Source organism: Haliotis cracherodii, unplaced genomic scaffold (genome assembly GCF_022045235.1).
Source record: "Haliotis cracherodii isolate W230 unplaced genomic scaffold, xgHalCrac1.p SCAF_11, whole genome shotgun sequence".
Classification (NCBI taxonomy): Eukaryota; Metazoa; Mollusca; class Gastropoda; order Lepetellida; family Haliotidae; genus Haliotis; species Haliotis cracherodii.
This window is the reverse complement of record NW_027266266.1, coordinates 10,237,631-10,381,809: the sequence shown is the minus strand read 5'-3', so window position 1 is coordinate 10,381,809 and position 144,179 is coordinate 10,237,631. Positions and strand designations below refer to the sequence as shown.

The 144,179-nt window shown below is 39.0% G+C and overlaps 1 protein-coding gene across 1 annotated transcript in view; it reads right to left on the bottom strand.

Moving 5' to 3' along the window:
• The window catches only part of LOC139454824 (uncharacterized), an 8,906-nt gene extending 7,765 nt beyond the window's left edge, over positions 1 to 1,141 (bottom strand). The window contains exon 1 of the mRNA XM_071236447.1: positions 1,003 to 1,141. Within this exon, the coding sequence (XP_071092548.1) occupies positions 1,003 to 1,141 (139 nt within the window). The remainder of the gene's footprint in view (positions 1 to 1,002) is intronic.
• Positions 1,142 to 144,179: the final 143,038 nt, after the last annotated feature.

The window sequence follows — 144,179 nt, the reverse complement described above, 5'->3', positions numbered from 1 at the left end:
AAGTCTTTGAAATGTAATGTGACGAATTTTAACACACCCATCAATATAATTGAAGCATCATTTTCAATAATATCTATGCGAAAAGTGAAGAAACATCCCCGTAGTTCATAATACTATTGCAGTTTACCTTTAAGAACATATTTCAACTGGAAATCAAAACAATTAATCGATCCTCCAAATTATTGCTGTGTCAGTCAGCATAAGGATTTCAATATATCGTCATTTTTGTTAAATGGCTTTTCGTTAAGATTCATAGCTTATGTGTATATAACTTCCCCCATTTACTACTATAACTGTTGTATCGTGGATGCATACATGCCCAGATAAACCTTTAACCTTGTTTTCTGAATTCGATCAAAATCGCACCAGCACCCACTACTTTCTATTTTCCCACGACTATCTCTCTCTCTCGACCTGTGAAGATCCAGGCTAGAATAGGTCTTCAGCAACCCATGCTTGCCGTAAAAAGTGACTATGCTTGTCGTAAGAGGCGACTAACGGGATTGGGTGGTCAGGCTCGCTGACTTGGTTGATGCATGTCTTTGTATCCAATTAGCGTAGATCGGTGATTGTCAGGTCCAGACTCGATTATTTAGAGCCCACTGTCATAAAGCTGTCATATTGCTGAGAGGGGCGTTAGACAACAAAGCAAGAAACAAACTCTACTATCTCTCATATATACAGTTTCACCAGAATGGTGTTGAACTGGGTACGTCGTGGTAGTACTGACCTTGGTGGGGGTAGCTGCCGGTAGCTCAGAAGGAGACATCTTGATGAAACCACACCTTCTAAGGTGGCTTTGTTGTAAAGGTAAGTTCATTTACAAAGCCCCTACCCAAACATTACATTTGCTTTTAGCACTTGGATGTCAACATATATGAAAAGCTTCAGTAAAGTTTGAACAGCGCAAAGGGTGTTTCTTTGACAAATTGTCTAGTATTACCATCTAGCAATACACCCTTGTTAAAGGTGTTGAACTGGGTACGTCGTGGTAGTACTGACCTTGGTTGGGGTATCCAGGGTACCTCCCTCCGGGATACACATCCGATTTCTGACCGCGGTACGGATACTGGTCGTACACAGCACCGGAACACACCAGCACGCATGCGCATATCAGGGCAACAGACAAGATGGATGCCATGGTTCAGATTCTGAAAGAGATGAATTATCTTTAGCTGTTTTCAAATGTTTTGACAAGACGATATACAACTTCGATAGCATCTTCACATTGTAGATCATAATACAAGATATTCTTTGTTAAGACCGCAACCGAATACAGAAGTTCAAAAGCAGACATCTAGATGAAACCACACCTTCTTAGGGTGGCTTTGTTATATAGGTAAGTTCATTTACAAAGCCCCAAACTCAACAGATTATATTTGCATTAATCTAGCACTTGGATGTCAACATATATCAAAAGCTTCAAAGTTTGAACAGCGTAAATGAAGGTGCTTGTTTCTGACAAATTGTCTAGTATTACCATCTAGCTATACACCAATGTCGAAGTTGTTTGCTAAGGAAAGAAGAAAAGACTCACCAGAAAGTCAGCAAACAGTCTGAAGAGAAAGATGTCAGGGTTCTGGAAAAGGCACGCGGGTCTTATATACACGTTGAACCGACGAGACTTTTTTTCGATGCTGGTCATGTCACGGTAGACTGCCCAGCGACAGGGACAAAAGATGGTGCAATAAGTTGTGAGGTCTTCCGCCATGAATTTTTTCAGCTGTCATTTCTGTTTTAATTTTTCACGTGAAACATGACAACACTATCAGAAAACACTCATGGGATGGTTGCTTTCGTTTTCTGTACATCGGTTCTGCTACATATGCTTGGGAAAAAGCCTGTTCACTTCTTCACTCTCATGCCATAGTATTGTTTCCGTTTGGTTCCTGATAGAATTGACCCCCGGTACCTGTGCATGCTGTGGATTTGTTTATTTGTTTGACTGTTTGTTGTTTAACGCCGTACTCAGCAATATGCCAGCTACATGATGGCCGTCTGGATATATTCGAGTCTGGAATTCATACTCGATTATTTCCAGACCGCCATCATATAGCTGAAAATATTGATGAGTGCAGCGTAAATAGGTCTTCAGCAACCCACGCTTGCTCTAAAAGGTGACTTTGCTTGTCGTAAGAGGGGACTGATGGGATTGGGTCTAACCAGGCTCGCTGACTTGGGTGATGCATGTTATCGATCCCAATTGCGTGGATCGATGCTCATGATGTCAATCACTGGATTGTCTGGTCCAGACTCGATTATTTCCAGACGGCCGTCACATATGTGGAATATTGCTGAGTGCGGCGTAAAACAACAAACAAACTATTACTATTGTTATTATTTATAGAATTCCATAAGAGATGATATTCAGTATGCGTATGAAGTACATTTCAAATTAATGGCAACAGTTTTCAGAATAAAGGACACATTTGCAACTTCGTATATGTCAATTCCCTTGACCACCACACACAAATGAGTGCATTAAATGCAGCTCAGCCGAATGCTGCACCTGACTTTGAGTTCACCTTGGACGCTCGAATATGGCAGCGAGTTCCGCTACATTCAAATCATGAACATTTATCAAAATGTTTTTCTCTAGTGTACAAAACTGCTGTATCACTGTCGAATTAGGAAGCTCAATGCATGAAAGAAATATGAATTGCACTGTTTAGGCATGTAAAGGACGAGAAAAGAAAACTTTCCTGGTCCATCAATTGCAACATTGTTACAGTCTTTCCTGGTGATAATTTACAAGTGATGAATATTGCATGAAAAATAAGTGAATTTGGTTTAACGTCACATTAGACAGTATTTCAGTCAAATCTCGGTGTGTCAGCTTGATTTGGGAGGGAGTGATCCAGGTCTTAGGAGTTGACATCTTTGGTGAAACCCATCACCACGGGTGTGGTGATGAACAATAAAATATCATCATGGCGCATCTGGGATCCATCCATCAATCAATCATGTTGTTTTCACAATATATTGTTACCATAGTAGTGGCCTGGTAGATATCACAGCAGAGGCCTGATAGTACTGATTAAGCCTCTGGAGTGTATAGTAAGCCAACGCCATGCGTTGTCGATGTGTGTGTGTCATTAGGTAGTAGCTATAGGTGCTCCCGTTCGATTCCCAAACCCCGGACAACCCTGGTGAATGCGACTTGACATTTTTTTGGTACCTGCGTTAACTTGGTTGACCAATACCGGATTATATTAACAGATTGAATTCGGTTGACCAAAGTTGCCCACACCCACTCAAGCCCTGGGATGCGATACTCTGTCAAAGCCTCGTCAAAGCTAATTAGTCTCAGTGATTTATTCAGTCATGAATAAAAGCATTCAATGAATATAATTAACTAGGATAAGTGTATTCTAATGTGTGTTAGGGTAATTTTATTTTCGAATAAAGTTATATAAACTGTGAGACAAAAAGAACTATACCTCTCAGTTGATTTTTTTCATCTGCTTTTTATATTCAGTTGAACATATCTTAAGTTGGCGATATTATATAAAATGAACTGTACTGTACTAGTCAAAGAGTACTGTAATGGTCAAAATGTTTAATTCTATTTTCTATCAGCTATGATAGCTTCACTGGTTAAGGAGGTATCAAATCTGGTTTCTACAATTTCCTCAAATTATGTATTACATATAACAACAGCAATATACAATATTAAATAATTGTTATGGTTCGGATGTATATTTAATTTCCAGGGTTTGAATGTTATGTTTAATTTTTTGATGATGTGCCAATTTTACATCAACCCTAATAAGAAGGGAGATAAGCACAGCTTGGTGTGGTCATGTCACCATGTGCTTTAAGCAGCATGCATGAGGAAGTCATGCTAGGAGCCAGTGAAGTCTAAAGTAATGGTAAGGCACATTTAGTCACTCATTTGAAAATTCATCAATAGGAATTTGTTTATAAATGCATCTTCTTAATTTCTACCATACACAGTATAGAGTTGAGACACAAGAATAAGAAAAAATAAAGAATCAAGATTGTTTGGAACTTCATGTTGTAATCAACAAGTACTTTGAACATAATTTGATTTAAAATTTATGAAAATATATTCAAAAAACACAAAATGCACAACTGTTGATGGGTATCTTAGACATCTTATAAACATAATATATTTTCCCTTCTTTTCTCCAACATTTCAAACATGTGGTCGTGTGGTTGTCAATCCATGTCTTACCCCTTTCAATTCTATTTTAACAAAATTATCAAACCACAGATTACTTTTTACAAAATGTTGCAGGAATGAGTGATGCTTAAACAAAACTAATCAATTTTAACAATGGTTCTTTCAATTTCAAATTACATAAAATACACCAATATTGGTATACTTTCTTTTATCTCTCAGTTTAAATACTTTAGAATCAGCTTTGATGTCCAGAAACTTCCTACATTGTAACCATATGGGGAATCGTGTCTGGGTCAATAAATCACAGTGTTGTAGTGTTATAACAATGATTATTACCCTCGTGGTTGAGATACAGGTGGTAAGATACTAAGTCATACGTGTATCGTACAAGGTTGACCTCGTTTAACTCGTTTTGATTGGATAACCCCTGACCACTGTCACGCCGGAACTACTTTTTTCATTCATAAAAAAATCACGAGACGTCATTCTATTATAAAAACTTTGAGATAACATTATTTGATTTAAAACTTGTAAAAATATATTCAAAATCCGCAAAATACACAACTGCTGATGGGTATCTTAGACATCTTATAAACATAACAAAATTTCCCTTCTTTTCTCCATTTCAAACATGGGGTTGTGTGGTTGCTAATCCATTTCTTATCCCGGTCAGGTGGGAAGATACTACATCCGTACATCACACGTGTATCGTACAAGGTTGACCTCGTTTTATTCGTTTTTATTGGATAACTCCTGACGCCTTTCACACCGGAACTACTTTTTCATTCATAACAAAATCACGAGACGTCATTCTATTTGCAACTACAATGTAGAATTGAAGAACTGAGAGACATTTACACACACTTTATTAAAGCAAACAAGATAGTCACACGCATCAACTTCGCTTTGTATTCTATATAAGTTATGCACAGAGCTACTACAGACATTATATAAATATAATATAATATATCTATTTGCAATGTATTACTACCAATCGATAGATCGAGGGTCCCTATGAGCTTGAAGGCACCCAACCAGTTTCTCGACTTTCAATTTGATTTAACATAAAGGGATATGCGTGGTGAAATGAAGTCACCAAAACTATCTGGATATATATCAGGACTTACGTTGGATGCTCCGGTTGTGCCATCAGTGTCCCCTTCGAGGTGTATTTTGTGGCACTGTTTCATACACGACTGCACGACTAGATCACTCAAAGTGAACAGCTCTGATACAAATCATTCGACAACTCCGTGAAAGTGTGTCTGACTTCTGGTTTTGTGGCCCAGAACATCCCAATAACAATAACATGCCCAAGCATAAATCACGGTTGTCTTTTCTTATTCCGATGGTGACTTTGGCCTTCGTTCGAAGCTGTCACTGACACGCCAACAGACTTGAGTTTGTTGGTTTTGACGTCTTCAGTATCGGGTCGTACAGTTAACATGAATGTCTTTCTGATTTCCCTTTTCCAAAACGGTAGGACAGGATATAAATTCCGCTTATAGATCAAAGAAACCGCAAAATTTTGATAGCACAGCCAGGAACTCAGGTGGTACGAGTGACCGACTGTTTGTCCGATATTCAAAGCTCAGCGCGAACTGACTTTTTATATTTTCTTATAGGTGTCTTGCGTACTAACAACAATGCCTTTGAATTACCATAAGTTGAATAAATTCTTAAACTAAGATCTTGTGGGTTGTTGCTGTCATGTTTGCACACACAACATCAGGAACATGTTGTTAATGCCTATGCAAAGAAATGTCAACAATGCCCATATTTGGCCATATTTCATTATTCATGTGCAACCAGATTTGCAACCGGTTTCAGTGTGATCTGTCAACGAAAGAAAGTTTTATGTTTTTACACTTAGATACATATTTTGACGTTGGTAATAAATAAATTACCACACTCATTCTCTAACGAGAACGAGTGTAGTATTCTCTATTTATGTTTGTATTGAGGGGTATCTCAATCCGCTACAGATAAATAAACAAGGGGAGGCCACTCTGTACATGTGGCGGTTACACCATCAGTAACCCATTAACAATGATGCATCTTTCCCTGAGGCTGCTGCTCTCCTGGTTGATGAAGATATGGATACATCCACACCTGCACGACAATCCTCACCACTACTTCTACCATCCTCCCAACCACGTTTACGACCGTCTTCAACATCATCGACTCGGGACCACGCATTCATGAGTTGTATGTGATTATCTTACGTACGTAATTATGGCTACATGTCTACAGCATATCAAATGTGCACATTCATATCAAACATCAACCAGTCTCGATTATCCGACGGAACATTTGCCACTGGGTGTAAATAAATTCTATAAATATAGCAATATTACAAGAGCGATTTTGACAATAATTATTTCCTTGCAGCTTTGTCTTGTCACCTGGCTTTGAAGACTTAAATGTTCACCACGTGACCCCACACGGAGTGCACGCCGAGAAGGAACAACGCCTTGCTTACAGCCGAGGCGAGATTTTTCAGAAATATTATAATTATGAATATCATTTGAGAAAGAAATATGTAGCAGGGAATACTTGCGTCCTTCATGTGACATGTTACAAAAAAACATGTATTCATACTTGTATTTATCCTGGAAAAATATATAATTGACTCAATAACTTTTCAATTGATGTTCTCTTCTGAAACTGTAAATCCTTGTTATTGTGGGTCCGCATATCACTGCACGATCATAACAGTTTGAACAAGCAATACAAGCAATACATGGTCTAGAAGAAGAGCGTCCGCCCGGAGAGCGGAAGGTCCGGGGTTCGATCCCCGGACACGTCATACCAAAAAACGTTAAAACATGGTACTTGTTGTTATCATGCCTAGCCTGGCTTTGAAGACTTAAATGTTCGCCAGGTAATTTCACACGGAGTGCACGCCGAGAAGGAACAATGCCTTGCTAACAGCAGAGGCCACATTTGCGTTAAGCAAATATGGTAATTATGGATATCATTTAAGAAACAAATATGTACCAGGGAATACCTGCGTCCTTCCTGTAACATGTTACAAAAATCTTGTATTCATATTTGTATTTATCCTTGAAAAAATATAATTGACTCTGTAACTTTTCAATTGATGTTCCATTCTGAAACTGGAAATCTTTGCTACAATGGGTCCGCATATCATTGCACGATCATAACAGTTCCATCTGGCAATACAAGCTTATGTCTGTGTTTGACATTCACTAAGACAACCTCCATGGTCTAGTAGAGAGCGGAAGGTTCGGGGTTCGATCCCCGGACGCGTCATACCAAAACACGTTAAAAGATGGTACTTATTGTTACCCTGCGTGGCGCCCGGCATTAAGACGCTAAAACAAGGACTGGTCGGCTTGAAGTCAGTATACTGTGTCTCGGTGGGGTATTCATGGTAAACTGCAGCATTGTATCTTACTGGGGTAGCATTATAAAATCGGCATAAGTCCGGACTAGTTCAAGCAGGCACACACACACACACACACACACACACACACACACACACACACACACACACACACACACACACACACACACACACACACAAATGCATGCACGACGTTATATAAGTATAATTATCTTGAACACGACGTCAAACCTCACCTCACATACACTTAAGTACGTATATGCGCAACTATTTGTCAGAGCCACCTAAATATGTTAAACAAAACAAAACTACTTCATCAATATACAACGTTTATTTCTTGTAATGCATGCACATCGCAAAATTCAGATGCCGGATTCTGGGCTGCCTGTGGTATCCCGCCATCGCTGAAATACACAAGGTCATGGTTATTACAAAATGAACACACCAAATGCCAGCATAACACTATTTGTTGTCACGTCATATACGTCCTCGGCTATCATATTGTAACGGGAGATAGGATAATGGATTTGTCTAAGGCCTCGCGATTCACTCTGCATATCCACTATCCATACCTCTTTCCACTGTAGTGACTTCGAATACCCAATTAGCAAGGAATATATTCCTTGGTCCATCTTCGTGATTTGAGGTCACTGGGTCACTGAGTTTCCAGCATTAAGCTGACATTTCGTGAACCAGTGGTACAATTTACCTACTCACCCAAATTAGACTCCCTCATTCTGTCTGCCTGGAGACTATACCGACTTGTAAATTCACACACAGTTTTCTAATACGAAAAGTTGAGATGACGGATTGAGTAATACAAAGGGAAATATACGTGAGTGAGTATGGTTTTACGCCGCTTTTATCAATATTCCAGCAATATCACGGCGGGGAAATGGGCTTCACACATTGTACCCATATCGGGAATCGAACCCGGGTCTTCGGGATGACGAGCAAACGCTTTAACCACGAGGCTAACCCCCGCGCCTAGGAAAGTATAAGGATTATTTGAGCTACTAATGGAAACAGTTGTAGGAATAATATTGAATTCTTTCAAACTCTTCTACATTTGTATTCAGCTTATTGTATTGTGAGATTGTTAGATAATAACAACGAGTGTTAATAAGCATTGGTTCTTAATATATGAACTCATCATGAACATGTTGACTTATCTGGTATTGACCGAGGATAGCTTGACAGTGCAAGGTCAATTTAAATGGATTGTGCGATGTATTAATAATAATGTTATGAATATTTTCAATACCTTATGGTTAATAGTTCTTCTGTGTGGGGTATTTTGGGTAGTACGGATATCCTGTCGGGTAGTACGGGTAGCGGCCTGGGTAGCTACCATCATCATAGGATGGTACAGATCGTCGGTACCCTGGTCAAGGTAAAACAAGATGTTATAATTATGTCAGATACATCATGAAGACAATGGCAGGCTGTCTTAGTTAAAACACGTGTGTGTTGTGATATTAGATAATTCATTGGGAAGAGACGGAAATATTACATCGACACTATTGACACATAGTTGTATCCATATGAAATATCAGAATTAATATTATAGAAAGTGTATTTCATAAATGTTACATGTGGCACTGATTACTTACTTTCATGTAATCATGGGATATAAATGATTGCAATGTAAATAGATATTGTATTAAAATTTCCGAAAAGATACGGGAATTTAAGACCAAATTCCATATTATAAGAAATGTTATATTTGGGATGACACTTTTTCAGTAAAGTAAAGATTCTAGTACTGTTTGTGGTTTGGTCCCATCCAGGATTCGAACCCACACTGCCAGAGTGAGGCACCTAATAACCAGCACACAATGTCAACTTCCACAAAAAACGAAAGTCCGACAACTGGTAGGCAAGCCACGGATGGGACTCAACCCCAAAACGTTCTAGAATCTGTACTCTACTTAGAAAGTGTTATCCCAAACATAACCTTTGTTACATTTGATCATTTTTTAAATGGCATTGTGTACTAGTATTCACACGAACTCCATACTATTATGATATGATATGAAGAAGAACTTGGAATATATATTACTCACTTCTGTAATATCCTCCATACTTATCTGGAAGAAATCATATACAGTATACAGACAGGTGTATATATTTCAGTTCGTATACATTCAGCCATCAAAACATCATTGACTATGCACTAGTGGTAAGATGGCAGTGTAAAGGCATGGCGAACGATACATAGCTGATAATAAGTGTATTTGCCATCCAAAACAGGATCTTCCACAGGAGATATTTCTTGGGAGATATCTTCGATCATGACTGTCATTACATAACAATACTTTGCAGACCTTTGAAACGTCATCTGTTTCATGATGTCACAAAACGTTCTGCCACTTTTTTTGTTTAACAGCGCACTCAGCAATATTCCAGTTATATGACGGCGGTCTGTTAATAATCGTGAGTCGTGGGAAAGTAGAAAGTAGCGGGTACTGGTGCGAGTTTCGTCGAATTCAGAAAATATGTGTATCAAATTGTCGTAGATCGATAGCTGGAATAATGCTGAGAGCGGCGTTAGGCAACAAAGAAAGAAACAAAGAAACTCTACTATCTCTCATATATACAGTTTCACATGAAGGGTGTTGAACTGGGTACGTCGTGGTAGTACTGACCTTGGTTGGGGTATCCAGGGTACCTCCCTCCGGGATACACATCCGATTTCTGACCGCGGTACGGATACTGGTCGTACACAGATCCGGAACACACCAGCACGCATGCGCATATCAGGGCAACAGACAAGATGGATGCCATGGTTCAGATTCTGAAAGAGATGAATTATCTTTGGCTGTTTTCAAATGTTTTGACAAGACGATATACAACTTCGATAGCATCTAAACATGACAGATCATAATACAAGATATTCTTTGTTAAGACCGCAACCGAATACAGAAGTTCAGAAGCAGACATCTAGATGAAACCACACCTTCTTAAGGTGGCTTTGTTGTAAAGGTAAGTTCATTTACAAAGCCCCTACCCAAACATTATATTTGCTTTTAGCACTTGGATGTCAACATATATAAAAAGCTTCAAAGTTTGAAGAGTGTAAAAAAAGGTGCTTTTTCTGACAAATTTGCTAGTATTACCATCTAGCAATTCAATACCCCAAGTTGTTTGCTAAGGAAAGAAGAAAAGACTCACCAGAAAGTCAGCAATCAGTCTGAAGAGAAAGATGTCAGTGTTCTTGAACAGTCACACGGGTCTTATATACACGTTGAACCGACCAGAAGTTTTTTGGATGCATTATGTTGTCATAAATTATTTGGAATCATGCGTCTACAGCCTGAAAAAATATTTTGCTAGTCATGTCACGGTAGACTGCCCAGTGACAGGGACAAAAGATTGTGCAATAAGTTGTGAGGTCTTCCGCGATGGACTTTTTCAGCTGTCATTTCTTTTTTAATTGTTCAAGTGAAACATGACAACACTATATGGAAACACTCATGGGATGGTAGCTTTCGCTTTCTGTACATCGGTTCTTCTACATATTGTTATAAGGTTTAAAAAATGCACATCAAAAACATTAGAAAATGGTAACAAATATAACCGTTATAGCTGCAATGAGGAGTTGCACTAGATACAGTTTGTGACACAGCTTTGAGTTCGGAAGGAATCAATATATAAAAGACATTTCACATTTATCACAAGTGTATTCTGAACATTTCATGATTATCATTGGATTGGTTCCTGGTTATCGTCCATTAGTTAATGAAACAAATAGAGAGTTTCAAGGTATATTTCCTTTGGAGCTTCCGGATGCGAGTCACGAAATCAATAGAGAGATGAGCAATCTGGCACGTAGGCTTCTGTATTTTTCCGATTACGACACACTTGAGTTCATGGTCAGATCTAACTTTTAACGAATCAAAATGAAGTATTGTGACATGTGACAAAGACAGGCCAGGCCCGAACCCTATAGAATGATACCTTCAACATTAGGAGAGGAGAGGGCGGTTTGCAATCGATCGAGTCGAATCCCGATCGTTCTAAGTTTACCCTAGTTAGTGACGAGTCTGGCTGGTCTGATCCCGTTCTGTATTGATAGATGGGGTGAGAGTAAGTAAAACTATATGAGTATAAAGCTGGTGGTGCGTTTCTTTATTATGCGAGTATGAATGTTGATAGAGACAACTTGGAGTAAGCGTTGTTAGACCAATCACTCCTTGACGTAACCGAGCCGCTGCGGACACGGCGAGTTGCAATGTCATGGGGTAATTGACCATGATGACCAGGAACAGCAATACATTTAGTGACTGTAGCAGGGTCGCACTGGACGCCCGAAAGCATTTACGACATTATGACTGCGAAAAATCCTGTTCACTTCTCCACTCTCATCCCATAGTATTGTTCCTTTGGATTCCTGATAGAATTGACCCCAGGTATCTGTGTATGCTGTCGATTTGTTTATTTGTTTGATTGTTTGTTGTTTAACGCCGTACTCAGCAATATGCCAGCTATATGACGGCTGTCTGGAAATATTCGAGTCTGGAATATTCAGTGTGCCGCGTAAATAGATCTTTAGTAACCCCTGCATGCTCTATAAGGCGACATTGCTTGTCGCAAGAGGCGACTGATGGGATTGGGGGGTCAGGCTCGCTGACTTGGGTGATGCATGTTATCGATCCCAATTGCGTGGATCGATGCTCATGATGTCAATCACTGGATTGTCTGGTCCAGACTCGATTATTTCCAGACGGCCGTCATATATGTGGAATATTGCTGAGTGCGGCGTAAAACAACAAACAAACTTTGTTTCTTTCTTTGTTGCCTAACGCCGCTCTCAGCATTATTCCAGCTATATGACGGCAGCCTGGACCAGACAATCTAGTGATTGACAGCATGAGCATCGATCTACGACAATTGGATACACATATTTTCTGAATTCGACGAAACTGGCACCACTACCCTCTACTATCTACTTTCCCACAACTCACGATTATTAACAGACCGCCGTCATATAACTGGAATATTGCTGAGTGCGGTGTTAAACATAAAACAAACAAACAGTGGCAGAACGTTTTGGGATGCCATTTGATTGTGACATCATGCAACAGATGACGTTATAAAGGTCTGCAAAGTATTGTTATGTAATGTCAGTCATGATCGAAGATATTTCCCAAGAAATATCTCCTGTGGAAGATCCTGTTTTGGATGGCAAATACACTTATTATCAGCTATGTATCGTTCGCCATGCCTTTACACTGCCATCTTACCACTAGTGCATAGTCAATGATGTTTTGATGGCTGAATGTATACGAACTGAAATATATACACCTGTCTGTATACTGTATATGATTTCTTCCAGATAAGTATGGAGGATATTACAGAAGTGAGTAATAAATATTCCAAGTTCTTCTTCATATCATATCATAATAGTATGGAGTTCGTGTGAATACTAGTACACAATGCCATTTAAAAAATGATCAAATGTAACAAAGGTTATGTTTGGGATAACACTTTCTAAGTAGAGTACAGATTCTAGTACTTTTGGGGGTTGAGTCCCATCCGTGGCTTGCCTACCAGTTGTCGGACTTTCGTTTTTTGTGGAAGTTGACATTGTGTGCTGGTGATTAGGTGCCTCACTCTGGCAGTGTGGGTTCGAATCCTGGATGGGACCAAACCACAAACAGTACTAGAATCTTTACTTTACTGAAAAAGTGTCATCCCAAATATAACATTTGTTACATTATGGAATTCGGTCTTAAAAATCCCGTATTTCTTTCGGAAATGTTAATACAATATCTATTTATATTGCAATCATTTATATCCCATGATTACATGAAAGTAAGTAATCAGTGCCACATGTAACGTTTATAAAATAAACTTTCTATAATATTAATTCTGATATTTCATATGGCTACAATTATGTGTCACTAGTGTCGATGTAATATTTCCGTCTCTTCCCAATGAATTATCTAATATCACAACACACACGTGTTTTAACTAAGACAGCCTGCCATTGTCTTCATGATGTATCTGACATAATTATAACATCTTGTTTTACCTTGACCAGGGTACCGACGATCTGTACCATCCTATGATGATGGTAGCTACCCAGGCTACCCAGAAAATATTCATAACATTATTATTAATACATCGCACAATCCATTTAAATTGACCTTGCACTGTCAAGCTATCCTCGGTCAATACCACATAAGTCAACAGGTTCGTGATGAGTTCATATATTTAGAACCGATGCTTATAAACACTCGTTGTTATTATCTAACAATCTCACAATACAATAAGCTGAATACAAATGTAGAAGTTTGAAAAAAGTCAGTATTATTCCTACAACTGTTTCCATTTGTAGCTTAAATAATCCTTATACTTTCCTAGGGGCGGGGGTTAGCCTCGTGGTTAAAGCGTTCGCTCGTCATCCCGAAGACCCGGGTTCGATTCCCGACGTGGGTACAATGTGTGAAGCCTATTCACGTTGTCCCCTGCCGTGATATTGCTGGAATATTGATAAAAGCGGCGTAAAACCATACTCACTCACTTATACTTTCCTTTGTATTACTCAATCTATCATCTGAAGCTGAGAGAAACTGTTTGTGAATTTACAAGTCGGTTTGGTCTCCAGACAAGCTGAGGTAGTCTTATTTGGGTGAGTAGGTAAATTGTACCGCTGTATCACGAAATGTCAGTTTAATGCTGGAAACTCAGTGACCAAGTGACCTCACATCACGAAGATGGACCAAGGAATATATTTGTTGATAATTTGGTATTCGAAGTCACTACAGTGGAAAGAGGTATGGATAGTGAATATGCAGAGGCAATGATAGTGGATATGCAGGGGTATGGATAGTGGATATGCAGTGGCAGGGATAGTTGCTATGCAGGGCATGGATAATGGATATGCAGGGGCATTGATAGAGAATATGCAGACGCAATGATAGTGGATATGCAGAGTGAATTGTGAGGCATTATAGCAATCCATTATCCTATCTCTCGTTACAATATGATAGACGAGGACTTGAAATCTGACATATGACGTGACGACAAATAGTGTTATACTGGCATTTGGTGTGTTCATTTTGTAATAACCACAACTTGTGTATTTCAGCGATGGCGGGATACCACAGGCGGCCCAGAATCCGGCATCTGAATTATGCGATGTGCATGCATTACAAGAATAAACGTTGTATATTGATGAAGTAGTTTTGTTTTGTTTAACATATTTAGGTGGCCCTGTTCCTCGATAAGCCTCTGGGGTGTATAGTAAGCCAACGCCATGCGTTGTCGATGTGTGTGTGTCATTAGTTAGTAGCTATAGGTGCTCCCGTTCGATTCCCAAACCCCGGACAACCCATTGTGAATGCGACTTCACAATTGTTGGTACCTGCGTTAACTTGGTTGACAAATACCGGATTATATTAACAGATTGACTTCGGATGACCAAAGTTGCCCACACCCACTCAAGCCCTGGGATGCGATACTCTGTCAAAGCCTCGTCAAAGCTAATTAGTCTTAGTGATTGATTCAGTCATGAATAAAAGCATTCAATGAATATAATTAACTAGGCATTGATAGTATAGATATATTCTAATGTGTGTTAGGGTAATTTACTTTCCAATATAGTTATATAAACTGTGAGACAAAAAGAACTATACCTCTCAGTTGATTTTTTCATCTACTTTTTATATTCATTTGAATATATCTTAAGTTAGCGATATTATATAAAATGGACTGTACTGTACTAGTCAAAGAGTACTTTGAACATAATTTGATTTAAAACTTCTAAAAATATATTCAAAATCCGCCAAATACACAACTGCTGATGGGTGTCTTAGACATCTTATTAACATAATAAATTGTCCCTTCTTTTCTCCAACATTTCAAACATGTGGTCGTGTGGTTGCCAATCCATTTCTTACCCCGGTGAATTGTATTTTAACAAAATTATCCAACCTCAGATTACTTTTTACAAAATGTTGCAGGAATGAGTGATGCTTAAACAAAACTAATCAAATTTAACTACGTTTCTTTCAATTTTAAATTACGTGAAATAAACCAACATTGGTATACTTTCTTTAACCTCTCAGTTTAAATCCTTTAGAATCAACGTTGACGCCCAGAAACTTCCTACATTGTAACCATATGGGGAATCATGTCTGGCTCAATAATCATACTGTTGTAGTGTTATAACAATGATTATTACCCTCGTGGTTGAGATCCAGGTGGTAAGATACTAAATCCGTACATCACACGTGTATCGTACAAGGTTGACATCGTTTTATTCGTTTTGATTGGATAACCCTTGACCTCTGTCACACTGGAACTACTTTTTTCATTCATAAAAAAAATCACGAGACGTCATTCTATTTGCAACTACAATGCAGAATTGAAGAAATGAGAGACATTTACTCACACTTTATTGAACCAAACAAGATAGTCACACGCATCAACTTCGCTTTGCATTCTATATTAGTTATGCATAGAGCTGCTACAGACATTATATAATAGAGCTTATCCATTTGCAATGTATTACTACCGATCGATAGATCGAGGGTCCCTATGAGCGTGAAGGCACCCAACCAATTTCTCGACTTTCAATTCTATTTAACATGTAGGGATATGCGTGGATAAATGACGTCAGTTTTAACTATCTGGATATATATCGGGACTTACGTTGGATGCTCACATCGACTCAGGACCACGCATTCATGAGATGTATGTGATTATCTTACGTATGTAATAATGGCTTTCATGTCTACAGCATATCAAACGTGCACATACATATCAACATCAACCAGTCTCGATTATCTGACGGAACAGTTTCCACTGTGTGTAAATAAATTATATAAATATAGCAATATTACAAGAGCGATTAAGGCTATATTCATTTCCTTGCAGCTTTGTCTTGTCACCTGGCTTTGAAGATTTAAATGTTCACCAGGTGACACCACACGGAGTGCACGTCAAAAAGGAGCAATGTCTTGCTTACAGCAGAGGCGGTAATTATGAATATTATTTGAGGAATAAATATATAGCAGGGAATACCTGCGTCCTTCGTCTAACATGTTACAAAAAAACATGTATTCATATTTGTATTTATCCTTGAAAAAATATATAATTGACTCTATAACTTTTCCATTGATGTTCCGTTCTGAAACTGGAAATCTTTGCTATGATGGGTCCACATATCATTGCACGATCATAACAGTTCCAACAGGCAATACAAGCTGATGTGTGTGTTTGACTTTCACTAAGACCGCCTCCATGGTCAAGTGGAGAGCGGAAGGTTCGGGGTTCGATCCCTGGACACGTCATACCAAAACACGTTAAAAGATGGTACTTGTTGTTACCCTGCCTGGTGCTCGGCTTTAAGGCGCTAAAACAAGGACTGGTCGGCTTGAAGTCAGTAAACTGTGTCTGAGTGGGGTATTCATGTTTAACTGCGGCATGGTATCTCAATGGGCTAGCACTATAAAATCGACATTAGTCCAGACCAGTTCAAGCAGGCACACACACACAAATGCATGCACGTCGTTATATAAGTATAATAATCTTGAACACGACGTTAAACCTCACCTGACATACACTAAAGTACGTATATGCACAACTATTTGTAACAGCCATCTAAATATGTTAAACAAAACAAAACTACTTATAAAATATACAACGTTTATTTCTTGTAATACGTGCACATTGCATAGTTCAGATGCCGGATTCTGGGCTGCCTGTGGTACCCCGCCATTTCTGAAATACACAAGATCTTGGTTATTACAAAATGAACACACCAAATGCCAGTATTACACTATTTGTCGTCACGTCATATGTCAGACTTCAAGTCCTCGTCTATCATATTGTAACGAGCGATAGGATAGTGGATTGGTCTAAGGCCTCGCGATTCACTCTGCATATCCACAATCCATACCTCTTTCCACTGTAGTGACTTCAAATAGCCAATTAGCAACAAATATATTCCTTTGTCCATCTTCGTGATTTGAGGTCACTTGGTCACTGAGTTTCCAGCATTAAGCTGACAATTTACCTACTCACCCAAATAAGACTACCTCTGTCTGTCTGGAGACTCTACCGACTTGTAAATTCACAAACAGTTTCTTAATACGTAAGTTTGAGATGACGGATTGAGTCATACAAAGGAAAGTATAAGTGAGTGAGTATGGTTTTACGCCGCTTTTTATCAATATTCTAGCAATCACGGCGGGGGACACCGGAAATGGGCTTCACACATTGTACCCATGTCGGGAATCGAACCTAGGTCTTCGGCGTGAAGAGTGAACGCTTTAACCACAAGGCTTACTCCCGCCCCAAGGAAAGGATAATTTGAACTATGTATGGAAACTGTTGTAGGAATAATATTGACTTCTTTCAAACTGTTCTACATTTGTATTCAGCTAATTGTATTGTAAAATTGTTAGATAATAATAACGAATGTTAATAAACATCGGTTCTAAATATATGAACTCATCATGAACATGTTGACTTATATGGTATTGACCGAGGAACACTCGACAGTGCAAGGCCAATTTAAATGGCTTGTGCAATGTATTATTATAATACTATTAATATTTTCAATACCTTATGGTTAATAGTTCTTCTGTGTGGGGTATTTTGGGTAGTACGGGTATCCTGTCGGGTAGTACGGGTAGTGGCCTGGGTAGCTACCATCATCATAGGATGGTACAGATCGTCGGTACCCTGGTCAAGGTAAAACAAGATGTTATAATTATGTCAGATACATCATGAAGACAATGACAGGATGTCTTAGTTAAAACACGTGTGTGTTGTGATATTAGATAATTCATTGGGAAGAGACGTAAATATTACATCGACACTATTGACATAGTTGTATCCATATAATATTATAGAAAGTTTATTTTATAAAATTTACATGTGGCACTGATTACTTACTTTCATGTAATCCCGTTTGCAAGAGATAATGTTTGTGATATAAATGATTGCAATATAAATAAACATTGTATTTAAATTTACGAAAGGATACATGATTTTTAAGACCAAATTATATTATATAACAAATGTTATATTTGGGATGACACTTTTTCTGTAAAGTACAGATTCCTGTACTTTTGTGGGTTGAGTCCCATCCAGGATTCGAACCCAAACTGCCAGAGTGAGGCACCTAATCACCAGAACACCATGTCAGCTTCCACAAAAACGAAAGTCCGACAACTGGCAGGCAAGCCAGGGATGGGACTCAACCAAAAAACTTTACTTAGAAAGTGTTATCCCAAACATAACTTTTGTTTTATTTGACCATTTTTTAAATGGCATTGTGTACTAGTATTCACACGAACTCCATACTATTATGATATGATATGAAGAAGAACTTGGAATATTTATTACTCACTTCTGTAATATCCTCCATACTTATCTGGAAGAAATCATATACAGTTTAGAGGTGTATATATTTCAGTTCGCATACATTCAGCCATCAAAACATCATTGACTATGCACTAGTGGTAAGATGGCAGTGTAAAGGCATTGGCGAACGATAGCTGTATTAGCCATCCAAAACAGGATCTTCCACAGGAGATATCTCCGAGGATGACTGAAATTATATAGTAAAACTTTGCACACCTTTCTGACGTCATCTGTTTCATGATGTCACAATCAAATGGAATTCCAAAACGTTCTGCCACTGTTTGTTTATTGTATAACACCGCACTCAGCAATATTCCAGCTATATGACGGCGGTCTGTAAATAATCGAGTCTGAAGCAGACAATCCAGTGATTGACATCATGAGCATCGATCCACGCAGTTGGGATCGATGACATGCATCAATCAAGTCAGCAAGCCTGACCACCCGATCCCGTTAGTCGCCTCTGACGACAAGCATAGTCGCCTTTTACGGCAAGCATGGGTTGCTGAACGTTCTGACACTGAAGCTTGTTAGCTGTACTTTTACACGCAAGGCCCTAGATATTGTTATTGGTGTTTACAAACTGAACAAGAGGCGCAAGAATGACTTGGGATGATAAATTGAATCTTACCCTCGAATGGTCATATAATAAAAGTATTAACACTCGTCCATAAAAGTTAAAAAGTCCCGATCGGCAAGGCACGGATGTTAAATATTTTTGATTTGTATTAAAATATATGATATTTATCGACACTCGGGTGAGGTTCTGTTTGTGTGCGTCAAGTCTTTGAAATGTAATGTGACGAATTTTAACACACCCATCAATATAATTGAAGCATCATTTTCAATAATATCTATGCGTACAGTGATGAAACATCCCCGTAGTTCATAATACTGTTGCAGTTTACCTTTAAGATCATATTTCAACTGGAAATCAAAACAATTAATCGATCCTCCAAATTATTGCTGTGTCAGTCAGCATAAGGATTTCAATATATCGTCATTTTTGTTAAATGGCTTTTCGTTAAGATTCATAGCTTATGTGTATATAACTTCCCCCATTTACTACTATAACTGCATCAGTTGCTTAATGTTGTATCGTGGATGCATACATGCCCAGATAAACCTTTAACCTTGTTTTCTGAATTCGACGAAAATCGCACCAGCACCCACTACTTTCTATTTTCCCACGACTATCTCTCTCTCTCGACCTGTGAAGATCCAGGCTAGAATAGGTCTTCAGCAACCCATGCTTGCCGTAAAAAGTGACTATGCTTGTCGTAAGAGGCGACTAACGGGATTGGGTGGTCAGGCTCGCTGACTTGGTTGATGCATGTCTTTGTATCCAATTAGCGTAGATCGATGATTGTCAGGTCCAGACTCGATTATTTAGAGCCCACTGTCATAAAGCTGTCATATTGCTGAGAGGGGCGTTAGACAACAAAGCAAGAAACAAACTCTACTATCTCTCATATATACAGTTTCACCAGAATGGTGTTGAACTGGGTACGTCGTGGTAGTACTGACCTTGGTGGGGGTAGCTGCCGGTAGCTCAGAAGGAGACATCTTGATGAAACCACACCTTCTTAAGGTGGCTTTGTTGTAAAGGTAAGTTCATTTACAAAGCCCCTACCCAAACATTACATTTGCTTTTAGCACTTGGATGTCAACATATATGAAAAGCTTCAGTAAAGTTTGAACAGCGCAAAGGGTGTTTCTTTGACAAATTGTCTAGTATTACCATCTAGCAATACACCCTTGTTAAAGATGTTGAACTGGGTACGTCGTGGTAGTACTGACCTTGGTTGGGGTATCCAGGGTACTTCCCTCCGGGATACACATCCGATTTCTGACCGCGGTACGGATACTGGTCGTACACAGCACCGGAACACACCAGCACGCATGCGCATATCAGGGCAACAGACAAGATGGATGCCATGGTTCAGATTCTGAAAGAGATGAATTATCTTTAGCTGTTTTCAAATGTTTTGACAAGACGATATACAACTTCGATAGCATCTTCACATTGTAGATCATAATACAAGATATTCTTTGTTAAGACCGCAACCGAATACAGAAGTTCAGAAGCAGACATCTAGATGAAACCACACCTTCTTAGGATGGCTTTGTTATATAGGTAAGTTCATTTACAAAGCCCCAAACTCAAACAGATTATATTTGCATTAATCTAGCACTTGGATGTCAACATATATCAAAAGCTTCAAAGTTTGAACAGCGTAAATGAAGGTGCTTGTTTCTGACAAATTGTCTAGTATTACCATCTAGCAATACACCAATGTCGAAGTTGTTTGCTAAGGAAAGAAGAAAAGACTCACCAGAAAGTCAGCAATCAGTCTGAAGAGAAAGATGTCAGTGTTCTGGAAAAGGCACGCGGGTCTTATATACACGTTGAATCGACGAGACTTTTTTTCGATGCTGGTCATGTCACGTAGACTGCCCAGCGACAGGGACAAAAGATGGTGCAATAAGTTGTGAGGTCTTCCGCCATGAATTTTTTCAGCTGTCATTTCTGTTTTAATTTTTCACGTGAAACATGACAACACTATCAGAAAACACTCATGGGATGGTTGCTTTCGTTTTCTGTACATCGGTTCTGCTACATATGCTTGGGAAAAAGCCTGTTCACTTCTTCACTCTCATCCGATAGTATTGTTTCCGTTTGGTTCCTGATAGAATTGACCCCCGGTACCTGTGCATGCTGTCGATTTGTTTATTTGTTTGATTGTTTGTTGTTTAACGCCGTACTCAGCAATATGCCAGCTACATGATGGCCGTCTGGATATATTCGAGTCTGGAATTCATACTCGATTATTTCCAGACGGCCATCATATAGCTGAAAATATTGATGAGTGCAGCGTAAATAGGTCTTCAGCAACCCACGCTTGCTCTAAAAGGTGACTTTGCTTGTCGTAAGAGGGGACTGATGGGATTGGGTCTAACCAGGCTCGCTGACTTGGGTGATGCATGTTATCGATCCCAATTGCGTGGATCGATGCTCATGATGTCAATCACTGGATTGTCTGGTCCAGACTCGATTATTTCCAGACGGCCGTCATATATGTGGAATATTGCTGAGTGCGGCGTAAAACAACAAACAAACTATTACTATTGTTATTATTTATAGAATTCCATAAGCGATGATATTCAGTATGCGTATGAAGTACATTTCAAATTAATGGCAACAGTTTTCAGAATAAAGGACACATTTGCAACTTCGTATATGTCAATTCCCTTTATCACCACACATAAATGAGTGCATTAAATGCAGCTCAGCCGAATGCTGCACCTGACTTTGAGTTCACCATGTACGCTCGAATATGGCGGCGAGTTCCGCTACATTCAAATCATCAACATTTATCAAAATGGTTTTTTTTCTAGTGTACAAAACTGCTGTATCACTGTCGAATTAGGAAGCTCAATTCATGAAAGAAATATGAATTGCACTGTTTAGGCATGTAAAGGACGAGAAAAGAAAACTTTCCTGGTCCATCAATTGCAACATTGTTACAGTCTTTCCTGGTGATAATTTACAAGTGATGAATATTGCATAAAAAATAAGTGAATTTGGTTTAACGTCACATTAGACAGTATTTCAGTCAAATCTCGGTGTGATCCAGGTCTTAGGAGTTGACATCTTTGGTGAAACCCATCACCACGGGTGTGGTGATGAACAATAAAATATCATCATGGCGCATCTGGGATCCATCCATCAATCAATCATGTTGTTTTCACAATATATTGTTACCATAGTAGTGGCCTGGTAGATATCACAGCAGAGGCCTGATAGTACTGATTAATCTTTTACGTTCCTTGATAAGCCTCTGGGGTGTATAGTAAGCCAACGCCATCCGTTGTCGATGGGTGTGTCATTAGGTAGTAGCTATAGGTGCTCCCGTTCGATTCCCAAACCCCGGACAACCCTGGTGAATGCGACTTGACATTTTTTTGGTACCTGCGTTAACTTGGTTGACCAATGCGGGATCATATTAACAGATTGACAAAAAGAACTATACCTCTCAGTTGATCTTTTTCATCTGCTTTTTATATTCAGTTGAACATATCTTAAGTTAGCGATATTATATAAAATGAACTGTACTGTACTAGTCAAAGAGTACTGTAATGGTCAAAATGTTTAATTCTATTTTCTATCAGCTATGATAGCTTCACTGGTTAAGGAGGTATCAAATCTGGTTTCTACAATTTCCTCAAATTATGTATTACATATAACAACAGCAATATACAATATTAAATAATTGTTATGGTTCGGATGTATATTTAATTTCCTGGGTTTGAATGTTATGTTTAATTTTTTGATGATGTGCCAATTTTACATCAACCCTAACAAGAAGGGAGATAAGCACAGCTTGGTGTGGTCATGTCACCATGTGCTTTAAGCAGCATGCATGAGGAAGTCATGCTAGGAGCCAGTGAAGTCTAAAGTAATGGTAAGGCACATTTAGTCACTCATTTGAAAATTCATCAATAGGAATTTGTTTATAAATGCATCTTCTTAATTTCTACCATACACAGTATCTTAATTCTTCATAATTGAGGGTTTGTTGCTGGTTTAGACTTGGCTCATGGAAATACACCCTAGACTTCAACTTTGTTCATAAATATTCTCATGGCCTAAAGTTATGAAAGGTATATGAAATATTAAGCTTCCTGTTTATTTAGTGCAGTTAAGGCATTGTTTCTGTACATTTTAGTGGAATATTATGTACTTACAATGTAGTGCAATTTCCAGGTTTGTGTTGTACACCTTATTGTTAAATGTTCATGCCTTTGTAAAGTAAACAAGCCCAACCTAGTATAATACTGTTGTATTATGAAATTAATGTGTATATTTAGGAAATTCAAAAGCCATATACTCAATGAAATCCTTTTTATTTTTTACAGTTAATCTAATGTTTGTACATGAGAGTTGAGACACAAGAATAAGAAAGAATAAAGAATCAAGATTGTTTGGAACTTCATGTTGTAATCAACAAGTACTTTGAACATAATTTGATTTAATATTTATAAAAATATATTCAAAAAACACAAAATGCACAACTGTTGATGGGTATCTTAGACATCTTATAAACATAATATATTTTCCCTTCTTTTCTCCAACATTTCAAACATGTGGTCGTGTGGTTGTCAATCCATGTCTTACCCCTTTCAATTCTATTTTAACAAAATTATCAAACCACAGATTACTTTTTACAAAATGTTGCAGGAATGAGTGATGCTTAAACAAAACTAATCAATTTTAACAATGGTTCTTTCAATTTCAAATTACATAAAATACACCAACATTGGTATACTTTCTTTTATCTCTCAGTTTAAATACTTTAGAATCAGCTTTGATGTCCAGAAACTTCCTACATTGTAACCATATGGGGAATCGTGTCTGGGTCAATAAATCATAGTGTTGTAGTGTTATAACAATGATTATTACCCTCGTGGTTGAGATACAGGTGGTAAGATACTAAGTCATACGTGTATCGTACAAGGTTGGCTTCGTTTTATTCGTTTTTATTGGATAACCCCTGACGCCTTTCACACCGGAACTACTTTTTCATTCATAAAAAAATCACGAGACGTCATTCTATTTGCAACTACAATGTAGAATTGAAGAACTGAGAGACATTTACACACACTTTATTAAACCAAACAAGATAGTCACACGCATCAACTTCGCTTTGCATTCTATATAAGTTATGCACAGAGCTACTACAGACATTATATAAATATAATATAATATATCTATTTGCAATGTATTACTACCAATCGATAGATCGAGGGTCCCTATGAGCTTGAAGGCACCCAACCAGTTTCTCGACTTTCAATTTGATTTAACATAAAGGGATACGCGTGGTGAAATGAAGTCACCAAAACTATCTGGATATATATCAGGACTTACGTTGGATGCTCCGGTTGTGCCATCAGTGTCCCCTTCGAGGTGTATTTTGTGGCACTGTTTCATACACGACTGCAAGACTAGATCACTCAAAGTGAACAGCTCTGATACAAATCATTCGACAACTCCGTGAAAGTGTGTCTGACTTCTGGTTTTGTGGCCCAGAACATCCCAATAACAATAACATGCCCAAGCATAAATCACGGTTGTCTTTTCTTATTCCGATGGTGACTTTGGCCTTCGTTCGAAGCTGTCACTGACACGCCAACAGACTTGAGTTTGTTGGTTTTGACGTCTTCAGTATCGGGTCGTACAGTTAACATGAATGTCTTTCTGATTTCCCTTTTCCAAAACGGTAGGACAGGATATAAATTCCGCTTATAGATCAAAGAAACCGCAAAATTTTGATAGCACAGCCAGGAACTCAGGTGGTACGAGTGACCGACTGTTTGTCCGATATTCAAAGCTCAGCGCGAACTGACTTTTTATATTTTCTTATAGGTGTCTTGCGTACTAACAACAATGCCTTTGAATTACCATAAGTTGAATAAATTCTTAAAATAAGATCTTGTGGGTTGTTGCTGTTATGTTTGCACACACAACATCAGGAACATGTTGTTAATGCCTATGCAAAGAAATGTCAACAATGCCCATATTTGGCCATATTTCATTATTCATGTGCAACTAGATTTGCAACCGGTTTCAGTGTGATCTGTCAACGAAAGAAAGTTTTATGTTTTCACACTTAGATACATATTTTGACGTTGGTAATAAATAAATTACCACACTCATTCTCTAACGAGAACGAGTGTAGTATTCTCTATCTATGTTTGTATTGAGGGGTATCTCAATCCGCTACAGATAAATAAACAAGGGGAGGCCACTCTGTACATGTGGCGGTTACACCATCAGTAACCCATTAACAATGATTCATCTTTCCCTGAGGCTGCTGCTCTCCTGGTTGATGAAGATATGGATACATCCACACCTGCACGACAATCCTCACCACTACTTCTACCATCCTCCCAACCACGTTTACGACCGTCTTCAACATCATCGACTAAGGACCACGCATTCATGAGATGTATGTGATTATCTTACGTACGTAATTATGGATACATGTCTACAGCATATCAAACGTGCACATTCATATCAAACATCAACCAGTCTCGATTATCCGACGGAACATTTGCCACTGGGTGTAAATAAATTCTATAAATATAGCAATATTACAAGAGCGATTTTGACAATATTTATTTCCTTGCAGCTTTGTCTTGTCATCTGGCTTTATAGACTTAAATGTTCACCACGTGACCCCACACGGAGTGCACGCCGAGAAGGAACAACGCCTTGCTTACAGCCGAGGCGAGATTTTTCAGAAATATTATAATTATGAATATTATTTGAGAAAGAAATATGTAGCAGGGAATACTTGCGTCCTTCATGTAACATGTTACAAAAAAACTTGTATTCATACTTGTATTTATCCTGGAAAATATATATAATTGACTCAATAACTTTTCAATTGATGTTCTCTTCTGAAACTGTAAATCCTTGTTATTGTGGGTCCGCATATCACTGCACGATCATAACATTTTGAACAAGCAATACAAGCAATACATGGTCTAGAAGAAGAGCGTCCGCCCGGAGAGCGGAAGGTTCGGGGTTCGATCCCTGGACACGTCATACCAAAAAACGTTAAAACATGGTACTTGTTGTTATCATGCCTAGCCTGGCTTTGAAGACTTAAATGTTCGCCAGGTAATTTCACACGGAGTGCACGCCGAGAAGGAACAATGCCTTGCTAACAGCAGAGGCCACATTTGCGTTAAGCAAATATGGTAATTATTGATATCATTTAAGAAACAAATATGTAGCAGGGAATACCTGCGTCCTTCGTCTAACATGTTACAAAAATCTTGTATTCATATTTGTATTTATCCTTGAAAAAATATATAATTGACTCTGTAACTTTTCAATTGATGTTCCATTCTGAAACTGGAAATCTTTGCTACAATGGGTCCGCATATCATTGCACGATCATAACAGTTCCATCTGGCAATACAAGCTTATGTCTGTGTTTGACATTCACTAAGACAACCTCCATGGTCTAGTGGAGAGCGGAAGGTTCGGGGTTCGATACCCGGACGCGTCATACCAAAACACGTTAAAAGATGGTACTTATTGTTACCCTGCGTGGCGCCCGGCATCAAGGACTGGTCGGCTTGAAGTCAGTATACTGTGTCTCGGTGGGGTATTCATGGTAAACTGCAGCATGGTATCTTACTGGGGTAGCATTATAAAATCGGCATAAGTCCGGACTAGTTCAAGCAGGCACACACACACACACACACACACACACACACACACACACACACACACACACACACACACACACACACACACACAAATGCATGCACGACGTTATATAAGTATAATTATCTTGAACACGACGTCAAACCTCACCTCACATACACTTAAGTACGTATATGCGCAATTATTTGTCAGAGCCACCTAAATATGTTAAACAAAACAAAACTACTTCATCAATATACAACGTTTATTTCTTGTAATGCATGCACATCGCAAAATTCAGATGCCGGATTCTGGGCTGCCTGTGGTATCCCGCCATCGCTGAAATACACAAGGTCATGGTTATTACAAAATGAACACACCAAATGCCAGTATAACACTATTTGTTGTCACGTCATATACGTCCTCGGCTATCATATTGTAACGGGAGATAGGATAATGGATTTGTCTAAGGCCTCGCGATTCACTCTGCATATCCACTATCCATACCTCTTTCCACTGTAGTGACTTCGAACACCCAATTAGCAAAAGGAATATATTCCTTGGTCCATCTTCGTGATTTGAGGTCACTGGGTCACTGACTTTCCAGCATTAAGCTGACATTTCGTGAACCAGTGGAGCAATTTACCTACTCACCCAAATAAGACTCCCTCATTCTGTCTGCCTGGAGACTATACCGACTTGTAAATTCACACACAGTTTTCTAATACGAAAAGTTGAGATGACGGATTGAGTAATACAAAGGGAAATATACGTGAGTGAGTATGGTTTTACGCCGCTTTTATCAATATTCCAGCAATATCACGGCGGGGAAATGGGCTTCACACATTGTACCCATGTCGGGAATCGAACCCGGGTCTTCGGGATGACGAGCGAACGCTTTAACCACGAGGCTAACCCCCGCCCCTAGGAAAGTATAAGGATTATTTGAGCTACTAATGGAAACAGTTGTAGGAATAATATTGACTTCTTTCAAACTGTTCTACATTTGTATTCAGCTTATTGTATTGTGAGATTGTTAGATAATATTAACGAGTGTTAATAAGCATCGGTTCTTAATATATGAACTCATCATGAACATGTTGACTTATGTGGTATTGACCGAGGATAGCTTGACAGTGCAAGGTCAATTTAAATGGATTGTGCGATGTATTAATAATAATGTTATGAATATTTTCAATACCTTATGGTTAATAGTCCTTCTGTGTGGGGTATTTTGGGTAGTACGGATATCCTGTCGGGTAGTACGGGTAGTGGCCTGGGTAGCTACCATCATCATAGGATGGTACAGATCGTCGGTACCCTGGTCAAGGTAAAACAAGATGTTATAATTATGTCAGATACATCATGAAGACAATGGCAGGCTGTCTTAGTTAAAACACGTGTGTGTTGTGATATGAGATAATTCATTGGGAAGAGACGGAAATATTACATCGACACTATTGACACATAGTTGTATCCATATGAAATATCAGAATTAATATTATAGAAAGTTTATTTTATAAATGTTACATGTGGCACTGATTACTTACTTTCATGTAATCATGGGATATAAATGATTGCAATATAAATAGATATTGTATTAAAATTTCCGAAAAGATACGGGAATTTAAGACCAAATTCCATATTATAAGAAATGTTATATTTGGGATGACACTTTTTCAGTAAAGTAAAGATTCTAGTACTGTTTGTGGTTTGGTCCCATCCAGGATTCGAACCCACACTGCCAGAGTGAGGCACCTAATCACCAGCACACAATGTCAACTTCCACAAAAAACGAAAGTCCGACAACTGGTAGGCAAGCCACGGATGGGACTCAACCCCAAAACGTTCTAGAATCTGTACTCTACTTAGAAAGTGTTATCCCAAACATAACTTTTGTTACATTTGATCATTTTTTAAATGGCATTGTGTACTAGTATTCACACGAACTCCATACTATTATGATATGATATGAAGAAGAACTTGGAATATATATTACTCACTTCTGTAATATCCTCCATACTTATCTGGAAGAAATCATATACAGTATACAGACAGGTGTATATATTTCAGTTCGTATACATTCAGCCATCAAAACATCATTGACTATGCACTAGTGGTAAGATGGCAGTGTAAAGGCATGGCGAACGATACATAGCTGATAATAAGTGTATTTGCCATCCAAAACAGGATCTTCCACAGGAGATATTTCTTGGGAGATATCTTCGATCATGACTGACATTACATAACAATACTTTGCAGACCTTTGTAACGTCATCTGTTTCATGATGTCACAAAACGTTCTGCCACTGTTTTTTGTTTAACACCGCACTCAGCAATATTCCAGTTATATGACGGCGGTCTGTTAATAATCGTGAGTCGTGGGAAAGTAGAAAGTAGCGGGTACTGGTGCGAGTTTCGTCGAATTCAGAAAATATGTGTATCAAATTGTCGTAGATCGATAGCTGGAATAATGCTGAGAGCGGCGTTAGGCAACAAAGAAAGAAACAAAGAAACTCTACTATCTCTCATATATACAGTTTAACATGATGGGTGTTGAACTGGGTACGTCGTGGTAGTACTGACCTTGGTTGGGGTATCCAGGGTACCTCCCTCCGGGATACACATCCGATTTCTGACCGCGGTACGGATACTGGTCGTACACAGCACCGGAACACACCAGCACGCATGCGCATATCAGGGCAACAGACAAGATGGATGCCATGGTTCAGATTCTGAAAGAGATGAATTATCTTTGGCTGTTTTCAAATGTTTTGACAAGACGATATACAACTTCGATAGCATCTAAACATGACAGATCATAATACAAGATATTCTCTGTTAAGACCGCAACCGAATACAGAAGTTCAGAAGCAGACATCTAGATGAAACCACACCTTCTTAAGGTGGCTTTTTTGTAAAGGTAAGTTCATTTACAAAGCCCCTACCCAAACATTATATTTGCTTTTAGCACTTGGATGTCAACATATATAAAAATCTTCAAAGTTTGAAGAGTGTAAATAAAGGTGCTTTTTCTGACAAATTTGCTAGTATTACCATCTAGCAATTCAATACCCCAAGTTGTTTGCTAAGGAAAGAAGAAAAGACTCACCAGAAAAACAGCAATCAGTCTGAAGAGAAAGATGTCAGTGTTCTTGAACAGTCACACGGGTCTTATATACACGTTGAACCGACCAGAAGTTTTTTGGATGCATTATGTTGTCATAAATTATTTGGAATCATGCGTCTACAGCCTGAAAAAATATTTTGCTAGTCATGTCACGGTAGACTGCCCAGTGACAGGGACAAAAGATTGTGCAATAAGTTGTGAGGTCTTCCGCGATGGACTTTTTCAGCTGTCATTTCTTTTTTAATTGTTCAAGTGAAACATGACAACACTATATGGAAACACTCATGGGATGGTAGCTTTCGCTTTCTGTACATCGGTTCTTCTACATATTGTTATAAGGTTTAAAAAATGCACATCAAAAACATTAGAAAATGGTAACAAATATAACCGTTATAGCTGCAATGAGGAGTTGCACTAGATACAGTTTGTGACACAGCTTTGAGTTCGGAAGGAATCAATATATAAAAGACATTTCACATTTATCACAAGTGTATTCTGAACATTTCATGATTATCATTGGATTGGTTCCTGGTTATCGTCCATTAGTTAATGAAACAAATAGAGAGTTTCAAGGTATATTTCCTTTGGAGCTTCCGGATGCGAGTCACGAAATCAATAGAGAGATGAGCAATCTGGCACGTAGGCTTCTGTATTTTTCCGATTACGACACACTTGAGTTCATGGTCAGATCTAACTTTTAACGAATCAAAATGAAGTATTGTGACATGTGACAAAGACAGGCCAGGCCCGAACCCTATAGAATGATACCTTCAACATTAGGAGAGGAGAGGGCGGTTTGCAATCGATCGAGTCGAATCCCGATCGTTCTAAGTTTCCCCTAGTTAGTGACGAGTCTGGCTGGTCTGATCCCGTTCTGTATTGATAGATGGACTGAGAGTAAGTAAAACTATATGAGTATAAAGCTGGTGTTGCGTTTCTTTATTATGCGAGTATGAATGTTGATAGAGACAACTTGGAGTAAGCGTTGTTAGACCAATCACTCCTTGACGTAACCGAGCCGCTGCGGACACGGCGAGTTGCAATGTCATGGGGTAATTGACCATGATGACCAGGAACAGCAATACATTTAGTGACTGTAGCAGGGTCGCACTGGACGCCCGAAAGCATTTACGACATTATGACTGCGAAAAATCCTGTTCACTTCTCCACTCTCATCCCATAGTATTGTTCCTTTGGATTCCTGATAGAATTGACCCCAGGTATCTGTGTATGCTGTCGATTTGTTTATTTGTTTGATTGTTTGTTGTTTAACGCCGTACTCAGCAATATTCCAGCTATGTGACGGCTGTCTGGAAATATTCGAGTCTGGAATATTCAGTGTGCCGCGTAAATAGATCTTTAGTAACCCCTGCATGCTCTATAAGGCGACATTGCTTGTCGCAAGAGGCGACTGATGGGATTGGGGGGTCAGGCTCGCTGACTTGGTTGATGCATGTTATCGATCCCAATTGCGTGGATCGATGCTCATGATGTCAATCACTGGATTGCCTGGTCCAGACTCGATTATTTCCAGACGGCCGTCATATATGTGGAATATTGCTGAGTGCGGCGTAAAACAACAAACAAACTATTACTATTGTTATTATTTATAGAATTCCATAAGAGATGATATTCAGTATGCGTATGAAGTACATTTCAAATTAATGGCAACAGTTTTCAGAATAAAGGACACATTTGCAACTTCGTATATGTCAATTCCCTTGACCACCACACATAAATGAGTGCATTAAATGCAGCTCAGCCGAATGCTGCACCTGACTCTGAGTTCACCTTGTACGCTCGAATATGGCGGCGAGTTCCGCTACATTGAAATCATGAACATTTATCAAAATGTGTTTTTTCTAATGTAGAAACTGCTGTATCACTGTCGAATTTGGAAGCTCATGAAATAAATATGAATTGCACTGTTTAGCCATGTTAAGGTCGAGATAAGCAAAGCTTTTCTGGTCCATCAATTCCAACATTGTCACAGTCTTTCCTGTTGATAATTTCAGGTGATGAATAAAAGCTCGATGTCATTGATGTTTTGTGCATGATTGGGTGCAAAACAGCGCCCCATGACGTACCACATAAAATTGTTAACGAGGGACCACGCCTCGCCTCTGGAGCTGAGGGCTAGACGTTGTTATTGCAGCCAGCTGTGCAACTGATAGTGTTTACAGTAAGAAGATTACTGTGTTTACCTGTTACATATTGCATGAAAAATAAGTGAACATGGTTTAACGTCACGTTGGACAGTATTTCAGTCATATCTCGGTGTGTCAGCTTGATTTAGGAGGAAGTGATCCAGGTCTTAGGAGTTGACATCTTTGGTGAAACCCATCACCACGGGTGTGGTGATGAAACCAGAAACATCATCAAGGCGAATCTGGGATCCATCCATCCATCCATTCATCATGTTGATTTCACAATATATTCTTATCAAAGTAGTGGCCCGGTAGATATCACAGTAGGGGCCTGATAGTGCTGATTAGTCTTTTACATTCCTTGATAAGCCTCTGGGGCGCATAGTAAGCCAACATCATGCGTTGTCGATGGGTGTGACATTAGTTAGTAGCTATAGGTGCTCCCGTTCGATTTCAAAACCCCGGACAACCCATTGTGAATGCGACTTGACAATTTTTGGGTACCTACGTTAACTTGGTTGACCAATGCGGGATTATATTAACTGATTGACTTCGGTTGACCAAAGTTACCCACACCTACTCAAGCCCTGGGATGCGATACTCTGTCAAAGCCTCGTCAAAGCTAATTAGTCTCAGTGATTGATTCAGTCATGAATAAAAGCATTCAATGAATATAATTAACTAGGAATTGATAGTATAAGTATATTCTAATGTGTGTTAGGGTAATTCTACTTTCGAATATAGTTACATAAACTGTGAGACAAAAAGAACTATACCTCTCAGTTGATTTTGTCATCTGCTTTTTATATAGAATTGAAATATCTTAAGTTATCGATATTATGTAAAATGAACTGTACTGTACTACTCAAAGAGTACTTTAAACATAATTTGATTTAAGAGTTATAAAAATATATTCAAAATCTGCCAAATACACAACTGCTGATGGGTATCTTAGACATCTTATAAACATAATAATTTTTCCCTTTTTTTCTCCAACATTTCAAACATGGGGTCGTGTGGTTGCTAATCCATTTCTTACCCTGGTCAATTCTATTTTAACAACATAATCCAACCACAGATTACTTTTTACAAAATGTTACAGGAATGAGTGATGCATAAACAAAACTAATCAAATTTAACAACGGTTCTTTTAATTTTAAATTACATGAAATAAACCAACATCGGTATACTTTCTTTTATCTCTCAGTTTAAAACTTTAGAATCAGCTTTGATGTCCAGAAACTTCCTACATTGTAACCATATGGGAAATCGTGTCCGGCTCAATAATCATAGTGTTGTAGTGTTATAACAATGATTATTACTCTCGTGTTTGAGATACAGGAGGGGGCACGGGTGGCCCAGTCGTCTAAGGCGCCGCGATTCGCTGTGCAGAATTGCGTCCCTTGGGCACGCCAGAAACCTATGATTGTGGGTTCGAATCCCGGTTCGCCCCGATTATGTTTCTAGGATTGTCAGCACCATACCCGTGCTCGTGGGTTTCACCGAAGTGGTAAACGTCTGAGACCTGCATCACTTTGGGCTTTCCTCCCACATTAAGCTGACACGCCGCGATATAACTGGAATACTGTTAAAAGCGGCGTTAAACCCAACTCACTCACTCACTGAGATACAGGAGGTAAGACACTAAATCCGTACATCAAACGTGTATCGTACAAGGTTGAACTCGTTTTTGTTTTTTTGATTGGATAACCCCTGTCCTCTGTCACACCGGACCTTCTTTTTTCATTTATAAAAAAAGTCTCGAGACGTCATTCTATTTGCAACTACATTGCACTTTATTAAACCAAACAACATTGTCACACGCATCAACTTCACTTTGCATTCTATATTAGTTATGCACAGAGCTACTGCAGACATTATATATTAGAGCTTACCCCTTTGCAATGTATTACTACCGCTAGACAGATCGAGGGTCCCTATGAGCGTGAAGGCACCCAACCCATTTCTCGACTTTCAATTTGATTTAACATGAAGGGATACGCGTGGTGAAATGAAGTCACCAAAACTATCTGGATATATATCGGGACTTACGTTGGATGTTCCGGTTGTGCCATCAGTGTCCCATTCGAGGCGTATTTTGTGGCACTGTTTCATACACGACCAGATCACTCAAAGTAAACAACTCTGATACAAATCTTTTGACAACTCCCTGAAAGTGTGTCTGACTTCTGATTTTGTGGCCCAGAACATCCCAAATGCGAACAATAACATGCCCAAGCATAAATCACGGTTGTCTTTTCTTATTCCGATGGTGACCTCCCCTAGTTCAAAGCTGTCACTGACATGCAAACAGACTTGAGTTTGTTGGTTTTAACGTCTTCAGTATCGGGTCGTACAGTTAACATGAATGTCTTTCAGATTTCCCTCTTCCAAAATGGTAGGACAGGATATAAATTCAGCTGAAAGATCAAGGAAACCGCAAAATTTTGATTGCACCGCCAGGAACTCCGATCGCGCGAGTGACCGACTGTTTGTCCGATATTTAAAGCGCAGCGCTAACTGACTTTTCATATTTTCTTATAGGTGTCGTGCGTACTAACAACAGTGCCCTTGCATTTCCATAAGTTGAATAAATTCTTAAACTAAGATCTTGTGGGTTGTTGCTGTCATGTTTGCACACACAACACCAGGAAAATGTTGTTAATGCGTATGCATAGAAATATCAACAATGCCCATATTTGGCCATATTTCATTATTCATGTGCAACCAGATTTGCAACCGGTTTCAGTTTGATCTGCCAACGAAAGAAACTTTTTATGTTTTTACGCTTAAATACATATTTTGACGTGGATAATAAATAAAATAGCACACTCATTTTCGTTAGATAACATTTTTTTACAAAACAAGTGGACATTCTACGGTATCTGACCGAGCGAAAGCGACGTCAGATACCAAAGAAAGTTCAAGAGTTTCGTAAAAAAAATGGTTTCTAACGAGAACGAGCTTAGTATTCTGTATTTATGTTTGTATTGAGAGGTATTTCAATCCGCTACAGATAAATGAACAAGGGGAGGTCACTCTGTACATGTGGCGGTCACATCATCAGTAACCCATCAACAATGATTCATCTTTCCCTGAGGCTGCTGCTCTCCTGGTTGATGAAGATATGGATACATACCCACCTGCATAAATTATATAAATATAGCAATATCACAAGAGCGATTTAGGCAATAGTTTTTTCCTTGCAGCTTTGTCTTGTCACCTGGCTTGGAAGACTTAAAGATTCACCACGTGACCACATACGGAGTGCACACCGAGAAGGAACAACGCCTTGCTAACAGCAGAGGCGACACTTGCGTTCCGCAAATATTATCATTATGTATATTATTTGAGAAACAAATATGTAGAAGGGAATACCTGCGTCCTTCGTGTAACATGTTACAAAAAACATGTATTCATATTTGTATTTATCCTTGAAAAAATATATAAATGACTTTATAACTTTTCAACTGATGTTCTTTTCTGAAACAGGAAATCCTTGTTATTTTGGGTCCGCATATCATTGCACGATCATAACAGCGGAGGTCCGGGGTTCTATCCCCGACACGTCATACCAAAAAACGTTAAAAGATGATACTTGTTGTTACCATGCCTTGCGCCTGGCTTTGAAGACTTAAATGTTCACGAGGTGACTCTACACGGAGTGTACGCCGAGAAGGAACAATGCCTTGCTAACAGCAGAGGCAACACTTGCATTCAGCAAATATGGTAATTATGGATATTATTTGAGAAAGAAATATGTAGCAAGGAATACCTGCGTCCTTCGTCTAACATGTTACAAAAAAACATGTATTCATATTTGTATTTATCCTTGAAAAAATATATGATTGACTCTATAACTTTTCAATTGATGTTCCGTTCTGAAACTGGAAATCGTTGATACAATGGGTCCGCATATCATTGCACGATCATAACAGTTCCAACAGGCAATACAAGCTGATGTGTGTGTTTAACATTCACCAAGACCGCCTCCATGGTCTAGTGGAGAGCGAAAGGTTCGGGGTTCGATCCCCGGACGCGTCATACCAAAAAACGTTAAAAGATGATACTTGTTGTTACCTGCCTGGCGCCCGGCATTTAAGACGCTAAAACAAGGACTGGTCTGCTTGAAGTCAGTATACTGTGTCTCGGTGGGGTATTCATGGTAAACTGCAGCATGGTATCTCCGTGGGGTATCACTATAAAATCGGCATTTGTTCGGACTACTTCAAGCAGGCACACACACACACACACACACACACACACACACACACACACACACACACACACACACACACACACACACACACACACAAATGCATGCACGACGTTATATAAGTAAAATACTCTTGAACACGAAGTCAAACCTCACCTCACATACACTTAAGTACGTATATGCGCAACTATTTCTCAGGGCCACCTAAATATGTTAAACAAAACAAAACTACTTCATCAATATACAACGTTTATTCTTGTAATGCATGCACATCGCATAATTCAGATGCCGGATTCTGGGCCGCCTGTGGTATCCCGCCATCGCTGAAATAAACAAGTTGTGGTTATTACAAAATGAACACACCAAATGCCAGTATAACACTATTTGTCGTCACGTCATATGTCAGATTTCAAGTCCTCGTCTATCATATTGTAACGAGAGATAGGATAATGGATTGCTATAATGCCTCGCAATTCACTCTGCATATCCACTATCCATGCCCCTGCATATCCACTATCATTGCTTCTGCATATTCTCTATCAATGCTCCTGCATATCCATTATCCATGCCCTGCATAGCAACTATCCCTGCCACTGCATATCCACTATCCATACCCCTGCATATCCACTATCATTGCCTCTGCATATTCACTATCCATACCTCTTTCCACTGTAGTGACTTCGAATACCAAATTATCAACAAATATATTCCTTGGTCCATCTTCGTGATGTGAGGTCACTTGGTCACTGAGTTTCCAGCATTAAACTGACATTTCGTGATACAGCGGTACAATTTACCTACTCACCCAAATAAGACTACCTCAGCTTGTCTGGAGACCAAACCGACTTGTAAATTCACAAACAGTTTCTCTCAGCTTCAGATGATAGATTGAGTAATACAAAGGAAAGTATAAGTGAGTGAGTATGCTTTTACGCCGCTTTTATCAATATTCCAGCAATATCACGGCGGGGGACAACGTGAATAGGCTTCACACATTGTACCCACGTCGGGAATCGAACCCGGGCCTTCGGGATGACGAGCGAACGTTTTAACCACGAGGCTAACCCCCGCCCCTAGGAAAGTATAAGGATTATTTAAGCTACAAATGGAAACAGTTGTAGGAATAATACTGACTTTTTTCAAACTTCTACATTTGTATTCAGCTTATTGTATTGTGAGATTGTTAGATAATAACAACGAGTGTTTATAAGCATCGGTTCTAAATATATGAACTCATCACGAACCTGTTGACTTATGTGGTATTGACCGAGGATAGCTTGACAGTGCAAGGTCAATTTAAATGGATTGTGCGATGTATTAATAATAATGTTATGAATATTTTCAATACCTTATGGTTAATAGTCCTTCTGTGTGGGGTATTTTGGGTAGTACGGATATCCTGTCGGGTAGTACGGGTAGTGGCCTGGGTAGCTACCATCATCATAGGATGGTACAGATCGTCGGTACCCTGGTCAAGGTAAAACAAGATGTTATAATTATGTCAGATACATCATGAAGACAATGGCAGGCTGTCTTAGTTAAAACACGTGTGTGTTGTGATATTAGATAATTCATTGGGAAGAGACGGAAATATTACATCGACACTATTGACACATAATTGTATCCATATGAAATATCAGAATTAATATTATAGAAAGTTTATTTTATAAACGTTACATGTGGCACTGATTACTTACTTTCATGTAATCATGGGATATAAATGATTGCAATATAAATAGATATTGTATTAACATTCCCGAAAGAAATACGGGATTTTTAAGACCGAATTCCATAATGTAACAAATGTTATATTTGGGATGACACTTTTTCAGTAAAGTAAAGATTCTAGTACTGTTTGTGGTTTGGTCCCATCCAGGATTCGAACCCACACTGCCAGAGTGAGGCACTTAATCACCAGCACACAATGTCAACTTCCACAAAAACGAAAGTCCGACAACTGGTAGGCAAGCCACGGATGGGACTCAACCCCAAAAAGTACTAGAATCTGTACTCTACTTAGAAAGTGTTATCCCAAACATAACCTTTGTTACATTTGATCATTTTTTAAATGGCATTGTGTACTAGTATTCACACGAACTCCATACTATTATGATATGATATGAAGAAGAACTTGGAATATTTATTACTCACTTCTGTAATATCCTCCATACTTATCTGGAAGAAATCATATACAGTATACAGACAGGTGTATATATTTCAGTTCGTATACATTCAGCCATCAAAACATCATTGACTATGCACTAGTGGTAAGATGGCAGTGTAAAGGCATGGCGAACGATACATAGCTGATAATAAGTGTATTTGCCATCCAAAACAGGATCTTCCACAGGAGATATTTCTTGGGAGATATCTTCGATCATGACTGACATTACATAACAATACTTTGCAGACCTTTGTAACGTCATCTGTTTCATGATGTCACAAAACGTTCTGCCACTGTTTTTTGTTTAACACCGCACTCAGCAATATTCCAGTTATATGACGGCGGTCTGTTAATAATCGTGAGTCGTGGGAAAGTAGAAAGTAGCGGGTACTGGTGCGAGTTTCGTCGAATTCAGAAAATATGTGTATCAAATTGTCGTAGATCGATAGCTGGAATAATGCTGAGAGCGGCGTTTGGCAACAAAGAAAGAAACAAAGAAACTCTACTATCTCTCATATATACAGTTTCACATGAAGGGTGTTGAACTGGGTACGTCGTGGTAGTACTGACCTTGGTTGGGGTATCCAGGGTACCTCCCTCCGGGATACACATCCGATTTCTGACCGCGGTACGGATACTGGTCGTACACAGCACCGGAACACACCAGCACGCATGCGCATATCAGGGCAACAGACCAGATGGATGCCATGGTTCAGATTCTGAAAGAGATGAATTATCTTTGGCTGTTTTCAAATGTTTTGACAAGACGATATACAACTTCGATAGCATCTAAACATGACAGATCATAATACAAGATATTCTTTGTTAAGACCGCAACCGAATACAGAAGTTCAGAAGCAGACATCTAGATGAAACCACACCTTCTTAAGGTGGCTTTGTTGTAAAGGTAAGTTCATTTACAAAGCCCCTACCCAAACATTATATTTGCTTTTAGCACTTGGATGTCAACATATATAAAAATCTTCAAAGTTTGAAGAGTGTAAATAAAGGTGCTTTTTCTGACAAATTTGCTAGTATTACCATCTAGCAATTCAATACCCCAAGTTGTTTGCTAAGGAAAGAAGAAAAGACTCACCAGAAAGTCAGCAATCAGTCTGAAGAGAAAGATGTCAGTGTTCTTGAACAGTCACACGGGTCTTATATACACGTTGAACCGACCAGGAGTTTTTTGGATGCATTATGTTGTCATAAATTATTTGGAATCATGCGTCTACAGCCTGAAAAAATATTTTGCTAGTCATGTCACGGTACACTGCCCAGTGACAGGGACAAAAGATTGTGCAATAAGTTGTGAGGTCTTCCGCATTGGATTTTGTCAGCTGTCATTTCTTTTTTAATTGCTCACGTGAAACACGACAACACTATATGGAAACACTCATGGGATGGTAGCTTTCGCTTTCTGTACATCGGTTCTTCTACATATTGTTATAAGGTTTAAAAAATGCACATCAAAAACATTAGAAAATGGTAACAAATATAACCGTTATAGCTGCAATGAGGAGTTGCACTAGATACAGTTTGTGACACAGCTTTGAGTTCGGAAGGAATCAATATATAAAAGACATTTCACATTTATCACAAGTGTATTCTGAACATTTCATGATTATCATTGGATTGGTTCCTGGTTATCGTCCATTAGTTAATGAAACAAATAGAGAGTTTCAAGGTATATTTCCTTTGGAGCTTCCGGATGCGAGTCACGAAATCAATAGAGAGATGAGCAATCTGGCACGTAGGCTTCTGTATTTTTCCGATTACGACACACTTGAGTTCATGGTCAGATCTAACTTTTAACGAATCAAAATGAAGTATTGTGACATGTGACAAAGATAGGCCAGGCCCGAACCCTATAGAATGATACCTTCAACATTAGGAGAGGAGAGGGCGGTTTGCAATCGATCGAGTCGAATCCCGATCGTTCTAAGTTTACCCTAGTTAGTGACGAGTCTGGCTGGTCTGATCCCGTTCTGTATTGATAGATGGGGTGAGAGTAAGTAAAACTATATGAGTATAAAGCTGGTGTTGCGTTTCTTTATTATGCGAGTATGAATGTTGATAGAGACAACTTGGAGTAAGCGTTGTTAGACCAATCACTCCTTGACGTAACCGAGCCGCTGCGGACACGGCGAGTTGCAATGTCATGGGGTAATTGACCATGATGACCAGGAACAGCAATACATTTAGTGACTGTAGCAGGGTCGCACTGGACGCCCGAAAGCATTTACGACATTATGACTGCGAAAAATCCTGTTCACTTCTCCACTCTCATCCCATAGTATTGTTCCTTTGGATTCCTGATAGAATTGACCCCAGGTATCTGTGTATGCTGTCGATTAGTTTATTTGTTTGATTGTTTGTTGTTTAACGCCGTACTCAGCCATATTCCAGCTATATGACGGCTGTCTGGAAATATTCGAGTCTGGAATATTCAGTGTGCCGCGTAAATAGATCTTTAGTAACCCCTGCATGCTCTATAAGGCGACATTGCTTGTCGCAAGAGGCGACTGATGGGATTGGGGGGTCAGGCTCGCTGACTTGGTTGATGCATGTTATCGATCCCAATTGCGTGGATCGATGCTCACGATGTCAATCACTGGATTGTCTGGTCCAGACTCGATTATTTCCAGATGGCCGTCATATATGTGGAATATTGCTGAGTGCGGCGTAAAACAACAAACAAACTATTACTATTGTTATTATTTATAGAATTCCATAAGAGATGATATTCAGTATGCGTATGAAGTACATTTCAAATTAATGGCAACAGTTTTCAGAATAAAGGACACATTTGCAACTTCGTATATGTCAATTCCCTTGACCACCACACATAAATGAGTGCATTAAATGCAGCTCAGCCGAATGCTGCACCTGACTCTGAGTTCACCTGGTACGCTCGAATATGGCGGCGAGTTCCGCTACATTGAAATCATGAACATTTATCAAAATGTGTTTTTTCTACTGTAGAAAACTGCTGTATCACTGTCGAATTTGGAAGCTCATGAAATAAATATGAATTGCACTGTTTAGCCATGTTAAGGTCGAGATAAGCAAAGCTTTTCTGGTCCATCAATTCCAACATTGTCACAGTCTTTCCTGTTGATAATTTCAGGTGATGAATAAAAGCTCGATGTCATTGATGTTTTGTGCATGATTGGGTGCAAAACAGCGTCCCATGACGTACCACATAAAATCGCTAACGAGGGACCACGCCTCACAATCTTGAGCTGAGGGCTAGACGTTGTTATTGCAGCCAGCTGTGCAACTGATAGTGTTTACAGTAAGAAGATTACTGTGTTTACCTGTTACATATTGCATGAAAAATAAGTGAACATGGTTTAACGTCACGTTGGACAGTATTTCAGTCATATCTCGGTGTGTCAGCTTGATTTAGGATGAAACCAGAAACATCATCAAGGCGAATCTGCGATCCATCCATCCATCCATCCATCATGTTGTTTTCACAATATATTCTTATCAAAGTAGTGGCCCGGTAGATATCACAGCAGGGGCCTGATAGTACTGATTAATCTTTTACGTTCCTCGATAAGCCTCTGGGGTGTATAGTAAGCCAACGCCATGCGTTGTCGATGTGTGTGTGTCATTAGTTAGTAGCTATAGGTGCTCCCGTTCGATTCCCAAACCCCGGACAACCCATTGTGAATGCGACTTCACAATTGTTGGTACCTGCGTTAACTTGGTTGACCAATACCGGATTATATTAACAGATTGAATTCGGTTAACCAAAGTTGGCCACACCCACTCAAGCCCTGGGATGCGATACTCTGTCAAAGCCTCGTCAAAGCTAATTAGTCTTAGTGATTGATTCAGTCATGAATAAAATCATTCAATGAATATAATTAACTAGGCATTGATAGTATAGATATATTCTAATGTGTGTTAGGGTAATTTACTTTCCAATATAGTTATATAAACTGTGAGACAAAAAGAACTATACCTCTCAGTTGATTTTTTCATCTGCTTTTTATATTCATTTGAACATATCTTAAGTTAGCGATATTATATAAAATGGACTGTACTGTACTAGTCAAAGAGTACTTTGAACATAATTTGATTTAAAACTTCTAAAAATATATTCGAAATCCGCCAAATACACAACTGCTGATAGGTGTCTTAGACATCTTATTAACATAATAAATTGTCCCTTCTTTTCTCCAACATTTCAAACATGTGGTCGTGTGGTTGCCAATCCATTTCTTACCCCGGTGAATTGTATTTTAACAAAATTATCCAACCTCAGATTACTTTTTACAAAATGTTGCAGGAATGAGTGATGCTTAAACAAAACTAATCAAATTTAACTACGTTTCTTTCAATTTTAAATTACGTGAAATAAACCAACATTGGTATACTTTCTTTAACCTCTCAGTTTAAATCCTTTAGAATCAACGTTGACGCCCAGAAACTTCCTACATTGTAACCATATGGGGAATCATGTCTGGCTCAATAATCATACTGTTGTAGTGTTATAACAATGATTATTACCCTCGTGGTTGAGATCCAGGTGGTAAGATACTAAATCCGTACATCACACGTGTATCGTACAAGGTTGACATCGTTTTATTCGTTTTGATTGGATAACCCTTGACCTCTGTCACACTGGAACTACTTTTTTCATTCATAAAAAAAATCACGAGACGTCATTCTATTTGCAACTACAATGCAGAATTGAAGAAATGAGAGACATTTACTCACACTTTATTAAACCAAACAAGATAGTCACACGCATCAACTTCGCTTTGCATTCTATATTAGTTATGCATAGAGCTGCTACAGACATTATATAATAGAGCTTATCCATTTGCAATGTATTACTACCGATCGATAGATCGAGGGTCCCTATGAGCGTGAAGGCACCCAACCAATTTCTCGACTTTCAATTTTATTTAACATGTAGGGATATGCGTGGATAAATGACGTCAGTTTTAACTATCTGGATATATATCGGGACTTACGTTGGATGCTCACATCGACTCAGGACCACGCATTCATGAGATGTATGTGATTATCTTACGTATGTAATAATGGCTACATGTCTACAGCATATCAAACGTGCACATACATATCAACATCAACCAGTCTCGATTATCTGACGGAACAGTTTCCACTGTGTGTAAATAAATTATATAAATATAGCAATATTACAAGAGCGATTAAGGCTATATTCATTTCCTTGCAGCTTTGTCTTGTCACCTGGCTTTGAAGATTTAAATGTTCACCAGGTGACACCACACGGAGTGCACGCCAAAAAGGAGCAATGTCTTGCTTACAGCAGAGGCGACACTTGCGTTCCGCAAATATGGTAATTATGAATATTATTTGAGGAATAAATATATAGCAGGGAATACCTGCGTCCTTCGTCTAACATGTTACAAAAAAAGTGTATTCATATTTGTATTTATCCTTGAAAAAATATATAATTGACTCTATAACTTTTCCATTGATGTTCCGTTCTGAAACTGGAAATCTTTGCTATAATGGGTCCACATATCATTGCACGATCATAACAGTTCCAACAGGCAATACAAGCTGATGTGTGTGTTTGACTTTCACTAAGACCGCCTCCATGGTCAAGTGGAGAGCGGAAGGTTCGGGGTTCGATCCCTGGACACGTCATACCAAAACACGTTAAAAGATGGTACTTGTTGTTACCCTGCCTGGTGCTCGGCTTTAAGACGCTAAAACAAGGACTCGTCGGCTTGAAGTCAGTATACTGTGTCTGAGTGGGGTATTCATGTTTAATTGCGGCATGGTATCTCAATGGGCTAGCACTATAAAATCGGCATTAGTCCAGACCAGTTCAAGCAGGCACACACACACAAATGCATGCACGTCGTTATATAAGTATAATAATCTTGAACACGACGTTAAACCTCACCTGACATACACTAAAGTACGTATATGCACAACTATTTGTAACAGCCATCTAAATATGTTAAACAAAACAAAACTACTTATAAAATATACAACGTTTATTTCTTGTAATACGTGCACATTGCATAGTTCAGATGCCGGATTCTTGGTTGCCTGTGGTACCCCGCCATTTCTGAAATACACAAGATCTTGGTTATTACAAAATGAACACACCAAATGCCAGTATTACACTATTTGTCGTCACGTCATATGTCAGACTTCAAGTCCTCGTCTATCATATTGTAACGAGCGATAGGATAGTGGATTGGTCTATGGCCTCGCGATTCACTCTGCATATCCACAATCCATACCTCTTTCCACTGTAGTGACTTCAAATAGCCAATTAGCAACAAATATATTCCTTTGTCCATCTTCGTGATTTGAGGTCACTTGGTCACTGAGTTTCCAGCATTAAGCTGACAATTTACCTACTCACCCAAATAAGACTACCTCTGTCTGTCTGGAGACTCTACCGACTTGTAAATTCACAAACAGTTTCGTAAGTTTAAGATGGCGGATTGAGTCATACAAAGGAAAGTATAAGTGAGTGAGTATGGTTTTACGCCGCTTTTTATCAATATTCTAGCAATCACGGCGGGGGACACCGGAAATGGGCTTCACACATTGTACCCATGTCGGGAATCGAACCCGGGTCTTCGGCGTGAAGAGTGAACACTTTAACCACAAGGCTTACTCCCGCCCCTAGGAAAGGATAATTTGAACTATGTATGGAAACAGTTGTAGGAATAATATTGACTTCTTTCAAACTGTTCTACATTTGTATTCAGCTAAATGTATTGTAAAATTGTTAGATAATAATAACGAATGTTAATAAACATCGGTTCTAAATATATGAACTCATCATGAACATGTTGACTTATATGGTATTGACCGAGGAACACTCGACAGTGCAAGGCCAATTTAAATGGCTTGTGCAATGTATTATTATAATACTATTAATATTTTCAATACCTTATGGTTAATAGTTCTTCTGTGTGGGGTATTTTGGGTAGTACGGGTATCCTGTCGGGTAGTACGGGTAGTGGCTTAGGTAGCTACCATCATCATAAGATGGTACAGATCGTCGGTACCCTGGTCAAGTTAAAGCAAGATGTTATAATTATGTCAGATACATCATGAAGACAATGACAGGATGCCTTAGTTAAAACAAGTGTGTGTTGTGATATGAGATAATTCATTGGGAAGAGACGGAAATATTACATCGACACTATTGACATAGTTGTATCCATATAATATTATAGAAAGTTTATTTTATAAAATTTACATGTGGCACTGATTACTTACTTTCATGTAATCCCGTTTGCAAGAGATAATGTTTGTGATATAAATGATTGCAATATAAATAAACATTGTATTTAAATTTACGAAAAGATACATGATTTTTAAGACCAAATTCCATTATATAACAAATGTTATATTTGGGATGACACTTTTTCTGTAAAGTACAGATTCCTGTACTTTTGTGGGTTGAGTCCCATCCAGGATTCGAACCCAAACTGCCAGAGTGAGGCACCTAATCACCAGAACACAATGTCAGCTTCCACAAAAAACGAAAGTCCGACAACTGGCAGGCAAGCCAGGGATGGGACTCAACCAAAAAACTTTACTTAGAAAGTGTTATCCCAAACATAACCTTTGTTTTATTTGACCTTTTTTAAATGGCATTGTGTACTAGTATTCACACAAACTCCATACTATTATAATATGATATGAAGAAGAACTTGGAATATTTATTACTCACTTCTGTAATATCCTCCATACTTATCTGGAAGAAATCATATACAGTTTAGAGGTGTATATATTTCAGTTCGCATACATTCAGCCATCAAAACATCATTGACTATGCACTAGTGGTAAGATGGCAGTGTAAAGGCATTGGCGAACGATAGCTGTATTAGCCATCCAAAACAGGATCTTCCACAGGAGATATCTCCGAGGATGACTGAAATTATATAGTAAAACTTTGCATACCTTTCTGACGTCATCTGTTTCATGATGTCACAATCAAATGGAATTCCAAAACGTTCTGCCACTGTTTGTTTGTTGTTTAACACCGCACTCAGCAATATTCCAGCTATATGACGGCGGTCTGTAAATAATCGAGTCTGAAGCAGACAATCCAGTGATTGACATCATGAGCATCGATCCACGCAGTTGGGATCGATGACATGCATCAATCAAGTCAGCAAGCCTGACCACCCGATCCCGTTAGTCGCCTCTGACGACAAGCATAGTCGCCTTTTACGGCAAGCATGGGTTGCTGAACGTTCTGACACTGAAGCTTGTTAGCTGTACTTTTACACGCAAGGCCCTAGATATGGTTATTGGTGTTTACAAACTGAACAAGAGGCGCAAGAATGACTTGGGATGATAAATTGAATCTTACCCTCGAATGGTCATATAATAAAAGTATTAACACGCGTCCATAAAAGTTAAAAAGTCCCGATCGGCAAGGCACGGATGTTAAATATTTTTGATTTGTATTAAAATATATGATATTTATCGACACTCGGGCGAGGTTCTGTTTGTGTGCGTCAAGTCTTTGAAATGTAATGTGACGAATTTTAACACACCCATCAATATAATTGAAGCATCATTTTCAATAATATCTATGCGTACAGTGAAGAAACATCCTCGTAGTTCATAATACTGTTGCAGTTTACCTTTAAGAACATATTTCAACTGGAAATCAAAACAATTAATCGATCCTCCAAATTATTGCTGTGTCAGTCAGCATAAGGATTTCAATATATCGTCATTTTTGTTAAATGGCTTTTCGTTAAGATTCATAGCTTATGTGTATATAACTTCCCCCATTTACTACTATAACTGCATCAGTTGCTTAATGTTGTATCGTGGATGCATACATGCCCAGATAAACCTTTAACCTTGTTTTCTGAATTTGACGAAAATCGCACCAGCACCCACTACTTTCTATTTTCCCACGACTATCTCTCTCTCTCGACCTGTGAAGATCCAGGCTATAATAGGTCTTCAGCAACCCATGCTTGCCGTAAAAAGTGACTATGCTTGTCGTAAGAGGCGACTAACGGGATTGGGTGGTCAGGCTCGCTGACTTGGTTGATGCATGTCTTTGTATCCAATTAGCGTAGATCGATGATTGTCAGGTCCAGACTCGATTATTTAGAGCCCACTGTCATAAAGCTGTCATATTGCTGAGAGGGGCGTTAGACAACAAAGCAAGAAACAAACTCTACTATCTCTCATATATACAGTTTCACCAGAATGGTGTTGAACTGGGTACGTCGTGGTAGTACTGACCTTGGTTGGGGTAGCTGCCGGTAGCTCCGAAGGAGACATCTTGATGAAACCACACCTTCTTAAGGTGGCTTTGTTGTAAAGGTAAGTTCATTTACAAAGCCCCTACCCAAACATTACATTTGCTTTTAGCACTTGGATGTCAACATATATGAAAAGCTTCAGTAAAGTTTGAACAGCGCAAAGGGTGTTTCTTTGACAAATTGTCTAGTATTACCATCTAGCAATACACCCTTGTTAAAGGTGTTGAGCTGGGTACGTCGTGGTAGTACTGACCTTGGTTGGGGTATCCAGGGTACCTCCCTCCGGGATACACATCCGATTTCTGACCGCGGTACGGATACTGGTCGTACACAGCACCGGAACACACCAGCATGCATGCGCATATCAGGGCAACAGACAAGATGGATGCCATAGTTCAGATTCTGAAAGAGATGAATTATCTTTAGCTGTTTTCAAATGTTTTGACAAGACGATATAAAACTTCGATAGCATCTTCACATTGTAGATCATAATACAAGATATTCTTTGTTAAGACCGCAACCGAATACAGAAGTTCAAAAGCAGACATCTAGATGAAACCACACCTTCTTAAGGTGGCTTTGCTATATAGGAAAGTTTATTTACAAAGCCCCAAACCCAAACAGATTATATTTGCATTGATCTAGCACTTGGATGTCAACATATATCAAAAGCTTCAAAGTTTGAACAGCGTAAATAAAGGTGCTTGTTTCTGACAAATTTCCTTGTATTACCATCTAGCAATACACCAATGTCCAAGTTGTTTGCAAATGAAAGAAGAAAAGACTCACCAGAAAGTCAGCAATCAGTCTGAAGAGAAAGATGTCAGTGTTCTGGAAAAGGCACGCGGGTCTTATATACACGTTGAACCGACGAGACTTTTTTTCGATGCTGGTCATGTCACGGTAGACTGCCCAGCGACAGGGACAAAAGATGGTGCAATAAGTTGTGAGGTCTTCCGCCATGAATTTTTTCAGCTGTCATTTCTGTTTTAATTTTTCACGTGAAACATGACAACACTATCAGAAAACACTCATGGGATGGTTGCTTTCGTTTTCTGTACATCGGTTCTGCTACATATGCTTGGGAAAAAGCCTGTTCACTTCTTCACTCTCATCCGATGGTATTGTTTCCGTTTGGTTCCTGATAGAATTGACACCCGGTACCTGTGCATGCTGTCGATTTGTTTATTTGTTTGATTGTTTGTTGTTTAACGCCGTACTCAGCAATATGCCAGCTACATGATGGCCGTCTGGATATATTCGAGTCTGGAATTCATACTCGATTATTTCCAGACGGCCATCATATAGCTGAAAATATTGATGAGTGCAGCGTAAATAGGTCTTCAGCAACCCACGCTTGCTCTAAAAGGTGACTTTGCTTGTCGTAAGAGGGGACTGATGGGATTGGGTCTAACCAGGCTCGCTGACTTGGGTGATGCATGTTATCGATCCCAATTGCGTGGATCGATGCTCATGATGTCAATCACTGGATTGTCTGGTCCAGACTCGATTATTTCCAGACGGCCGTCATATATGTGGAATATTGCTGAGTGCGGCGTAAAACAACAAACAAACTATTACTATTGTTATTATTTATAGAATTCCATAAGAGATGATATTCAGTATGCGTATGAAGTACATTTCAAATTAATGGCAACAGTTTTCAGAATAAAGGACACATTTGCAACTTCGTATATGTCAATTCCCTTGACCACCACACATAAATGAGTGCATTAAATGCAGCTCAGCCGAATGCTGCACCTGACTCTGAGTTCACCTGGTACGCTCGAATATGGCGGCGAGTTCCGCTACATTGAAATCATGAACATTTATCAAAATGTGTTTTTTCTACTGTAGAAAACTGCTGTATCACTGTCGAATTTGGAAGCTCATGAAATAAATATGAATTGCACTGTTTAGCCATGTTAAGGTCGAGATAAGCAAAGCTTTTCTGGTCCATCAATTCCAACATTGTCACAGTCTTTCCTGTTGATAATTTCAGGTGATGAATAAAAGCTCGATGTCATTGATGTTTTGTGCATGATTGGGTGCAAAACAGCGTCCCATGACGTACCACATAAAATCGCTAACGAGGGACCACGCCTCACAATCTTGAGCTGAGGGCTAGACGTTGTTATTGCAGCCAGCTGTGCAACTGATAGTGTTTACAGTAAGAAGATTACTGTGTTTACCTGTTACATATTGCATGAAAAATAAGTGAACATGGTTTAACGTCACGTTGGACAGTATTTCAGTCATATCTCGGTGTGTCAGCTTGATTTAGGATGAAACCAGAAACATCATCAAGGCGAATCTGCGATCCATCCATCCATCCATCCATCATGTTGTTTTCACAATATATTCTTATCAAAGTAGTGGCCCGGTAGATATCACAGCAGGGGCCTGATAGTACTGATTAATCTTTTACGTTCCTCGATAAGCCTCTGGGGTGTATAGTAAGCCAACGCCATGCGTTGTCGATGTGTGTGTGTCATTAGTTAGTAGCTATAGGTGCTCCCGTTCGATTCCCAAACCCCGGACAACCCATTGTGAATGCGACTTCACAATTGTTGGTACCTGCGTTAACTTGGTTGACCAATACCGGATTATATTAACAGATTGAATTCGGTTAACCAAAGTTGGCCACACCCACTCAAGCCCTGGGATGCGATACTCTGTCAAAGCCTCGTCAAAGCTAATTAGTCTTAGTGATTGATTCAGTCATGAATAAAATCATTCAATGAATATAATTAACTAGGCATTGATAGTATAGATATATTCTAATGTGTGTTAGGGTAATTTACTTTCCAATATAGTTATATAAACTGTGAGACAAAAAGAACTATACCTCTCAGTTGATTTTTTCATCTGCTTTTTATATTCATTTGAACATATCTTAAGTTAGCGATATTATATAAAATGGACTGTACTGTACTAGTCAAAGAGTACTTTGAACATAATTTGATTTAAAACTTCTAAAAATATATTCGAAATCCGCCAAATACACAACTGCTGATAGGTGTCTTAGACATCTTATTAACATAATAAATTGTCCCTTCTTTTCTCCAACATTTCAAACATGTGGTCGTGTGGTTGCCAATCCATTTCTTACCCCGGTGAATTGTATTTTAACAAAATTATCCAACCTCAGATTACTTTTTACAAAATGTTGCAGGAATGAGTGATGCTTAAACAAAACTAATCAAATTTAACTACGTTTCTTTCAATTTTAAATTACGTGAAATAAACCAACATTGGTATACTTTCTTTAACCTCTCAGTTTAAATCCTTTAGAATCAACGTTGACGCCCAGAAACTTCCTACATTGTAACCATATGGGGAATCATGTCTGGCTCAATAATCATACTGTTGTAGTGTTATAACAATGATTATTACCCTCGTGGTTGAGATCCAGGTGGTAAGATACTAAATCCGTACATCACACGTGTATCGTACAAGGTTGACATCGTTTTATTCGTTTTGATTGGATAACCCTTGACCTCTGTCACACTGGAACTACTTTTTTCATTCATAAAAAAAATCACGAGACGTCATTCTATTTGCAACTACAATGCAGAATTGAAGAAATGAGAGACATTTACTCACACTTTATTAAACCAAACAAGATAGTCACACGCATCAACTTCGCTTTGCATTCTATATTAGTTATGCATAGAGCTGCTACAGACATTATATAATAGAGCTTATCCATTTGCAATGTATTACTACCGATCGATAGATCGAGGGTCCCTATGAGCGTGAAGGCACCCAACCAATTTCTCGACTTTCAATTTTATTTAACATGTAGGGATATGCGTGGATAAATGACGTCAGTTTTAACTATCTGGATATATATCGGGACTTACGTTGGATGCTCACATCGACTCAGGACCACGCATTCATGAGATGTATGTGATTATCTTACGTATGTAATAATGGCTACATGTCTACAGCATATCAAACGTGCACATACATATCAACATCAACCAGTCTCGATTATCTGACGGAACAGTTTCCACTGTGTGTAAATAAATTATATAAATATAGCAATATTACAAGAGCGATTAAGGCTATATTCATTTCCTTGCAGCTTTGTCTTGTCACCTGGCTTTGAAGATTTAAATGTTCACCAGGTGACACCACACGGAGTGCACGCCAAAAAGGAGCAATGTCTTGCTTACAGCAGAGGCGACACTTGCGTTCCGCAAATATGGTAATTATGAATATTATTTGAGGAATAAATATATAGCAGGGAATACCTGCGTCCTTCGTCTAACATGTTACAAAAAAAGTGTATTCATATTTGTATTTATCCTTGAAAAAATATATAATTGACTCTATAACTTTTCCATTGATGTTCCGTTCTGAAACTGGAAATCTTTGCTATAATGGGTCCACATATCATTGCACGATCATAACAGTTCCAACAGGCAATACAAGCTGATGTGTGTGTTTGACTTTCACTAAGACCGCCTCCATGGTCAAGTGGAGAGCGGAAGGTTCGGGGTTCGATCCCTGGACACGTCATACCAAAACACGTTAAAAGATGGTACTTGTTGTTACCCTGCCTGGTGCTCGGCTTTAAGACGCTAAAACAAGGACTCGTCGGCTTGAAGTCAGTATACTGTGTCTGAGTGGGGTATTCATGTTTAATTGCGGCATGGTATCTCAATGGGCTAGCACTATAAAATCGGCATTAGTCCAGACCAGTTCAAGCAGGCACACACACACAAATGCATGCACGTCGTTATATAAGTATAATAATCTTGAACACGACGTTAAACCTCACCTGACATACACTAAAGTACGTATATGCACAACTATTTGTAACAGCCATCTAAATATGTTAAACAAAACAAAACTACTTATAAAATATACAACGTTTATTTCTTGTAATACGTGCACATTGCATAGTTCAGATGCCGGATTCTTGGTTGCCTGTGGTACCCCGCCATTTCTGAAATACACAAGATCTTGGTTATTACAAAATGAACACACCAAATGCCAGTATTACACTATTTGTCGTCACGTCATATGTCAGACTTCAAGTCCTCGTCTATCATATTGTAACGAGCGATAGGATAGTGGATTGGTCTATGGCCTCGCGATTCACTCTGCATATCCACAATCCATACCTCTTTCCACTGTAGTGACTTCAAATAGCCAATTAGCAACAAATATATTCCTTTGTCCATCTTCGTGATTTGAGGTCACTTGGTCACTGAGTTTCCAGCATTAAGCTGACAATTTACCTACTCACCCAAATAAGACTACCTCTGTCTGTCTGGAGACTCTACCGACTTGTAAATTCACAAACAGTTTCGTAAGTTTAAGATGTTTATTATGCGAGTATGAATGTTGATAGAGACAACTTGGAGTAAGCGTTGTTAGACCAATCACTCCTTGACGTAACCGAGCCGCTGCGGACACGGCGAGTTGCAATGTCATGGGGTAATTGACCATGATGACCAGGAACAGCAATACATTTAGTGACTGTAGCAGGGTCGCACTGGACGCCCGAAAGCATTTACGACATTATGACTGCGAAAAATCCTGTTCACTTCTCCACTCTCATCCCATAGTATTGTTCCTTTGGATTCCTGATAGAATTGACCCCAGGTATCTGTGCATGCTGTCGATTTGTTTATTTGTTTGATTGTTTGTTGTTTAACGCCGTACTAAGCAATATGCCAGCTATATGACGGCCGTCTGGAAATATTCGAGTCTGGAATTCAGACTCGATTATTTCCAGACCGCCATCATATAGCTGAAAATATTGATGAGTGCAGCGTAAATAGGTCTTCAGCAACCCATGCTTGCCGTAAAAGGCGACTTTGCTTGTCGTAAGAGGCGACTGATGGGATTGGGTGGCCAGGCTTGCTGACTTTGTTGATGCATCTCATCGATCCCAATTGCGTGGATCGATGCTCATGATGTCAATCACTGAATTGTCTGGTCCAGACTCAATAATTTCCAGACGGTCGTCATATAGGTGGAATATTGCCGAGTGCGGCGTAAAGCAACAAACAAACTATTGCTATTGTTATTATTTATAGAAATCAGTAAGAGATGATATTCAGTATGTGTATGAAGTACATTTCATATTAATGACAACAGTATTCATAATAAAGGACACATTTGCAACTTCGTATATGTCAATTCCCTTGACCACCACACATAAATGAGTGCATTAAATGCAGCTCAGCCGAATGCTGCACCTGACTTTGAGTTCACCATGTACGCTCGAATATGGCGGCGAGTTCCGCTACATTCAAATCATCAACATTTATCAAAATGTTTTTCTCTAGTGTACAAAACTGCTGTATCACTGTCGAATTAGGAAGCTCAATGCATGAAAGAAATATGAATTGCACTGTTTAGGCATGTAAAGGAGGAGAAAAGAAAACTTTCCTGGTCCATCAATTGCAACATTGTTACAGTCTTTCCTGGTGATAATTTACAAGTGATGAATATTGCATGAAAAATAAGTGAATTTGGTTTAACGTCACATTAGACAGTATTTCAGTCAAATCTCGGTGTGTCAGCTTGTTTTGGGAGGAAGTGATCCAGGTCTTAGGAGTTGACATCTTTGGTGGAACCCATCACCACGGGTGTGGTGATGAACAATAAAATATCATCATGGCGCATCTGGGATCCATCCATCAATCAATCATGTTGTTTTCACAATATATTGTTACCATAGTAGTGGCCTGGTAGATATCACAGCAGAGGCCTGATAGTACTGATTAATCTTTTACGTTCCTTGATAAGCCTCTGGAGTGTATAGTAAGCCAACGCCATGCGTTGTCGATGTGTGTGTCATTAGGTAGTAGCTATAGGTGCTCCCGTTCGATTCCCAAACCCCGGACAACCCTGATGAATGCGACTTGACATTTTTTTGGTACCTGCGTTAACTTGGTTGACCAATGCGGGATCATATTAACAGATTGACTTCGGTTGACCAAAGTTGCCCACACCCACTCAAGCCCTGGGATGCGATACTTTGTCAAAGCCTCTTCAAAGCTAATTAGTCTCAGTGATTCATTCAGTCATGAATAAAAGCATTCAATGAATATAATTAACTAGGATAAGTGTATTCTAATGTGTGTTAGGGTAATTTTATTTTCGAATAAAGTTATATAAACTGTGAGACAAAAAGAACTATACCTCTCAGTTGATTTTTTTCATCTGCTTTTTATATTCAGTTGAACATATCTTAAGTTGGCGATATTATATAAAATGAACTGTACTGTACTAGTCAAAGAGTACTGTAATGGTCAAAATGTTTAATTCTATTTTCTATCAGCTATGATAGCTTCACTGGTTAAGGAGGTATCAAATCTGGTTTCTACAATTTCCTCAAATTATGTATTACATATAACAACAGCAATATACAATATTAAATAATTGTAATGGTTCGGATGTATATTTAATTTCCTGGGTTTGAATGTTATGTTTAATTTTTTGATGATGTGCCAATTTTACATCAACCCTAATAAGAAGGGAGATAAGCACAGCTTGGTGTGGTCATGTCACCATGTGCTTTAAGCAGCATGCATGAGGAAGTCATGCTAGGAGCCAGTGAAGTCTAAAGTAATGGTAAGGCACATTTAGTCACTCATTTGAAAATTCATCAATAGGAATTTGTTTATAAATGCATCTTCTTAATTTCTACCATACACAGTATCTTAATTCTTCATAATTGAGGGTTTGTTGCTGGTTTAGACTTGGCTCATGGAAATACACCCTAGACTTCAACTTTGTTCATAAATATTCTCATGGCCTAAAGTTATGAAAGGTATATGAAATATTAAGCTTCCTGTTTATTTAGTGCAGTTAAGTCATTGTTTCTGTACATTTTAGTGGAATATTATGTACTTAGTGCAATTTCCAGGTTTGTGTTGTACACCTTATTGTTAAATGTTCATGCCTTTGTAAAGTAAACAAGCCCAACCTAGTATAATACTGTTGTATTATGAAATTAATGTGTAAATTTAGGAAATTCAAAAGCCATATACTCAATGAAATCCTTTTTATTTTTTACAGTTAATCTAATGTTTGTACATGAGAGTTGAGACACAAGAATAAGAAAGAATAAAGAATCAAGATTGTTTGGAACTTCATGTTGTAATCAACAAGTACTTTGAACATAATTTGATTTAAAATTTATAAAAATATATTCAAAAAACACAAAATGCACAACTGTTGATGGGTATCTTAGACATCTTATAAACATAATATATTTTCCCTTCTTTTCTCCAACATTTCAAACATGTGGTCGTGTGGTTGTCAATCCATGTCTTACCCCTTTCAATTCTATTTTAACAAAATTATCAAACCACAGATTACTTTTTACAAAATGTTGCAGGAATGAGTGATGCTTAAACAAAACTAATCAATTTTAACAATGGTTCTTTCAATTTCAAATTACATAAAATACACCAACATTGGTATACTTTCTTTTATCTCTCAGTTTAAATACTTTAGAATCAGCTTTGATGTCCAGAAACTTCCTACATTGTAACCATATGGGGAATCGTGTCTGGGTCAATAAATCATAGTGTTGTAGTGTTATAACAATGATTATTACCCTCGTGGTTGAGATACAGGTGGTAAGATACTAAGTCATACGTGTATCGTACAAGGTTGACCTCGTTTAATTCGTTTTGATTGGATAACCCCTGACCACTGTCACGCCGGAACTACTTTTTTCATTCATAAAAAAATCACGAGACGTCATTCTATTATATAAACTTTGAGAGAACATTATTTGATTTAAAACTTGTAAAAATATATTCAAAATCCGCAAAATACACAACTGCTGATGGGTATCTTAGACATCTTATAAACATAACAAAATTTCCCTTCTTTTCTCCATTTCAAACATGGGGTTGTGTGGTTGCTAATCCATTTCTTATCCCGGTCAGGTGGGAAGATCCTACATCCGTACATCACACGTGTATCGTACAAGGTTGACCTCGTTTTATTCGTTTTTATTGGATAACCCCTGACGCCTTTCACACCGGAACTACTTTTTCATTCATAAAAAAATCTCGAGACGTCATTCTATTTGCAACTACAATGTAGAATTGAAGAACTGAGAGACATTTACACACACTTTATTAAACCAAACAAGATAGTCACACGCATCAACTTTGCATTCTATATAAGTTATGCACAGAGCTACTACAGACATTATATAAATATAACATAATATATCTATTTGCAATGTATTACTACCAATCGATAGATCGAGGGTCCCTATGAGCTTGAAGGCACCCAACCAGTTTCTCGACTTTCAATTTGATTTAACATGAAGGGATACGCGTGGTGAAATGAAGTCACCAAAACTATCTGGATATATATCAGGACTTACGTTGGATGCTCCGGTTGTGCCATCAGTGTCCCCTTCGAGGTGTATTTTGTGGCACTGTTTCATACACGACTGCACGACTAGATCACTCAAAGTGAACAGCTCTGATACAAATCATTCGACAACTCCGTGAAAGTGTGTCTGACTTCTGGTTTTGTGGCCCAGAACATCCCAATAACAATAACATGCCCAAGCATAAATCACGGTTGTCTTTTCTTATTCCGATGGTGACTTTGGCCTTCGTTCGAAGCTGTCACTGACACGCCAACAGACTTGAGTTTGTTGGTTTTGACGTCTTCAGTATCGGGTCGTACAGTTAACATGAATGTCTTTCTGATTTCCCTTTTCCAAAACGGTAGGACAGGATATAAATTCCGCTTATAGATCAAAGAAACCGCAAAATTTTGATAGCACAGCCAGGAACTCAGGTGGTACGAGTGACCGACTGTTTGTCCGATATTCAAAGCTCAGCGCGAACTGACTTTTTAAATTTTCTTATCGGTGTCTTGCGTACTAACAACAATGCCTTTGAATTACCATAAGTTGAATAAATTCTTAAACTAAGATCTTGTGGGTTGTTGCTGTCATGTTTGCACACACAACATCAGGAACATGTTGTTAATGCCTATGCAAAGAAATGTCAACAATGCCCATATTTGGCCATATTTCATTATTCATGTGCAACCAGATTTGCAACCGGTTTCAGTGTGATCTGTCAACGAAAGAAAGTTTTATGTTTTTACACTTAGATACATATTTTGACGTTGGTAATAAATAAATTACCACACTCATTCTCTAACGAGAACGAGTGTAGTATTCTGTATTTATGTTTGTATTGAGGGGTATCTCAATCCGCTACAGATAAATAAACAAGGGGAGGCCACTCTGTACATGTGGCGGTTACACCATCAGTAACCCATTAACAACTGCACGACAATCCTCACCACTACTTCTACCATCCTCCCAACCACGTTTACGACCGTCTTCAACATCATCGACTCGGGACCACGCATTCATGAGATGTATGTGATTATCTTACGTACGTAATTATGGATACATGTCTACAGCATATCAAATGTGCACATTCATATCAAACATCAACCAGTCTCGATTATCCGACGGAACATTTGCCACTGGGTGTAAATAAATTCTATAAATATAGCAATATTACAAGAGCGATTTTGACAATATTTATTTCCTTGCAGCTTTGTCTTGTCACCTGGCTTTGAAGACTTAAATGTTCACCACGTGACCCCACACGGAGTGCACGCCGAGAAGGAACAACGCCTTGCTTACAGCCGAGGCGAGATTTTTCAGAAATATTATAATTATGAATATCATTTGAGAAAGAAATATGTAGCAGGGAATACTTGCGTCCTTCATGTAACATGTTACAAAAAAACATGTATTCATACTTGTATTTATCCTGGAAAAATATATAATTGACTCAATAACTTTTCAATTGATGTTCTCTTCTGAAACTGTAAATCCTTGTTATTGTGGGTCCGCATATCACTGCACGATCATAACAGTTTGAACAAGCAATACAAGCAATACATGGTCTAGAAGAAGAGCGTCCGCCCGGAGAGCGGAAGGTCCGGGGTTCGATCCCCGGACACGTCATACCAAAAAACGTTAAAACATGGTACTTGTTGTTATCATGCCTAGCCTGGCTTTGAAGACTTAAATGTTCGCCAGGTAATTTCACACGGAGTGCACGCCGAGAAGGAACAATGCCTTGCTAACAGCAGAGGCCACATTTGCGTTAAGCAAATATGGTAATTATGGATATCATTTAAGAAACAAATATGTAGCAGGGAATACCTGCGTCCTTCGTGTAACATGTTACAAAAATCTTGTATTCATATTTGTATTTATCCTTGAAAAAATATATAATTGACTCTGTAACTTTTCAATTGATGTTCCATTCTGAAACTGGAAATCTTTGCTACAATGGGTCCGCATATCATTGCACGATCATAACAGTTCCATCTGGCAATACAAGCTTATGTCTGTGTTTGAAATTCACTAAGACAACCTCCATGGTCTAGTAGAGAGCGGAAGGTTCGGGGTTCGATCCCCGGACGCGTCATACCAAAACACGTTAAAAGATGGTACTTATTGTTACCCTGCGTGGCGCCCGGCATTAAGACGCTAAAACAAGGACTGGTCGGCTTGAAGTCAGTATACTGTGTCACGGTGGGGTATTCATGGTAAACTGCAGCATTGTATCTTACTGGGGTAGCATTATAAAATCGGCATAAGTCCGGAGTAGTTCAAGCAGGCACACACACACACACACACACACACACACACACACACACACACACACACACACACACACACACACACACACACACACACACACACACACACACACACACACACACACACACACACACACACACACGCATACATGTAAGAACTGACAACTGAGGACCTGAGACAAAACCATGCCAAATGGGGACTTAACTATCTTAAAGCAATTTCTACAATATTTTTTCGTATTTCTAAAAAGGAATAGCTGGGCAATGCATTTATCATAAGGGACTTGAGAAAAAGACACTTTGAAATTGCTAGACATAATACTAGCAACTGAGGACTCAGAGTACACACTGGCAACTGAGGACTCAGAGTACACACTGGCAACTGAGGACTCAGAGTACACACTGGCAACTGAGGACTCAGAGTACACACTGGCAACTGAGGACTCAGAGTACACAATGTCAGCAGTGTTTTGTGGCCTGAATACCATTTTTTATGACATATTAGAGCATACCAGACGACTTCTCGTCGTCATCATTCTCGTTTTCTTATCATATACTACGTGTATGAGACAACATCTAAATAAAGCAGGGCTCCCACACTGACTTTGTTTCGTTGTCTTAATGCCATCTAAACACAGCTCATTTACCGCCTATCGGGATTTTCCCCATTCTATTATCATATACTCCTCATATATATCACGACTCCTCAATAAACTATGCTTCCGACAATGAAATGTGACTGTTCAGGACTAAATACATCTGAACACGGTGGAATTTGAGCCATTCGGGATTATTTCCATTCTTCTATCATATAATAGGGCATAACAAACGACCCCTGAATAATCTTGGCCTCTGACACTGTCATTTGTCTTTTATTTAGACTAAATACACAAAAAAACTGCCCATTCAGGAAAAGTCGGAGGTATTCCCGTTCTCTTAACATATACTAGGGCGCATCAGACGACTCCTGAATAGACCAGGGCTCCGAAAATGTCATTTGACTGTTTCGTTGTCTTAATGCCATCTAAACACAGGTCATCATATCAAATACTAGGGCATACCAGACGACTCCTGAATAAACTAGGCCTCCGACATTGACATTTGTTTGTGTTTTCAGGACTTGTTACATCTAAACACAGCCACCTTAGAGCCAGTCGGGAATTTTCCCGTTCTTGTAACATACACTTCAGAATACCAGACGATTCCGGAATAAACGAAGGACTCCCACACTGCAGTGTGCTGTACTTTGTGTGGCCGATATACCGTCTAAACACAGGTGTGTTTGGATATAATGTAAATCACCTAACATTTTAAGATTCCCTTACCACATTCGTACTATCGGGTCTCAAACATTTCATTCAAGTCATGGATCTGGACTCAGTTGCAACTGGGACTTGGAAAACACACCTTCAACAGAGGATTTGAGGAGTAAACTCAAGTTCATTTGTCATGAACCTTCCAAATAAGTGTGGTTTTACGCAGCTTTTAGCAATATTCCAGCAATATCACGGCGGGGGACAGCGGAAAATGGATTTCACAAATTGTACCCATTTGGGGAAACGAACCCGGGCCTTAGACGTGACGGACCAACGCTTTAACCACAGGCTACCCCACCGCTCCCACCTTCCAAGTGAGAACATGGAATACACACATGCAACTGAGGACTTTAGGTTTACACTCAAGTTCGTTTGTCATACAACTCCTTACGCAGCTTTTAGCAATATTCCAGCAATATCAAGGCGGGGGACACAGGAAAATGAGAACATGGAATACACACATGCAACTGAGGACTTGAGGTTGACACTAAAGTTCGTTTGTCATACAACTCCTTCCAAGTGAGGACTTGGAATACACACATGCAACTGAGGACTTGAGGTTGACACTCAAGTTCATTTGTCATACAACTCCTTCCAAGTGAGGACTTGGAATACACACATGCAACTGAGGACTTGAGGTTTACACTCAAGTTCGTTTGTCATACAACTCCTTCCAAGTGAGGACTTGGAATACACACATGCAACTGAGGACTTGAGGTTGACACTCAAGTTCATTTGTCATACAACTCCTTACGCAGCTTTTAGCAATATTCCAGCAATATCACGGCGGGGGACACAGGAAAATGAGAACATGGAATTCACACATGCAACTGAGGACTTTAGGTTGACACTCAAGTTCGTTTGTCATACAACTCCTTCCAAGTGAGGACTTGGAATACACACATGCAACTGAGGACTTGAGGTTGACACTAAAGTTCGTTTGTCATACAACTCCTTCCAAGTGAGGACTTGGAATACACACATGCAACTGAGGACTTGAGGTTGACACTCAAGTTCGTTTGTCAAACAACTCCTTCCAAGTAAGGACCTGATATATCAACTTTCAGAATTTCACTTTCAAGGGGCCCATTTTCTGGAAGTCGGGATTATTCCTGTTTTGTTATCGTAAACTCGGGCACACCAGACGACTCCTCAATAAGCTAGGCATCCGACGTTGTCATTTGACTGTGTTTCGTTGTCTTAATGCCATCTATACACAGGTCATTTACCGCCTGTCGGGATTTTCCCCCTTCTTTTATCATATACTAGGGCATACCAGGCGATTCCTGAATAAACTAGGCCTCCGACAATGACATTTGACTGTTCTGTCAGGACTAAACACAGTGGCATTTGAGCCAGTCGGGATTATTTCCATTCTTCTATCATATAATAGGGCATAACAAACGACCCCTGAATAAACTTGGCCTCCGACATTGACATTTGTATGTGTTTTCAGGACTTGTTACATCTAAACACAGCCAATGTAGAGCCATTCGGGGTTATTCCCGTTCTCTTATAAAAAAACCAGACGATTCCTAAATAAACGAGGGACACCATTCAGGGCCAGTCGGGGGTATTCCCGTTCTCGTAGCATACACTAGGGCACACTAGACGACTCCTGAATAAACTAGGCCTCCGGCATTGTCATTTGACTGTGTTTTGTGGTGGTCTGAATGCCATGTAAACACAGCCTACTTAGAGCCAGTCGGGAATTTTCCCGTTCTCGTAACATACACTTCAGAATACCAGACGATTCCTGAATGAATGAGGGACTCCGACACTATAGTGTGCTGTACTTTGTGTGGCCGATATACCGTCTAAACACAGGTGTGTTTGGATATAATGTAAATCACCTAACATTATAAGATTCCCTTACCCCATTCGTACTATCGGGTCTCAAACATTTCATTCAAGTCATGGATCTGGACTCAGTTGCAACTGGGACTTGGAAAACACACCTTCAACAGAGGATTTGAGGAGTAAACTCAGGTTCATTTGTCATAAACCTTCCAAATAAGTGTGGTTTTACGCAGCTTTTAGCAATATTCCAGCAATATCACGGCGGGGGACAGCGGAAAATGGATTTCACAAATTGTACCCATTTGGGGAAACGAACCCGGGCCTTAGACGTGACGGACCAACGCTTTAACCACCAGGCTACCCCACCGCTCCCACCTTCCAAGTGAGAACATGGAATACACACATGCAACTGAGGACTTTAGGTTTACACTCAAGTTCGTTTGTCATACAACTCCTTACGCAGCTTTTAGCAATATTCCAGCAATATCAAGGCGGGGGACACAGGAAAATGAGAACATGGAATACACACATGCAACTGAGGACTTGAGGTTGACACTCAAGTTCGTTTGTCATACAACTCCTTCCAAGTGAGGACTTGGAATACACACATGCAACTGAGGACTTGAGGTTGACACTCAAGTTCGTTTGTCATACAACTCCTTCCAAGTGAGGACTTGGAATACACACGTGCAACTGAGGACTTGAGGTTGACACTCAAGTTCGTTTGTCAAACAACTCCTTCCTAGTAAGGACCTGATATATCAACTTTCAGAATTTCACTTTCAAGGGGCCCATTTTCTGGAAGTCGGGATTATTCCTGTTTTGTTATCGTAAACTCGGGCACACCAGACGACTCCTCAATAAGCTAGGCATCTGACGTTGCCATTTGACTGTGTTTCGTTGTCTTAATGCCATCTATACACAGGTCATTTACCGCCTGTCGGGATTTTCCCCCTTCTTTTATCATATACTAGGGCATACCAGGCGATTCCTGAATAAACTAGGCCTCCGACAATGACATTTGACTGTTCTGTCAGGACTAAACACAGTGGCATTTGAGCCAGTCGGGATTATTTCCATTCTTCTATCATATAATAGGGCATAACAAACGACCCCTGAATAAACTTGGCCTCCGACATTGACATTTGTATGTGTTTTCAGGACTTGTTACATCTAAACACAGCCAATGTAGAGCCATTCGGGGTTATTCCCGTTCTCTTATAAAAAAACCAGACGATTCCTAAATAAACGAGGGACACCATTCAGGGCCAGTCGGGGGTATTCCCGTTCTCGTAGCATACACTAGGGCACACTAGACGACTCCTGAATAAACTAGGCCTCCGGCATTGTCATTTGACTGTGTTTTGTGGTGGTCTGAATGCCATGTAAACACAGCCTACTTAGAGCCAGTCGGGAATTTTCCCGTTCTCGTAACATACACTTCAGAATACCAGACGATTCCTGAATGAATGAGGGACTCCGACACTGTAGTGTGCTGTACTTTGTGTGGCCGATATACCGTCTAAACACAGGTGTGTTTGGATATAATGTAAATCACCTAACATTATAAGATTCCCTTACCACATTCGTACTATCGGGTCTCAAACATTTCATTCAAGTCATGGATCTGGACTCAGTTGCAACTGGGACTTGGAAAACACACCTTCAACAGAGGATTTGAGGAGTAAACTCAGGTTCATTTGTCATAAACCTTCCAAATAAGTGTGGTTTTACGCAGCTTTTAGCAATATTCCAGCAATATCACGGCGGGGGACAGCGGAAAATGGATTTCACAAATTGTACCCATTTGGGGAAACGAACCCGGGCCTTAGACGTGACGGACCAACGCTTTAACCACCAGGCTACCCCACCGCTCCCACCTTCCAAGTGAGAACATGGAATACACACATGCAACTGAGGACTTTAGGTTTACACTCAAGTTCGTTTGTCATACAACTCCTTCCAAGTGAGGACTTGGAATACACACGTGCAACTGAGGACTTGAGGTTGACACTAAAGTTCGTTTGTCATACAACTCCTTCCAAGTGAGGACTTGGAATACACACGTGCAACTGAGGACTTGAGGTTGACACTCAAGTTCGTTTGTCAAACAACTCCTTCAAAGTAAGGACCTGATATATCAACTTTCAGAATTTCACTTTCAAGGGGCCCATTTTCTGGAAGTCGGGATTATTCCTGTTTTGTTATCGTAAACTCGGGCACACCAGACGACTCCTCAATAAGCTAGGCATCCGACGTTGTCATTTGACTGTGTTTCGTTGTCTTAATGCCATCTATACACAGGTCATTTACCGCCTGTCGGGATTTTCCCCCTTCTTTTATCATATACTTGGGCATACCAGGCGATTCCTGAATAAACTAGGCCTCCGACAATGACATTTGACTGTTCTGTCAGGACTAAACACAGTGGCATTTGAGCCAGTCGGGATTATTTCCATTCTTCTATCATATAATAGGGCATAACAAACGACCCCTGAATAAACTTGGCCTCCGACATTGACATTTGTATGTGTTTTCAGGACTTGTTACATCTAAACACAGCCAATGTAGAGCCATTCGGGGTTATTCCCGTTCTCTTATAAAAAAACCAGACGATTCCTAAATAAACGAGGGACACCATTCAGGGCCAGTCGGGGGTATTCCCGTTCTCGTAGCATACACTAGGGCACACTAGACGACTCCTGAATAAACTAGGCCTCCGGCATTGTCATTTGACTGTGTTTTGTGGTGGTCTGAATGCCATGTAAACACAGCCTACTTAGAGCCAGTCGGGAATTTTCCCGTTCTCGTAACATACACTTCAGAATACCAGACGATTCCTGAATGAATGAGGGACTCCGACACTATAGTGTGCTGTACTTTGTGTGGCCGATATACCGTCTAAACACAGGTGTGTTTGGATATAATGTAAATCACCTAACATTATAAGATTCCCTTACCCCATTCGTACTATCGGGTCTCAAACATTTCATTCAAGTCATGGATCTGGACTCAGTTGCAACTGGGACTTGGAAAACACACCTTCAACAGAGGATTTGAGGAGTAAACTCAGGTTCATTTGTCATAAACCTTCCAAATAAGTGTGGTTTTACGCAGCTTTTAGCAATATTCCAGCAATATCACGGCGGGGGACAGCGGAAAATGGATTTCACAAATTGTACCCATTTGGGGAAACGAACCCGGGCCTTAGACGTGACGGACCAACGCTTTAACCACCAGGCTACCCCACCGCTCCCACCTTCCAAGTGAGAACATGGAATACACACATGCAACTGAGGACTTTAGGTTTACACTCAAGTTCGTTTGTCATACAACTCCTTACGCAGCTTTTAGCAATATTCCAGCAATATCAAGGCGGGGGACACAGGAAAATGAGAACATGGAATACACACATGCAACTGAGGACTTGAGGTTGACACTCAAGTTCGTTTGTCATACAACTCCTTCCAAGTGAGGACTTGGAATACACACATGCAACTGAGGACTTGAGGTTGACACTAAAGTTCGTTTGTCATACAACTCCTTCCAAGTGAGGACTTGGAATACACACGTGCAACTGAGGACTTGAGGTTGACACTCAAGTTCGTTTGTCAAACAACTCCTTCAAAGTAAGGACCTGATATATCAACTTTCAGAATTTCACTTTCAAGGGGCCCATTTTCTGGAAGTCGGGATTATTCCTGTTTTGTTATCGTAAACTCGGGCACACCAGACGACTCCTCAATAAGCTAGGCATCTGACGTTGCCATTTGACTGTGTTTCGTTGTCTTAATGCCATCTATACACAGGTCATTTACCGCCTGTCGGGATTTTCCCCCTTCTTTTATCATATACTAGGGCATACCAGGCGATTCCTGAATAAACTAGGCCTCCGACAATGACATTTGACTGTTCTGTCAGGACTAAACACAGTGGCATTTGAGCCAGTCGGGATTATTTCCATTCTTCTATCATATAATAGGGCATAACAAACGACCCCTGAATAAACTTGGCCTCCGACATTGACATTTGTATGTGTTTTCAGGACTTGTTACATCTAAACACAGCCAATGTAGAGCCATTCGGGGTTATTCCCGTTCTCTTATAAAAAAACCAGACGATTCCTAAATAAACGAGGGACACCATTCAGGGCCAGTCGGGGGTATTCCCGTTCTCGTAGCATACACTAGGGCACACTAGACGACTCCTGAATAAACTAGGCCTCCGGCATTGTCATTTGACTGTGTTTTGTGGTGGTCTGAATGCCATGTAAACACAGCCTACTTAGAGCCAGTCGGGAATTTTCCCGTTCTCGTAACATACACTTCAGAATACCAGACGATTCCTGAATGAATGAGGGACTCCGACACTGTAGTGTGCTGTACTTTGTGTGGCCGATATACCGTCTAAACACAGGTGTGTTTGGATATAATGTAAATCACCTAACATTATAAGATTCCCTTACCACATTCGTACTATCGGGTCTCAAACATTTCATTCAAGTCATGGATCTGGACTCAGTTGCAACTGGGACTTGGAAAACACACCTTCAACAGAGGATTTGAGGAGTAAACTCAGGTTCATTTGTCATAAACCTTCCAAATAAGTGTGGTTTTACGCAGCTTTTAGCAATATTCCAGCAATATCACGGCGGGGGACAGCGGAAAATGGATTTCACAAATTGTACCCATTTGGGGAAACGAACCCGGGCCTTAGACGTGACGGACCAACGCTTTAACCACCAGGCTACCCCACCGCTCCCACCTTCCAAGTGAGAACATGGAATACACACATGCAACTGAGGACTTTAGGTTTACACTCAAGTTCGTTTGTCATACAACTCCTTCCAAGTGAGGACTTGGAATACACACGTGCAACTGAGGACTTGAGGTTGACACTAAAGTTCGTTTGTCATACAACTCCTTCCAAGTGAGGACTTGGAATACACACGTGCAACTGAGGACTTGAGGTTGACACTCAAGTTCGTTTGTCAAACAACTCCTTCAAAGTAAGGACCTGATATATCAACTTTCAGAATTTCACTTTCAAGGGGCCCATTTTCTGGAAGTCGGGATTATTCCTGTTTTGTTATCGTAAACTCGGGCACACCAGACGACTCCTCAATAAGCTAGGCATCCGACGTTGTCATTTGACTGTGTTTCGTTGTCTTAATGCCATCTATACACAGGTCATTTACCGCCTGTCGGGATTTTCCCCCTTCTTTTATCATATACTTGGGCATACCAGGCGATTCCTGAATAAACTAGGCCTCCGACAATGACATTTGACTGTTCTGTCAGGACTAAACACAGTGGCATTTGAGCCAGTCGGGATTATTTCCATTCTTCTATCATATAATAGGGCATAACAAACGACCCCTGAATAAACTTGGCCTCCGACATTGACATTTGTATGTGTTTTCAGGACTTGTTACATCTAAACACAGCCAATGTAGAGCCATTCGGGGTTATTCCCGTTCTCTTATAAAAAAACCAGACGATTCCTAAATAAACGAGGGACACCATTCAGGGCCAGTCGGGGGTATTCCCGTTCTCGTAGCATACACTAGGGCACACTAGACGACTCCTGAATAAACTAGGCCTCCGGCATTGTCATTTGACTGTGTTTTGTGGTGGTCTGAATGCCATGTAAACACAGCCTACTTAGAGCCAGTCGGGAATTTTCCCGTTCTCGTAACATACACTTCAGAATACCAGACGATTCCTGAATGAATGAGGGACTCCGACACTGTAGTGTGCTGTACTTTGTGTGGCCGATATACCGTCTAAACACAGGTGTGTTTGGATATAATGTAAATCACCTAACATTATAAGATTCCCTTACCCCATTCGTACTATCGGGTCTCAAACATTTCATTCAAGTCATGGATCTGGACTCAGTTGCAACTGGGACTTGGAAAACACACCTTCAACAGAGGATTTGAGGAGTAAACTCAGGTTCATTTGTCATAAACCTTCCAAATAAGTGTGGTTTTACGCAGCTTTTAGCAATATTCCAGCAATATCACGGCGGGGGACAGCGGAAAATGGATTTCACAAATTGTACCCATTTGGGGAAACGAACCCGGGCCTTAGACGTGACGGACCAACCCTTTAACCACCAGGCTACCCCACCGCTCCCACCTTCCAAGTGAGAACATGGAATACACACATGCAACTGAGGACTTTAGGTTTACACTCAAGTTCGTTTGTCATACAACTCCTTCCAAGTGAGGACTTGGAATACACACGTGCAACTGAGGACTTGAGGTTGACACTAAAGTTCGTTTGTCATACAACTCCTTCCAAGTGAGGACTTGGAATACACACGTGCAACTGAGGACTTGAGGTTGACACTCAAGTTCGTTTGTCAAACAACTCCTTCAAAGTAAGGACCTGATATATCAACTTTCAGAATTTCACTTTCAAGGGGCCCATTTTCTGGAAGTCGGGATTATTCCTGTTTTGTTATCGTAAACTCGGGCACACCAGACGACTCCTCAATAAGCTAGGCATCTGACGTTGCCATTTGACTGTGTTTCGTTGTCTTAATGCCATCTATACACAGGTCATTTACCGCCTGTCGGGATTTTCCCCCTTCTTTTATCATATACTAGGGCATACCAGGCGATTCCTGAATAAACTAGGCCTCCGACAATGACATTTGACTGTTCTGTCAGGACTAAACACAGTGGCATTTGAGCCAGTCGGGATTATTTCCATTCTTCTATCATATAATAGGGCATAACAAACGACCCCTGAATAAACTTGGCCTCCGACATTGACATTTGTATGTGTTTTCAGGACTTGTTACATCTAAACACAGCCAATGTAGAGCCATTCGGGGTTATTCCCGTTCTCTTATAAAAAAACCAGACGATTCCTAAATAAACGAGGGACACCATTCAGGGCCAGTCGGGGGTATTCCCGTTCTCGTAGCATACACTAGGGCACACTAGACGACTCCTGAATAAACTAGGCCTCCGGCATTGTCATTTGACTGTGTTTTGTGGTGGTCTGAATGCCATGTAAACACAGCCTACTTAGAGCCAGTCGGGAATTTTCCCGTTCTCGTAACATACACTTCAGAATACCAGACGGTTCCTGAATGAATGAGGGACTCCGACACTGTAGTGTGCTGTACTTTGTGTGGCCGATATACCGTCTAAACACAGGTGTGTTTGGATATAATGTAAATCACCTAACATTATAAGATTCCCTTACCACATTCGTACTATCGGGTCTCAAACATTTCATTCAAGTCATGGATCTGGACTCAGTTGCAACTGGGACTTGGAAAACACACCTTCAACAGAGGATTTGAGGAGTAAACTCAGGTTCATTTGTCATAAACCTTCCAAATAAGTGTGGTTTTACGCAGCTTTTAGCAATATTCCAGCAATATCACGGCGGGGGACAGCGGAAAATGGATTTCACAAATTGTACCCATTTGGGGAAACGAACCCGGGCCTTAGACGTGACGGACCAACGCTTTAACCACCAGGCTACCCCACCGCTCCCACCTTCCAAGTGAGAACATGGAATACACACATGCAACTGAGGACTTTAGGTTTACACTCAAGTTCGTTTGTCATACAACTCCTTCCAAGTGAGGACTTGGAATACACACGTGCAACTGAGGACTTGAGGTTGACACTAAAGTTCGTTTGTCATACAACTCCTTCCAAGTGAGGACTTGGAATACACACGTGCAACTGAGGACTTGAGGTTGACACTCAAGTTCGTTTGTCAAACAACTCCTTCAAAGTAAGGACCTGATATATCAACTTTCAGAATTTCACTTTCAAGGGGCCCATTTTCTGGAAGTCGGGATTATTCCTGTTTTGTTATCGTAAACTCGGGCACACCAGACGACTCCTCAATAAGCTAGGCATCCGACGTTGTCATTTGACTGTGTTTCGTTGTCTTAATGCCATCTATACACAGGTCATTTACCGCCTGTCGGGATTTTCCCCCTTCTTTTATCATATACTTGGGCATACCAGGCGATTCCTGAATAAACTAGGCCTCCGACAATGACATTTGACTGTTCTGTCAGGACTAAACACAGTGGCATTTGAGCCAGTCGGGATTATTTCCATTCTTCTATCATATAATAGGGCATAACAAACGACCCCTGAATAAACTTGGCCTCCGACATTGACATTTGTATGTGTTTTCAGGACTTGTTACATCTAAACACAGCCAATGTAGAGCCATTCGGGGTTATTCCCGTTCTCTTATAAAAAAACCAGACGATTCCTAAATAAACGAGGGACACCATTCAGGGCCAGTCGGGGGTATTCCCGTTCTCGTAGCATACACTAGGGCACACTAGACGACTCCTGAATAAACTAGGCCTCCGGCATTGTCATTTGACTGTGTTTTGTGGTGGTCTGAATGCCATGTAAACACAGCCTACTTAGAGCCAGTCGGGAATTTTCCCGTTCTCGTAACATACACTTCAGAATACCAGACGATTCCTGAATGAATGAGGGACTCCGACACTGTAGTGTGCTGTACTTTGTGTGGCCGATATACCGTCTAAACACAGGTGTGTTTGGATATAATGTAAATCACCTAACATTATAAGATTCCCTTACCCCATTCGTACTATCGGGTCTCAAACATTTCATTCAAGTCATGGATCTGGACTCAGTTGCAACTGGGACTTGGAAAACACACCTTCAACAGAGGATTTGAGGAGTAAACTCAGGTTCATTTGTCATAAACCTTCCAAATAAGTGTGGTTTTACGCAGCTTTTAGCAATATTCCAGCAATATCACGGCGGGGGACAGCGGAAAATGGATTTCACAAATTGTACCCATTTGGGGAAACGAACCCGGGCCTTAGACGTGACGGACCAACCCTTTAACCACCAGGCTACCCCACCGCTCCCACCTTCCAAGTGAGAACATGGAATACACACATGCAACTGAGGACTTTAGGTTTACACTCAAGTTCGTTTGTCATACAACTCCTTCCAAGTGAGGACTTGGAATACACACGTGCAACTGAGGACTTGAGGTTGACACTAAAGTTCGTTTGTCATACAACTCCTTCCAAGTGAGGACTTGGAATACACACGTGCAACTGAGGACTTGAGGTTGACACTCAAGTTCGTTTGTCAAACAACTCCTTCAAAGTAAGGACCTGATATATCAACTTTCAGAATTTCACTTTCAAGGGGCCCATTTTCTGGAAGTCGGGATTATTCCTGTTTTGTTATCGTAAACTCGGGCACACCAGACGACTCCTCAATAAGCTAGGCATCCGACGTTGTCATTTGACTGTGTTTCGTTGTCTTAATGCCATCTATACACAGGTCATTTACCGCCTGTCGGGATTTTCCCCCTTCTTTTATCATATACTTGGGCATACCAGGCGATTCCTGAATAAACTAGGCCTCCGACAATGACATTTGACTGTTCTGTCAGGACTAAACACAGTGGCATTTGAGCCAGTCGGGATTATTTCCATTCTTCTATCATATAATAGGGCATAACAAACGACCCCTGAATAAACTTGGCCTCCGACATTGACATTTGTATGTGTTTTCAGGACTTGTGACATCTAAACACAGCCAATGTAGAGCCATTCGGGGTTATTCCCGTTCTCTTATAAAAAAACCAGACGATTCCTAAATAAACGAGGGACACCATTCAGGGCCAGTCGGGGGTATTCCCGTTCTCGTAGCATACACTAGGGCACACTAGACGACTCCTGAATAAACTAGGCCTCCGGCATTGTCATTTGACTGTGTTTTGTGGTGGTCTGAATGCCATGTAAACACAGCCTACTTAGAGCCAGTCGGGAATTTTCCCGTTCTCGTAACATACACTTCAGAATACCAGACGATTCCTGAATGAATGAGGGACTCCGACACTGTAGTGTGCTGTACTTTGTGTGGCCGATATACCGTCTAAACACAGGTGTGTTTGGATATAATGTAAATCACCTAACATTATAAGATTCCCTTACCCCATTCGTACTATCGGGTCTCAAACATTTCATTCAAGTCATGGATCTGGACTCAGTTGCAACTGGGACTTGGAAAACACACCTTCAACAGAGGATTTGAGGAGTAAACTCAGGTTCATTTGTCATAAACCTTCCAAATAAGTGTGGTTTTACGCAGCTTTTAGCAATATTCCAGCAATATCACGGCGGGGGACAGCGGAAAATGGATTTCACAAATTGTACCCATTTGGGGAAACGAACCCGGGCCTTAGACGTGACGGACCAACGCTTTAACCACCAGGCTACCCCACCGCTCCCACCTTCCAAGTGAGAACATGGAATACACACATGCAACTGAGGACTTTAGGTTTACACTCAAGTTCGTTTGTCATACAACTCCTTCCAAGTGAGGACTTGGAATACACACGTGCAACTGAGGACTTGAGGTTGACACTAAAGTTCGTTTGTCATACAACTCCTTCCAAGTGAGGACTTGGAATACACACGTGCAACTGAGGACTTGAGGTTGACACTCAAGTTCGTTTGTCAAACAACTCCTTCAAAGTAAGGACCTGATATATCAACTTTCAGAATTTCACTTTCAAGGGGCCCATTTTCTGGAAGTCGGGATTATTCCTGTTTTGTTATCGTAAACTCGGGCACACCAGACGACTCCTCAATAAGCTAGGCATCCGACGTTGTCATTTGACTGTGTTTCGTTGTCTTAATGCCATCTATACACAGGTCATTTACCGCCTGTCGGGATTTTCCCCCTTCTTTTATCATATACTTGGGCATACCAGGCGATTCCTGAATAAACTAGGCCTCCGACAATGACATTTGACTGTTCTGTCAGGACTAAACACAGTGGCATTTGAGCCAGTCGGGATTATTTCCATTCTTCTATCATATAATAGGGCATAACAAACGACCCCTGAATAAACTTGGCCTCCGACATTGACATTTGTATGTGTTTTCAGGACTTGTTACATCTAAACACAGCCAATGTAGAGCCATTCGGGGTTATTCCCGTTCTCTTATAAAAAAAACAGACGATTCCTAAATAAACGAGGGACACCATTCAGGGCCAGTCGGGGGTATTCCCGTTCTCGTAGCATACACTAGGGCACACTAGACGACTCCTGAATAAACTAGGCCTCCGGCATTGTCATTTGACTGTGTTTTGTGGTGGTCTGAATGCCATGTAAACACAGCCTACTTAGAGCCAGTCGGGAATTTTCCCGTTCTCGTAACATACACTTCAGAATACCAGACGATTCCTGAATGAATGAGGGACTCCGACACTGTAGTGTGCTGTACTTTGTGTGGCCGATATACCGTCTAAACACAGGTGTGTTTGGATATTATGTAAATCACCTAACATTATAAGATTCCCTTACCCCATTCGTACTATCGGGTCTCAAACATTTCATTCAAGTCATGGATCTGGACTCAGTTGCAACTGGGACTTGGAAAACACACCTTCAACAGAGGATTTGAGGAGTAAACTCAGGTTCATTTGTCATAAACCTTCCAAATAAGTGTGGTTTTACGCAGCTTTTAGCAATATTCCAGCAATATCACGGCGGGGGACAGCGGAAAATGGATTTCACAAATTGTACCCATTTGGGGAAACGAACCCGGGCCTTAGACGTGACGGACCAACGCTTTAACCACCAGGCTACCCCACCGCTCCCACCTTCCAAGTGAGAACATGGAATACACACATGCAACTGAGGACTTTAGGTTTACACTCAAGTTCGTTTGTCATACAACTCCTTCCAAGTGAGGACTTGGAATACACACGTGCAACTGAGGACTTGAGGTTGACACTAAAGTTCGTTTGTCATACAACTCCTTCCAAGTGAGGACTTGGAATACACACGTGCAACTGAGGACTTGAGGTTGACACTCAAGTTCGTTTGTCAAACAACTCCTTCAAAGTAAGGACCTGATATATCAACTTTCAGAATTTCACTTTCAAGGGGCCCATTTTCTGGAAGTCGGGATTATTCCTGTTTTGTTATCGTAAACTCGGGCACACCAGACGACTCCTCAATAAGCTAGGCATCCGACGTTGTCATTTGACTGTGTTTCGTTGTCTTAATGCCATCTATACACAGGTCATTTACCGCCTGTCGGGATTTTCCCCCTTCTTTTATCATATACTTGGGCATACCAGGCGATTCCTGAATAAACTAGGCCTCCGACAATGACATTTGACTGTTCTGTCAGGACTAAACACAGTGGCATTTGAGCCAGTCGGGATTATTTCCATTCTTCTATCATATAATAGGGCATAACAAACGACCCCTGAATAAACTTGGCCTCCGACATTGACATTTGTATGTGTTTTCAGGACTTGTTACATCTAAACACAGCCAATGTAGAGCCATTCGGGGTTATTCCCGTTCTCTTATAAAAAAACCAGACGATTCCTAAATAAACGAGGGACACCATTCAGGGCCAGTCGGGGGTATTCCCGTTCTCGTAGCATACACTAGGGCACACTAGACGACTCCTGAATAAACTAGGCCTCCGGCATTGTCATTTGACTGTGTTTTGTGGTGGTCTGAATGCCATGTAAACACAGCCTACTTAGAGCCAGTCGGGAATTTTCCCGTTCTCGTAACATACACTTCAGAATACCAGACGATTCCTGAATGAATGAGGGACTCCGACACTGTAGTGTGCTGTACTTTGTGTGGCCGATATACCGTCTAAACACAGGTGTGTTTGGATATTATGTAAATCACCTAACATTATAAGATTCCCTTACCCCATTCGTACTATCGGGTCTCAAACATTTCATTCAAGTCATGGATCTGGACTCAGTTGCAACTGGGACTTGGAAAACACACCTTCAACAGAGGATTTGAGGAGTAAACTCAGGTTCATTTGTCATAAACCTTCCAAATAAGTGTGGTTTTACGCAGCTTTTAGCAATATTCCAGCAATATCACGGCGGGGGACAGCGGAAAATGGATTTCACAAATTGTACCCATTTGGGGAAACGAACCCGGGCCTTAGACGTGACGGACCAACGCTTTAACCACCAGGCTACCCCACCGCTCCCACCTTCCAAGTGAGAACATGGAATACACACATGCAACTGAGGACTTTAGGTTTACACTCAAGTTCGTTTGTCATACAACTCCTTCCAAGTGAGGACTTGGAATACACACGTGCAACTGAGGACTTGAGGTTGACACTCAAGTTCGTTTGTCATACAACTCCTTCCAAGTGAGGACTTGGAATACACACGTGCAACTGAGGACTTGAGGTTGACACTCAAGTTCGTTTGTCAAACAACTCCTTCAAAGTAAGGACCTGATATATCAACTTTCAGAATTTCACTTTCAAGGGGCCCATTTTCTGGAAGTCGGGATTATTCCTGTTTTGTTATCGTAAACTCGGGCACACCAGACGACTCCTCAATAAGCTAGGCATCCGACGTTGTCATTTGACTGTGTTTCGTTGTCTTAATGCCATCTATACACAGGTCATTTACCGCCTGTCGGGATTTTCCCCCTTCTTTTATCATATACATGGGCATACCAGGCGATTCCTGAATAAACTAGGCCTCCGACAATGACATTTGACTGTTCTGTCAGGACTAAACACAGTGGCATTTGAGCCAGTCGGGATTATTTCCATTCTTCTATCATATAATAGGGCATAACAAACGACCCCTGAATAAACTTGGCCTCCGACATTGACATTTGTATGTGTTTTCAGGACTTGTTACATCTAAACACAGCCAATGTAGAGCCATTCGGGGTTATTCCCGTTCTCTTATAAAAAAACCAGACGATTCCTAAATAAACGAGGGACACCATTCAGGGCCAGTCGGGGGTATTCCCGTTCTCGTAGCATACACTAGGGCACACTAGACGACTCCTGAATAAACTAGGCCTCCGGCATTGTCATTTGACTGTGTTTTGTGGTGGTCTGAATGCCATGTAAACACAGCCTACTTAGAGCCAGTCGGGAATTTTCCCGTTCTCGTAACATACACTTCAGAATACCAGACGATTCCTGAATGAATGAGGGACTCCGACACTGTAGTGTGCTGTACTTTGTGTGGCCGATATACCGTCTAAACACAGGTGTGTTTGGATATAATGTAAATCTCCTAACATTATAAGATTCCCTTACCACATTCGTACTATCGGGTCTCAAACATTTCATTCAAGTCATGGATCTGGACTCAGTTGCAACTGGGACTTGGAAAACACACCTTCAACAGAGGATTTGAGGAGTAAACTCAGGTTCATTTGTCATAAACCTTCCAAATAAGTGTGGTTTTACGCAGCTTTTAGCAATATTCCAGCAATATCACGGCGGGGGACAGCGGAAAATGGATTTCACAAATTGTACCCATTTGGGGAAACGAACCCGGGCCTTAGACGTGACGGACCAACGCTTTAACCACCAGGCTACCCCACCGCTCCCACCTTCCAAGTGAGAACATGGAATACACACATGCAACTGAGGACTTTAGGTTTACACTCAAGTTCGTTTGTCATACAACTCCTTCCAAGTGAGGACTTGGAATACACACGTGCAACTGAGGACTTGAGGTTGACACTCAAGTTCGTTTGTCATACAACTCCTTCCAAGTGAGGACTTGGAATACACACGTGCAACTGAGGACTTGAGGTTGACACTCAAGTTCGTTTGTCAAACAACTCCTTCAAAGTAAGGACCTGATATATCAACTTTCAGAATTTCACTTTCAAGGGGCCCATTTTCTGGAAGTCGGGATTATTCCTGTTTTGTTATCGTAAACTCGGGCACACCAGACGACTCCTCAATAAGCTAGGCATCCGACGTTGTCATTTGACTGTGTTTCGTTGTCTTAATGCCATCTATACACAGGTCATTTACCGCCTGTCGGGATTTTCCCCCTTCTTTTATCATATACATGGGCATACCAGGCGATTCCTGAATAAACTAGGCCTCCGACAATGACATTTGACTGTTCTGTCAGGACTAAACACAGTGGCATTTGAGCCAGTCGGGATTATTTCCATTCTTCTATCATATAATAGGGCATAACAAACGACCCCTGAATAAACTTGGCCTCCGACATTGACATTTGTATGTGTTTTCAGGACTTGTTACATCTAAACACAGCCAATGTAGAGCCATTCGGGGTTATTCCCGTTCTCTTATAAAAAAACCAGACGATTCCTAAATAAACGAGGGACACCATTCAGGGCCAGTCGGGGGTATTCCCGTTCTCGTAGCATACACTAGGGCACACTAGACGACTCCTGAATAAACTAGGCCTCCGGCATTGTCATTTGACTGTGTTTTGTGGTGGTCTGAATGCCATGTAAACACAGCCTACTTAGAGCCAGTCGGGAATTTTCCCGTTCTCGTAACATACACTTCAGAATACCAGACGATTCCTGAATGAATGAGGGACTCCGACACTGTAGTGTGCTGTACTTTGTGTGGCCGATATACCGTCTAAACACAGGTGTGTTTGGATATAATGTAAATCTCCTAACATTATAAGATTCCCTTACCCCATTCGTACTATCGGGTCTCAAACATTTCATTCAAGTCATGGATCTGGACTCAGTTGCAACTGGGACTTGGAAAACACACCTTCAACAGAGGATTTGAGGAGTAAACTCAGGTTCATTTGTCATAAACCTTCCAAATAAGTGTGGTTTTACGCAGCTTTTAGCAATATTCCAGCAATATCACGGCGGGGGACAGCGGAAAATGGATTTCACAAATTGTACCCATTTGGGGAAACGAACCCGGGCCTTAGACGTGACGGACCAACGCTTTAACCACCAGGCTACCCCACCGCTCCCACCTTCCAAGTGAGAACATGGAATACACACATGCAACTGAGGACTTTAGGTTTACACTCAAGTTCGTTTGTCATACAACTCCTTACGCAGCTTTTAGCAATATTCCAGCAATATCAAGGCGGGGGACACAGGAAAATGAGAACATGGAATACACACATGCAACTGAGGACTTGAGGTTGACACTCAAGTTCGTTTGTCATACAACTCCTTCCAAGTGAGGACTTGGAATACACACGTGCAACTGAGGACTTGAGGTTGACACTCAAGTTCGTTTGTCATACAACTCCTTCCAAGTGAGGACTTGGAATACACACGTGCAACTGAGGACTTGAGGTTGACACTCAAGTTCGTTTGTCAAACAACTCCTTCCTAGTAAGGACCTGATATATCAACTTTCAGAATTTCACTTTCAAGGGGCCCATTTTCTGGAAGTCGGGATTATTCCTGTTTTGTTATCGTAAACTCGGGCACACCAGACGACTCCTCAATAAGCTAGGCATCTGACGTTGCCATTTGACTGTGTTTCGTTGTCTTAATGCCATCTATACACAGGTCATTTACCGCCTGTCGGGATTTTCCCCCTTCTTTTATCATATACTAGGGCATACCAGGCGATTCCTGAATAAACTAGGCCTCCGACAATGACATTTGACTGTTCTGTCAGGACTAAACACAGTGGCATTTGAGCCAGTCGGGATTATTTCCATTCTTCTATCATATAATAGGGCATAACAAACGACCCCTGAATAAACTTGGCCTCCGACATTGACATTTGTATGTGTTTTCAGGACTTGTTACATCTAAACACAGCCAATGTAGAGCCATTCGGGGTTATTCCCGTTCTCTTATAAAAAAAACAGACGATTCCTAAATAAACGAGGGACACCATTCAGGGCCAGTCGGGGGTATTCCCGTTCTCGTAGCATACACTAGGGCACACTAGACGACTCCTGAATAAACTAGGCCTCCGGCATTGTCATTTGACTGTGTTTTGTGGTGGTCTGAATGCCATGTAAACACAGCCTACTTAGAGCCAGTCGGGAATTTTCCCGTTCTCGTAACATACACTTCAGAATACCAGACGATTCCTGAATGAATGAGGGACTCCGACACTGTAGTGTGCTGTACTTTGTGTGGCCGATATACCGTCTAAACACAGGTGTGTTTGGATATAATGTAAATCACCTAACATTATAAGATTCCCTTACCACATTCGTACTATCGGGTCTCAAACATTTCATTCAAGTCATGGATCTGGACTCAGTTGCAACTGGGACTTGGAAAACACACCTTCAACAGAGGATTTGAGGAGTAAACTCAGGTTCATTTGTCATAAACCTTCCAAATAAGTGTGGTTTTACGCAGCTTTTAGCAATATTCCAGCAATATCACGGCGGGGGACAGCGGAAAATGGATTTCACAAATTGTACCCATTTGGGGAAACGAACCCGGGCCTTAGACGTGACGGACCAACGCTTTAACCACCAGGCTACCCCACCGCTCCCACCTTCCAAGTGAGAACATGGAATACACACATGCAACTGAGGACTTTAGGTTTACACTCAAGTTCGTTTGTCATACAACTCCTTCCAAGTGAGGACTTGGAATACACACGTGCAACTGAGGACTTGAGGTTGACACTAAAGTTCGTTTGTCAAACAACTCCTTCAAAGTAAGGACCTGATATATCAACTTTCAGAATTTCACTTTCAAGGGGCCCATTTTCTGGAAGTCGGGATTATTCCTGTTTTGTTATCGTAAACTCGGGCACACCAGACGACTCCTCAATAAGCTAGGCATCCGACGTTGTCATTTGACTGTGTTTCGTTGTCTTAATGCCATCTATACACAGGTCATTTACCGCCTGTCGGGATTTTCCCCCTTCTTTTATCATATACTTGGGCATACCAGGCGATTCCTGAATAAACTAGGCCTCCGACAATGACATTTGACTGTTCTGTCAGGACTAAACACAGTGGCATTTGAGCCAGTCGGGATTATTTCCATTCTTCTATCATATAATAGGGCATAACAAACGACCCCTGAATAAACTTGGCCTCCGACATTGACATTTGTATGTGTTTTCAGGACTTGTTACATCTAAACACAGCCAATGTAGAGCCATTCGGGGTTATTCCCGTTCTCTTATAAAAAAACCAGACGATTCCTAAATAAACGAGGGACACCATTCAGGGCCAGTCGGGGGTATTCCCGTTCTCGTAGCATACACTAGGGCACACTAGACGACTCCTGAATAAACTAGGCCTCCGGCATTGTCATTTGACTGTGTTTTGTGGTGGTCTGAATGCCATGTAAACACAGCCTACTTAGAGCCAGTCGGGAATTTTCCCGTTCTCGTAACATACACTTCAGAATACCAGACGATTCCTGAATGAATGAGGGACTCCGACACTGTAGTGTGCTGTACTTTGTGTGGCCGATATACCGTCTAAACACAGGTGTGTTTGGATATAATGTAAATCACCTAACATTATAAGATTCCCTTACCCCATTCGTACTATCGGGTCTCAAACATTTCATTCAAGTCATGGATCTGGACTCAGTTGCAACTGGGACTTGGAAAACACACCTTCAACAGAGGATTTGAGGAGTAAACTCAGGTTCATTTGTCATAAACCTTCCAAATAAGTGTGGTTTTACGCAGCTTTTAGCAATATTCCAGCAATATCACGGCGGGGGACAGCGGAAAATGGATTTCACAAATTGTACCCATTTGGGGAAACGAACCCGGGCCTTAGACGTGACGGACCAACGCTTTAACCACCAGGCTACCCCACCGCTCCCACCTTCCAAGTGAGAACATGGAATACACACATGCAACTGAGGACTTTAGGTTTACACTCAAGTTCGTTTGTCATACAACTCCTTCCAAGTGAGGACTTGGAATACACACGTGCAACTGAGGACTTGAGGTTGACACTCAAGTTCGTTTGTCATACAACTCCTTCCAAGTGAGGACTTGGAATACACACGTGCAACTGAGGACTTGAGGTTGACACTCAAGTTCGTTTGTCAAACAACTCCTTCAAAGTAAGGACCTGATATATCAACTTTCAGAATTTCACTTTCAAGGGGCCCATTTTCTGGAAGTCGGGATTATTCCTGTTTTGTTATCGTAAACTCGGGCACACCAGACGACTCCTCAATAAGCTAGGCATCCGACGTTGTCATTTGACTGTGTTTCGTTGTCTTAATGCCATCTATACACAGGTCATTTACCGCCTGTCGGGATTTTCCCCCTTCTTTTATCATATACATGGGCATACCAGGCGATTCCTGAATAAACTAGGCCTCCGACAATGACATTTGACTGTTCTGTCAGGACTAAACACAGTGGCATTTGAGCCAGTCGGGATTATTTCCATTCTTCTATCATATAATAGGGCATAACAAACGACCCCTGAATAAACTTGGCCTCCGACATTGACATTTGTATGTGTTTTCAGGACTTGTTACATCTAAACACAGCCAATGTAGAGCCATTCGGGGTTATTCCCGTTCTCTTATAAAAAAACCAGACGATTCCTAAATAAACGAGGGACACCATTCAGGGCCAGTCGGGGGTATTCCCGTTCTCGTAGCATACACTAGGGCACACTAGACGACTCCTGAATAAACTAGGCCTCCGGCATTGTCATTTGACTGTGTTTTGTGGTGGTCTGAATGCCATGTAAACACAGCCTACTTAGAGCCAGTCGGGAATTTTCCCGTTCTCGTAACATACACTTCAGAATACCAGACGATTCCTGAATGAATGAGGGACTCCGACACTGTAGTGTGCTGTACTTTGTGTGGCCGATATACCGTCTAAACACAGGTGTGTTTGGATATAATGTAAATCACCTAACATTATAAGATTCCCTTACCCCATTCGTACTATCGGGTCTCAAACATTTCATTCAAGTCATGGATCTGGACTCAGTTGCAACTGGGACTTGGAAAACACACCTTCAACAGAGGATTTGAGGAGTAAACTCAGGTTCATTTGTCATAAACCTTCCAAATAAGTGTGGTTTTACGCAGCTTTTAGCAATATTCCAGCAATATCACGGCGGGGGACAGCGGAAAGTGGATTTCACAAATTGTACCCATTTGGGGAAACGAACCCGGGCCTTAGACGTGACGGACCAACGCTTTAACCACCAGGCTACCCCACCGCTCCCACCTTCCAAGTGAGAACATGGAATACACACATGCAACTGAGGACTTTAGGTTTACACTCAAGTTCGTTTGTCATACAACTCCTTACGCAGCTTTTAGCAATATTCCAGCAATATCAAGGCGGGGGACACAGGAAAATGAGAACATGGAATACACACATGCAACTGAGGACTTGAGGTTTACACTCAAGTTCGTTTGTCATACAACTCCTTCCAAGTGAGGACTTGGAATACACACATGCAACTGAGGACTTGAGAATGACACTCAAGTTCATTTGTCATACAACTCCTTCCAAGTGAGGACCTGATATATCAACTTTCAGAATTTCACTTTCAAGGGGCCCATTTTCTCGAAGTCGGGATTATTCCTGTTTTGTTATCGTAAACTCGGGCACACCAGAGGACTCCTCAATAAGCTAGGCATCCGACGTTGTCATTTGACTGTGTTTCGTTGTCTTCATGCCATCTAAACACAGGTCATTTACCGCCTGTCGGGATTTTCCCCCTTTTTTTATCAGATACTTGGGCATACCAGACGATTCCTGAATAAACTAGGCCTCCGACAATGACATTTGACTGTTCTGTCATGACTAAACACAGTGGCATTTGAGCCAGTCGGGATTATTTCCATTCTTCTATCATATAATAGGGCATAACAAACGACCCCTGAATAAACTTGGCCTCCGACACTGTCATTTGTCTTTTCTTTGAAGACTAAATACACACAAACACTGGCAATTCAGGGCCAGTCGAAGGTATTCCCGTTCTCTTAACATACACTAGGGCACATCAGACGACTCCTGAATAAACCAGGGCTCCGATATTGTCATTTGACTGTGTTTCGTTGTCTTAATTCCATATGAACACAGGTCATTTACCGGCTGTCGGGATTTCCCCCTTCTTTTATCATATACCAGGTCATACCAGACGACTCCTGAATAAACTAGATCTCCGACACTGACATTTGACTGTTTCGTTGTCTTCATGCCATTTAAACACAGGTCATTTATCGCTTGTCGGGATTTCCCCCTTCTATTATCAAATACTAGGGCATACCAGACGACTCCTGAATAAACTTGGCCTCCGACATTGACATTTGTATGTGTTTTCAGGACTTGTTACATCTAAACACAGCCAATGTAGAGCCATTCGGGGTTATTCCCTTTCTCTTATCACAAAACCAGACGATTCCTAAATAAACGAGGGACACCATTCAGGGCCAGTCGGGGGTATTCCCGTTCTCGTAGCATACACTAGGGCACACTAGACGACTCCTGAATTAACTAGGCCTCCGGCATTGTCATTTGACTGTGTTTTGTGGTGGTCTGAATGCCATGTAAACACAGCCTACTTAGAGCCAGTCGGGAATTTTCCCGTTCTCGTAACATATCCTTCAGAATACCAGACGATTCCTGAATGAATGAGGGACTCCGACACTGTAGTGTGCTGTACTTTGTGTGGCCGATATACCGTCTAAACACAGGTGTGTTTGGATATAATGTAAATCACCTAACATTATAAAATTCCCTTACCACATTCGTACTATCGGGTCTCAAACATTTCATTCAAGTCATGGATCTGGACTCAGCTGCAACTGGGACTTGGAAAACACACCTTCAACAGAGGATTTGAGGAGTAAACTCAGGTTCATTTGTCATAAACCTTCCAAATAAGTGTGGTTTTACGCAGCTTTTAGCAATATTCCAGCAATATCACGGCGGGGGACAACGGAAAATGGATTTCACAAATTGTACCCATTTGGGGAAACGAACCCGGGCCTTAGACGTGACGGACCAACGCTTTAACCACCAGGCTACCCCACCGCTCCCACCTTCCAAGTGAGAACATGGAATACACACATGCAACTGAGGACTTTAGGTTTACACTCAAGTTCGTTTGTCATACAACTCCTTACGCAGCTTTTAGCAATATTCCAGCAATATCAAGGCGGGGGACACAGGAAAATGAGAACATGGAATACACACATGCAACTGAGGACTTGAGGTTGACACTCAAGTTCGTTTGTCATACAACTCCTTCCAAGTGAGGACTTGGAATACACACATGCAACTGAGGACTTGAGGTTGACACTCAAGTTCGTTTGTCATACAACTCCTTCCAAGTGAGGACTTGGAATACACACATGCAACTGAGGACTTGAGGTTGACACTCAAGTTCATTTGTCATACAACTCCTTCCAAGTGAGGACTTGGAATTCACACATGCAACTGAGGACATGAGGTTGACACTCAAGTTCGTTTGTCATACAACTCCTTCCAAGTGAGGACTTGGAATACACGCATGCAACTGAGGACTTGAGGTTGACACTCAAGTTCATTTGTCATACAACTCCTTACGCAGCTTTAGCAATATTCCAGCAATATCATGGCGGGGGACACCGGAAAATGGGTTTTAACACATTGTGCCCATTTTGGGAATCGAAACGAACCAGCGGTTTAACCACAAGGCTACCATATCGCCCCCACTGTCACATCACTCCTTCCAAGTCTTGGATCTGTGGACACTGTTCCAACTGGCCATTTGTAAGCCTACCACTTTCGCTGGATAAACCAGAGCTTATGGTCTCAGTTTTGTGATCAGACATGTTCGAGGCAGTGGTTCTATTTCAAACCCCTAACATATTTAAAGGAACCAACCATGAAATAGAATACAAAAGAAGGAAATTTGCACACATAAGTTTATTAACATGTCACACACATATACAATTGCTGACCACGAGGAATAATGACTGACTGAAACAAGGTATTCAGATTCTACAATGAGTAATATTAAATAACTGACACCATATTTACCTGACAGCCGTACACTATTTATTCAAACTAACAAACAAATTTATTCAAACTCCAATTTATCCACATCCACTTCTTTAGCCATCGCAGCTACAAAGGGTCACGTATTCACATTAAGGACAATGCATCTTGGTGTCAATCAAAATACAAACGAGAGCTACAACATGTACAACTTAAAGTCGGTGTACATATCATGTCATCTTTCAAATGAATTCAAACGGTTACTTCACAAAGACAGTGTGTACACTATTCCATATTTTGAATGAAATATAAATGTGGGTGCAAACACATACTTTTACGTTACAAAACCAGTGTGCATACCATTTTTAATTTTTTTTTTTATTATACATGATACAAAATAAATGAGTCTTTAAGCCAAATCTACCTATACAAATTTTAGAAATTTAAAATGAAGCTTGCCCTGGAAGAATTTACAGTTAGTTTTGTTTATTTTTAAACCATGCCTGTTACAACATCTTGAACGAATGGTTTGTGTCTTTTATGCAGATGTTGTCAGTGTGGGAAAGATATCTGTATCAAAACATAACAGCAAATAAGAAGGTAATGTACCTGGGCCCTGGTAAAAATATATATGTAGATATGCATGTTGTGAATGTGAACCCCACCAAGGATTAGTCACCATTAGTAATTCTTAACACTAATAGTTAGTCAATACACAACAAAACTAAAAAATATAAAAGATAGTAGTGTCTGTCTGTCAAATATATGTACCCATGTAGATGAATCCTGGCGTCTAATGCAACCTTATCAAATTTTGCCATACAAATCTCCCGAAATCAAACCCCGAATACCTAACATAAGCACATGACTGGACATTTTGTACCCAATTTCATGGTACTCTGACCAAAACTCTCATCAGACTTAGTAATGGGACATAGTCCATCTTTTTACCACAATATTATGATATATTCCTAAATCAATCTGTATAGTTGTTTTTCATCATTGAGGCTCAACATGTTCATCATTGAGGCTCAACATGTTCATCACTAAGGCTCAACATGTCCAACAGACACTAAACATTAACATCATTGAGGTTCAACACATCCATCACTGAGGCAAAACATATTGATCACTGAGGCTAAACATATTGATCACTGAGGCTAAACATATTGAATACTGAGGCAAAACATATTGATCACTGAGGCTCAACATATTGATCACTGAGACTCAACATATTGATCACTGAGGCTAAACATATTGATCACTAAGGCTCAACATATTGACAACTGAGGCTCAACATATTGATCACTGAGGCTCAACATATTGACAACTGAGGCTAAACATATTGATCACTGAGGCTCAACATGTTGATCACTGAGGCTAAACATATTGACAACTGAGGCTCAACATATTGATCACTGAGGCTAAACATATTGATCACTGAGGCTAAACATATTGATCACTGAGGCTCAACATATTGATCACTGAGGCTAAACATATTGATCACTGCGGCTAAATATATTGATCACTGAGGCTAAACATTTTGATCACTGAGGCTCAACATATTGACAACTGAGACTCAACACATCCATCACTGAGGCTCAACATATTGATCACTGAGGCTCAACATATCCATCATTGAGGCTTAACATATTGATCACTGAGGCTCAACATATTGATCACTGAGGCTCAACATTGAGGCTTAACATATTGATCACTGAGGCTCAACATATCCATCATTGAGGCTTAACATATTAATCACTGAGGCTCAACACATCCATCATTGAGGCTAAACATATTGACAACTGAGGCTAAACATATTGATCACTGAGGCTAAACATATTGATCACTGAGGCTCAACATATTGATCACTGAGGCTAAACATATTGACAACTGAGGCTAAACATATTGATCACTGAGGCTCAACATATTGATCACTGAGGCTCAACATATTGGTCACTGAGGCTAAACATATTGATCACTGAGGCTAAACATATTGATCACTGAGGCTAAACATATTGATCACTGAGGCTAAACATATTGAATACTGAGGCAAAACATATTGATCACTGAGGCTAAACATATTGATCACTGAGGCTCAACATATTGATCACTGAGGCTAAACATATTGATCACTGAAGCTAAACATATTGATCACTGAGGCTCAACATATTGATCACTGAGGCTAAACATATTGATCACTGAGGCTAAACATATTGATCACTGAGGCTCAACATATTGACAACTGAGGCTCAACATATTGATCACTGAGGCTCAACATATCCATCATTGAGGCTTAACATATCGATCACTGAGGCTCAACATACTGATCACTGAGGCTCAACATATTAATCACTGAGGCTAAACATATTGATCACTGAAGCTAAACATATTGATCACTGAGGCTCAACATATTGATCACTGAGGCTCAACATATTGATCACTGAGGCTCAACATATTGATCACTGAGGCTAAACATATTGATCACTGAGGCTCAACATATTGATCACTGAGGCTCAACATATTGATCACTGAGGCTCAACATGTTCATCATTGAAACTCAACATATCTATCACCGAGGCTCAGCATGTTCATCATGGAGGCTAAACATATTGATCACTGAGGCTCAACATATTGATCACTGAGGCTCAACATGTTCATCATTGAGGCTCAACATGTTCATCATTGAGACTCAACATGTTCATCACTGAGGCTCAACATGTTCATCACTGAGGCTCAACATGTTCATCACTGAGGCTCAACATGTTCATCATTGAGACTCAACATGTTCATCACTGAGGCTCAACATGTTCATCACTGAGGCTCAACATGTTCATCACTGAGGCTCAACATGATCATCATTGAGACTCAACATGTTCATCACTGAGGCTCAACATGATCATCACTGAGGCTCAACATGTTCATCATTGAGACTCAACATGTTCATCACTGAGGCTCAACATGTTCATCACTGAGGCTCAACATGTTCATCATTGAGACTCAACATGTTCATCATTGAGACTCAACATGTTCATCACTGAGGATCAACATGTTCATCACTGAGGCTCAACATGTTCATCACTGAGGCTCAACATGTTCATCATTGAGACTAAACATGTTCATCACTGAGGCTCAACATGTTCATCATTGAGACTCAACATGTTCATCACTGAGGCTCAACATGTTCATCATTGAGACTCAACATGTTCATCACTGAGGCTCAACATGTTCATCATTGAGACTCAACATGTTCATCACTGAGGATCAACATGTTCATCATTGAGACTCAACATGTTCATCATTGAGACTCAACATGTTCATCACTGAGGCTCAACATGTTCATCACTGAGGCTCAACATGTTCATCACTGAGGCTCAACATGTTCATCACTGAGGATCAACATGTTCATCAAAGAGGCTATTTCCTTTTCTTATTTTTTCAAGTACTTAAACTTTTATCCAATTTCGTTATTTTGTTTCTAATGAAGTGTTTTATTTGTTCCCAAGATCTGTGTTTGAGGGCAGAGTCCTTTTTCTTGGCATTAAGACAGGACAACTTTCCTGGAATTTTGCGCTTTTTGACAAATTCTGACAAGTGTGTGGCAACTGCCCTTTTTTCTTGGGCCGTCCATGCTCGAGGAGTGGTCCTTTTCCTTTTTGGGGATTTGGCTGACTCTGAAAAGAAATCAGTTAATAAAAGTATTAGATAAACATAACAAACCTTATGTCAAAAATTACACATCAGTATGGTAGTCCCTAATGTAATTTGATAAATATAACAGGAATTTTCGGACATGGGCCCACAAGCGAAGCCTCCCCCCCCCTCCACCATACTGATTCTCCCCGGAATTATCCCTGAGATATCAGCGTTTCAATTTAGGAGTCAAATTGTTAGGAAAGTTCAAATATCTCAGCAGCTCAAGCTGTAAGAAGAGCCCCCTCAACTCCATCTATCACTCGTATACCTTGATCTTACCTTTATCCTCTTTCTCATCAAAGACTTCTTCCTCTACCTCCATCTCCTTTGATCCATCCAAATCCTCCTCCTCTTCTTCTTCCTCTTCTTCTTCTTCTAATGTCTCTATCAAGGGAAACAATTAAATGTTTATGAATGTATCCGCATGTATTCAATTTGCCATATTATCTGAGGTTCACATATGCATTGCTTATTGGCAAAAGGTTGATTCAAAATATATACTATTAAAGGATAACAAATTCACAAAATCATATCAGCAGACGACCTGAACCCATTAACAAAAACCTATTAAGTTAATCATTGGAGATAGAAAATACAGCAAAGTATGTTCATAACGAACAAGCTTATAACACACTGCTGAAGATAAGAAACCTATTTTTCGGTCGTGGCCATGTTACTGTATGCATGAATGATTCTGTTATAATTATCAATTTAGGTGATCAGAGGTATCTTACAAACAAATCATCAACAAGAGACAATCACGTCTTTAATCATTTTCTTAATGATCATGAACAATTAGCTGTGGTTAGTGTGCATGTAGCCACATTCATGGTGTTAGGATTGATTGCTGTAAGTATCAAGTCGGCATGACAAATCATCAGCAAGAGACAATCACGTCTTTAATCATATTCTTAATGATCATGAACAATTAGCTGTGGTTAGTGTATATGTAACCACATTCATGGTGTTAGGATTGATTGCTGTAAGTATCAAGTTGGCATGACAAATCATCAGCAAGAGACAGTCACGTCTTTAATCATATTCTTAATGATCATGAACAAATAGCTGTGGTTAGTGTGCATGTAGCCACATACATTGTTAGGATTGATTGCTGTAAGTATCAAGTTGGCATGACAAATCATCAGCAAGAGACAATCACGTCTTTAATCATATTCTTAATGATCATGAACAATTAGCTGTGGTTAGTGTATGTGTAACCACATTCATGGTGTTAGGATTGATTGCTGTAAGTATCAAGTTGGCATGACAAATCATCAGCAAGAGACAATCACGTCTTTAATCATATTCTTAATGATCATGAACAATTAGCTGAGGTTAGTGTATATGTAGCCACATACATTGCTAGGATTGATTGCTGTAAGTATCAAGTTGGCATGACAAATCATCAGCAAGAGACAATCACGTCTTTAATCATATTCTTAATGATCATGAACAATTAGCTGTGGTTAGTGTATATGTAGCCACATTCATGGTGTTAGGATTGATTGCTGTATCAAGTTGGCATGACAAATCATCAGCACGAGACAATCACGTCTTTAATCATATTCTTAATGATCATGAACAATTAGCTGTGGTTAGTGTATATGTAGCCACATTCATGGTGTTAGGATTGATTGCTGTATCAAGTTGGCATGACAAATCATCAGCAAGAGACAATCACGTCTTTAATCATATTCTTAATGATCATGAACAATTAGCTGAGGTTAGTGTATATGTAGCCACATTCATGGTGTTAGGATTGATTGCTGTATCAAGTTGGCATGACAAATCATCAGCAAGAGACAATCACAACTTTAATCATATTCTTAATGATCATGAACAATTAGCTGAGGTTAGTGTATATGTAGCCACATTCATGGTGTTAGGATTGATTGATGTAAGTATCAAGTTGGCATGACAAATCATCAGCAAGAGACAATCACGTCTTTAATCATATTCTTAATGATCATGAACAATTAGCTGTGGTTAGTGTACATGTAGCCAACTCTTGAGTGTGGTTACAAAAGTTACAAAGCCTTTGACAATCGTGTCAACTACACATATCAGAAAAGTCAATTATCACCAGCTTTGGACATGACATTACCTGAAAATATAACCAAAACAACCAAAAAGCATCCCTTCCCCATAGTAAAATACATATACACGAGACATGTAGGTAACTGGCAACATCTTGATGAAATTCATGTTATGAAAAGAGTCACAAGAAGAGATAAACTTGCTGTTTGACATATTGTTAAATTTATCATGCACATTTCATGAAATATTGTTTGTATATTTTCAGATGGCTTTAGTATTTAATCACTAACATGACTAAGTACTTAAAATCCATTTCACATTGCACAGATAGGCATGCTTTTTACAAGAAAGAGGAATAGGATATACATTATACTATGATGTACATGATACATATAATACACATGCAGTCTGATGCTGGTCAAACCAAAAGACCTTAATTGTCACTGTTACCTCAGTACTTCAGACTGACCTGTGGCCTGGGTCATTGATCTCACATACATCCTTATCTGGCCCTTGCAACAAATTTCAAAAACTAACCTCACATGTAATTGCTTACTTATCCCTCAGCATTCAAATCTGTCTGAATCTCTGGTGTCTTTCATATCATATTGTCCTGACAAAAATTGCAGGGGATACTAAATGTGAAGATTACTACTAACCTGACTGATCAATTGTCATGGACTCGAAGTCCTTGCCAGCATGTTGAGACAACCTTCCTGTGTTAAGAGCATGAAGGACTTTTGTGACCTTAGCTAGTTCCAATGTTTTTTCATGTAGTTGGTAGATGTCTCTGTGAATTCTGATGTCATGGCCCATGAACTTTGCCAACAGATCTTGGTTACTAGCAGTCAGGCCAAGCACTTGAGATAATGTTGCTAGTTGCATACGGAGGCGTGTTGAGGTGATCCGTGAAGGATGCTTCGCTCCACATTCTTTTGCCATCTCCCGGAGAGCATCACTCCCTCTGACTGGGAAAATGCTTCTTGGTTTTCCAAAGAGAAGGTTTGTGTCTACATTCACCTTGGATCGCATGTCCACCAGATCCTATAACAAAGAATATTAACAAATATATTACTTAGTCAATTGTCAGTGATGCCAGGAACATAGCAAAGCGTTTTATCAAACACGTTTTAAATTTGTTTGATACATGAGCAGTTTATTATCAGTGCTAGCGCGTCTTAACATACATGAGAAATAGAAGATATTTGGCTTTTCTATATAAACGACACCTAATGTCATACAATTTCTCATCAACACTGACTGGCAACATGCATTATAACAATACAGAAACAGTTACAGGACAGTTGCAAAAGTAACAGTGACTATGTTCATGTGCTGGTGATTAACACAAATAAAATAGTTATAAGGTTTCAACACTTTGATTCTGAACTATTTTCTCAAACTTATGATAAACACTTGTATTGAAAACACTACTTCCAGACTTTGAACTCTTCTTAAAATGCAACAATTACAGGCTTCAGCAGCTCAAGTGCTACAGCAATGAATGATACAATTCAAATTCAAAGAATACCTGGACCTTTGATAGACATGGCAAAAACATTATGTGTGTTAGGATTTGTAAAGATGGTTTCATGTTTGTGGAGGTAACCATGACTTAAAAAATGAAAGATGATAGGGACCAAGTTAAAACATATCTAGAATTCTGACATTGACCTTTCTGTCTTGTGACTGTCTGTGAACGTTTGCCATAGGATTTCCAAAAATCCATTTAGAATGATAATCTTTATTGTGAATACATTGTGTAGAAGACCAAACGTAAATCACCGAATTCTGACAAAACCCTAAGCTGCCCAGTTTCACTAATTAGCTAAAGAGAATCCTACATTCCATATGGTTGACTTTACCTTGAGGTTTTTCTCCATTTTTTTTGTCAATATTAGTGACACCTTTCTTCCTTTCTTCCCTCTCGTTTCAATTCGTTTGTGGGTTTCGCAAAGTGTTACCTCAAATTTGTTTAAACTGCGCTTCATCTCGGATTCTAAAGAACAATTTTCATTTTTTAAGCCATTGTTGAAGTCAGAGAGTTTGAGACGCTGTACTTCCCCGCTTCGTTTTCGGTTGAAAAGAAGTACCTGGCATAGGCATATTTTGGAAAACTTTATGTATTTTCTTTCAACATCAGCCTGATCAGTGTTGTAAACCTGTGACGCTTTTTTGTCGAGATATTTGTGCAGGCATACAACATCTTCTACAAGCGGCAAGAGTTGTGGTCGGTTGTATTTGGCGGTGTTGAGGGTGGCATGAGCATGGACGGAAATTCTCTCAAACCATTCGTCTTTGTACAATTCTAGAAACCCTTTAGCCTTTATTTTCAATTCTTCATTATCTTCCCTTGTTGCAAGGTTTCTAACTATTCCTGCGCATTTTTGTAGGCTGTAACCTAGTTTTAGGGCTAGGGAGGGAGTTGCAAACGTATGACTTGAGAGGTCATACCCCGCAACAGTTTGAACTGCTGTTAAGACAGCATCAAACTGTTGAGGGGTCAGACACTCTGTCAAGGTACTTACATTTTGATTTGCCTGCTTTATGGCAATCAATAATCTACCCAACTCTTTCATTTTTTGGGCAATGTATTGCCAATTGTGCTGGTTCGAACCCACTTTTTCATAGTTTCTCTGACCAAAGAGCAGAATGAGGGAGTCCTGTTTCACAATGTCAGTGACACAGTCCTCCCTCATTCTGTCCAGGATGTTAACATCAAATTCCCCCTTGTGCTTAAGAGGCAGCAACTGCCTTGAATTATCTAAAGTTCTCCCCTGTGACGCTTCTTTGCTAAATTTTGGGCATGTCTTTTGGTGTTTCCTCATTGATGTCTTGACAATAAAGGCGTGACAAAACTCACAGGGGAGATAATTTTTTGCAGGTTTAGCTTCACCGTCCCGTGACCTATATTTTAAAAGAAGGACACCTTCATTTTTACTTAAAACTGAGTAATTATGATTGAAGTCCCCTTCTCTTAACAACACCTCCCATGCATTTTTTCTTTCTTTTGATTTTTTTGGTACGCAGAGAATCCTTGCCACCCTAGGTTCATTGGCATGGCATGACTCCATGTGTCTTGGTAACTTTGAGTAAAATTTTTCACAAAAGACACAGCAGTGTTTCTTCAGTTGTCTTTTTCCTTTCACTTTCTTACAAGACTGTACTAAAATCTGTTGTTGTGAAGTTTCTCTTGATTGTTGTGTCTGTCTTGTAACAATACTGGGCCAGTTTGCTGTCTGCACAGATTCATCATCAGATGAATCTGGCACAAAATCTGTGGAGTCCGATTCTTCTTGGACATAGTCCTGATCATTAGGATCAGTACTATCAGTGCCTATACAAAAAATAACAACATCTGATAAGTAAAATGAAACTTATGTGAAATACTATGACACAACAATGAGATATTTTAAACAGTGCTAGTTCATCCACCTCTATCTTCATAGTTTTATTCACAATACATTCCTTTTGGGTCCTTGCAATACATTCATGATGTCATTGAGCCCTCTAACTTGATATCAGTAGGGCTCCTGATGCTAGTTTTGTACGCATCTTCCATGATAAATCTATATTGATCATTTGCCTTTCTTTAATACAAGCAAATTAACTATTAAAGGTTGCAGACAGCATATTTTATATTATAAAACATGACATCAGCAATTGACAAACATGCAATTAAATATTCTCTTGTAATAATCAATTTAGGTGATCATATGTATGTTACAAACAAATCATACATTGTGCTAGGATTGATTGCTGTAAGTATCAGGTTGGCATGACAAATCATCAGCAAGAGTCAATCACGTCTTTAATCATTTTCTTAATGATCATGAACAATTAGCTGTGGTTAGTGTGCATGTAACCACATTCATGGTGTTAGGATTGATTGCTGTGAGTATCAAGTTGGCATGACAAATCATCAGCAAGAGACAATCACGTCTTTAATCATTTTCTTAATGATCATGAACAATTAGCTGTGGTTAGTGTGCATGTAGCCACATTCATGGTGTTAGGATTGATTGCTGTATCAAGTTGGCATGACAAATCATCAGCAAGAGACAATCACGTCTTTAATCATATTCTTAATGATCATTAACAATTAGCTGTGGTTAGCGTGCATGTAGCCACATTCATGGTGTTAGGATTGATTGCTGTAAGTATCAAGTTGGCATGACAAATCATCAGCAAGAGACAATCACGTCTTTAATCATATTCTTAATGATCATGAACAATTAGCTGTGGTTAGTGTACATGTAGCCACATTCATGGTGTTAGGATTGATTGCTGTAAGTATCAAGTTGGCATGACAAATCATCATCATTGTGTGTTAGGATTACAGTTGTTAAGAAATAGGGTTTAGAAAATTTGTTACAATTTTGTCATCACCAGCTTTTGACCTGTGACATTCCCTGAAAATAATAAGTAAAACTCCACAAAGCATCGCATTCTCAAAGTAGTTTTTCATATCATAGTCACTGAAATACCAATCAAAGGAGACTAATAGATACCCGGTATGAAATGCTCACCAGAACATCTCTTGGTATCACATATATCTATTCAAGTAATTTTAGGTAACAAAACCTTGAGCCTTTCCTCTCAATATGCTCAATATCAATAAAAATTGATGTTATTAATTTGAAAAAAAACCCAGACATATTGATTAAGAGGGTACATTATGGTGTAGGAATATGAAACTTTTACAACAAAGAATTCTTTTTCAGAAGACATTCAAAATCTCACTAAACTGTTATCTGTATACTGTATACCATGAAATTAATGTATCACCAAAGTAATGTTTTCCAACACTCAGACTAACTTGTACTTTTATTACCATTGAAATATATACATACAAATCAGCGAAAGACAAGGACTGTACACTGAGAATTGTCATGAAACATTTATATCTGATTTCACAATATGGATAAAAAAATGTATCAGAATATGTGTCATTAATTGAACAAAGGGAAACACACATTTTGCACATTATTTTCATGCTCACTTTGATTTCATGATTCACAGTATAGAACTGTGGTAAAGCGTGTCCCTACAACAAATGCATACCTAATTCTTCATTCATCTTGGTGTAAGCGTCCACCAGCTCCACTCCATTTTTACGATTAGTATCTACGGCATCTGAATTGAAAATATTTAAAAATAGGAAATATTAACAACATTTGAATAGATATTCAAAACCACCACATATTAACTGAATTCACATGAAGGTTGGTTGGTTGGTTGGTTGGTTGGTTGGTGTTAACTCCACACAAATTGTTATGTAAGTTCAAATATCTCAGCAGCTCAAGCTGTAAGAAGAGCCCCCTCAACTCCATCTATCACTCGTATACCTTGATCTTACCTTTATCCTCTTTCTCATCAAAGACTTCTTCCTCTACCTCCATCTCCTTTGATCCATCCAACTCCTCCTCCTCTTCTTCTTCCTCTTCTGCTTCTTCTAATGTCTCTATCAAGGGAAACAATTAAATGTTAATGAATGTATCCGCATGTATTCAGTTTGCCATTTTATCTGAGGTTCACATATGCATTGCTTATTGGCAAAAGGTTGATTCAAAATATATACTATTAAAGGATAACAAATTCACAAAATCATATCAGCAGACGACCTGAACCCATTAACAAAAACCTATTAAGTTAATCATTGGAGATAGAAAATACAGCAAAGTATGTTCATAACGAACAAGCTTATAACACACTGCTGAAGATAAGAAACCTATTTTTCGGTCGTGGCCATGTTACTGTATGCATGAATGATTCTGTTATAATTATCAATTTAGGTGATCAGAGGTATCTTACAAACAAATCATCAGCAAGAGACAATCACGTCTTTAATCATATTCTTAATGATCATGAACAATTAGCTGTGGTTAGTGTGCATGTAGCCACATACATTGTTAGGATTGATTGCTGTAAGTATCAAGTTGGCATGACAAATCATCAGCAAGAGACAATCACGTCTTTAATCATTTTCATAATGATCATGAACAATTAGCTGAGGTTAGTGTGCATGTAGCCACATTCATGGTGTTAGGATTGATTGCTGTAAGTATCAAGTTGGCATGACAAATCATCAGCAACAGACAATCACGTCTTAAATCATATTCTTAAGGATCATGAACAATTAGCTGTGGTTAGTGTACATGTAGCCACATTCATGGTGTTAGGATTGATTGCTGTAAGTATCAAGTTGGCATGACAAATCATCAGCAAGAGACAATCACGTCTTTAATCATATTCTTAATGATCATGAACAATTAGCTGAGGTTAGTGTATATGTAACCACATACATTGTTAGGATTGATTGCTGTAAGTATCAAGTTGGCATGACAAATCATCAGCAAGAGACAATCACGTCTTTAATCATATTCTTAAGGATCATGAACAATTAGCTGTGGTTAGTGTACATGTAGCCACATTCATGGTGTTAGGATTGATTGCTGTAAGTATCAAGTTGGCATGACAAATCATCAGCAAGAGAGAATCACGTCTTTAATCATATTCTTAATGATCATGAACAATTAGCTGAGGTTAGTGTATATGTAACCAAATACATTGTTAGGATTGATTGCTGTAAGTATCAAGTTGGCATGACAAATCATCAGCAAGAGACAATCACGTCTTTAATCATTTTCATAATGATCATGAACAATTAGCTGTGGTTAGTGTACATGTAACCACATTCATGGTGTTAGGATTGATTGCTGTAAGTGTCAAGTTGGCATGACAAATCATCAGTAAGAGACAATCACGTCTTTAATCATATTCTTAATGATCATGAACAATTAGCTGAGGTTAGTGTATATGTAACCACATACATTGTTAGGATTGATTGCTGTAAGTATCAAGTTGGCATGACAAATCATCAGCAAGAGACAATCACGTCTTTAATCATATTCTTAATGATCATGAACAATTAGCTGTGGTTAGTGTACATGTAACCACATTCATGGTGTTAGGATTGATTGCTGTATCAAGTTGGCATGACAAATCATCAGCAAGAGACAATCACGTCTTTAATCATTTTCTTAATGATCATGAACAATGAGCTGTGGTTAGTGTACATGTAACCACATTCATGGTGTTAGGATTGATTGCTGTAAGTATCAAGTTGGCATGACAAATCATCAGCAAGAGACAATCACGTCTTTAATCATATTCTTAAGGATCATGAACAATTAGCTGTGGTTAGTGTACATGTAGCCACATTCATGGTGTTAGGATTGATTGCTGTAAGTATCAAGTTGGCATGACAAATCATCAGCAAGAGACAATCACGTCTTTAATCATATTCTTAATGATCATGAACAATTAGCTGAGGTTAGTGTATATGTAACCACATACATTGTTAGAATTGATTGCTGTAAGTATCAAGTTGGCATGACAAATCATCAGCAAGAGACAATCACGTCTTTAATCATTTTCATAATGATCATGAACAATTAGCTGTGGTTAGTGTACATGTAGCCACATTCATGGTGTTAGGATTGATTGCTGTAAGTGTCAAGTTGGCATGACAAATCATCAGCAAGAGACAATCACGTCTTTAATCATATTCTTAATGATCATGAACAATTAGCTGAGGTTAGTGTATATGTAGCCACATACATTGCTAGGATTGATTGCTGTAAGTATCAAGTTGGCATGACAAATCATCAGCAAGAGACAATCACGTCTTTAATCATATTCTTAATGATCATGAACAATTAGCTGTGGTTAGTGTACATGTAACCACATTCATGGTGTTAGGATTGATTGCTGTATCAAGTTGGCATGACAAATCATCAGCAAGAGACAATCACGTCTTTAATCATTTTCTTAATGATCATGAACAATTAGCTGAGGTTAGTGTATATGTAACCACATACATTGTTAGGATTGATTGATGTAAGTATCAAGTTGGCATGACAAATCATCAGCAAGAGACAATCACGTCTTTAATCATTTTCTTAATGATCATGAACAATTAGCTGTGGTTAGTGTGCATGTAGCCACATTCATGGTGTTAGGATTGATTGCTGTAAGTATCAAGTTGGCATGACAAATCATCAGCAAGAGACAATCACGTCTTTAATCATATTCTTAATGATCATGAACAATTAGCTGTGGTTAGTGTACATGTAGCCACATTCATGGTGTTAGGATTGATTGCTGTAAGTATCAAGTTGGCATGACAAATCATCAGCAAGAGACAATCACGTCTTTAATCATATTCTTAATGATCATGAACAATTAGCTGAGGTTAGTGTATATGTAACCACATACATTGTTAGGATTGATTGATGTAAGTATCAAGTTGGCATGACAAATCATCAGCAAGAGACAATCACGTTTTTAATCATATTCTTAATGATCATGAACAATTAGCTGTGGTTAGTGTACATGTAACCACATTCATGGTGTTAGGATTTATTGCTGTAAGTATCAAATTGGCATGACAAATCATCAGCAAGAGACAATCACGTCTTTAATCATATTCTTAATGATCATGAACAATTAGCTGTTGTTAGTGTACATGTAGCCACATTCATGGTGTTAGGATTGATTGCTGTAAGTATCAAGTTGGCATGACAAATCATCAGCAAGAGACAATCACGTCTTTAATCATTTTCTTAATGATCATGAACAATTAGCTGTGGTTAGTGTGCATGTAGCCACATTCATGGTGTTAGGATTGATTGCTGTAAGTATCAAGTTGGCATGACAAATCATCAGCAAGAGACAATCACGTCTTTAATCATTTTCTTAATGATCATGAACAATTAGCTGTGGTTAGTGTGCATGTAGCCACATTCATGGTGTTAGGATTGATTGCTGTAAGTATCAAGTTGGCATGACAAATCATCATCATTGTGTGTTAGGATTACAGTTGTTAAGAAATAGGGTTTAGAAAATTTGTTACAATTTTGTCATCACCAGCTTTTGACCTTTGACATTCCCTGAAAATAATAAGTAAAACTCCACAAAGCATCGCATTCTCAAAGTAGTTTTTCATATCATAGTCACTGAAATACCAATCAAAGGAGACTAATAGATACCCGGTATGAAATGCTCACCAGAACATCTCTTGGTATCACATATATCTATTCAAGTAATTTTAGGTAACAAAACCTTGAGCCTTTCCTCTCAATATGCTCAATATCAATAAAAATTGATGTTATTAATTTGAAAAAAAACCCAGACATATTGATTAAGAGGGTACATTATGGTGTAGGAATATGAAACTTTTACAACAAAGAATTCTTTTTCAGAAGACATTCAAAATCTCACTAAACTGTTATCTGTATACTGTATACCATGAAATTAATGTATCACCAAAGTAATGTTTTCCAACACTCAGACTAACTTGTACTTTTATTACCATTGAAATATATACATACAAATCAGCGAAAGACAAGGACTGTACACTGAGAATTGTCATGAAACATTTATATCTGATTTCACAATATGGATAAAAAAATGTATCAGAATATGTGTCATTAATTGAACAAAGGGAAACACACATTTTGCACATTATTTTCATGCTCACTTTGATTTCATGATTCACAGTATAGAACTGTGGTAAAGCGTGTCCCTACAACAAATGCATACCTAATTCTTCATTCATCTTGGTGTAAGCGTCCACCAGCTCCACTCCATTTTTACGATTAGTATCTACGGCATCTGAATTGAAAATATTTAAAAATAGGAAATAATAACAACATTTGAATAGATATTCAAAACCACCACATATTAACTGAATTCACATGAAGGTTGGTTGGTTGGTTGGTTGGTTGGTTGGTTGGTGTTAACTCCACACAAATTGTTATGTAAGTTCAAATATCTCAGCAGCTCAAGCTGTAAGAAGAGCCCCCTCAACTCCATCTATCACTCGTATACCTTGATCTTACCTTTATCCTCTTTCTCATCAAAGACTTCTTCCTCTACCTCCATCTCCTTTGATCCATCCAACTCCTCCTCCTCTTCTTCCTCCTGCTCTTCTTCTTCCTCTTCTGCTTCTTCTAATGTCTCTATCAAGGGAAACAATTACATGTTAATGAATGTATCTGTATGTATTCAGTTTGCCATATTATCTGAGGTTCACATATGCATTGCTTATTGGCAAAAGGCTGATTCAAAATATATACTATTAAAGGATAACAAATTCACAAAATCATATCAGCAGACGACCTGAACCCATTAACAAAAACCTATTAAGTTAATCATTGGAGATAGAAAATACAGCAAAGTATGTTCATAACGAACAAGCTTATAACACACTGCTGAAGATAAGAAACCTATTTTTCGGTCGTGGCCATGTTACTGTATGCATGAATGATTCTGTTATAATTATCAATTTAGGTGATCAGAGGTATCTTACAAACAAATCATCAGCAAGAAACTACCACGTCTTTAATCATATTCTTAATGATCATGAACAATTAGCTGTGGTTAGTGTGCATGTAGCCACATACATGGTGTTAGGATTGATTGCTGTAAGTGTCAAGTTGGCATGACAAATCATCAGCAAGAGACAATCACGTCTTTAATCATTTTCTTAATGATCATGAACAATTAGCTGAGGTTAGTGTATATGTAACCACATACATTGTTAGGATTGATTGATGTAAGTATCAAGTTGGCATGACAAATCATCAGCAAGAGACAATCACAACTTTAATCATATTCTTAATGATCATGAACAATTAGCTGTGGTTAGTGTGCATGTAGCCACATTCATGGTGTTAGGATTGATTGATGTAAGTATCAAGTTGGCATGACAAATCATCAGCAAGAGACAATCACGTCTTTAATCATATTCTTAATGATCATGAACAATTAGCTGTGGTTAGTGTATATGTAACCACATACATTGTTAGGATTGATTGCTGTATCAAGTTGGCATGACAAATCATCAGCAAGAGACAATCACGTCTTTAATCATATTCTTAATGATCATGAACAATGAGCTGTGGTTAGTGTATATGTAGCCACATTCATGGTGTTAGGATTGATTGCTGTAAGTATCAAGTTGGCATGACAAATCATCAGCAAGAGACAATCACGTCTTTAATCATTTTCTTAATGATCATGAACAATTAGCTGAGGTTAGTGTATATGTAACCACATACATTGTTAGGATTGATTGCTGTAAGTATCAAGTTGGCATGACAAATCATCAGCAAGAGACAATCACGTCTTTAATCATATTCTTAATGATCATGAACAATTAGCTGTGGATAGTGTATATGTAGCCACATTCATGGTGTTAGGATTGATTGCTGTAAGTATCAAGTTGGCATGACAAATCATCAGCAAGAGACAATCACGTCTTTAATCATTTTCTTAATGATCATGAACAATTAGCTGTGGTTAGTGTACATGTAGCCACATTCATGGTGTTAGGATTGATTGCTGTAAGTATCAAGTTGGCATGACAAATCATCATCATTGTGTGTTAGGATTACAGTTGTTAAGAAATAGGGTTTAGAAAATTTGTTACAATTTTGTCATCACCAGCTTCTGACCTGTGACATTCCCTGAAAATAATAAGTAAAACTCCACAAAGCATCGCATTCTCAAAGTAGTTTTTCATATCATAGTCACTGAAATACCAATCAAAGGAGACTAATAGATACCCGGTATGAAATGCTCACCAGAACATCTCTTGGTATCACATATATCTATTCAAGTAATTTTAGGTAACAAAACCTTGAGCCTTTCCTCTCAATATCAATAAAAATTGATGTTATTAATTTGAAAAAAAACCCAGACATATTGATTAAGAGGGCACATTATGGTGTAGGAATATGAAACTTTTACAACAAAGAATTCTTTTTCAGAAGACGTTCAAAATCTCACTAAACTGTTATCTGTATACTGTATACCATGAAATTAATGTATCACCAAAGTAATGTTTTCCAACACTCAGACTAACTTGTACTTTTATTACCATTGAAATATATACATACAAATCAGCGAAAGACAAGGACTGTACACTGAGAATTGTCATGAAACATTTATATCTGATTTCACAATATGGATAAAAAAATGTATCAGAATATGCGTCATTAATTGAACAAAGGGAAACACACATTTTGCACATTATTTTCATGCTCACTTTGATTTCATGATTCACAGTATAGAACTGTGGTAAAGCGTGTCCCTACAACAAATTGCATACCCAATTCTTCATTCATCTTGGTGCAAGCGTCCACCAGCTCCACTCCATTTTTACGATTAGTATCTACGGCATCTGCATGAAAATATTTAACTCCACACAAATTGTTATGTAAGTTCAAATATCTCAGCAGCTCAAGCTGTAAGAAGAGCCCCCTCAACTCCATCTATCACTCGTATACCTTGATCTTACCTTTATCCTCTTTCTCATCAAAGACTTCTTCCTCTACCTCCATCTCCTTTGATCCATCCAACTCCTCCTCCTCTTCTTCCTCCTGCTCTTCTTCTTCCTCTTCTGCTTCTTCTAATGTCTCTATCAAGGGAAACAATTAAATGTTAATGAATGTATCTGTATGTATTCAGTTTGCCATATTATCTGAGGTTCACATATGCATTGCTTATTGGCAAAAGGCTGATTCAAAATATATACTATTAAAGGATAACAAATTCACAAAATCATATCAGCAGACGACCTGAACCCATTAACAAAAACCTATTAAGTTAATCATTGGAGATAGAAAATACAGCAAAGTATGTTCATAACGAACAAGCTTATAACACACTGCTGAAGATAAGAAACCTATTTTTCGGTCGTGGCCATGTTACTGTATGCATGAATGATTCTGTTATAATTATCAATTTAGGTGATCAGAGGTATCTTACAAACAAATCATCAGCAAGAGACAATCACGTCTTTAATCATATTCTTAATGATCATGAACAATTAACTGTGGTTAGTGTGCATGTAGCCACATTCATGGTGTTAGGATTGATTGCTGTAAGTGTCAAGTTGGCATGACAAATCATCAGCAAGAGACAATCACGTCTTTAATCATATTCTTAATGATCATGAACAATTAGCTGAGGTTAGTGTATATGTAACCACATACATTGTTAGGATTGATTGCTGTAAGTATCAAGTTGGCATGACAAATCATCAGCAAGAGACAATCACGTCTTTAATCATATTCTTAATGATCATGAACAATTAGCTGTGGTTAGTGTATATGTAGCCACATTCATGGTGTTAGGATTGATTGCTGTAAGTATCAAGTTGGCATGACAAATCATCAGCAAGAGACAATCACGTCTTTAATCATATTCTTAATGATCATGAACAATTAGCTGAGGTTAGTGTATATGTAACCACATACATTGTTAGGATTGATTGCTGTAAGTATCAAGTTGGCATGACAAATCATCAGCAAGAGACAATCACGTCTTTAATCATATTCTTAATGATCATGAACAATTAGCTGAGGTTAGTGTATATGTAACCACATACATTGTTAGGATTGATTGCTGTAAGTATCAAGTTGGCATGACAAATCATCAGCAAGAGACAATCACGTCTTTAATCATATTCTTAATGATCATGAACAATTAGCTGTGGTTAGTGTATATGTAGCCACATTCATGGTGTTAGGATTGATTGCTGTAAGTATCAAGTTGGCATGACAAATCATCAGCAAGAGACAATCACGTCTTTAATCATATTCTTAATGATCATGAACAATTAGCTGTGGATAGTGTATATGTAGCCACATTCATGGTGTTAGGATTGATTGCTGTAAGTATCAAGTTGGCATGACAAATCATCAGCAAGAGACAATCACGTCTTTAATCATTTTCTTAATGATCATGAACAATTAGCTGTGGTTAGTGTACATGTAGCCACATTCATGGTGTTAGGATTGATTGCTGTAAGTATCAAGTTGGCATGACAAATCATCATCATTGTGTGTTAGGATTACAGTTGTTAAGAAATAGGGTTTAGAAAATTTGTTACAATTTTGTCATCACCAGCTTCTGACCTGTGACATTCCCTGAAAATAATAAGTAAAACTCCACAAAGCATCGCATTCTCAAAGTAGTTTTTCATATCATAGTCACTGAAATACCAATCAAAGGAGACTAATAGATACCCGGTATGAAATGCTCACCAGAACATCTCTTGGTATCACATATATCTATTCAAGTAATTTTAGGTAACAAAACCTTGAGCCTTTCCTCTCAATATCAATAAAAATTGATGTTATTAATCTGAAAAAAAACCCAGACATATTGATTAAGAGGGCACATTATGGTGTAGGAATATGAAACTTTTACAACAAAGAATTCTTTTTCAGAAGACGTTCAAAATCTCACTAAACTGTTATCTGTATACTGTATACCATGAAATTAATGTATCACCAAAGTAATGTTTTCCAACACTCAGACTAACTTGTACTTTTATTACCATTGAAATATATACATACAAATCAGCGAAAGACAAGGACTGTACACTGAGAATTGTCATGAAACATTTATATCTGATTTCACAATATGGATAAAAAAATGTATCAGAATATGTGTCATTAATTGAACAAAGGGAAACACACATTTTGCACATTATTTTCATGCTCACTTTGATTTCATGATTCACAGTATAGAACTGTGGTAAAGCGTGTCCCTACAACAAATTGCATACCCAATTCCTCATTCATCTTGGTGCAAGCGTCCACCAGCTCCACTCCATTTTTACGATTAGTATCTACGGCATCTGCATGAAAATATTTAACTCCACACAAATTGTTATGTAAGTTCAAATATCTCAGCAGCTCAAGCTGTAAGAAGAGCCCCCTCAACTCCATCTATCACTCGTATACCTTGATCTTACCTTTATCCTCTTTCTCATCAAAGACTTCTTCCTCTACCTCCATCTCCTTTGATCCATCCAACTCCTCCTCCTCTTCTTCCTCCTGCTCTTCTTCTTCCTCTTCTGCTTCTTCTAATGTCTCTATCAAGGGAAACAATTACATGTTAATGAATGTATCTGTATGTATTCAGTTTGCCATATTATCTGAGGTTCACATATGCATTGCTTATTGGCAAAAGGCTGATTCAAAATATATACTATTAAAGGATAACAAATTCACAAAATCATATCAGCAGACGACCTGAACCCATTAACAAAAACCTATTAAGTTAATCATTGGAGATAGAAAATACAGCAAAGTATGTTCATAACGAACAAGCTTATAACACACTGCTGAAGATAAGAAACCTATTTTTCGGTCGTGGCCATGTTACTGTATGCATGAATGATTCTGTTATAATTATCAATTTAGGTGATCAGAGGTATCTTACAAACAAATCATCAGCAAGAGACAATCACGTCTTTAATCATATTCTTAATGATCATGAACAATTAACTGTGGTTAGTGTGCATGTAGCCACATTCATGGTGTTAGGATTGATTGCTGTAAGTGTCAAGTTGGCATGACAAATCATCAGCAAGAGACAATCACGTCTTTAATCATATTCTTAATGATCATGAACAATTAGCTGAGGTTAGTGTATATGTAACCACATACATTGTTAGGATTGATTGCTGTAAGTATCAAGTTGGCATGACAAATCATCAGCAAGAGACAATCACGTCTTTAATCATATTCTTAATGATCATGAACAATTAGCTGTGGTTAGTGTATATGTAGCCACATTCATGGTGTTAGGATTGATTGCTGTAAGTATCAAGTTGGCATGACAAATCATCAGCAAGAGACAATCACGTCTTTAATCATATTCTTAATGATCATGAACAATTAACTGTGGTTAGTGTATATGTAGCCACATTCATGGTGTTAGGATTGATTGCTGTAAGTATCAAGTTGGCATGACAAATCATCAGCAAGAGACAATCACGTCTTTAATCATATTCTTAATGATCATGAACAATTAGCTGAGGTTAGTGTATATGTAACCACATACATTGTTAGGATTGATTGCTGTAAGTATCAAGTTGGCATGACAAATCATCAGCAAGAGACAATCACGTCTTTAATCATATTCTTAATGATCATGAACAATTAACTGTGGTTAGTGTATATGTAGCCACATTCATGGTGTTAGGATTGATTGCTGTAAGTATCAAGTTGGCATGACAAATCATCAGCAAGAGACAATCACGCCTTTAATCATATTCTTAATGATCATGAACAATTAGCTGTGGTTAGTGTGCATGTAGCCACATTCATGGTGTTAGGATTGATTGCTGTAAGTATCAAGTTGGCATGACAAATCATCAGCAAGAGACAATCACGTCTTTAATCATATTCTTAATGATCATGAACAATTAGCTGAGGTTAGTGTATATGTAGCCACATTCATGGTGTTAGGATTGATTGCTGTAAGTATCAAGTTGGCATGACAAATCATCAGCAAGAGACAATCACGTCTTTAATCATATTCTTAATGATCATGAACAATTAGCTGTGGTTAGTGTGCATGTAGCCACATTCATGGTGTTAGGATTGATTGCTGTAAGTATCAAGTTGGCATGACAAATCATCAGCAAGAGACAATCACGTCTTTAATCATTTTCTCAATGATCATGAACAATTAGCTGAGGTTAGTGTATATGTAACCACATACATTGTTAGGATTGATTGCTGTAAGTATCAAGTTGGCATGACAAATCATCAGCAAGAGACAATCACGTCTTTAATCATATTCTTAATGATCATGAACAATTAGCTGTGGTTAGTGTACATGTAGCCACATTCATGGTGTTAGGATTGATTGCTGTATCAAGTTGGCATGACAAATCATCAGCAAGAGACAATCACGTCTTTAATCATATTCTTAATGATCATGAACAATTAGCTGAGGTTAGTGTATATGTAACCACATACATTGTTAGGATTGATTGATGTAAGTATCAAGTTGGCATGACAAATCATCAGCAAGAGACAATCACGTCTTTAATCATTTTCTTAATGATCATGAACAATTAGCTGTGGTTAGTGTATATGTAGCCACATTCATGGTGTTAGGATTGATTGCTGTAAGTATCAAGTTGGCATGACAAATCATCAGCAAGAGACAATCACGTCTTTAATCATATTCTTAATGATCATGAACAATTAGCTGTTGTTAGTGTATATGTAGCCACATTCATGGTGTTAGGATTGATTGCTGTAAGTATCAAGTTGGCATGACAAATCATCAGCAAGAGACAGTCACGTCTTTAATCATTTTCTTAATGATCATGAACAATTAGCTGTGGTTAGTGTACATGTAGCCACATTCATGGTGTTAGGATTGATTGCTGTAAGTATCAAGTTGGCATGACAAATCATCAGCAAGAGACAATCACGTCTTTAATCATTTTCTTAATGATCATGAACAATTAGCTGTGGTTAGTGTACATGTAGCCACATTCATGGTGTTAGGATTGATTGCTGTAAGTATCAAGTTGGCATGACAAATCATCATCATTGTGTGTTAGGATTACAGTTGTTAAGAAATAGGGTTTAGAAAATTTGTTACAATTTTGTCATCACCAGCTTCTGACCTGTGACATTCCCTGAAAATAATAAGTAAAACTCCACAAAGCATCGCATTCTCAAAGTAGTTTTTCATATCATAGTCACTGAAATACCAATCAAAGGAGACTAATAGATACCCGGTATGAAATGCTCACCAGAACATCTCTTGGTATCACATATATCTATTCAAGTAATTTTAGGTAACAAAACCTTGAGCCTTTCCTCTCAATATGCTCAATATCAATAAAAATTGATGTTATTAATTTGAAAAAAACCCCAGACATATTGATTAAGAGGGTACATTATGGTGTAGGAATATGAAACTTTTACAACAAAGAATTCTTTTTCAGAGGACATTCAAAATCTCACTAAACTGTTATCTGTATACTGTAAACCATGAAATTTATGCATCACCAAATTAATGTTTTCCAACACTCAGACTAACTTGTACTTTTATTACCATTGAAATATATACATACAAATCAGCGAAAGACAAGGACTGTACACTGAGAATTGTCATGAAACATTTATATCTGATTTCACAATATGGATAAAAAAAATGTATCAGAATATGTGTCATTAATTGAACAAAGGGAAACACACATTTTGCACATTATTTTCATGCTCACTTTGATTTCATGATTCACAGTATAGAACTGTGGTAAAGCGTGTCCCTACAACAAATGCATACCCAATTCCTCATTCATCTTGGTGCAAGCGTCCACCAGCTCCACTCCATTTTTACGATTGGTATCTACGGCATCTGCATGAAAATATTTAACTCCACACAAATTGTTATGTAAGTTCAAATATCTCAGCAGCTCAAGCTGTAAGAAGAGCCCCCTCAACTCCATCTATCACTCGTATACCTTGATCTTACCTTTATCCTCTTTCTCATCAAAGACTTCTTCCTCTACCTCCATCTCCTTTGATCCATCCAACTCCTCCTCCTCTTTTTCCTCCTGCTCTTCTTCTTCTTCTAATGTGTCTATCAAGGGAAACAATTACATGTTAATGAATGTATCCGCATGTATTCAGTTTGCCATTTTATCTGAGGTTCACATATGCATTGCTTATTGGCAAAAGGTTGATTCAAAATATATACTATTAAAGGATAACAAATTCACAAAATCATATCAGCAGACGACCTGAACCCATTAACAAAAACCTATTAAGTTAATCATTGGAGATAGAAAATACAGCAAAGTATGTTCATAACGAACAAGCTTATAACACACTGCTGAAGATAAGAAACCTATTTTTCGGTCGTGGCCATGTTACTGTATGTAAAAGTCTCGCGATTTTTTATGAATTGAAAAGTAGTTTGGGTGTGCATAGTTTTATTATACACGACAAACATCTCTAATATACAAAAAAAAGAAACGATAAATAGTATCTGTTATAGCTATTTGAGTGACAGTGACGGTGAAAACAACCCTCTTGCAACCTCATCCTCTTTAACAGACATAACTGGCTGGCTGTCAAACAATTTGTGCAACAATGTACAAGTATTTTTCTAAAGTTGGCATTGCATTGGGCCTATGATCTGATGATCCACAGTATCAGTGGAAAATGACATAACCCAAGTCAAATATATGACCTTGTGCATCTGATCCCCCATTAACTTGTAGCCCTTGTTGTGAGATAAACAGAATTAATCACTAACTTATGTCAATAATTTGAACCGTGTAACAAAACACAAATCCTGCTTCCTTCAAAGGTAATGTTATCAGTAACACAATTTGTCCTTTGTCGAACAACAAGATGAGGATCAATAAATAACAAAGGCTCCAACAAAATGAACACATGACATGAACATCTACTCACCACATCTTACAGACTGGAAGACAGACAGATATATGTGAGATAAACCAAGTCACTAACACTATTTGAGAACATAAACAGAATATGCATCCACATCATGGAAGAATATGTACATTTGTATCTCAGCATATGTCATGGTGCTCCATTTGCTGCATTCTCAATCTGACTGGCGACTTCTGCTAACTCTTACTATAAAATCAACTAATTCTAATACTATAAATAGAAACATTAATGCATCACCAAATTCATGCATGCACCGATCAAGATAAAACTACATCAGTGTCTGCTCTGGCTTAAATTTTCTTGGGGTCACTTGGACCCCTTCATCATAAAATTAGGGGTCCCAAACAAAAATGGAGGGGTCCAGTTTATGGCATTATAACATAACATTAACAACAGAACACAGTGATTGTGAAAAATAAGAAATCTTTTCGCAACTGCAAAATATCAACAAACAGGCAAAGTGAGAGAAAGGTTCACATCAGGGCACATCCTGCTGTCATAACCAAGAGGTTTACATTAAGGGACAAACAATTTCTTAAAAGGGACATTTGCTATTAATGAATATTATAACACAAAATTATCCATGTTAATATCTAACTTCGTATATGAAAAGGCAGTACACGGGTCAGCCATTGGTAAGGGGTCATTGTGACAGACATTTGTGAATGTTTTTACCGAGATCTACAAATGATTTGAAGTTATGGATTCAGTTAAGTTCAATAGCTGTTCTGATGCTACTGTACTGAGTATTGAGTTCATGTTGTAACTGTGACAATGATCAATGAGTCATAAAATATAATTGGCATATCGAACGTTTTTTTAGTAAGAGTATGTTCAGGATCCAGCATTTCCTTGATAAATCAAGTCAACATGTTTCAGGTGCTATAAATGTTTAAACATGTCAGTAACACCAAAAACGGTCCTGGCAAAATGTGTTTTGCAATTCTTAATATGACTCACAAGATATTGAATTATTATCAGCTTGATAAGTCTGTGGTAGAATAACTAAATATTCAGAATCCGCTAAATAAAAACAATGCTTACATCATTGTACATTCAACTGTTCGCATTCATTCTTTATCATATACAGTATAGCGGTATTGATAAATCTCGTAATCCACACAACCTGTCGACTGTTTACTTATGCAAATCTAAGCACGATATATTTCATCGCATGATCGAATACAGGACTCGTTGCGGTATGTCACGGCTACTTGTACACACGTTAACTTTTTTTTATGACAGTTCCTGGGATGTTTTTGAAGTGGAATTACCCCTTCCTCCATTCAAAATTGATTAGAAAAAGAACCCATTTGTTCAAACGAAGTCCCTTGACCAAACCTCCGTCGTATGCAAAATTCAAAACAGGAAGTGATATACCATATAATCCACACAGCCTTACTCACCAATGACAGGTACTTTGTTTACGGAACTCGGTAAAGAAAATCAGCATCAATCAATCCAATTAACAACAAACATTTTGTGAATCACATATTTAATAAGTTTGTAAGCGTGCCCCACTACGATCCATTATAAATTAACTACCGCGATAACATAGCGTATCATCCTACACGGTCGCTCGATTTCGCGGGTCACTGTTACCACGTTCTGAAGTATACCCTTGATGTGCCTGGCTATTTTTAGTTTGACACAAGGTCAGGATATTTTCGACCAATCAGCAAGCTAAATTAATTACGACTATATCCGACTTGCTTAATATGTGGCACCTGATTGGCTGAAGCAAAGCTACGGACCATACCGAAAATTAATACATGCAAAACCGACAATAGATATAGGTCAAGCAAACGGTTTGGGTATTTGTCATAAAAAGGGAGAGAATAATGAAACTGGTTTGGTTTAGCAAACGGAAGTGTTAATCAACATGCTTCGCTGTCTTGTTTGGCAACAAATACCTTTACGCAAAGACGTACGTCTTTGATTTACGATAACAGTGTCAATTCGATATGAAATTAATATAGGCCCAGTCACTGCGTCCACGAGACCCACACATGTTACGCAGGTGCGTTCAAACTTATTTTTGTGCGTCCAAGACGCAAAAACACGCTCTTCAGCCAACACTGCTACATCATAAAAAATATGTGAGTTGGTCAGAAAATGAGTATTATAACAAATCGACAGTATGAAAGTTGTCGCTTGGAAGGTGAAGAGTCAATAACACCAGGTCACGTCCTTCCAATCTGATCATCCTCCATGTAATCAGGAGTTACAGTATACTATGTTATAACACTGAGACCAGCAACACAAACTTAAGATGACGATGATACATGTAATTAGCAGTTTTTAAGCTGTAGGACCAAATAATAGCATTTCCTTTTCTTACTACAATAGACATGATACAAGGAAATTAATAACAAATATTAGAAATATGATGTATCCAGTTGCTAAACAAGGTAGCATAAATGTCAGACTGTAAATGATCAATGCTTTGTAAACACATCAGCTGTTACTGCTCTGGAAAATGTATTAGTTATCATTCAATGGTGTGAAGTGTCCACTCCCAATAAAAGTGTAGATCTGAATAAAATTTGTCATCAAAAGAAGAGTGAGGTGAGGTGAGGTGAGGTGAGGTGAGGTGAGGTGAGGTGAAATGGGGTTTAACATCGCGTTCAAGATTATTGCACTTATATAGCGACGTGCTTGTGCATGTACGTGTGTGTGTTTGTGTGGCTGTTTGTGCTAGTCCGGACTGATGCCAATTTATAGTGCTAGCTCACTGAGATACCATGCCACAGTTTAACATGAATACCCCACTCAGACACAGTATACTGACTCCGAGCCGACCAGTCCTTGTGTTAGCCCCTTAATGCCGAGCGCCAGACAGGGTAACAAGTATTATCTTTTAACGTCTTTTGGTATGACGCGGCCGGGGATCTAACCTCAGACCTGCTCTCTGGGCAGACGCTCTACCACTAGACCATGGAGGCGGTCCTGAGTGAGTGAGTGAGTGAGGTTTAATGCTGCTTTAAACACTAGACCAGTTATATCACAGCATGTCAGCTTAATGTGGGAGGAAAGCCTGAAGTGATGCAAGTATTGGATGTTTACCACTTCTGTGAAACCAATGAGCATGGTGGTGACAAACCTAGAAACATAGTCAGGGCAAACCGGTATTCGAACCCACAATCATAGGTTTCTGGCATGCCCAAGGGACGCAAATTGAATACTTACTGTTGATTTCCATGGCACATCAATGCCATAATCATAAAGAATTTCTTCTCCTTCTCTTATGGACCTGCAACAAGTATTATTCTTAACATGCTTGAAGTGGAGTCAGTATGCATTGTAGGGCTGTTATGATTCACATGTGTATTCAGTGAATCGAACCATATCCATTCATGAATTGAATTCATTATTCATGATCACTAGAATCAAATATTTGTGAATATGCAGCCATGAGCATTTACATACCTTGTCCCCTAAAATATCCCTAAAAATAGATTATATGCATAAGTTTTTTCTTCAAAGACAGCACTCTTATATATTTAATTTTACAGTAATGTGGTCACTGGTCATTGTTACATTTGAGCAGAACTCGTACCTGGATAAATGCAATACATAGAATATATAATAAATAAATAGCTAACTAACTATGTCAAATAATTTATGCTGTTATTCATTCACTGAATATAATAAATAATACATCAACTGCTGACTTGTTATCGTAATTTGTGAATAAATATTCGCATTCGTTACCCTATATTCATGATATGAGTCATATTCGCTGCATAGTGTATTTGTTGCCCCCCTAATGCAAAGTATAATGATTAACTTCTTGTCGAATTCAGGTAATCATCATTTAAATTGGAACAACAAAAGACATTAGGAACAAGTATAGAAAGTGCAATCTGCATTATTGAAAGATATACATCTAAGAATACATACCTTGTAGAAATTAAACCAAGTAAACTATCGCCATTTAAGCCTGTGATTCTCTGCATTTTTGCATTTCTTTCAACCATGTCGCCATGGTTGACAAGACGGCCTAGTCTGCCAGTTTCTTTAGTGGCATCAACACTGCATTAAAAAAACAAAGCATAATTAAATATCAGTCCACAGAAACTTATTTTGAGGCAAGATACACCCATTAAAATACTAGATAAAGTCAGTGATAACAGTCATGCAAGCACCTATAACTATAAATACATCATATATAGAAAGTTTTCTATTAACATAATAACACTACATACAGTTTTTAAAATTACATGCATGAATCAAAGTTCAGAGGCCCTGATCAGAATCTTAAAGTTAAGTAAAAGACACTCTTAAATTAGATTAAGATACAGGTTTAAATGCACTACTTCATTTCAAATACATGAACCAAATAAAAAGATCAACTGTTAATATCATGTCTGGTTTCAACAGTGATTATAATGCTAATTTAATTAAACTGCAACTTTTCACTTTAAATACAATGCTAACAAGCCTCAACTATGTCTTACAGCTGAATGAAGAGCATCTGAATTGCTAACTACAATTCCAAAATAACATTTTACTTGTGAAGTTAAGGATGTCACTTGGTGAACCGTTTTTGTATACATACTAAAAGCATAATTATTTGAAATTAAATTAAATTATATCTGAACTTTCTTAATTCTATTAGCCACAGATAGACAAAATGTTCACCTACCTATAAAATAAAATAACATAATTATTTCTACAGGCCAGTGTGCATAATTTTCATCAACTGGATAAGTACATTGGTTAACCCATTCTCCAATGTCCTGGACCATTAACAACTCAAAGTTAGGATAGGTAACAAACAAATCATCAGCAAGAGACAATGGCGTCTTTAATCATTTTCTTAATGATTATGAACAATTAGGTCAAATACATATAAGCACCTACATTGTGTGTTAGGATTATGGTTGTTAAGAAATAGGGCTTTGAAAGTCTGTTACAATTTCAGAGCTCCAGATAAGCTTCGTATCTGCGTAAAATACGCATCAGAAATACGCAGTAAAATAAAATCCAAGCATATCAATTACGCAACGAACATCACAGATACGCTACAAAAATAAAACTTGTATGTAACATCAAAATATTGTGAAGTAACCCTGCATATTTGATTAGCAAATCAGCAACTTATTTTGAAATTACAAACGGGCATTCCGTCAACCTTGCCAAACTCCACGATGACAGTTACATCATGATCATTTGCCATCACACTTTCTTGTGGAAGTATCGTGGTACTTTTGAGTCTTATAAAGCTCTCGAACCCACAAGACACCAGTTTGCAGGGACTAGATGAATAGTGTTTATAACGAACTAACGGATATAACTAACTAACTTTTTAGTCCCGACTATATGCTGTAGTTATTCTGTATATATGCTTATAACGAATTACGGTTATAACGAACTAAAATTTGTAGTCCCTTTGAGTTCGTTATAACCGTAGTTTACTGTACCCACATGTGTAAAAACTAGTGGGTAACAGAAATTTGAATACGCAGATAGAATTACTGATACCCAATGATTTTAAAATGCATGGGTAAAATACCCACAACACCAAAAGCTTATCTGGAGCTCTGAAATTTGTCATCACCAGTTTTTGATTCATGCTGTAAGTATCAGGTTGGAATGACAAATCACCACCAAGAGACAATCACGTCTTTAATCATTTTCTTAATGATCATGAACAATTAGCTGAGGTTAGTGTATATGTAGCCACATTCATGGTGCTAGGATTGATTGCTGTAAGTATCAAGTTGGCATGACAAATCATCAGCAAGAGACAATCACGTCTTTAATCATATTCTTAATGATCATGAACAATTAGCTGAGGTTAGTGTGCATGTAGCCACATTCATGGTGTTAGGATTGATTGCTGTAAGTATCAAGTTGGCATGACAAATCATCAGCAAGAGACAATCACGTCTTTAATCATTTTCTTAATGATCATGAACAATTAGCTGTGGTTAGTGTGCATGTAGCCACATTCATGGTGTTAGGATTGATTGCTGTAAGTATCAAGTTGGCATGACAAATCATCAGCAAGAGACAATCACGTCTTTAATCATATTCTTAATGATCATGAACAAATAGCTGTGGTTAGCGTGCATGTAGCCACATTCATGGTGTTAGGATTGATCGCTGTAAGTATCAAGTTGGCATGACAAATCATCAGCAAGAGACAATCACGTCTTTAATCATTTTCTTAATGATCATGAACAATTAGCTGTGGTTAGTGTGCATGTAGCCACATTCATGGTGTTAGGATTGATTGCTGTAAGTATCAAGTTGGCATGACAAATCATCAGCAAGAGACAGTCACGTCTTTAATCATATTCTTAATGATCATGAACAATTAGCTGTGGTTAGTGTACATGTAGCCACATTCATGGTGTTAGGATTGATTGCTGTAAGTATCAAGTTGGCATGACAAATCATCATCATTGTGTGTTAGGATTACAGTTGTTAAGAAATAGGGTTTAGAAAATTTGTTACAATTTTGTCATCACCAGCTTTTGACCTGTGACATTCCCTGAAAATAATAAGTAAAACTCCACAAAGCATCGCATTCTCAAAGTAGTTTTTCATATCATAGTCACTGAAATACCAATACAAGGAGAGAAAAAGATACCCGGTATGAAATGCTCACCAGAACATCTCTTGGTATCACATATACTGAACAACAAAAGTTCCTGTGATATTGAATAAGATTTAATGCAAAGTTGTTGTTTTTTATACCAAATCTGAAACAATTTCGGTTTGCAACAGATAAAAAACTCAAAACAAGACAAAATATTTTTAAAATGCCTAATTTAATACATATATTATTTACTTCAAGATAAGAGAGAAGCAGGCGATGACGGTATAGGCTTGGGGCATGTGAACGTCAGTATCCTCAGCTACTTAAATTGTGTAAATTGTTCTGAAGCTACATTGACAGGAAACTGCAGTGAAAATTCTACAAAAAGATAATTATGCTTGAGGCTCTTGAATAAATACACCCTCATAGTATTAAAGACAAAAACTGGTTTTGTAGATATGTAGCTGAAACATAACTAACCGTGAGTACCTTCCTTTCTATAATACTTGTTTACTTACCAATATGTTTTGGAATTACTAACAAAGAAAAATCGAAAACATGATGGCACTTTCTTTTCTCTTTTTTCCCCTTCTTTTCCTGAGATTGTTTCTCCATCATAGATTAGGAGAAATTCTCCCTTTTCTCTCACTTGAGTGGTGACAACACCTCTACCTAAAAAACATTTAAAGACAAAAAGACAAAGTCAGAAACATTTTAGGCTAGCAATTCATAAAGTACGAGGACTGGCTGAAAAGTTCTAAGCCTAAGTGAAATATCTCAATGGGATTGAAACAAACTTTTGCCACCAACAAGTACAATCATTTAATGAATCATAGACACAAGAACTGCAACTGTAGTGTTATTATTGTCTTTGTACCAGACCATGTTGTGAACCTACCCATTGAAATCACCAGAAATGGACAAAGCTGGCTGTAGGGCATTCCGGAAAACAATACCTGGGTGCATGACATGGTGACGGCTGATCGACGATTGAACACTCGACATATCGCCAGTGTTGTGGGCATCTGTCATGAGAGGGTGGAGCATATTATCACCAAGTGGGGAATGACAAAAGTTTCTGCAAGATGGGTGCCAAAGCTCTTGACAGCGGATCAGAAATGTGTCACATTCCTGAAGTCCCATAACAATTTATGCCGCTTTGATTTATTGGCCCGATTTGTAACCATGGATCATGTGGATGAAACCTAATTTCATCACTTTCAACCAGAAACCAAAATTCAGTCTAAACAATGGAAGCACCGGATTCACCAGCCCCCCCCAAAAAAGCCAAGTTGGTTCCTTCTGCTGGAAAGGTGAAAGGTGGCTTCAGTCTTTTGGGATTCCAAGGGTAATCTGCTGATTGACTATCCTGAAAAAGGTCAAACTATCAATGGAAGATTTTATGCTGACCTACTGAAACAGCTAAGCGACAGGGAATGCTCACTACAGGAGTCCTGTTCCACCAAGACAATGCTCCTGTTCACAAATCGGTGGTTGCCATGTCAACGATCCATGATTGTGGCTTCGAACTCATTGACCATCCCCTTTATTCACCCGATTTGGCCCCGTCAGACTTCCACCTGTTTCCCAAAATGAAAAAGGAACTAGCCAGTCGCCATTTTCCTAGTAATGATGACGTCATTTCTCTTGTGAATGACTTTTTAAGGGTGGCTGAAGAAAATCTCTTCTTGACCGGCATCCAGGCCTTGCAGCATCGCTGGCAAAAGTGTGTAAACCTGGAAGGGGACTATGTGGAGATATAAATGAAAACCATCAATTTGGTACGGGTCTTTCACGGTTAGCATGGTTAGGCTTAGAACTTTTCAGCCAGCCCTCATAACTAAGAGGTTTGGAGTAAATTACTAGGTTTTCTCGCATATCTAGTTCAAATAAAAAAATACCCACAATCCTGCACTGATCAGTGTCTTGTTGGTATTCTTATTGTGTCTATGATAGAGACAGATTGTTGTTGTATCTATTCTGATGGCTATATTGATACATGTACTTTAATTCAAAACAATTCACAAGGAAAATCAAATTCAGCTATGTAATTCTATATTTAGAAAACTTGTACAATAACTGATAATGCCATAGGGTAATGATGCATATAATCATATTTACCTTTGCCATCAAAATTCTTGATCACAAACCCCCCAGGGTCTGATTTCCTTAAAGCCCACTTTTGGGCCAAAGAAATTTGATCTTCCTTGCGCTGTAAACACAAAGAACATTTTTTTGTGAGCACATTTATTCAATTACACTGATTTCACAAATCAAGTTCATATTGCTTTTCCTTGGTGGCTTCAGCACCTGATTTCTAAAAACAAACTTCAGTTAAAAAACTGACTTTAAGTCTGCGATTTTACTCAAAATTTGAAAAAACTGACTTCGATTTTGAGTTTACAATTTGAGTTAGGTAGGAAGATAACTTAAGATTTTTTGTAGGTCATAAAATGGTGCTGATGAATAGGCGTAGTTGTCACAGGCAGAAACAAAAATCGACTTTGCCAAGGAGATTAGTCGGTAGACAGAATCCTCTCGAGTTCATGGAACCTGGGAGTTGTTTATGCAGTTCCGTTTCCGTGCGGGGAGCATTTTTTATTATTGTTTCCCTTGTTTATGAGAAACTTGAACGATGCTCCAACCAAAGCAGTCCATTACCTGTTTTAACGCAGGTTCTTGTAGCCCTGCGTTACCTGGCCACTTGATCTTCTTATTCTTTGATCGCTGATTCATATGCGAAATCAGTAATGAATTCATTTTTGCATGTTATGATAAAATATCACCAGAAAGAATCACACAGATTATGATCTGCTTCATTTCTATAGTCTCCTTGGAGACTGGGGATATCCATGCAAGTCAGTTTAATTGACACCTTTCCTCACAACCTCATGCCGGGCTGAAGAAGGATATGACAGAAGTCATTCTAGAACTAGAGTTTGAGTAGAACACCTCAAAATGCGGGTAAAATTGTAACTGTCATTCTAGATAATATTGGTATTGATAGAAAACCTATAATAAATGTTGATCAGGATGAGTGAGTGAGTATGGTTTTACACCGCTTTTAGCAATATTCCAGCAATATCACGGTGGGGGACAGCAGAAATGGGCTTCACACATTGTACCCATGTCGGGAATCGAACCCGGGTCTTCAGCGTGATGAGCGAACGCCTTAACCACTTGGCTACCCGACCGCAATGTCAGTGTCCATGTTGCTGATGAATGGACAGGTAAACAGCAGCTATTCAGCTTAATGCTTGTACGAATTATATAAAACTGTTTCCTGAGAACAACTTACCTGGGAGTAGTTTATGCGGTTCCGTCTCCGTGCGGGGAGCATTTTTTATTATTGTTTCCCTTGTTTATGAGAAACTTGAACGATGCTCCAACCGAAGCAGTCCATTACCTGTTTTAACGCAGGTTCTTGTAGCCCTGCGTTACCTGGCCACTTGATCTTCTTATTCTTTGATCGCTGATTCATATGCGAAATCAGTAATGAATTCATTTTTGCATGTTATGATAAAATATCACCAGAAAGAATCACACAGATTATGATCTGCTTCATTTCTATAGTCTCCTTGGAGACTGGGGATATCCATGCAAGTCAGTTTAACTGACACCTTTCCTCACAACCTCATGCCGGGCTGAAGAAGGATATGACAGAAGTCATTCTAGAACTAGAGTTTGAGTAGAACACCTCAAAATGCGGGTAAAATTGTAACTGTCATTCTAGATAATATTGGTATTGATAGAAAACCTATAATAAATGTTGATCAGGATGAGTGAGTGAGTATGGTTTTACACCGCTTTTAGCAATATTCCAGCAATATCACGGTGGGGGACAGCAGAAATGGGCTTCACACATTGTACCCATGTCGGGAATCGAACCCGGGTCTTCAGCGTGATGAGCGAACGCCTTAACCACTTGGCTACCCGACCACAATGTCAGTGTCCATGTTGCTGATGAATGGACAGGTAAACAGCAGCTATTCAGCTTAATGCTTGTACGAATTATATAAAACTGTTTCCTGAGAACAACTTGTTTTTGACCTAAAGCAGGACCCAGGCCACTTATCATACACATGTTATAGGAAATACGTTAAGTGGGAAGGGGGCAAAGGATTTGCTTGCTCATTTTTCTTTCAGATTATCAATGTAATAAATTGCAACTGACATTTACTGACCTATGCATAAATGCATTGATAATATCTGTGTTGGATGTAGCTCCAACTATTTTGATACATTGATACTTGTTATATGCGGTCATAAGAACTTTGCAATCAACAATTGTTTCGATGAATTATTAATGCTGGTAAATATTTGGTATCTACATTCTACAGGTAATCAGTTGCTATTAGACAGTCCAGGTATAGTCAGGGATGACTTTGCTAGTTAGATTAAATAGGCATGTGGATCCACCCATGTTACTGTCAATAGGAATGGATGAAATTCCAACAAACGACAAATTTCCTTGCATTATTTATTTATATATCTTAGCAATTAAAATAGCCACAAACATATAGAGTCAACAATTATTCCATACAGCACTTTTCGTCTGAGCACCTCCAGTATGCACAGTCCTTCTGACTACCGATCTACCTACCTGTGGTTGGAATATTTCAGTCACAAGGAGTTCTATCAAAACTATTTCTCTTGTCCATATCAGTGATTAATATCTATATGGTCATTTCACTTACATTTCTTCAGCAAAGAAAACCCTTTAGTTAATTATATCCAATTACTGAGAATTTGAATAAATACACTGTTTTATTAATCACCATCTCATGTCCCAACCCAAACACCACCATACCCATTGACAGACTCTCCCAAACAGATCATACGAGTCAGTGACTAAGATAAGATAATATTTTATTAATCTGTCACACATCATATGTTATAGTGGAAGGAAAAAAATCATCACAAAAATGGTCTTTACTATCTGGCCAAAAAGGCCTATGAGACACAATATTATACTGGTGATACAATAAGTGCACTCAAGCATACTGAAGCTCCATAAATTAGATGGCTTTGGTTGAAATAATTGCCTCGTCCTAGGTCGACTACCTTACTGAAAGCACAAACTGTAAACACTGATCCTGTAGATATTTGCAGTACATAAAACATGACATACATGAACCTGTGGACCAAACATGTCATCTGGGATTCAGTTGCTAATAAATACATTTTTGGATCAATTTGGTCCATATATGACTATATAACAGTCATCTCTATAATAGGACACACTAATAAGACACACTAACCAGGGTTCCCTGTCTCTGTTATTAGTTACTGTTACATGTACAATGTATGTAGACATGTACTGCAATACTGACCATAACAATCACTTCAGTAGAAAGCATAGTTCATATAAATTATGAAACTTATTATAACAGTATTTTTTAAGAGTCAGGGATGGGCAATGAACAATTAATCTATCAACATATTATTATGTATATCATAACCCACTTTTGTTATATTGGTTAGAATTTTGACAAAGAGTTAAATGATGTAGCTTTCAAAATCTTTTTTTTTCAAAGTTAAACGGCCATTCAAATTAATGGTGTTTTTCAATGCCTCCAGTTTTTGCCTACCCACCAATCAACAGGCAGCATTATGTCTGTGGACAGACATATAGACGTATTTCTTCATTACCATGGACCCTTGGTCAAAACTTCAAATATTTGTATGATAGTAGTTTATACATAGCTATTATATAACTGTTTGTCCATTGTTAAGTCACTGTAATTGTGTCAATGTTACATAACTGGGAATTACTTTTTAATGTATATAATACCTACATGCTGGGGTTTGTCAAATGTATGCAACCATGTACCTGTCTTCTTTCATGATATTTAAGTTGTTTGTCAATGTTATATATATATTATATTTAGTGTGACACGCCACTAATTAAGCGAGTAAAAGTGTCCCAATAACATCAAAATTTAAATACCCAAAACAATTACAAGTTTGCATTTAAGTAATTTGGTATTGAAACATTTTTTTAATAATAAGGATATTAACACAAGAACATTGCATAGCAAAATAAAAATACATGCAGTGAATTAGGATTTTCGATGTGTTTGCCTTCGACCGGAATAGAACCGATGTCTAAAGATTAATCTTTAAGACTACCATTCAAAAGCTTCATTACATCTAACTTAAATATCATAAATATACACTTTGCTATCATGAAGATCAATGTGTGAACCCATCACACATGTTAAAATGACAACTGCATTTTTGCCAAGTACTTTATGAAAATATTATTTTCGAAACATTACTTTCAAATTTGCAGTTAGTTTATTCGTTAAATAATAAATATCAAAATATCATACGAAAAAGCAGTCACTAATCCATTTCAGCATGGCTCCAAATAGATCTATATACAAACATTTATAATGAATATTTGAGAAAATATAAATTTTAATTATGAAATTATTTTTTTTTAAACATGAAATATGTTTGTGAAATATATTCTTGTAATGATACACCATTAAACGTAAAGTGAATCGATTAACAACTGTGTAAGGGGGGCTTTGTTACATAAGATGGGGTCGAAACTTGTTCGGGTCTGTCTCCCTATCCTATTGAGATCAGGAAGGGCAGAACAGCTGTCAGGTCGACGTGTTGTGACCGCATCGAGTCCGGTTTTCGATCGCAATGTTGATGTTAGTCAAAATAGTGCTGAGAAGCTGATATAAAGTATAATAGTGGGCCATCAACATCAACTGACATCGCGATCTTGGGCATCGTACGGAATAGGCCTAGAATCTATATATCAATCTTTTTTACACTGCAAAAACACAATTTTAAAAATAAATACACCCGACATAAATCTTGATCCCTCTCATGAGCTTTACCAGTTGAATACTAGATCTATCAATAATATGTGTTAAATCGAGTTGACCAAGCTTTCCAAATAATAGGCCCGAAATACTCAATTCATAATGCGATGAGGCATAGGGCCTAAGGGTCAAAGACGAAGTCAATCTCGTCAAGATCATATTCATAATATATAACGAGGCATCTGAATTTAGATATATTTTCATATGGGCATCGTGGGATGTGTTTTTTATCATCGTCAACTCTTACTAGGGTTACTTCTAAGAACATTTGACTACAACTTACCCGAATCGTCCTGCCTCTCCTCGCTCTCATCCTGCTCAATTTTCCCGCGGCCTGAGCACTCCACTGCGCAAGCGCGACGATGATGTTCCGGCACTGCAGTTCCGGTTTCAACATACACAAAACATGGCGCCAGGGAAGTTTGTGTATATGGTCTCACACTTTCCATGACAAAATGGTGAAGTGAAGACTTTTAAAGTGTTCACGTTTTTGATGAAAGGAGGTCATAATACATCCAAAAAATACTGTAACACAACTGAGGACCTGGTTGAGGTCCTCAGTTGAATTTGAAGCCGTCAGTTTCTGCTGTGTATTCTTGTTGGGGTCCTCACTTGACCAGTGTTACACACACACACACACACACACACACACACACACACACACACACACACACACACACACACACGCACGCACACACACACACACAAATGCATGCACGGCGTTATATAAGTATAATTATCTTGAACACGACGTCAAACCTCACCTCACATACACTTAAGTACGTATATGCGCAACTATTTGTCAGAGCCACCTAAATATGTTAAACAAAACAAAACTACTTCATCAATATACAACGTTTATTTCTTGTAATGCATGCACATCGCAAAATTCAGATGCCGGATTCTGGGCTGCCTGTGGTATCCCGCCATCGCTGAAATACACAAGGTCATGGTTATTACAAAATGAACACACCAAATGCCAGTATAACACTATTTGTTGTCACGTCATATACGTCCTCGGCTATCATATTGTAACGGGAGATAGGATAATGGATTTGTCTAAGGCCTCGCGATTCACTCTCCATATCCACTATCCATACCTCTTTCCACTGTAGTGACTTCGAATACCCAATTAGCAAGGAATATATTCCTTGGTCCATCTTCGTGATTTGAGGTCACTTGGTCACTGAGTTTCCAGCATTAAGCTGACATTTCGTGAACCAGTGGTACAATTTACCTACTCACCCAAATTAGACTCCCTCATTCTGTCTGCCTGGAGACTATACCGACTTGTAAATTCACACACAGTTTTCTAATACGAAAAGTTGAGATGACGGATTGAGTAATACAAAGGGAAATATACGTGAGTGAGTATGGTTTTACGCCGCTTTTATCAATATTCCAGCAATATCACGGCGGGGAAATGGGCTTCACACACTGTACCCATGTCGGGAATCGAACCCGGGTCTTCGGGATGACGAGCGAACGCTTTAACCACGAGGCTAAAACCCCGCCCCTAGGAAAGTATAAGGATTATTTGAGCTACTAATGGAAACAGTTGTAGGAATAATATTGAATTCTTTCAAACTCTTCTACATTTGTATTCAGCTAATTGTATTGTGAGATTGTTAGATAATAACAACGAGTGTTAATAAGCATCGGTTCTTAATATATGAACTCATCATGAACATGTTGACTTATCTGGTATTGACCGAGGATAGCTTGACAGTGCAAGGTCAATTTAAATGGATTGTGCGATGTATTAATAATAATGTTATGAATATTTTCAATACCTTATGGTTAATAGTTCTTCTGTGTGGGGTATTTTGGGTAGTACGGATATCCTGTCGGGTAGTACGGGTAGCGGCCTGGGTAGCTACCATCATCATAAGATGGTACAGATCGTCGGTACCCTGGTCAAGGTAAAACAAGATGTTATAATTATGTCAGATACATCATGAAGACAATGGCAGGCTGTCTTAGTTAAAACACGTGTGTGTTGTGATATTAGATAATTCATTGGGAAGAGACGGAAATATTACATCGACACTATTGACACATAGTTGTATCCATATGAAATATCAGAATTAATATTATAGAAAGTGTATTTTATAAATGTTACATGTGGCACTGATTACTTACTTTCATGTAATCATGGGATATAAATGATTGCAATATAAATAGATATTGTATTAAAATTTCCGAAAAGATACGGGAATTTAAGACCAAATTCCATATTATAAGAAATGTTATATTTGGGATGACACTTTTTCAGTAAAGTAAAGATTCTAGTACTGTTTGTGGTTTGGTCCCATCCAGGATTCGAACCCACACTGCCAGAGTGAGGCACCTAATCACCAGCACACAATGTCAACTTCCACAAAAAACGAAAGTCCGACAACTGGTAGGCAAGCCACGGATGGGACTCAACCCCAAAACGTTCTAGAATCTGTACTCTACTTAGAAAGTGTTATCCCAAACATAACCTTTGTTACATTTGATCATTTTTTAAATGGCATTGTGTACTAGTATTCACACGAACTCCATACTATTATGATATGATATGAAGAAGAACTTGGAATATATATTACTCACTTCTGTAATATCCTCCATACTTATCTGGAAGAAATCATATACAGTATACAGACAGGTGTATATATTTCAGTTCGTATACATTCAGCCATCAAAACATCATTGACTATGCACTAGTGGTAAGATGGCAGTGTAAAGGCATGGCGAACGATACATAGCTGATAATAAGTGTATTTGCCATCCAAAACAGGATCTTCCACAGGAGATATTTCTTGGGAGATATCTTCGATCATGACTGTCATTACATAACAATACTTTGCAGACCTTTGAAACGTCATCTGTTTCATGATGTCACAAAACGTTCTGCCACTTTTTTTGTTTAACAGCGCACTCAGCAATATTCCAGTTATATGACGGCGGTCTGTTAATAATCGTGAGTCGTGGGAAAGTAGAAAGTAGCGGGTACTGGTGCGAGTTTCGTCGAATTCAGAAAATATGTGTATCAAATTGTCGTAGATCGATAGCTGGAATAATGCTGAGAGCGGCGTTAGGCAACAAAGAAAGAAACAAAGAAACTCTACTATCTCTCATATATACAGTTTCACATGAAGGGTGTTGAACTGGGTACGTCGTGGTAGTACTGACCTTGGTTGGGGTATCCAGGGTACCTCCCTCCGGGATACACATCCGATTTCTGACCGCGGTACGGATACTGGTCGTACACAGATCCGGAACACACCAGCACGCATGCGCATATCAGGGCAACAGACAAGATGGATGCCATGGTTCAGATTCTGAAAGAGATGAATTATCTTTGGCTGTTTTCAAATGTTTTGACAAGACGATATACAACTTCGATAGCATCTAAACATGACAGATCATAATACAAGATATTCTTTGTTAAGACCGCAACCGAATACAGAAGTTCAGAAGCAGACATCTAGATGAAACCACACCTTCTTAAGGTGGCTTTGTTGTAAAGGTAAGTTCATTTACAAAGCCCCTACCCAAACATTATATTTGCTTTTAGCACTTGGATGTCAACATATATAAAAAGCTTCAAAGTTTGAAGAGTGTAAATAAAGGTGCTTTTTCTGACAAATTTGCTAGTATTACCATCTAGCAATTCAATACCCCAAGTTGTTTGCTAAGGAAAGAAGAAAAGACTCACCAGAAAGTCAGCAATCAGTCTGGAGAGAAAGATGTCAGTGTTCTTGAACAGTCACACGGGTCTTATATACACGTTGAACCGACCAGAAGTTTTTTGGATGCATTATGTTGTCATAAATTATTTGGAATCATGCGTCTACAGCCTGAAAAAATATTTTGCTAGTCATGTCACGGTAGACTGCCCAGTGACAGGGACAGAAGATTGTGCAATAAGTTGTGAGGTCTTCCGCATTGGATTTTGTCAGCTGTCATTTCTGTTTTAATTGCTCACGTGAAACATGACAACACTATATGGAAACACTCATGGGATGGTAGCTTTCGCTTTCTGTACATCGGTTCTTCTACATATTGTTATAAGGTTTAAAAAATGCACATCAAAAACATTAGAAAATGGTAACAAATATAACCGTTATAGCTGCAATGAGGAGTTGCACTAGATACAGTTTGTGACACAGCTTTGAGTTCGGAAGGAATCAATATATAAAAGACATTTCACATTTATCACAAGTGTATTCTGAACATTTCATGATTATCATTGGATTGGTTCCTGGTTATCGTCCATTAGTTAATGAAACAAATAGAGAGTTTCAAGGTATATTTCCTTTGGAGCTTCCGGATGCGAGTCACGAAATCAATAGAGAGATGAGCAATCTGGCACGTAGGCTTCTGTATTTTTCCGATTACGACACACTTGAGTTCATGGTCAGATCTAACTTTTAACGAATCAAAATGAAGTATTGTGACATGTGACAAAGACAGGCCAGGCCCGAACCCTATAGAATGATACCTTCAACATTAGGAGAGGAGAGGGCGGTTTGCAATCGATCGAGTCGAATCCCGATCGTTCTAAGTTTACCCTAGTTAGTGACGAGTCTGGCTGGTCTGATCCCGTTCTGTATTGATAGATGGGGTGAGAGTAAGTAAAACTATATGAGTATAAAGCTGGTGTTGCGTTTCTTTATTATGCGAGTATGAATGTTGATAGAGACAACTTGGAGTAAGCGTTGTTAGACCAATCACTCCTTGACGTAACCGAGCCGCTGCGGACACGGCGAGTTGCAATGTCATGGGGTAATTGACCATGATGACCAGGAACAGCAATACATTTAGTGACTGTAGCAGGGTCGCACTGGACGCCCAAAAGCATTTACGACATTATGACTGCGAAAAATCCTGTTCACTTCTCCACTCTCATCCCATAGTATTGTTCCTTTGGATTCCTGATAGAATTGACCCCAGGTATCTGTGTATGCTGTCGATTTGTTTATTTGTTTGATTGTTTGTTGTTTAACGCCGTACTCAGCAATATTCCAGCTATATGACGGCTGTCTGGACATATTCGAGTCTGGAATATTCAGTGTGCCGCGTAAATAGATCTTTAGTAACCCCTGCATGCTCTATAAGGCGACATTGCTTGTCGTAAGAGGCGACTGATGGGATTGGGGGGTCAGGCTCGCTGACTTGGTTGATGCATGTTATCGATCCCAATTGCGTGGATCGATGCTCATGATGTCAATCACTGGATTGTCTGGTCCAGACTCGATTATTTCCAGACGGCCGTCATATATGTGGAATATTGCTGAGTGCGGCGTAAAACAACAAACAAACTATTACTATTGTTATTATTTATAGAATTCCATAAGAGATGATATTCAGTATGCGTATGAAGTACATTTCAAATTAATGGCAACAGTTTTCAGAATAAAGGACACATTTGCAACTTCGTATATGTCAATTCCCTTGACCACCACACATAAATGAGTGCATTAAATGCAGCTCAGCCGAATGCTGCACCTGACTCTGAGTTCACCTTGTACGCTCGAATATGGCGGCGAGTTCCGCTACATTGAAATCATGAACATTTATCAAAATGTGTTTTTTCTAATGTAGAAACTGCTGTATCACTGTCGAATTTGGAAGCTCATGAAATAAATATGAATTGCACTGTTTAGCCATGTTAAAGTCGAGATAAGCAAAGCTTTTCTGGTCCATCAATTCCAACATTGTCACAGTCTTTCCTGTTGATAATTTCAGGTGATGAATAAAAGCTCGATGTCATTGATGTTTTGTGCATGATTGGGTGCAAAACAGCGTGCCATGACGTACCGCATAAAATTGTTAACGAGGGACCACGCCTCGCCTCTGGAGCTGAGGGCTAGACGTTGTTATTGCAGCCAGCTGTGCAACTGATAGTGTTTACAGTAAGAAGATTACTGTGTTTACCTGTTAAATATTGCATGAAAAATAAGTGAACATGGTTTAACGTCACATTAGACAGTATTTCAGTCATATCTCGGTGTGTCAGCTTGATTTAGGATGAAACCAGAAACATCATGAAGGCGAATCTGGGATCCATCCATCCATCCATCATGTTGACTTCACAATATATTCTTATCAAAGTAGTGGCCCGGTAGATATCACAGTAGGGGCCTGATAGTGCTGATTAGTCTTTTACATTCCTTGATAAGCCTCTGGGGCGCATAGTAAGCCAACATCATGCGTTGTCGATGGGTGTGACATTAGTTAGTAGCTATAGGTGCTCCCGTTCGATTTCAAAACCCCGGACAACCCTTGTGAATGCGACTTGACAATTTTTGGGTACCTACGTTAACTTGGTTGACCAATGCGGGATTATATTAACTGATTGACTTCGGTTGACCAAAGTTACCCACACCTACTCAAGCCCTGGGATGCGATACTCTGTCAAAGCCTCGTCAAAGCTAATTAGCCTCAGTGATTGATTCAGTCATGAATAAAAGCATTCAATGAATATAATCAACTAGGAATTGATAGTATAGGTATATGCTAATGTGTGTTAGGGTAATTTACTTTCGAATATAGTTACATAAACTGTGAGACAAAAAGAACTATACCTCTCAGTTGATTTTGTCATCTTCTTTTTATATAGAATTGAAATATCTTAATATTGATATTATGTAAAATGAACTGTACTGTACTACTCAAAGAGTACTTTAAACATAATTTGATTTAAGAGTTATAAAAATATATTCAAAATCTGCCAAATACACAACTGCTGATGGGTATCTTAGACATCTTATAAACATAATAATTTTTCCCTGTTTTTCTCCAACATTTCAAACATGGGGTCGTGTGGTTGCTAATCCATTTCTTACCCTGGTCAATTCTATTTTAACAACATAATTCAACCACAGATTACTTTTTACAAAATGTTACAGGAATAAGTGATGCATAAACAAAACTAATCAAATTTAACAACGGTTCTTTTAATTTTAAATTACATGAAATAAACCAACATCGGTATACTTTCTTTTATCTCTCAGTTTAAAACTTTAGAATCAGCTTTGATGTCCAGAAACTTCCTACATTGTAACCATATGGGAAATCGTGTCCGGCTCAATAATCATAGTGTTGTAGTGTTATAACAATGATTATTAGTCTCGTGTTTGAGATACAGGAGGTAAGACACTAAATCCGTACATCAAACGTGTATCGTACAAGGTTGAACTCGTTTTTGTTTTTTTGATTGGATAACCCCTGACCTCTGTCACACCGGACCTTCTTTTTTCATTCATAAAAAAAGTCTCGAGACGTCATTCTATTTGCAACTACATTGCACTTTATTAAACCAAACAACATTGTCACACGCATCAACTTCACTTTGCATTCTATATTACTTATGCACAGAGCTACTGCAGACATTATATATTAGAGCTTACCCCTTTGCAATGTATTACTACCGCTAGACAGATCGAGGGTCCCTATGAGCGTGAAGGCACCCAACCCATTTCTCGACTTTCAATTTTATTTAACATGAAGGGATACGCGTGGTGAAATGAAGTCACCAAAACTATCTGGATATATATCGGGACTTACGTTGGATGTTCCGGTTGTGCCATCAGTGTCCCATTCGAGGCGTATTTTGTGGCACTGTTTCATACACGACCAGATCACTCAAAGTAAACAACTCTGATACAAATCTTTAAACAACTCCCTGAAAGTGTGTCTGACTTCTGATTTTGTGGCCCAGAACATCCCAAATGCGAACAATAACATGCCCTAGCATAAATCACGGTTGTCTTTTCTTATTCCGATGGTGACCTCCCCCTAGTTCAAAGCTGTCACTGACATGCAAACAGACTTGAGTTTGTTGGTTTTAACGTCTTCAGTATCGGGTCGTACAGTTAACATGAATGTCTTTCAGATTTCCCTCTTCCAAAATGGTAGGACAGGATATAAATTCAGCTGAAAGATCAAGGAAACCGCAAAATTTTGATTGCACCGCCAGGAACTTCGATCGCGCGAGTGACCGACTGTTTGTCCGATATTTAAAGCGCAGCGCTAACTGACTTTTCATATTTTCTTATAGGTGTCGTGCGTACTAACAACAGTGCCCTTGCATTTCCATAAGTTGAATAAATTCTTAAACTAAGATCTTGTGGGTTGTTGCTGTCATGTTTGCACACACAACACCAGGAAAATGTTGTTAATGCGTATGCATAGAAATATCAACAATGCCCATATTTGGCCATATTTCATTATTCATGTGCAACCAGATTTGCAACCGGTTTCAGTTTGATCTGCCAAGGAAAGAAACTTTTTATGTTTTTACACTTAAATACATATTTTGACGTGGATAATAAATAAAATAGCACACTCATTTTCGTTAGATAACATTTTTTTTACAAAACAAGTGGACATTCTACGGTATCTGACCGAGCGAAAGCGACGTCAGATACCAAAGAAAGTTCAAGAGTTTCGTAAAAAAAATGGTTTCTAACGAGAACGAGCTTAGTATTCTGTGTTTATGTTTGTATTGAGAGGTATTTCAATCCGCTACAGATAAATGAACAAGGGGAGGTCACTCTGTACATGTGGCGGTCACATCATCAGTAACCCATCAACAATGATTCATCTTTCCCTGAGGCTGCTGCTCTCCTGGTTGATGAAGATATGGATACATACCCACCTGCATAAATTATATAAATATAGCAATATCACAAGAGCGATTTAGGCAATAGTTTTTTCCTTGCAGCTTTGTCTTGTCACCTGGCTTGGAAGACTTAAAGATTCACCACGTGACCACATACGGAGTGCACACCGAGAAGGAACAACGCCTTGCTAACAGCAGAGGCGACACTTGCGTTCCGCAAATATTATCATTATGTATATTATTTGAGAAACAAATATGTAGAAGGGAATACCTGCGTCCTTCGTGTAACATGTTACAAAAAACATGTATTCATATTTGTATTTATCCTTGAAAAAATATATAGATGACTTTATAACTTTTCAACTGATGTTCTTTTCTGAAACAGGAAATCCTTGTTATTTTGGGTCCGCATATCATTGCACGATCATAACAGCGGAGGTCCGGGGTTCTATCCCCGACACGTCATACCAAAAAACGTTAAAAGATGATACTTGTTGTTACCATGCCTTACGCCTGGCTTTGAAAACTTAAATGTTCACGAGGTGACTCTACACGGAGTGTACGCCGAGAAGGAACAATGCCTTGCTAACAGCAGAGGCAACACTTGCATTCAGCAAATATGGTAATTATGGATATTATTTGAGAAAGAAATATGTAGCGAGGAATACCTGCGTCCTTCGTCTAACATGTTACAAAAAAACATGTATTCATATTTGTATTTATCCTTGAAAAAATATATGATTGACTCTATAACTTTTCAATTGATGTTCCGTTCTGAAACTGGAAATCGTTGATACAATGGGTCCGCATATCATTGCACGATCATAACAGTTCCAACAGGCAATACAAGCTGATGTGTGTGTTTAACATTCACCAAGACCGCCTCCATGGTCTAGTGGAAAGCGAAAGGTTCGGGGTTCGATCCCCGGACGCGTCATACCAAAAAACGTTAAAAGATGATACTTGCTGTTACCCTGCCTGGCGCCCGGCATTTAAGACGCTAAAACAAGGACTGGTCGGCTTGAAGTCAGTATACTGTGTCTCGGTGGGGTATTCATGGTAAACTGCAGCATGGTATCTCAGTGGGGTATCACTATAAAATCGGCATTAGTTCGGACTACTTCAAGCAGGCACACACACACACACACACACACACACACACACACACACACACACACACACACACACATACACAAATGCATGCACAACGTTATATAAGTAAAATACTCTTGAACACGACGTCAAACCTCACCTCACATACACTTAAGTACGTATATGCGCAACTATTTGTCAGGGCCACCTAAATATGTTAAACAAAACAAAACTACTTCATCAATATACAACGTTTATTCTTGTAATGCATGCACATCGCATAATTCAGATGCCGGATTCTGGGCCGCCTGTGGTATCCCGCCATCGCTGAAATACACAAGTTGTGGTTATTACAAAATGAACACACCAAATGCCAGTATAACACTATTTGTCGTCACGTCATATGTCAAATTTCAAGTCCTCGTCTATCATATTGTAACGAGAGATAGGATAATGGATTGCTATAATGCCTCGCAATTCACTCTGCATATCCACTATCAATGCGTCTGCATATTCTCTATCAATGCCCCTGCATATCCATTATCCATGCCCTGCATAGCAACTATCCCTGCCACTGCATATCCACTATCCATACCCCTGCATATCCACTATCATTGCCTCTGCATATTCACTATCCATACCTCTTTCCACTGTAGTGACTTCGAATACCAAATTATCAACAAATATATTCCTTGGTCCATCTTCGTGATGTGAGGTCACTTGGTCACTGAGTTTCCAGCATTAAACTGACATTTCGTGATACAGCGGTACAATTTACCTACTCACCCAAATAAGACTACCTCAGCTTGTCTGGAGACCAAACCGACTTGTAAATTCACAAACAGTTTCTCTCCGCTTCAGATGATAGATTGAGTAATACAAAGGAAAGTATAAGTGAGTGAGTATGGTTTTACGCCGCTTTTATCAATATTCCAGCAATATCACGGCGGGGGACAACGTGAATAGGCTTCACACATTGTACCCACGTCGGGAATCGAACCCGGGTCTTCGGGATGACGAGCGAACGCTTTAACCACGAGGCTAACCCCCGCCCCTAGGAAAGTATAAGGATTATTTAAGCTACAAATGGAAACAGTTGTAGGAATAATACTGACTTTTTTCAAACTTCTACATTTGTATTCAGCTTATTGTATTGTGATATTGTTAGATAATAACAACGAGTGTTTATAAGCATCAGTTCTAAATATATGAACTCATCACGAACCTGTTGACTTATGTGGTATTGACCGAGGATAGCTTGACAGTGCAAGGTCAATTTAAATGGATTGTGCGATGTATTAATAATAATGTTATGAATATTTTCAATACCTTATGGTTAATAGTTCTTCTGTGTGGGGTATTTTGGGTAGTACGGATATCCTGTCGGGTAGTACGGGTAGTGGCCTGGGTAGCTACCATCATCATAGGATGGTACAGATCGTCGGTACCCTGGTCAAGGTAAAACAAGATGTTATATTATAGAAAGTTTATTTTATAAACGTTACATGTGGCACTGATTACTTACTTTCATGTAATCATGGGATATAAATGATTGCAATATAAATAGATATTGTATTAACATTTCCGAAAGAAATACGGAATTTTTAAGACCGAATTCCATAATATAACAAATGTTATATTTGGGATGACACTTTTTCAGTAAAGTAAAGATTCTAGTACTGTTGGTGGTTTGGTCCCATCCAGGATTCGAACCCACACTGCCAGAGTGAGGCACCTAATCACCAGCACACAATGTCAACTTCCACAAAATACGAAAGTCCGACAACTGGTAGGCAAGCCACGGATGGGACTCAACCCCAAAACGTTCTAGAATCTGTACTCTACTTAGAAAGTGTTATCCCAAACATAACTTTTGTTACATTTGATCATTTTTTAAATGGCATTGTGTACTAGTATTCACACGAACTCCATACTATTATGATATGATATGAAGAAGAATATTTATTACTCACTTCTGTAATATCCTCCATACTTATCTGGAAGAAATCATATACAGTATACAGACAGGTGTATATATTTCAGTTCGTATACATTCAGCCATCAAAACATCATTGACTATGCACTAGTGGTAAGATGGCAGTGTAAAGGCATGGCGAACGATACATAGCTGATAATAAGTGTATTTGCCATCCAAAACAGGATCTTCCACAGGAGATATTTCTTGGGAAATATCTTCGATCATGACTGACATTATATAACAATACTTTGCAGACCTTTATAACGTCATCTGTTTCATGATGTCACAATCAAATGGCATCCCAAAACGTTCTGCCACTGTTTGTTTGTTTTATGTTTAACACCGCACTCAGCAATATTCCAGTTATATGACGGCGGTCTGTTAATAATCGTGAGTTGTGGGAAAGTAGATAGTAGAGGGTAGTGATGCGAGTTTCGTCGAATTCAGAAAATATGTGTATCCAATTGTCGTAAATCGATGCTCATGGTGTCAATCACTAGATTGTCTGGTCCAGGCTGCCGTCATATAGCTGGAATAATGCTGAGAGCGGCGTTAGGCAACAAAGAAAGAAACAAAGAAACTCTACTATCTCTCATATATACAGTTTCACCAGAATGGTGTTGAACTGGGTACGTCGTGGTAGTACTGACCTTGGTTGGGGTATCCAGGGTACCTCCCTCCGGGATACACATCCGATTTCTGACCGCGGTACGGATACTGGTCGTACACAGAACCGGAACACAACAGCACGCATGCGCATATCAGGGCAACAGACAAGATGGATGCCATAGTTCAGATTCTGAAAGAGATGAATTATCTTTAGCTGTTTTCAAATGTTTTGACAAGACGACATACAACTTCGATATCATCTACACATTGTAGGTCGTAATACAAGATATTCTTTGTTAAGACCGCAACCGAATACAGAAGTTCAAAAGCAGACATCTAGATGAAACCACACCTTCTTAAGATGGCTTTGCTATATAGGAAAGTTTATTTACAAAGCCCCAAACCCAAACAGATTATATTTGCATTTATCTAGCACTTGGATGTCAACATATATCAAAAGCTTCAAAGTTTGAACAGCGTAAATAAACGTGCTTGTTTCTGACAAATTTCCTTGTATTACCATCTAGCAATACACCAATGTCGAAGTTGTTTGCAAATGAAAGAAGAAAAGACTCACCAGAAAGTCAACAATCAGTCTGAAGAGAAAGTTGTCAGTGTTCTGGAAAAGGCACGCGGGTCTTATATACACGTTGAAGTTTTTCGATGCATTATCTTATCATAAATTTTTTTGGCATCATGCGCCTACAGCCTGAAAAATTATTTCGCTGGTCATGTCACGGTAGACTGCCCCGCGACAGGGACAAAAGATGGTGTTATAAGTTGTGAGGTCTTCCGCGATAGATTTTGTCAGCTGTCATTTCTTTTTTGATTGCTCACGTGAAACATGACAACACTATAAGGAAACACTCATAGGATGGTAGCTATCGTTTTCTGTACATCGGTTCTTCTACATATGATTGCGAAAAAGCCTGTTCACTTCTTCACTCTCCTCCGATAGTATTGTTTCCGTTGGATTCCTGATAGAATTGACCCCCGGTACCTGTCCATGCTGTCGATTTGTTTATTTGTTTGATTGTTTGTTGTTTAACGCCGTACTCAGCAATATGTCAGCTATATGACGGCCGTCTGGAAATATTCTAGTCTTGAATATTCAGAATATTGCTTAGCTCGGCGTAGACAGATCTTTAGCAACCCATGTATGCCCTAAAAGGCGACTTTGCTTGTCGTAAGAGGCGACTGATGGGATTGGGTGGTCAGACTCACTGACTTGGTTGATGCATGTTATCGATCCCAATTGCATGGATCGATAAACATGATGTCAATCCCTGGATTGCCTGGTCCAGACCCGATTATTTCCAGATGGCCGTCATAAAGCTGGAATATTGCTGAGTGCGGCGTAAAACAACAAACAAACTATTGCTATAGTTATTATTTATTGAAATCCATAAGAGATGATATTCAGTATGCGTATGAAGTACATGTCTAATTAATGACAACAGTTTTCACAATAAAGGACACAGTTGCAACTATATGTCAATTCCCTTGACCACCACACATAAATGAGTGCATTAAATGCAGCTCAGCCGAATGCTGTACCTGACTTTGAGTTCACCATGTACGCTCGAATATGGCGGCGAGTTCCGCTACATTCAAATCATCAACATTCATCAAAATGTTTTTCTCTAATGTAGAAACAGCTGTATCACTGTCGAATTAGCAAGCTCATGAAATAAATATGAATTGCACTGTTTAGCCATGTAAATAAGATAAGAACGAGATAAAGCTTTCCTGGTCTATCAATTCCAACACTGTCACAGCCTTTCCTGGTGATAACTTAAGGTGACGAATAAAAGCTCGATGTCATTGATGTTTTTTGCATGATTGGGTGCAAACCAGCGTGTCATGACGTACCACATAAAATCGCTAACGAGGGACCACGCCTCACAATCTTGAGCTATGAGCTAGACGTTGTTATTGCAGCCAGCTGTGCAACTGATAGTGTTTACAGTAAGAAGATTACTGTATTTACTTGTTACATATTGCATGACAAATAGGCGAATTCGGTTTAACGTCACATTGGACAGTATTTCAGTCATATCTCGGTGTGTCAGCTTGTTTTGGGAGGAAGTGATCCAGGTCTTAGGAGTTGACATCTTTGGTGGAACCCATCACCATCATGTTGTTTTCACAATATATTGTTACCATAGTAGTGGCCCGGTAGATATCACAGCAGGGGCCTGATAGTACTGATTAATCTTTTACGTTCCTCGATAAGCCTCTAGGGTGTATAGTTAGCCAACGCCATGCGTTGTCGATGTGTGTGTGTCATTAGTTAGTAGCTATAGGTGCTCCCGTTCGATTCCCAAACCCCGGACAACCCATTGTGAATGCGACTTCACAATTGTTGGTACCTGCGTTAACTTGGTTGACCAATACCGGATTATATTAACAGATTGAATTCGGTTGACCAAAGTTGCCCACACCTACTCAAGCCCTGGGATACGATACTCTGTCAAAGCCTCGTCAAAGCTAATTAGTCTTAGTGATTGATTCAGTCATGAATAAAAGCATTCAATGAATATAATTAACTAGGCATTGATAGTATAGATATATTCTAATGTGTGTTAGGGTAATTTACTTTCGAATATAGTTATATAAACTGTGAGACAAAAAAAACTATACCTCTCAGTTGATTTTTTCATCTGCTTTTTATATTCATTTGAACATATCTTAAGTTAGCGATATTATATAAAATGGACTGTACTGTACTAGTCAAAGAGTACTTTGAACATAATTTGATTTAAAACTTCTAAAAATATATTCAAAATCCGCCAAATACACAACTGCTGATGGGTGTCTTAGACATCTTATTAACATAATAAATTGTCCCTTCTTTTATCCAACATTTCAAACATGTGGTCGTGTGGTTGCCAATCCATTTCTTACCCCGGTGAATTGTATTTTAACAAAATTATCCAACCTCAGATTACTTTTTACAAAATGTTGCAGGAATGAGTGATGCTTAAACAAAACTAATCAAATTTAACAACGTTTCTTTCAATTTTAAATTACGTGAAATAAACCAACATTGGTATACTTTCTTTAACCTCTCAGTTTAAATCCTTTAGAATCAACGTTGACGCCCAGAAACTTCCTACATTGTAACCATATCAGGAATCATGTCTGGCTCAATAATCATACTGTTGTAGTGTTATAACAATGATTACTACCCTCCTGGTTGAGATCCAGGTGGTAAGATACTAAATCCGTACATCACACGTGTATCGTACAAGGTTGACATCGTTTTATTCGTTTTGATTGGATAACCCTTGACCTCTGTCACACTGGAACTACTTTTTTCATTCATAAAAAAAATCACGAGACGTCATTCTATTTGCAACTACAATGCAGAATTGAAGAAATGAGAGACATTTACTCACACTTTATTAAACCAAACAAGTTGGTCACACGCATCAACTTCGCTTTGCATTCTATATTAGTTATGCACAGAGCTGCTACAGACATTATATAATAGAGCTTATCCATTTGCAATGTATTACTACCGATCGATAGATCGAGGGTCCCTATGAGCGTGAAGGCACCCAACCAATTTCTCGACTTTCAATTTTATTTAACATGTAGGGATATGCGTGGATAAATGACGTCAGTTTTAACTATCTGGATATATATCGGGACTTACGTTGGATGCTCACATCGACTCAGGACCACACATTCATGAGATGTATGTGATTATCTTACGTATGTAATAATGGCTACATGTCTACAGCATATCAAACGTGCACATACATATCAACATCAACCAGTCTCGATTATCTGACGGAACAGTTTCCACTGTGTGTAAATAAATTATATAAATATAGCAATATTACAAGAGCGATTAAGGCTATATTCATTTCCTTGCAGCTTTGTCTTGTCACCTGGCTTTGAAGATTTAAATGTTCACCAGGTGACACCACACGGAGTGCACGCCAAAAAGGAGCAATGTCTTGCTTACAGCAGAGGCGACACTTGCGTTCCGCAAATATGGTAATTATGAATATTATTTGAGGAATAAATATATAGCAGGGAATACCTGCGTCCTTCGTGTAACATGTTACAAAAAACATGTATTCATATTTGTATTTATCCTTGAAAAAATATATAATTGACTCTGTAACTTTTCCATTGATGTTCCGTTCTGAAACTGGAAATCTTTGCTATAGTGGGTCCACATATCATTGCACGATCATAACAGTTCCAACAGGCAATACAAGCTGATGTGTGTGTTTGACTTTCACTAAGACCGCCTCCATGGTCAGGTGGAGAGCGGAAGGTTCGGGGTTCGATCCCTGGACACGTCATACCAAAACACGTTAAAAGATGGTACTTGTTGTTACCCTGCCTGGTGCTCGGCTTTAAGGCGCTAAAACAAGGACTCGTCGGCTTGAAGTCAGTATACTGTGTCTGAGTGGGGTATTCATGTTTAACTGCGGCATGGTATCTCAATGGGCTAGCACTTTAAAATCGGCATTAGTCCAGACCAGTTCAAGCAGGCACACACACACAAATGCATGTACGTCGTTATATAAGTATAATAATCTCGAACACGACGTTAAACCTCACCTGACATACACTAAAGTACGTATATGCACAACTATTTGTAACAGCCATCTAAATATGTTAAACAAAACAAAACTACTTATAAAATATACAACGTTTATTTCTTGTAATACGTGCACATTGCATAGTTCAGATGCCGGATTCTGGGCTGCCTGTGGTACCCCGCCATTTCTGAAATACACAAGATCTTGGTTATTACAAAATGAACACACAAAATGCCAGTATTACACTATTTGTCGTCACGTCATATGTCAGACTTCAAGTCCTCGTCTATCATATTGTAACGAGCGATAGGATAATGGATTGGTCTAAGGCCTCGCGATTCACTCTGCATATCCACAATCCATACCTCTTTCCACTGTAGTGACTTCAAATAGCCAATTAGCAACAAATATATTCCTTTGTCCATCTTCGTGATTTGAGGTCACTTGGTCACTGAGTTTCCAGCATTAAGCTGACAATTTACCTACTCACCCAAATAAGACTACCTCTGTCTGTCTGGAGACTCTACCGACTTGTAAATTCACAAACAGTTTCTTAATACTTAAGTTTGAGATGACGGATTGAGTCATACAAAGGAAAGTATAAGTGAGTGAGTATGGTTTTACGCCGCTTTTATCAATATTCTAGCAATCACGGCGGGGGACACCGGAAATGGGCTTCACACATTGTACCCATGTCGGGAATCGAACCTAGGTCTTCGGCGTGAAGAGTGAACGCTTTAACCACAAGGCTTACTCCCGCCCCAAGGAAAGGATAATTTGAACTATGTATGGAAACTGTTGTAGGAATAATATTGACTTCTTTCAAACTGTTCTACATTTGTATTCAGCTAATTGTATTGTAAAATTGTTAGATAATAATAACGAATGTTAATAAACATCGGTTCTAAATATATGAACATGTTGACTTATATGGTATTGACCGATGAACACTCGACAGTGCAAGGCCAATTTAAATGGCTTGTGCAATGTATTATTATAATACTATTAATATTTTCAATACCTTATGGTTAATAGTTCTTCTGTGTGGGGTATTTTGGGTAGTACGGGTATCCTGTCGGGTAGTACGGATAGTGGCTTAGGTAGCTACCATCATCATAAGATGGTACAGATCGTCGGTACCCTGGTCAAGGTAAAGCAAGATGTTATAATTATGTCAGATACATCATGAAGACAATGACAGGATGCCTTAGTTAAAACACGTGTGTGTTGTGATATTAGATAATTCATTGGGAAGAGACGTAAATATTACATCGACACTATTGACATAGTTGTATCCATATAATATAATAGAAAGTTTATTTTATAAAATTTACATGTGGCACTGATTACTTACTTTCATGTAATCCCGTTTGCAAGTGATAATGTTTGTGATATAAATGATTGCAATATAAATAAACATTGTATTTAAATTTACGAAAAGATACATGATTTTTAAGACCAAATTCCATTATATAACAAATGTTATATTTGGGATGACACTTTTTCTGTAAAGTACAGATTCCTGTACTTTTGTGGGTTGAGTCCCATCCAGGATTCGAACCCAAACTGCCAGAGTGAGGCACCTAATCACCAGCACACAATGTCAGCTTCCACAAAAACGAAAGTCCGACAACTGGCAGGCAAGCCAGGGATGGGACTCAACCAAAACACTTTACTTAGAAAGTGTTATCCCAAACATAACTTTTGTTTTATTTGACCATTTTTTAAATGGCATTGTGTACTAGTATTCACACAAACTCCATACTATTATGATATGATATGAAGAAGAATATTTATTACTCACTTCTGTAATATCCTCCATACTTATCTGGAAGAAATCATATACAGTGTAGAGGTGTATATATTTCAGTTCGCATACATTCAGCCATCAAAACATCATTGACTATGCACTAGTGGTAAGATGGCAGTGTAAAGGCATTGGCGAACGATAGCTGTATTAGCCATCCAAAAACAGGATCTTCCACAGGAGATATCTCCGAGGATGACTGAAATTATATAGTAAAACTTTGCACACCTTTCTGATGTCATCTGTTTCATGATGTCACAATCAAATGGAATTCCAAAACGTTCTGCCACTGTTTGTTTGTTGTTTAACACCGCACTCAGCAATATTCCAGCTATATGACGGCGGTCTGTAAATAATCGAGTCTGAAGCAGACAATCCAGTGATTGACATCATGAGCATCGATCCACGCAGTTGGGATCGATGACATGCATCAATCAAGTCAGCAAGCCTGACCACCCGATCCCGTTAGTCGCCTCTGACGACAAGCATAGTCGCCTTTTACGGCAAGCATTGGTTGCTGAACGTTCTGACACTGAAGCTTGTTAGCTGTACTTTTACACGCAAGGCCCTAGATATGGTTATTGGTGTTTACAAACTGAACAAGAGGCGCAAGAATGACTTGGGATGATAAATTGAATCTTACCCTCGAATGGTCATATAATAAAAGTATTAACACTCGTCCATAAAAGTTAAAAAGTCCCGATCGGCAAGGCACGGATGTTAAATATTTTTGATTTGTATTAAAATATATGATATTTATCGACACTCGGGCGAGGTTCTGTTTGTGTGCGTCAAGTCTTTGAAATGTAATGTGACGAATTTTAACACACCCATCAATATAATTGAAGCATCATTTTCAATAATATCTATGCGTACAGTGAAGAAACATCCCCGTAGTTCATAATACTGTTGCAGTTTACCTTTAAGAACATATTTCAACTGGAAATCAAAACAATTAATCGATCCTCCAAATTATTGCTGTGTCAGTCAGCATAAGGATTTCAATATATCGTCATTTTTGTTAAATGGCTTTTCGTTAAGATTCATAGCTTATGTGTATATAACTTCCCCCATTTACTACTATAACTGCATCAGTTGCTTAATGTTGTATCGTGGATGCATACATGCCCAGACAAACCTTTAACCTTGTTTTCTGAATTCGACGAAAATCGCACCAGCACCCACTACTTTCTATTTTCCCACGACTATCTCTCTCTCTCGACCTGTGAAGATCCAGGTTAGAATAGGTCTTCAGCAACCCATGCTTGCCGTAAAAAGTGACTATGCTTGTCATAAGAGGCGACTAACGGGATTGGGTGGTCAGGCTCGCTGACTTGGTTGATGCATGTCTTTGTATCCAATTAGCGTAGATCGATGATTGTCAGGTCCAGACTCGATTATTTAGAGCCCACTGTCATAAAGCTGTCATATTGCTGAGAGGGGCGTTAGACAACAAAGCAAGAAACAAACTCTACTATCTCTCATATATACAGTTTCACCAGAATGGGGGTTGAACTGG